General features: G+C 40.2%; 5 protein-coding genes and 1 non-coding gene across 6 annotated transcripts in view; 5 read left to right on the top strand and 1 right to left on the bottom strand.

Annotated features, from left to right (window-relative positions):
- The window catches only part of itfg1 (integrin alpha FG-GAP repeat containing 1), a 171,151-nt gene extending 130,773 nt beyond the window's left edge, over positions 1-40,378 (top strand). The window contains exons 14-18 of the mRNA XM_061042495.1: positions 2,262-2,340; positions 21,337-21,461; positions 28,793-28,875; positions 29,643-29,760; positions 39,243-40,378. Of these exons, the coding sequence (XP_060898478.1) occupies positions 2,262-2,340; positions 21,337-21,461; positions 28,793-28,875; positions 29,643-29,760; positions 39,243-39,302 (465 nt within the window). The 3' untranslated portion in view covers positions 39,303-40,378. The remainder of the gene's footprint in view (positions 1-2,261; positions 2,341-21,336; positions 21,462-28,792; positions 28,876-29,642; positions 29,761-39,242) is intronic.
- A 3,225-nt stretch (positions 40,379-43,603) lies between these two features.
- On the top strand, positions 43,604-68,570 carry LOC132977669 (neuropilin and tolloid-like protein 2). Its single transcript, XM_061042430.1, has 10 exons — positions 43,604-44,096; positions 48,826-48,882; positions 49,152-49,295; positions 52,886-53,134; positions 54,118-54,165; positions 54,713-54,840; positions 59,483-59,711; positions 64,345-64,458; positions 64,541-64,671; positions 66,701-68,570. The coding sequence occupies exons 1-10, from the start codon at positions 44,087-44,089 to the stop codon at positions 67,442-67,444; spliced, it is 1,854 nt and encodes a 617-aa protein (XP_060898413.1). The 5' UTR covers positions 43,604-44,086; the 3' UTR covers positions 67,445-68,570.
- Positions 68,571-75,196: 6,626 nt separating this feature from the next.
- dnaja2a (DnaJ heat shock protein family (Hsp40) member A2a) lies at positions 75,197-85,228 on the top strand. The gene is made up of 9 exons (XM_061042417.1): positions 75,197-75,356; positions 76,313-76,372; positions 78,623-78,852; positions 78,991-79,071; positions 79,197-79,330; positions 79,427-79,623; positions 81,333-81,477; positions 81,989-82,116; positions 84,086-85,228. Exons 1-9 carry the CDS (start codon positions 75,279-75,281, stop codon positions 84,272-84,274), a joined length of 1,242 nt encoding a protein of 413 aa, XP_060898400.1. The 5' UTR covers positions 75,197-75,278; the 3' UTR covers positions 84,275-85,228.
- Positions 85,229-86,378: 1,150 nt separating this feature from the next.
- Positions 86,379-86,452, top strand: trnat-agu (transfer RNA threonine (anticodon AGU)). The gene has a single exon. It is a non-coding gene; the product is annotated as a tRNA-Thr (tRNA).
- Positions 86,453-90,452: 4,000 nt separating this feature from the next.
- Positions 90,453-109,269, top strand: lrp3 (low density lipoprotein receptor-related protein 3). Its single transcript, XM_061042404.1, has 7 exons — positions 90,453-90,668; positions 95,838-95,976; positions 96,063-96,268; positions 98,224-98,840; positions 100,127-100,599; positions 103,456-103,588; positions 103,798-109,269. Exons 1-7 carry the CDS (start codon positions 90,605-90,607, stop codon positions 104,653-104,655), a joined length of 2,490 nt encoding a protein of 829 aa, XP_060898387.1. The 5' UTR covers positions 90,453-90,604; the 3' UTR covers positions 104,656-109,269.
- Positions 109,270-110,915: 1,646 nt separating this feature from the next.
- On the bottom strand, positions 110,916-142,896 carry slc7a10a (solute carrier family 7 member 10a). The gene is made up of 11 exons (XM_061042482.1): positions 142,686-142,896; positions 134,330-134,534; positions 133,296-133,447; positions 118,923-119,048; positions 117,689-117,842; positions 117,072-117,195; positions 115,865-115,968; positions 115,649-115,745; positions 114,814-114,963; positions 112,914-113,091; positions 110,916-112,813 (listed from the first exon to the last, which is right to left on the bottom strand). Exons 1-11 carry the CDS (start codon positions 142,792-142,794, stop codon positions 112,713-112,715), a joined length of 1,500 nt encoding a protein of 499 aa, XP_060898465.1. The 5' UTR covers positions 142,795-142,896; the 3' UTR covers positions 110,916-112,712.
- Positions 142,897-144,179: the final 1,283 nt, after the last annotated feature.

Below are 144,179 nucleotides of genomic sequence, written 5' to 3'. Positions count from 1 at the left end.
CGGGCTGACCACAAAAATATAAAAAAAAAACTTTTTTTCTTCAAGGCTTCACTGTGTATCTGTTTGACAGGACAAGACCTTACTCATCAGTTTGATATGTTAAAGCTTTTCAAAGATTGTGTTCGGTCTTTCACAGTGAATTTGAGCCACTAGCTTTATGTACGTCACTTTTTTCAATTAAGTAAATAAGATGAATATATACTTCAAAGATTCCAAAACCATAATGTGCAGATGATCAAAATTTTACATAAACAGGGGTAAGATGAACTTTTATATATACAAAAAAAAGAAGCACATTTGGACTCAAACTAGCAGCCAGGCCGCCCACTTGGAGGACATGGGGTGCATCAACTACCGGTAACCCCTTGGCTATGATAATAAATAATTTGTCCTCCATCTCAACAATCAAGAAATGCAGAGGAGACATTTTGACTATTGTCACACAGTAATCCCAAAGCAACCTGCCTTTAAACATATTGGACAACATTGCATGTTAACAGGTGATATGGTTTAGCTTAGGCTCGAGTGAATAATTTTATGCAGATGACTATGAGGTTTTATTTTTGTTTGTTTGTTGGTTGGTGTGTTTGTTTGTTTTGTCTAGTCCTTGCTTTGCCTAATTTAAATCATTTAGTAGGTTACAAGTTGTTTCTAACATGGATCATGTTGGCATAGACACACCCTTAAACAGTCTGCTTTTTAGTTTTGAGTAGTTCATAGTTTTAGCATTGTACACTCCAGCTCAATTGCATTTTCTGATAGTCATAGCAACTAACTACATTACAGAATATTGCTGCTTCAGACAGAAAGCAGAGGTACGTTAATGTCTGATAGCCTCCAACCTGCGTTCCCAATAGAAGGACACCAGACGTACACAGGGATTGTAAATTCCACATATTTTTGAGTAGACTTTTTATACCTTGTTGAACATTTTCCTAACAAGTTTTTGGTCTTAATAGCTAGTTTCAAGTCTTCTTCAATAGAGCATGTGCATTTTAAATATTATAGTCCCATCAAAAGTAACATACACCGCAAAGCAGGAATGCTTTCAGGACTGGAAACCTGGGACTCGCACATCAGGATAGTGGTGTAGCAATGTGTACCTTGTCGTGTACACATTGATGTCCCCTGTTGTCACAGATCAATGGGCGACATCTCAGTGGCTATATTTATTTTTAGACTCTACGCCCATGATAGGAAATCTGCTTCATTTTATCGGTCTGAGCTTTTAAACTACTATCCACTTTTCAATTTAAATGTAGCCATCAATTGATGGAGCAGTTAGCCATAAGCACCTTTTATTTCTCTCAGAGAACTCATGTCTGATGATCACATGTGGGCGGACAGAGAAATGTGACAGAAACGCAGCGACCACGCATCACTCATCATACAACCTTTCACCAGTGGAAAGCCCTTTTGCAAAACACATTAGCTTTGACATCAACAAGAGGCTGCTGGTATACGAGTTGTTTTTGCTTTCTGTCTGTCTGCTCCTCCACCCGCTCGTTGTCTAACTGAAAGGCATGATGAATGCAGTAGACGAGTGGAGCTCGCGGCTGTTTCTACCCCTCTCCTCTGCCATCCATCACTCTCTCTATCTTTTCATTTCACTCTCCCACTCCTCTTCTTCTTAGTCACACCTCTCTTCCTCTGTGTTTCTTTGAGCCCACTAATCTGCAGCTCTTTGGCTTTCTCACCCCCCCCCCATTCTCTCTCTCTATCTTTCTTTTTTTTGACCTCATTTCTATTCCTCTCTCACCCGACCGCTTAGTGTCACAGCACAAAGAGGGCCAAGTCTCTCCTGCACTGTGTGTGTGTGTGTGTGTGTGTGTGTGTGTGTGTACGCGCTTGTGATTAGCTGATGTGACGCGAAGGACGGCTCGACAGATCTCTTCATTAGTTGTCATCCTTTGGTAATGAAGAGATAAGACAGCCCCTCTGTATCCGCCCACACAGGGGCACAAACACGCAACCGTCAAACTCATTTATGCTCAGTCAGATTCCAGCAAGCTAGGTCAGACGCCTGTCGTGTCACCTAGCAAAAATAAACTAAAAAACTGCTCAAGGTCACTGTGGTGACAGTATGCCTGTCTCTCTCTCTCTCTCTCTCTGTGCTGTATTTCTCTCCCACCCTTTCCTTGCTTGTTTCCCCCCTGTCCTCTTTCACCCTCTCTGACAGACAGCTGATGTGATGAACAAACTTGCAACATGTCAAAATGTGTCATTTTGTTTTGAATGTGTTTGCATTTGTGTCTCTGCAGCCTTTTGGTGTAAACCAGCCAGGCCCGTATGTCATGTACACCACAGTGGACTCCAACGGCTACCTGAAAAACGCCTCAGGCAAGTACTTTTAATTTCTTTCCATGGTAGCTGTCTCTTCTTACTCTGAACTGCCCGCTTCAGTGACAGAGAGGAACTACATATTTTTCTTAAAATGTCACCGCCTGATCTTTTATACATGCACGTCAGGTTTATTAATAGCATAACCCCCCCTAACAATGACAGCTGTCCTTACTCTGGCTGAACACGGCCGGGTTTGTTTTGGAGGATTTCATAAAAATTAGAGAAAGGAAGATAGAACTATTGATTTTATTTATTTCTTCTTCCATTCCCTTCTTTATATAAATGAGAAAGCAGACCAAAGCTGAAGCAGAGAGGGCAGATGAAGAAAAGGCAGAAAGAAGGTCCTCCCAAACACTGAAGTGAGAATGATTTGATAAGGCCATAATGCTCGCTCCATGATGTCTCTGGAGAGCGAGTGCTTAATTCACATTACCCAATCTACATTTTAAGTAATTATAGGACTTACTGAATGCAGATTTCTAAATTAACTGTTTCATAAAATGCTATAATTTATCTAAACGTTATTACATTTATTACACAATTATCATTATTGGATTCAGTTTTAAGGAATTCATTATTTTCGGTAGTTTCATTTAGCCTGGAGTTACAACAGTGTCTATGGGATACACTTTGTTTCTGCAGGGCTCTTTCAGAAAATGACTGTGAAATAGTTTAAAACGCTGGAGGCCGTTCTGCCTCTGGAGTTTCTGTGTTATGTTTTGTCACACAAGACTTGTGGACATGGATGTGCTCTTATTGCAGTGGTATGTGATCGTTCATGCACTTCTGACAAAGTGCATAAAGGATCATGATCGGGCTGTGTCCATAAGGCAACTGCAACAACATTAAAGTTGATAATGCTTATGTACCTTGGACAGTTTTCCTTTATGTTAAAGGCTGAATATGCAATATTTTACACATAAATGTAGCAAAAATCAAGTATATCCTCTGAAAATAACAGATCACCTTGCGTATAAAAGTTGTTTAATTGAGGGACTAGAGAAAAGAAGAATAACATACTGTACTCACTGCTTAATTGAATTGTCACGTAAGCGTTTTTAGATCACGGTCATTTTGTGTAAATTTACATGCTACTAGCTAACTAAAGATCGTTAGCATTAGCATGCTAACACAACAATGCAGCGCAAGTTGGTGCTCAAGGGTGACATCGACTGGATCAAAAAGTTGCATATTCTTCTTTTAATAACTACAGAAGAGCCGAATCAGACATTTTAGTCTGCAGTTGTCCACCTCCTAACTGCAGAGCATTGATTGAGCTGCCAGAAAGTAGATTTCTCCTGTAAAAGACAAACACTGGAACTAAGGGCACTAAAACAACGATAGAAGTGAACTCCTGTTTTCCTCCGAAGATGATTAAAAATGGGGACAAGAAATGGTAACATGATGTCAGTGATATGGATGATAGTGGCAGCTCACCAGACTTTGCCACTAAAGAGCATCATAGAAACATTAAAATGCTTCATTTAGTGTCCAATATTTTTTGTTTTAAGACCTCTGCAGATACTTTGACTTGGGATTGTTTTTCTGAAATTCCATGTTCAAACAGCTCAACATGTTTTCTAAAAGGGCTTCCCCCTGTTCTGAACTGTCAGCCAGTCCTGTCAACACCAGTTCACTCATTCTTTAAGGAACACAAGAAGCAACCCAAAATCCTCTCAATTCAAACTTTTCTGTTCTTTTTTTAAGTCAGTTTTTCTCCTTGAGTTTATTGTTACCGTTTGGTAGAACTTGTATCATCACATGGTGTCCACAGGATGAGATACATAGAAAGATGAGACGTTGAGGACAGCAGTGCTGTGTCGTATTAGCTGCGGTTAACCTAGTTGATGTTACACTGTGGGAAGGACACAGAGCAGTATGAGGACAAGATGCACTGACAGCCCTGGGTCAGGGATATATATAGTCTGTGTGTGTGTGTGCGCTCCTGTGTGCAGCATAATGTTACTTTGTCAAATGTCATTGTTTCATTTATATATTGGCACAGTTGGACTATATACTTATTTTAAAACAATTAGACAGATCACAGTCCAGCGTCTTTATTATTTTAACACTATCAGACAGATTTAAGCTCCTGGCCCCGACACACTGCAATGAAACTAAACCTAGTTTGGCTGCAGACTTTTCGATAAGGGTTACTGCCTCCAAACCGAAGAGTCGACTAAATATTAGCGAGAACCATCCTGTATGTGGTTATATCAAAGCATAACCAAAACGACAGTCCTATTCCCTCAGCAAACTCTCCACTGGTTTGAATTATGCACTTTAATGGACACTGAGAGAAACAGTGAAGAGAGGGAGGCAGGGGGCTATTACCACCTGCACCCACACCCACTGCAGAGAAGATGGGGAGTGATAGAGAATGGCACTGGATGTGGAGGCAGATCTGACATCCTTTTGAAGTGAGACAGTTTTTCATTTTTAATCCAAAAGGAAAAAAGGCTTGTAACAGTTGTGTTAGGATGTTATTTATGAAGGTATTTATTTAAACTATAGAGGTTCTGATTGTTTTTTGTCTCCTCATATTGATTATAATACTTAGACTTAAAGGTCACATATTATGCAAAATACACTTTACCATGGTTTTTCGAACACTAATATGTGTTTCTGGTCCACAAACCCCCCAATGATGAGAAAAGTCCATCCTCTCCTTCTTTTGCCTGCTCCACTTTTCAGAAAATGTGGGGTCAAACAGGCTGTTTGGAGATTTTCCCTTTATGACATCACAAAGGGCAGTAACCCCTCCCCCAGTGGGGTGACACTTCCACAGCTAGGTGTTTGTTCTGCCCTCTGAGTCTGCCTTTCCACAGTAAACAATAGGGCATTGTGCAAGAAAGCCCAAGCCACATCCCCTTCCAGAGAGGGGGCGTGGTCAGACACAGCTCATTTAAATATTTAAAGGTACAGACACAGAAACAGTCTGTTCTGAGCAGGGCTGAAATAGAGAGTTTATAGATCAAATACAGGATCAGAGTGGATTTTAACAAGAAACTTCACAGGCATGTTTTGGAAAGCTCTGAGACTTATTTAAACTTGTCGAAAAGGAGGAGAATATGTGACTTTTAATTATTTGCCTTTGCTGGTTCTCTACAAGTGTTATTTTGAAAAAGACATTAACTGTTCGAGAGACCATCGACATCAACAATTTTCCCTCTTGTACCTGATTGTTCTGATGATGAGAGAAAGGGTAATGGACAATCACATGGTCTGTGAAGCACAGAGTCAATCTCTGGACTTTTGACACTCCACAAGATGGTTAGTGGTGTAACCACTTCTTGGCATACTGAGGCAGTTTTTCTGTTTGTTTTTAGGGAAATTCACAATTTCAAATATTTTCTTAACAAAAATGTTTCCCCTAACTCAGCCATAGTAACACTCATTGATGTAAACTGCAGCTCGTCTGGTTTGCTGAGTAATTCAATTTAGAGGCGTAACTCTAATTGAAAGTTGATGCGTAACTCTGGAAACGACATAAGCGCAGATTTTTTTTGACACACAAATAAATTAAGATAAAAACCCTCGCAAACATTCATAGAAGTAAAGTCAGCAGAATGGACCATACCAATGGGGTTACAGACCTTGAAAGCCGTTAAATTTGTCTGCGGTGAACCAGTTCACCCATCTTTCCAGAAACCTAAGAGATGAACTCTCACAAGGTTTTAATAAAGGTATTCTAGTTTGGCCTAGATCCTGGATGATCCATCTAAATCCCTTGAGTATATTGTCTTGACATGTTGTGCACTCAGTCAGTACAGCTCTCTCTGAAAAAAGAAAATCTTCTAGATACTCTGACAGCATTTTTATGTTCCTGGTTTGGTTTGTTCAGTGAGGAGAATCACGATTATTGAACATTTAACATCCCGTTATACAGTCTGCCTGTCGTACCTTCATGGTTTCTTTCCATTTGAGAGGTGACAGCCGGAGAGAGAGAGAGAGAGAGAGAGAGAGAGAGAGAGAGAGAGAGAGAGAGAGTAGCCAAAGACTTCGCGGCAAAACTCCCCAGACCCCTCATTTAACTGCAGCAAAGTGCTGCTGGGGAGCAGGTTGCTTGTGTATGTGTGTGTGTGTTTGTGTGTCTGTGGTGATTTAAAGTGTATTTATTCTGTAGCTTGTAGCTCGGGGAACAGCCAGCAAGGCTGCCAGAGATGAGCAATGATGTGGCGCACACAAAACACACGCACTGATACACACCCACGATGTCTGGGCCTCTCCACTGGGGCCCAACGATCTTCACTTACCCTTCACCCTCCTGAAAGGGGGAGACAGCGCTGAGGAAAGGAGAGATTATGATATGCTGAGAGATGGGGTAAGGGCTGGAAGCTGGAAGCTGGAAATACAGGAGGAAGTTAGGAAAAAAGAGAGAGGAGAAGTTATTGAGTGATTTGGGATGCACTGAGATTGTGAGTAGAGGAAGGAAGAGAGATGATTTTGGTAATTCAAGAGTTTGAAGAATGAAGAGAAGAAGATACACATTGAATTAAGAGAGGGGGCAGAAAAAGAGCACACCTTTCCTTCCTTTAATTTATTTTTCTTAAGTTCATTACAACACACCAAAACCGCTCTTTTCTCCCTACATGAGACTCATATATTAAGCTGTACGATAAAATGTAATTAGTCTGCCATCAGCACTGGCTGTCGGCTGGGCATTATTCATTTCCAGCTAACAACTTCTTTCTGTTTATTCAAAGTAACGTGATCGATGGTTTTAACTATATTATTCATTTCCCTGCGGTTATAGCGGACCTAAACAAAAGGCCTCGCTGAACAGGCCAGAGTGCTTTGACACTTAAGCATAACTTCTGAAAATTCTGACAAAATGTTCAGGGTGAGCTGCATGTGTGAACGCAGGCAGCCACATTTTCCACCCTGACTTTAACCTGAAGTTTTCCTGCCAGCCCCCCCTGGTAAAAATGTCCATGTGAAGTCGGGGTGAGCCGATGTGAGAACACATGAGTAGGAGAGAGTTTTTATCCTGTTAACTCTGCACGGCGGATGCAATCAGTGTGCTTTTAATCAAACTGCTTCATCATGTTTTCTGTGATTGGTTCTGCTCTTTTGTTGATACTTTGGTGAACTACACAATGCGTTGATACAATGGCAAACAATTTCATCATAGCATTTTCCTCTGACGCTTTGCCTGCTTTGTTTTGTCGTTCTACTGTCATGCCCTGCCTTCTTTTTTTTAACTTCCTTAATCAGTGATTAAACATGTTTTAATTAGTTTTATAATGATGTTTCTGGGGAGACTTTAAGGTCATTTTGAGACTCCGTTCGACAGTCTTCTACAGCCCGCCTTGCTGTTGCTCCTGCAGTTCTCTGTGTACATCATCCAGAATCTTCCTCACTAAGGATTTCAATAATTAACTTTAAGAGAGCAGCTTTTCTATAGATATAGTACATATCGTAATGTATTCACACTCAGGCATAATACAGATGTCTTGTAAACGTCTTATAACAAAATCAAAGGTCAGCAGCAACATCAGCAAGGTTTTTCTCTTTTCTTTGTGTGTGCGTGTCTGTCAGGTGTTTGCATGTGCATGTGTGTGTGTGTGCAGTTGCATAACTTGACTTTTCTTCTCTTCATGACCTTGTGTGTATGTGTGTGTGTTTGTGTGTATCTGAGTGTGTGCCATGCCCCCTTACTAAGCATGTTGGATGGATGAGCACGGGCTGTGATTCTGACAACACCACACCTCATTATCAACTGACTCCTGCTGAGAGAGGGAGAGAGAGAGAGAAAGAGAGAGCAAGCAGGATGGGGAGAGCTTGGTGGGGATGAATAGTTGAAGTAATTAATTAACAGCCTTTTTATTTCTCTCTCTCTCTCTTTCTCTCTCACAGTGGACACTCTTAGAGACACAGAGACGGATTAACTCTGCTCTGTTTCCCTCTGGGTTCAAGCTCACTCCTGATCATCCATGACCATTTCTCTTTAGATACCTGGGGAGCAGCATAATGTGCTGCTGTCAGTGGCATTATTAACGTCATGGTCAACCAATTAAAAAAAAGCAAGAGAGGCCATTGATTTTTTTTTTTATTAGACCCACAGATTTGATTCGACATATCCAGGAAATAATATCAACCCCCTCGGTTAACAGATTACAATTCATCGTCATCTTCTTTAATCGAATAGAGTTGATATCCCTCAGGTTAGATTTGATTATTAATCGCTGTCTGTGTTGTCACTTCTAATATGGTTGTCTTATGACTCAGGACTGGAAAATGAATTAGCCTCTTTTTAACAGGACCAGACAGAAGGAGGGGAGAGAAGAACATTTCTGAATCTATTAGTCACTACCAAAAAGTCCTGTCAAAGCCCAGTGATGACATGGTGCAACACTTCTCTAGTCATCTGTTCTCAAACATGTCCACATCAAAGTTTTCACAAAACCAACAAACCAAGAAGACCATTTTTATTTTTTTCTAAATACAGTTTTGTCTGTTTTTTCAGAGAGATTGCCGTACAGTCCAACATACATTTAGGGGGGAGGATTTCTCTAGTACAGAAAAGTGGATGTTTCCTCCTGCTTCTGCTTTGGCTCCTAACACACTGCAGCTGACCCCAATATACCGCTGCTGTTTTATTGTCCCTGGAGTCAGAGTCCTGGTCATCATCTGTGTTTACTGAAAGGCTGCTGGGTGTGGTTAAGCCTTAGGGTTCACCCAGCCACTGTACAGTGCCTTTCTCAAGGACACATCAGCAGTGCTCAGGAAGTGAACTGGCACCTCTCCAGCTACCAGACCTATTTCCAGACTTTGTCAGCACTTGGACTTGAACCGGCGACCTTCTGGTTACCAACCCTACAGACTGAGCTACTGCCACCAACAATATATCAAGTATTAAAAAATATACCAAATACACTGAGTGAGAAATTAACAAAGTACATAACTTTACATCCATATTCTTTTCCTCGTGTTTCCATTAGTTGTTTGACAACATACTTGAGACAAGCAAATGGATAAGGCAATAAATTGTCATCCCGAATTGTTTATTGCAATTATTATTTAGCTGGTGCCAAATATTTACTTTTTTTTTCAATCATATTTCCTGGCTTTTTTTACATATTTTTATCAACAATTTGGGATCACAAATTTATCACAGAGTGCACAATTTTTTTATTTTCACCCCAGTCCCAAAATAAACTATTCACCCTCTAATTACCTCCCATCCCCCTGAACACATCTCTCCAAACTTGTATATATGGCACAGCACGGTCTTATATCACCCACCAGATGAGGTATCAACATGATAAATTAAAAACAGTAAGCACAAGTTCATACAGTGGGTCAATGGATACAGACAAGTCAATCAATCAATTATTATTTGTATAGCGCCAATTCATAACAAATGTTATCTCAAGACACTTTAAAAAAGAGCAGGTAAAAGACCTAACTCATTGTTTTAGGATGTACCTTCCAGAATACATCGCATATTCTTGGTCCCACATAATCAAGAAATGGAGTCCATACGTGATAAAATATTCCAATTTTCCCTCCAATATGTCAAATATCCCATGGGGAACAGATCCAGCTTACTGTAGGTAACACATGCTGCAGTTTTTAGCATTCCAAACAGAAGACTTATTGGGTTCATCCTGAGATCCTTCTTAAAAACCACATTCAACATTTGAAACAATTTTCACCCTAAAATCCCATATATGCACACAAGTCCACACATTTCCTGCCAATTTGACTCACAGCATCGCTACTCATGACTCTTCAAGGTGGTAATGGAAGTTAATTGGCCGAAGCAGAGGTTATTGCCGTGAATAAATGCACTTTTGTTTTTACCTTTTGATGGGAATTTCATGATCAGATATCGTGATGTATCACTATGTGATTGTCTTGCAACATATCTGTTATCTCAGAATCACTGTTTTGTGATATTTTTAATGGGGCCTTGTATCGTATTGTATCGTATCCTTTCTTGAGGTGCTCTGCAAATTGCACCTTTTTGAAAACATAAACAATTTCCTTGTTTTTCTCAATTTCATACATTATCACTCCAATGTCTGTAAAATAGAAATATAGGCGCTGTCATTGCTAACAGTAATAGCTGTTAGGGCCGCCTAACAAGTAGTAGATAAAATGTGGTCGACTACCCCCACTCTGGGTGGCCAGCTGTGTCCAGATCAGATGAGAGTGTCCACGGTGCCAAAGATGATACTTCACGGACATATTTGTAGGAAAAATGAGGAGGGAGGACAGACAGAGACTGGAAGAGAAAAGAGTGAGTGCTCATAGGGAGGAGAATCATAACGGGCCCAGATCAATGTGGAGCTCTCTGCAGACTGTCCAATTAGGCTAATGAGTTCAGGGGATTAGCAACGGCTCACTCACACATAGAGCCCACATACACATACTAGTTTTATGCAAACAACCTTTAAAAAAAAAAACCTGAAGCACTCATCCCCAGACGTATTCATTGACCTTTTAGGTATTTTGAAGATGCAAAACAATTTGAAGATGAAAAATTGTTTGTAGTTGACTTGTACCTTCACTTTCTAAATCATCAAGCTGTGTCGTAAAGAGCCAACAGATTCTCCTTTCATCAGGTCAGCAGTGACTGTTACCCTATTCTTAAACTGATTCACTGCACAGTATGTGTAAGGTAGACATGGAGCACAGAGGGAGACTACACAAAATGAGAGTTGTGGAGAAGGTGGAAAAGAAAAATGAAAAAGGTCTGAAAGGGAGAAAATAAGAGGGCACAGAGAACAGTGCAGAAAGCGTTGAGTAGAGCTGAAGAAAGAAATTGAGTGAAAATGAGGGTGGAAACAAAAGATTGGAGCTCAGAGAGATCAGAACCGAGGAGGAGAGAAGATGAGCAACAAAAAAACTGCTGGAGAGATAACTGTCCATGCAGACATGGAGAATTACTATTGATCAGTTTCTGCATGTTTTTTCGCTTACCTAGTTTCACTCCCTCACCTCACACCTCTGTCCCTTTTACCTCATTTCTTCCCATGTTCTGAATCCCTCCTCATGCCTCCCTACTCTCACTCTCCTTTGTCTCTCGTCTCTTTCTCCTGTCACCCTGTGATCTTTCTCTTCTAAAGCTAAATTATAGATGCCATATATTCTCCTGAGATAAGTGTATTTTTGTATTTTGTCACAGTTGTTTTTGGCCTAGTTGTTTATATTTCAGTTTAATACATTCTGGGGTTTCAATGAACAAAATGTTTCTCGGATCTAATGTTAAGCATGAAAGAGTGTGGAGCAGTTTCATTATGTGCAGAAAAAATACATCATCACCCGTTCCCCATCGGCTTGCAGTTAAATGCTCTTAATATTACCTGATGTGTTCACACATCAGCTCATCCCGACTTCTAATGGAAACTTTAGGAGGGGCCTGGCAGGAAACATTCAGGTTAAAGTATGGTTGAAAACTTTTGCCATTTCTGTTCACACATGTGGCTCAATCCAAAACATTCAGGACATTTTCACAAGTGTTTTGCATGAGTGAATAGGGTTTATTAGTCCCTTATTACAGAGTCAGACCAATCTAAAGTTGTTTAAGTAGCTTGATTAAATTAAACACACAGTGTGTAAATTCCACCACCAGGGGGCTATCAAACAAAACAATTACAAAAGATGACGTCGAGGCTGGCGGGGAATCATGGGAGTGATTATCTTTGCTACTGCAACCCCACCCCAATGAAATCTAACTCTGCGTTAACCGTAGGGAAGACGAACAGGTGAAGCAGACCTGAGGGAGAGAATATGTTTACCGACGATGTATCCAAATATAATTTACATGACGTTTTTATCACATCAGCACATACAGAAACAGAACGGCAGCTTTCAGTAGCAGTTGCTTCCTGATACAGCCGTCTTTGACTTAAGATCCGGTGTTTCCATAGCAACGATAAACATAGTGTCTGTCATGGTGGCTCTGTCGTTGCGGCAACTGCGACAGGACATGTCCCCCAAAGTATAAAATTAAGGATTTGTCTGACTTTGAGAACTGTTGGAAATATTTGAAGATTATCTTTGGTTTGTTGGTCTGTTAGTCTTGGAGAGAGTCTGCCATCCATTGGACCATACCTTTAGCCATGTCTGTCTTTGTGTCTGTACATGCTCGGTGCTTTATTGGATAGGAGAGCTGAGGAGAGAAAGGAAAGGTTGGTAGAAGAGAGTGGGAGATGACATACTGCAAAGGGCCGAAGTTGAATTCAAATCCAAGGCCGCTGCGACGAGGACTATAGCCTCTGCATTTTGGCCTTGCAGCCTAACCGCTAGACGATCCAGCGCCTCGTGTGTTTTAAGTGTTTACTCCTTCTACCAGGGTTTCAGTCAACAGGTGTCATTCAAAAGAACATTTTGTTGCGATATCAAAAACTGTTTTGGTGTTAACTGTGGGCTCCATTTGGTGAGGACTTCTGTCCACATTTCTCAGAACAAAAGTACTTGCATTTATTTTTAGCATACAAGGTCAAGCTCATGTAAGATCAAGTGTGCAGCTCATTATACTGTATGTTCTCTAATAAAACTCACAAGAGAGCAAGCTTATACTGCACTCTTTTAAATAATGTATCATAACTCTGACTTGTTTGTTTTTGCCATAAAATTCTCATTATCTCTTTGTCGTTTCAGATGTTACTGTGTTTTTATCTCTGAAGAATAAACTACAGTTGTTTGTTATTGGCCAAGGATAGAAAATTTAAAGGAGATTAATTTTTAATGAGGATGCTGTTCCTATTATATGTTTAATGAGGACAAACAAGGGTGATGAAGGCTGTCTTCAGGCTTTCTCTCTCTCTCTCTCTCTCTCTCTCTCTCTCTCTCTCTCTCTCTCTCTCTCTCTCTCTCACACACACACACACACTCAGACGTTTAAGGTGTCATTTCGGTCTTGGTCAGGGCGCAGGTGTCACAGGATTTAGTGCTGTTGTGTTTGAGAGGCAGTGTAATGCTCGATGGTGATAAGGACGGATCAGCTGTGTATGCAGCCCTGGAGCTCCTTCAGGGTATCACCCCGCACACACAATTTCATATAGACTCTCATATACACACATTTTTCTGCACAAATCAATGTCCAGATCTTGAAACTGTTGTATGGACACAGAGGGGGGGCTCTTTAGGCGGGGCAGGTTGTGTGTACGTGTGTGTGTGTGCGCACCTCTTTCCCCCATACTCCATCCCTGCAATTTGCTCCCTTTATCGCCATCAGGGGAGCAAATGGTTTCTATAGCGACAGGCACAAAGAAATTCTTCTAGTTTGAAGCCTTGGGGAGGGTGTGAGTGTGTGGGTGTGTGAGTGCAGGGAAATGGTGAGATCATGTTAGCATTAGCAATTTGCTAATTTTACAAGATTTCAGATTTGATTTTACTTTCACAGTATTTTCTTTTTAATTCAACTTATTTTTTAATCAGGTTTTTTTTTTTTTTTTTTTTCCATTTTCCTTTTTTGTTCCCTATACGCACTATATACACTTGACTCCATTTTTTTTTTAGACAGATTCTCTCTGCAACCAAATACCATAAAATCTGAGGACAGGATGAGTTTTTTCATGAGGATATGCTTCCAAAGAACTTGACAGATGGACACACACACATTAACATCTTGTAGCTCCCTCAGAGGCATCTGCGTCTTCTTTATTTCTCTCTCAAATGTTACATTTTGCCGTCTCATGTCCACTAGAAATAATAAGTTTGCCCCGCTTTAATATCACAAGGGGAGAGCATTTCCTTTAATCCTGCTCGTTGTCCTCACTATCAGCAAATGTGCTGCAAGAACAATGAGGAACATAATGTCAGGACATTATGCCAAGCGTGACACTTGCACTACCAGCGACTGGAGGTAAAATGGAAATAACATATCCTTAATCCAGATTCCGCACACAGCTTAGTGCTAACTCAGGTACTCAGTGACCTGCATACAGGAGTCTGCATGAATTTGAGATCAAAGTAGAGGAGTCATAGCATTCAAGGGCATTTGCATCATCATAACTGTGTGCGGAGTGTTTCTCAACACTGAAAACTGAGGGGTGTACTCAGAAGCCAGTTTGTTAACTGACTTCATATTGTCTCATGAGGACAAATCCTTCAAAAATATCAAGTGATAGCACTCTACAGCTTTTGTAAACGAGGTGTATCATAAGTTACCATGTTACAGGTCAAAAAGAGAGAAAGATTTTTGACATCTTAAGTTCTCGGTTTATGCTCATCACTTATGAAGTAATAATCTTGCCTTGTACCCCTCTGTGCAGAATATTGTGAGGTATTAGTGTAAACTTTAGATGTGTGTTCCTCCAAGTAGGATTTTTTAAATCTATGCAGCTGTCAGCCTTTTCACACAGGCACAAAACTCCTGAAAAGTTGCTGAAATGTTTAGGGTATCTGTATGTGTAAACACCAATGACCAATTCCCCCCCCCCCCCCCCCCCCCCGTCTTTTTGCAGACTTTTTCCTGCCAGCCTTGTAAATGTTCCACAAGAAGTCGGGGTCAGGTGATGTGTGAATGCAGCATAAACTATATGCATGGTTGAGTCTCAGTGACATCATACATTGGTTTCTGAAGCTGACCTTTGCAGCACATCAATGGAGGACGCCATTCTGGAAATACTGTTTCAAACTGACTTTCAGTCAAACGAAACTCAGGCTAAGCTTCAGCCAGTGCAATCTAATAAACGCAATGAAGCTGCATCAGACTCTTTTGTACACAACATTATCTTTTGTCCATTTACATGTAGCCTTGATGTAAAGGCAAAAACTGCCATCATGGTGTCAGACTCTGTTGCTTCGTCCGACATCTTGGATATGTTGTAAACTACACTGAGACTTTTGCAACATCCTTTTTACATCATGTTGTTCCTCCTGAAATTCTCAGGAGTGAAACCACAATGTTGTTTCAATTAAAACAGCAATTATAATGATGTGTATAGACATCAACCGGAGCACTTCTTAAAGTCAGATTTTTAACAGATAAGCAAAGGATGAAGTTCAGTCTAGTACAGATGACAGGTCAAGGCAGTATTTGAAGAAAGACACATCTCAGTTTTGGGATTGAATAAAAAGAAAATATAAAGATGAAAAATGTCTGACATGCTTGAAGGAGAAAGTCTTTTACTTCATTTGTTATATTTATTTTGTTTCTTCTCATTTCCCTGAACACAGTGCCATCTTAAGAGTTCTGTGTGTTAACTTCTAGGTATGCATGTTCCCTTGTTCGTGATAACTAATGTTATACATATTTCTTGTCCACAGAGTGTCTATGTGAGTGTTTTTAGAACTTGAAAATGACAAGTACACACACACACAGACACACACACACACACAGACACACACACACACACACACACACACACACACACACACACACACACACACACACACACACACACACACACACATACAAACACAAGGGTGGCTGCTTGTGCTGCTTTGAATCCGCTTTGTCTTTTAAGAGATGGATTGTAGGCTGTCAGTCATGTTCACAATGTTTCCTTGCCAAGTCCTCCACTGGCTCTGAATATGGAGATCTGACAAACAGACCAACACACACACACACACACAGACAGCCACTCTGATACACCGCTCGGCATAACAGACTTTGCCAGCCTCCCCATGTTGGGATATGGCTTTGCTCCAGCCGTGGACACTTTTTCTCGCCAGTCTACACACACACACACACACACTCAGACAAACACACACAGCACTCAGCAGACGCAGGCCAGGCTCCCTGCCTGCATCATAACCCTGCTTGATCCTCCATCAGACACACACACACACACTCTCAGACCCACTCTACCCTGCTGACTCGTCGAGTGTAAGCCATCCACCTCCTGACAGAGAGCAGCAGTCCGTCAAAAGTTCAAACCAACATTGGCTTAAAGGTCCAGTCCCCTCAAAAAACAGGCCGCTGGACGGGGCTCAGTGGACTGATTTAAAACTGCTTCCCCTGATGGATCCACCTCAAAGTGAAACTGTGGGGGGCAGTCAGTTCTCTGTTAGTCAGTCCAGTGTTTCATTAGTGGTATGCAGGGAATGCCCATTAGGGTCCAATATTTAAATGCCCATTTTAACAGCAGAAATACACTGTTTTCACAGCCTGGAACAAAAAAATATATCAACATATATATATATATATATATATATAAGCTAATTTCTTTATGGTAAAATATATAATAAAATATCTCTTTTGCAACAGATCCATTTTGATTATATTAGGATTAGAGTTTTGCATACATGTGCATAAATATGGGCAAGGTTGATTTGACTGACAGGTGTGTGCGTTGTAGTCGTTTACCAGGAAGCTTAGCGCCTGCCCTGTTTATCGATTGACCGAAAGTTAGTTGGAGTTTGTATTTCCAATATGGCCACCGCCATCTTTTGGCTCTTCAAAAACCAACGGGTGACATCACTGAGACTTTGTCCATATTAAACAGTTTATGGTCAAATCCAGAAACTGTGTCAGCCTGACTTTCCTAACCCACATTCAGTTTTTATGCAGAACTTTATACATGCAAAAAAAAGCTCAAATATGCGGCCTTTCTTTCTGGACCGTTTCTGGCTGAATTATGTTCTATTTTGTCTTGTCTTCTGTGAGTTGAGACCGCTGGGGAATAGAGGTTATGTAGGCTTGCTCTATGCAAAGCTCTTTACGTTCTACTTGTTTTACATGCCTTTGTTTAAAAAAAGGTACAGAAAGTAATGCTTTAATGGAGACCCATGAAAAGTTCCCTCATAGTTTTAGTAATGTGCAGATATGACAGCCTCCCCCCTGTTTCTGTTCCCCTATGATTCAATTTTTGTTAGTCTGTGCATGGCGCTGGCCAGGAGATGACGTCTGTCTGCAGGTTTTGAGCAATGGGCTTTGTGTATTTTTACAAACTATTTTAGAATACGCAAACTGTTTACTCTATCAGACTAAAAGTCACCTTGAAACTTCCGGCATGATTTATAACAATACTTTTTGTTAAAATGTCTTTTTTTTAACAGAGCTGTTGGTGTGGATAACAATTGAATGACATCAATAACAAAGATACCCAGGTTTCCATTTTAGCATACTGCCACTCTGTCATATTTATGGGGGTGAACCTTTGCAGTATCTCACTCCCCCTGCTGTGAAATCAGCTGAATCTGTTAGCTGTTAATGAAAAACGCTAAAGACTCCACTGTTTTATAATGGCTGTTGGATAGCAGGGGCCTTCATATCTGTATTTTTTTGTGTAGGTCTTTGTTTGCTGTTTTTGTACATATTGGATCTTATTTAGCAACCCTACTGTTCGACATTTCTGATTTTCAGTCATTTTGTTGTTACTAGGTTCTTGTTTTGATTATTTGTGTCTATCTATCTATATGTTTTATTATCATCCATCCATTATCTATACTGCTTATCGTGTTCATGACCACGGGGCAGCTGGAGCTGATCTGAGCTGTCATTGGGTGAGGGGCGGGGGGACATCCTGGACTGGTCGCTATTCAATCACAGAGCTGACACAGACAAATCTTCATGCTCACTCTCACACCTACATGCAATGGAGTGATTCAAACCAGGAACCTTCTTGCTATGAGGACTGTGCCACCATGCAGCACTTTTTGTTATTATTATTAAACTACGGCTGGAAGCATGGCTAAAAAATGACGGTATTTGTCCAAAAGTCACTCGCTCACCTGTTGTCTTTATAATATTTCAGAGAACTAACTTGATCATCATCTAGTACATAATCCCCACAGCTTTTCCTCTTTACTGATCTGGTACATTTCTTATACAGGAACACACACACACACATACAGTCCCTTTTCAGTAAATGTCAGACACCACAGAATCCACTTTCAGTGGCTGTTAGAAGCCGGGGCTTTGTACCACCCTGAACAAGTCAGTGTCCATGAAACTGCACCCATCTCTCCCTGGAAACAGCCAATATTTCTGTCTCTTACGCTGAATCCAGAGTGCCATTAAGGCAATTAAGCTGCCTCTTTACACCAGCACAGCCCTTCACTAAAAACGCTCAGAAAAAGGAAAACATAGAGAGATAGCAAGCGAGTGAAAAAAAAGAAGAGAGACAGTAGAGATGAAAGGGTAAAAGTCGATGTGTCTATTCAGCGTTCAGGTTGATCAGAGCCACAGAATATACATTACAGCATAATGGACGGGCGTTTATTACACTATTCTATACAATTACTGGTTTAAGCCGGGTTTATGACACACTTTCTTCAACTGGCTGATTCATTTGTACCTCTTCATCTGATGTTTCAGAGTTTAAATGTAAGCTTTGTCTTGTGCAGTATGAAAGAGGAAAGATTAGAAATACTGAGCTGCAGTGAGACATCGACCGTCGTGACCCAGGTTCAGCTGAGGTGGTCGGAAATGAACTGAAAAATCTCTTCTACAAAACTGAGCCGAGGTTAGGCACAGATTAAAAAAAATAAAGAGAAAAGGCAAAGCTGTTGTGCTCTCTGCCTGCAATACGCAGTCTATCCACATTAGTTCTGATCACTGGCTGCCTCCAGGCCTTCCATCTCTGCTCCCATCCCTCTCTCTCTAGCTCCTTCCCTCTCTTTGTTTACCACGTAGAGGTTGATTTATGTCGGCTGCACTTGGCAGAGTTGGGTGGCGTGGGCGAGATACAGCAGCTTGAAGGGGAGAGAGCAGAAGGGAGGAGAAGAAGAAGGAGAAGGAGAAGCTGAAATGAGTAAGGCCAAATCGGAATGATGTATCACGGGAGGCAAGAGAGGGATGAGCAGAGAGGAGGAAATGAGATGCTGAGGGACGGAAGAGAATAGTAAGTCAGGAGGGAAGGATTTGAGGAGGAGGGGGGAGGTTGCGTGAGGAGACAGGGGGGGGGGGAGAGGTGTTGGACTGGCCTCAGGTGTCTCAGTCTGATTTGTATCTTTTATGATGCTTGTTCATGTCAGAACACAAGGTCTCACACTGCAGTCCCCCCAGCTCCATCGCTCCTCTTGTCTGTGTGTTTACTTGAACGTTTTAGTTTTATCACTGACACTCATGGTCAGAATAGGTCAGGTCAAAGCTGATTACTTTACATCAAACTTTAATGATCACTTTGGGAAAGTAGAGAGCAGCATAGCAGCTACAGTAGCATAAGCACTATGTTAACATGCACAGCTGCAATTTAATCAGAAAGTCAGGACTGAACATGTGCAAAGTTGAGCTGTCGACTGGGTAGCATAAGAAATTATATTTATTATATAGAAGTAAAATTCTGTGCATGATGGAACAAATTAATTAAGGTCTAAAATGAATGCATACATTTTTTATCAATTGGGATTAATCGCATCCTATTTTGTCCCTTTAGCACACCGTAGATAAGCCTGTGCAGTGTCTCCCTGTAGTCACAGTGATGGAAAAGAACAACACTGCTGTGTCTTTGAATGCCTCATTTGATGATGACTCAAAAGAAATATCCACCTCATGACATCAAACATTTACATTTGTTAACAATTAACAAATTTGATCCATAACAAATGTCTTTTTCCGTTGTTAAGTTAATGTCGTGACCTTCGATCTACCAGAAGGTCCTCACTTTATTTCAAAATAAAAGTGGGCTTAAATTCAGACATAAAGTAAAGTTCTCTCAGCTTAAGAAAGCTAGAAATTTCAAAATAAAAGCCTAACAAATTTTAATTTTAAATGCAAAATAATGGAATTTCAAACATGAGATTAGTCACAATTAACTATTGAAATTTGCCAATTAATCGTGATTAAAAATCTAATCGATTGACAGCCCTTAGTTTATTAAATGTACAGTATGTATGAAAAAGTTTTCAAATAATCAATACAAGCAGAAAATCAAAACTAAATGTGCAAGGAAAACTTGCCAAACTCTGACACAAGCATGGCTGGGGGTAAAAACAATCATCAATACACTGTCCTTTTAATCATACAGAGAAAAAGTATGAATTTTTGCATCCCACAACTTCTTAATTTATTCTGATTTGTATTCCTTTGACTGTGGGTGATTAACTGGAGGCTATGACAGGGCAGTTTTTTCTGATAACTTGAGAGCAAGCAAAAAAAAGAGTCACATATAAAATGTAGAAAAGTATTGGCACCACTCAGTCTGCAGTAAAAGGTTGTGGTCTGTGCCAAAATGCAATAGAAAAAAACAGATGATTAGCCAAACTCCCAAATAAGACTGGTAGTCTGAAGCTCCACTCATTGACTCAGTTTGATTGTAGCTCAACTCTAAGACTTGTTTGGTTCAGTTCAGATTATTTTGAAGTGGCAGAACACGATATGATCATTGCAATGAAAAAAAAAAAACCTCTGCCTCGCCCTCTGCTACCTCGTACTACTCTGCCAAGCCCCGCCCACCAAATGATGCACCAAGTACACATGCCAACTGTTGTCCCTGTAACTGTCTAATTCATTCAGCTGGTCATGTCTGACCTCAAAGGACAGAAACACTGACAGCTGATCAGTATACATCTGGAAATAGTTGAAAAGTAGCAACAAGTGATTACTGTACAGCTGTTGTTCTCTCAGCAGCACCGAGGCAAGTTAGAGAGAGCAAGAGACAGAGAGAGCTGTTGACACAAATTATGTTGAAGCTGGATGATGCTAATGTGTTCAGAATGGTCTAGTTATGTGCAAGGCAAGCTAATCTTGATTGTTTGTTTATTCAGATCAGATGATTTTTTTTAATGCAATACATACAAAGGTGGGGGCAGACACAAAAACATTAGAAAGAAGTTACTATCCACAACCAAACAACTACTAAATCATCTTCAAAGACATCCTCAACATTGGTTTAATAGATCGATACAATCATGGAGACATATGGCAAGTGGACATAACATATGGTGTAAATTATTTGTCACAATGATCTATACATTTATCATAGAATAAAGGTATCACAAAAGTTTGCAGGATTCATCCTCCTGTGCTAAATGTTCTGTAAATCGATCAAAATGCATCATTAGTATTGAATACCCTGAGAGTGCTGAAACACACACATCCCTTTAATGACATTAAAATGTGTTTTTCTCTCCTCTCCCCTCCTGCAGCTGGTCAGCTGAGTCAGTCAGCTCACTTCTCCCTGCAGTTGCCCTACACCGTGCTGGGACTTGGACGCAGCGCTAACTTCCTGGACCACCTCTACGTCGGGATCCCCAGGCAGCTGGGAGAGACGGTGAGGATATATGAGAGGTTTATATATTACCTGGACACCTCACAGCACTAACTGCATGAACTGCTGATGGTCTAAGAGAGTATCACAAGAGAGATAGAGGTGTGTCTGAGAGCTCAACACACTGAGGAGGAAGATGAGAATAATGGGTGGATCAAAAATCTTACCTAATTAGGTCATATCTGAGCAGCCTTACCTCAAATAAAAGTCGGACATGCGTAGCAGAGACATTCAATGGCAAAGCGTTAAAATAGCCTCGCAGTCTTGGTGTTCAGAAGCAAAATAACTTCCTTAAAAAATGATTCATGGCAAATTCGACATCATGTACCAGATGTTAGACATTTCTTCTGAGGTTTGTGAGCGTTGTCTTGAAGGGAATCAGACGTGTGCTCGTGTTTTATGATCAAATAAGAAAGGCTGTGCTGGAACAGGACTGACTTTTTTATCTTCTAATAACACTCCTGATTCACTAAGAATTGAATGCGGCCGCTAATAGCTCCAAAAATGTTGCATCATTTGCTACAGCTGTCTGCTGTATCTGCAGCACTAATGATAATCAAGTGCAAACATGCCCAAAACGTTACCCTGCTCTATGCAGTTTGCGTCTCTGTGTCTGAATATGAAGATGCAAAACGAGAAAGCGGTCTGCACCTTTGCTTCGTCAGGAGATGAGCTCTCATGCTGTCGAAGCTGTTTTGACTATTCATCCTAGAAGTGTTATTCACTTTTACAGCCTACCAAGGTCAATATATGAATAAATAAGGGCGCTGGTGGTGCAGTGATTAATGCGCGAGCTGAGGCTATAGTCCTCCAAGCGGATGGCCCAGGTTCAAATCCGTCTTGTGGCTCCTTTCTCCACGTTATTCCCCACTCTCTCGCTCTACCTGATTTCCGACTCTATCCACTGTCCTGTCTCTACAACAAAGGCTGAAAAAGACCCAAAATAAACCTTCTAAAAAATCTGATCACAAAGTCAACGGCATTATTCAGACGTCAGCATGTCGATGTCAACCAGAGTTAACCAGAGCAACCGCACAGGAGGCAATGTGTCTGCTGGGAGGAGCCAGGTCATAAGAAAGATTTAAAAAGAATATAATTATTATGTTTATTTTTCATTGTTTTATATGTGATTTTTCACACTTAAATATAATAGAAATCAAGTATATCCTCTGAAAATAACTGAGTCATGACTGTCTACAATGGGTGTAACACCCGAGTCCCACTGTCTGTGATGTTTTCAGAGTTTTCAGAGTCCTATCTTCACTTTGTTTACATCGCCTGGACGGCAGGCTGACTCCTCCCCTCACGTATAAAAGTTGTTTAATTGAGGGACTAGAGAAAAGAAGAATAACATACTGTACTCACTGATTAACTGTGTTTCTAGATCACGCTCATTTCAGGTAAATTTACATGCAGTGTGAAGATACGAGCATAATAAAGATCACTAGCATTAGCATGCTAACACAACAATGCAGCGCAAGTTGTTTTGGTTTCATGCTGGTGCTCAAGGGCGACATCTGCAGGATGAAAAAAATCGCATATAAAGCCTTTAAGTAAGTGGAAGTAAGAAGATGTTTCCTTGTGTGTCTCTTGATGAAAGACAAGCAGCAGAAGTTTTATTTTGGAGTCAGGATTGATAAAGGTGCAGCAACTCCCCGAGATAATCCGACATATCAGCCCCTCCACGTCTTCACTTTGAGCTTCAAACTCTTTTTCTTCTTTTCATATCACCAAAGAGGATACATGAATGACTCTGTGCTTACTGTCAATACAAACCAGCCTTAGATTAATACTCTGAATAATAGTTTGGATTTCTGTTTTTTAATGAATCTGCATTTCAACACTCCACTACTTCAAATGTCAGCGCTCTTCAGCTCAGCTCTCTTAGCTGCTTTCACATTCATCTCCATCTCTGTTTTCTCTCTCTGCTCGCACTCGTCACACTCAGTATTAGGTACGACGGGGCCCTTTTTCCCTCCCCTCTCGTGTGGTACCGAGCTCTTCGTCAAGATGCTGATTAGAATTGTAGATGGGCTCGGTCCGCGACTCAGAAGCGAAACACTCATCTCAAAGAAAACGTCTTTGTTGTCCCCATCTCGCACACTCCTCATGCAGAGATGTGATCTTTTTTTTTCAATTTTTCTATCTCCTTCTCGCCTGTTCTTCCTACAAAGTGATTTAATGAATGCCTTAAGATGCAGCCCATTATGCAGAGTAGATTTATTTTTACCCCCAGAGGGACTAGGGAGTGGATTAACTCCATCAAATCTACCTGTAATGAGGAGAAGCTTTCTCTGTTTGTCAACTCCCTTCATCTATTCATCTCTCATTTTTATTTTCTCTCAATTTTCATATCCGTCCTGCTCCCATTTTCTCATTGTCCCCCCTGCTGTGCACATTCTAATGTTCTCCTCCAAAATGAGACTTTCCGCCTGCTGTTTCACACAAGGAGAGGTTTTTGTAAAATCTACTCGGATATCTTCCATCTTCCGTCCAATCGTTGTCTCTTTTATTCCCCCTCCTCCACCCGTCTTCTTTGAGTCTCTCTCCTCCTGTTCACTTATCTTCCACCCAGGGGATTCCCTTTGCTGCTCAAAGTGGTTTGGTTCACTAATCAGTCCCCTACTTGTCGCTCTCACTCTCTCTCTCTGTCTCCCTTAGCCTCCATCTCTGTATCCGTCTGCCTCTCTCTCTCTCTCCTAGTGTGCCAGTTTTCCCTGGCTTTGAACCAGAGTGTCTCTCTTTCCCTCTGAAGACTTGGGAACACTTTTCTCTTCCAAACAGCCAGATCCGATCTGCTCCCAGGCAGCCGCGGCGGAGGCTGACTTGTCTCCAGTTCTGCTCCCCCGCCACTTGCCGCACTGACGGCAGCGCTTTCCAAGAGCTAATCGACAATGGCTGGCGGGCGGGAATGTGTTCGTTATGGAAAAAAGCATTGCCGTTGTGGCACGCTCATTCAAAATAGCTACGAGATGTGGTTCCTCCCAGTTGATGAAGAAAGAGAGAGCGACATTTAAAGAGCAGCGTCTCTTCCAGATTCTGTCACATGCCGAACTGGGAAATGTTTATTCCCTACAGATAAGAGCGAGATTACAGCTTTTAAATCATTAAGTCGATGCCTCCTCTGTTAATATAGCTGAACTCTCGACCCCTAATAAGCCTGAGCGTCACCTCGGATAACTGAGTCACCACACAAGCCAAAAGTGGACTCAGCGAAAGACGAGAGCGGTATCTGATGGAGATTTGGGCTGCTCGAGAAATGAAAGCACTGTTGCATACAGAGGTTAAAAGCAGTCCGTGTCAGTCGCTGCTGATCCCTAAGGCGGCTAACTGCTAAAAATGAAACTTTAACTTTGCAATGTCAAACTGCTGTCAGAAACAGTGCTGCTAGCTAATGTTTTTAAACTCACTGTAATTTGAACTCGTGTTCTTTTTCTCACTGCCTGTCCACATGAACAGCTCAGAATTAAAACCATTGATTGTATATAAATATGGACGTCACTTCTCCATCTCTTTGAATTTGGAGCCAGAACATATGCAGAAGGGATCCGGCTGGTGGAGTCACATAATTGATGCCCTAGCCCTGTAACCAATGAAACAGCAGCATTGACGGTGACTCCTGCGTTAGTTAGTGACAGCAGCTCCGTCTGCAGGGACTTGGGTTTGGAAAATGAAGGGTCGACAGTTTAAGTCCAAAGTCTGGAAATTCACTTCCTGAGCACCTTGAGCAAGGGACCCAACCTCCACCTGCTCTTGACTTCAGCTGCTCTTGTATATGCATCCCCCCCCCACTCCGTCCATAGGATCGAGCCCCTTACGTTTACTCTTGCCATCTCTCATCTGCTGCTGCTGCTGCTCTGGTAGAAATGCTTCAGAGCTTTTAATCTAGTCACCCCTGTTTTTGCAATGAATTACTTATTTAAAACTGAAATTCTCAGAAAAATGAACATGTGTTCATAAATTGGTGTAATAACCATTACTACAGAATCTGGTCTGACGTGTACTTTCATTTTAGAGTTTGCCCCATGTCCGATCTGTTAGCATGGACGAGGTTGGGGTTAATGACCTATACTGAAGCCAGTCAGTAGGGAGAGCTCTAAAATCCTTTGGCTTCACTTTGAGGGGGGGCTGGTGTTTTGTCCATCTTTTTCATACACAGTCTATGGCATAAACTGAAACAGAAGAAGGAGGACTGGCAATGAGAGAAATATGAAACATTCAGCCAAATGGACATTTAAAAACCAGAACTATTACTATAGACTGGGTTGATCGGGTGTGCCTGAAGGGGCTTATCGTACACGCCTGAGCAGTGACAGATATTTTTCTAAAGCCTTTGGTGTTTCATGCACACACACAGATTACCTGTCTGCATCTGAATGAGATGCCTTACACTTTCATCTGTAAGTTATGTCAACACATCCCATGCACATTTAGAAACCCAGAGAAACAGCTCCTAGTGATGTTGCAGCAAAGTCAGCTTGGACTGGTGGTAAGCGTGATGGATGAGTGACGTGAACAATACAATTCAGTTCAAACAAAATTAATCTGACTAGGGTCAAACTGTTTAAATCCTCTGGATCATTCAGTAGTCTGATCGGAGAGGGGACAAAGGATTTTGAATAGCATATGAAAACATAAATATGAAACCTATCCATTATTTTATTGTTGTTATCTGCCCCATGATGTTTTTCACAACCAAAACCAATTTCTTTCTTTGCCTAAACCTTACAAGCACATCCTTACCACATGATAAACAGAGATATAACAGACACTATTTTGTGTCCAAATAAGATGCCAAAGAGATGTGAACGAGCTTTACTATTTGACATGTTTGGCCTGACAACCAGGTGGCAAACTATGGTCGTGAAAATTGAAGCCAATGCTACAAAAGCCAAGGAGTTCCCTCATATTAAAATGCCCATTTTTACTGCAGAAATAAATGTGTTTATAGTCTGGTTCAGAAAACAGTTTTAGTGTCTATAGCCGATTTATTTTTAGGTAAAATCTGTGTTGTAATTTTTTTTATCTGTGTTGATGATATCTAGGTTAAAGCCCCTGGAAACTCATAACCAAAAAAAGCTTCTTACTATGTAAATTAAGATCGTATGTACATAATATCAACTTTCTAAGAGTATTAGAAGTAACCTTCAAATGTTTTTTTTTTAGATTTTGTCTTTTAAGTTTTTGAACATTTCCGGACGTTGGGTGTTAAAGGCTTTAAATGCGATTTTTTGATCCAGCAGATGTCGCCCCTGGAGCACCAGCATGAAACCAAAACAACTCGCGCTGCATTGTTGTGTTAGCATGCTAATGCTAGTGATCTTTATTATGCTCATATCTTCACACTGCATGTAAATTTACCTGAAATGAGCGTGATCTAGAAACACAGTTAAGCAGTGAGTACAGTATGTTATTCTTCTTTTCTCTAGTCCCTCAATTAAACAACTTTTATACGTGAGGGGAGGAGTCAGCCGGCCGTCCGGGCGATGTAAACAAAGTGAAGATAGGACTCTGAAAACTCTGAAAACATCACAGACAGTGGGACTCGGGTGTTACACCCATTGTAGACAGTCATGACTCACAGAGTTATTTTCAGAGGATATACTTGATGTATATTACATTTAAGTGTGAAAAATCACATATAAAATCTTTAAGTGGGCCGTGTTACGCAATACATTTCTAACCAATAATGAAAACATACACGCATGATCGGCCCAATCAAGAGCAACAAAACTACTCTGCTTCTACTGTTCAGCTTTCATGTTTGTGTGTGGTGTTCCTGGCTGCACATCGACCAGTTTGGATGACAGCTTATCTTGCAATCAATCCGGTCCTGCCTCCCTGTGCCTGCCCACTGAAAGTCAACACTTTGCCTAGAGTCACTCGTCTTGATTTTTAAAGTTTCTGTTCAATCAAACCAACACTCCACAAAGTTTTTTTTTCCAGAAAGTGAAGCACCCAGATATCCCAGGATGCTTTGAGCAGTGAGTCGGATTTTTGCAAAACACAGTGAATGGGGGGTGATTTTAAATGACATATATGAGCTGCCACGCCCACACAGCCCAGAGAAATGACCTAAGCTGTTTCTTAACAAGGTTTTCTACGTGTTATGAATGTTTATTTTCACTCAGATTTTTGTGGATGCTTAAAGATAAGTTCAATTTTGATATCACATACAGACTTTTAATAATTCAAGTCAGGTTTCCAGAGGCTTTGAGAGTATTGCATAGCAAAAGCCACATCATGTAAGTGTAGGTGCTCTTTGTTAAGTTAGGATTGGCCATATAACTGTAAAACCTCTATCCACCAAGGGTTAGTGTTTCTAAGAGTTATTATTTAAGACTTAAATATTTATTTAAAAAAGTAGAATGTATTGTATGCACTGATTTCAGCAGCTTAATCGACATTTATCCTCAAGTTGAAGTATTTCATCAGATTTAAGAAGTTGAAAATACTATTGGAACATCTCTAGTTTGTATTAGGGCTGGGAAATATATCGAGTTTTTAAGATATATCGATATATTTTCAAACAAGATATAGGGTAAGACAATATCATTAATATGGATATAGTTTGAGTTGCATTAAAATAACGTTACAGAGGTGCCAGGTCACCTTTTTCTCATCTCACTGATGATGACTGACTGTCTGTCCCTCTTAACCCTGCGCCTCCTCTCTCTCTCTCTTTTATTGTATTTAAGGAACATTTTTATTTTATAATATTACTTTTTAAATTCACAAACAGGTCGTTTATTTTCCATGTGTTTTCACTGTTAATAAAATACATATCGATATATATCGAGAATCGCCATTCAGCTAATCAATATCAAGATATGAGTTTTGGTCCATATTGCCCAGCCCTAGTTTGTATGTTCTCTTTCTTATTATGTCTTCAAAGCAGACCTCAGCCATGCTATGATGAGTAAAGTTATAGCACGAGAAAAGGCTATGTTTATTTCATACAGACACAGACTGAGATTAAGACTTTTTTCAGCGGATGGCTGAACTCGCTCACAGAAATACACACACACACACACACACACGGGTTAGGAAATCTGTGCTGCTCCCCACAGTCAGGGTAATTTGTTTCGAGAAGCAACTTGTCTTTGTCTTAAATGCACAGCTTAAAATAGCATTTCCACAAGACCCTATTATTCTGCCCCACAGGACTTAACATACATATTTTGACTGTGTGTGTGTGTGTGTGTGTGTGTGTGTGTGTGTGTGTGTGTGTGTGTGTGTGTGTGTGGACATCTGCATGTGATTGCATATGCTGTGACCCTAATGTATTACTATTTATGTGCATACCCAGTTAATGTGTTTCTGCATCTTTCCAGGCCATAAGGAAGAAGGAGTGGACGGCAATCATTCCTAACTCTCAGCTCATCGTCATCCCCTTCCCACACAATAACCCCCGCAGGTACAGAAACACTCACACTATGATGCACAAGACGCATCGAAATTGCCCGCTTCTTCACAGCACCTCATCTGATGCCACTTTAACGGCATATTCAAGTTAATGTTGCAGAAAGCATCGCACATTACAGACACACACACACACACACACAAGAACAGACTCTCACCTCACAGCGTGTGTTCTCATGTTATCATGACGCTGTTCACATGTAGCTCAAAGCCCAGGAGGAGCTCCAGATGGCACACACACACACACACACACATAATAACACATGGATCCTCCTCCATATACACTTGTGTACCAGCCAGGCCTGCCAGACATGCCAGCACACACACACACACACACACACACACACACACACACACACACACACACACACACACACACCATGAGTGAAATGAAATCTCACCAGTAAACACAGAGTGTCTTTGTATTCTTCTCACATACACTCAGAGCTAACAGATTGTGAGATGGTAAATTTAATGTATGAAAGTGTTTGAATTGCTTGAAATACGTAAAACATTCTTGGAAATGAGGGGGAACAGTACAGCTCTTCATTCTGTTTAAATGTCACAAGAAAGTGAAAAAGATGCTCATTTATTTTTTTAAACTTAATTAGGACACAGTCTTTGCTAATGTGCACCATTTGATAATTACACTGTTTTTTTCTGTCAATGAAAACTGGATGAAACATAAAACAACATTTGGCACACTTGTGTTCTCTCTCTCTCTCTCTCTCGCTCTCTCTCTGACTCTCTGTCTGTCCTTAGTTGGAGTGCCAAGTTGTACCTGACTCCCAGCAACAGCGTTCTGCTGACGGCTATCGCACTGATCGGCGTGTGTGTCTTCATCCTCGTCATTATTGGCATCCTCCACTGGCAAGAAAAGGTCAAGAAAAACACACACACACAGATAAATGGGGCTCCCCTCGACTTAAGATGTTCCCAGCTGACTCAAAGTCATGAGTTGGAGCAAATTCATATTATCTGAATCTGTATGTAAGAGGGAATCAGAAAATCGACTGAGAGCTGAAATGATGGAAATCACTGCCACTGCCAAATCAGGCCAGTAGTTGATGGTGTGACTTACTAATGAAGCAACCCACGCATGAGCACATACTTTCTTCCTCAGAGGGGTCAGGTACAGAAGTACAGAAATGGCTAACGATGAGGTGGGGTTGTAACTCCGACTGATCATAAACTACAAAGCCAGTAAATTTCAAGAAAACAAGAAAATGTTAACTTGGAGTGAGCAGCACAAACAGAACTCAGGAGTCCACCATTCTTGTTGTAGTCCACGTACTCGCGCGCGCTGCTATGGTTTGTAGTCCGCAATGTGTGTAAGTCTGTTTTCAGAAAGAACAGTGTTTTAACAGGTTTACATGGGGACACTCTGGGTCCCGTTTTAAAACCTTGTGTTTTCAGGCACTCAAAACTCTGAATTAATTTAAACGAACAGCCAAAACACAACAAAAGGTTGCCGTTTTTGGATGAAATCGGTGTGGTGTAAACAGGGCCGTAGTCTGTGACAGTACAGATCTAACTGGACGGAGTTAAATGGGTTGTGTTTTCAACGTCTTCAAGACCAATGAAAACTAAGTTGATTTGCACTCTTTTTATCGACTAACATTTGGTCAGCTCACAAATATACCGATGTAGTTAAAGTTGGCCTCTTTCTGGTGATTTACTGCTTCAGAGTTTGTGTTTGCAAGAAAGAGCAGATTGGTCACAACCCGCAGCAGATGGGTCTCACTGCCCCTGTCCTTAAGTCCTCTAGCCTCCCACAGAGACACACACACACAAACACACACCCTTTGTTTTCTCTCTCTCTCTTTCTCTCTCTCTCTCTCTGCAGGCCATAACCTGGAAGGACGTTCAGCTGTAATTGCTGCTTCTGTCCTTTCAGTATGGCAGATCTGCTGTTCATTACTGCTGTAAATATGCCCTCTAGGGACTCCATGCATGTTTTCACGCTTGCTTTGTGCTTCAGCTCGTCCTGGTTTGCTCTTCATTTCTATCACACACACACACACATACATACATACACACACAAAGGAGCCTGATGAGGACCCACAGACTCTGTGTTTTACAATAATTCTCACAAACGTCCTTAATTTTTGGTCATTTGGTTCCCTTTTCGTCAGCACACACGGTGGTAATGCTGTCTGCAGGGCTGAGCGGAGCAGTCAGTTGTTGGCATCCTCTCCAAGCCATCTGCCGTGCGAGTGTGTGCTCCTAATGTGTGCCTGTATGTGTGCGTGAGTCTACATGTGTGCATGATTACACACACAGAAGCACTTTAATTGCCCTGTTTTTTGGGAGATGTGGGCGTGAGCATCAGCCTTATTTGAACCGATGCTGCACTTAAAAATGAAAAAAACATGGCTGGTGCCTAAAATGAGTGCCTGCGTGCACCTAGCAGGCTCAGGTGGATGGGAGGATATATTTGTATCTGTGTGTGTTGGGGTGTGGCCTATTTAGAGCTTTATGAGTGCTGAAAAACAAGAGAGGAAGAGGTAGGGAAATAAAGACTTGAACTACCATTCTTTCACTAATGCAGTGGCTGACACGATACTTTGAGTCAAATCCAATCAAATCTTAGGAATCAATCAACATGTTAGGAAAATTCATAGTACAACAAAGTATATTTGCCTTCAACACTGTAATGGGTTAATGCTGACTAGCCTGTCGACATCCTCAGTGAAGAAGACCCTTACTCTCATGTTGTCAGTCTAAACACTGCACTGCTGTTTTCCTTTGCTTTACTCATTGTACACAGAGCAATGTAGGAGCAAGAGAAAAAAAAACTTAACAACCCTTCAGTGTTCATTGCTTGAGAGATTTTTATCAGGAGAATCCAACTGGGTCTCTTTCACTCCAAAACAAGCAGACCATGTCATTTAAGCCAAAAAAAGTAGTATTTTTGAATGGTCGTGCATCCCGCCCTCATTTTCCGCTGAGATCCAAAATGACGATTTTTGCATCACTGGAAGTTGTTGCGGTTAGCGGGGTGAAACTACAACGCTAGTTCCTCATATGTTCGACCACTGAAGCTACAGACCAATCACAGATCAGTGGGTGGGAACTCACTCCCAGAATCGAAACTTAACGTCCGCCATATTGCTTGACTTGTTTGACCTGATTTCATTTTGGTTTGACGCAATAAATAAATAAATAAATAAATAATACATTTTATTCACTAAGCTCATTTCAGGTGCTCGTATACACCGTACATTAGTTAAAAGTGAATAGATCAAAACAACATAGAGGAACAAACAGGGCCGTCAGTAGCTCAGTCTGTAGGGGCTTGAGTTGGAAACCAGAGGGTCACTGGTTCAAGTCCTGGTGGGGACAAAAGTGTGAAAGTTGGTCTGGTGGCTGCAGAGGTGCCAGGTCACTTCCTTAGTACTGAGGTGCCCTTGAGCGAGGCACCAAACCCCCAACAACTCTGGTGTGCTCCCTGTGTTACAGTGTTTATAGCAGCTCCAGGTCCTGTGTGTGCATGTGTGTATTTCAGACCTGTGTGTGAGAAGCATGTCGAAATAAAATAAAGTCTCTAAAATATAAAATAAAATGTATTAAATCAAACTAACAAACACAGTAACATTACACACAGGTCAAGTAAACACATAGAAACACACTTTAGAAGTTCATTTAAAAAGATGAGTCCTGGTTCTTGGTGGGTGAACTCTTAACGTTAACTTTAATACTGCTGTGTTCACTGACGAGAGGTGGTGTTTTCTTTAAGTATTGTTCCAGAGATCACTCGTGTGAAACTGTTCTTTTAGCGTTCTCCACTAAGCTCCTCATTGCAGAAAGACAGCAGTCATCTGGATAATTGAATGATGTCTTATGGGTATCTCAAGGCCAGTCCTTTTATTTAAATCCATTTTGAGCCCTGCTGCTATTAAAAAATGTACCAGTCAGGGTTTAATCAGAGCTGCAACGACTTCTGGATATTTGTCATTGTGATTCTGCATCACAAAAATATGCTACTGTTACGTAATGTACATTTAACACTGACTCATGAAACCAAAACACAATATATTCAAACAGCTTTATGAATTCTCAGGTTTCTACAAAGCATATTCTCCAGCCTCTGTTCCTTAAAGCAGCAATCCAAACAGATTTTTAAGACCAGTGTTCAAATGTTCTCACCACAATGCTCCTTAGAATCCATTGTTTACTTTATACTTTATATCTTAACTATGTCAGCACATTGACACTCTTGCTCATGAGGATTCAGGAGTGTATTGCCCATCAAGTCTTAAAGGATTCCAATGGAAAGTCAAGCCAGAAGCTGAGTGACACTTGTGTGTACAGAACAAGGCTCCTGAAAAACCTCCTGACCTAGCTGTAATCATTTTCATGTCTTTCATTGACCTCGTTTGGATTCATTCCATCATTTCTGCTCATAGAGCTCCTGCGTGCTGTGATCTACTCTGAGGGAGAATGTGATATTTCACCACTTGAGTATTTTCAGAGTTACAGTCTTTTTGTATGGCCGTTTATTAACCGTAACAGAAGAATTTCTAACATGAGTCAAAATGTTTCTCCTTCAATCAGTCAAACTGTGTTGGTCTAAAAACTGTGCTGCAGCAGTTTTGTCTACACCCAGGCTTGTCAAGCAGACCTCCAGTGACATAGTGCAACACTGTGTTCAGGCTAACAGCATCGAGCAGTTTGATTTTTATTTCAATGCTCAGCTGGCCTTCAAACTAAAAGACACACCCGCCTAATGCGATTTAACCTCCTACACCGTCCAGGGAATTAAGAGTGAGGATGGATCCTGTGAAGGGGGTCACTAAAATGCTCCCCCATGTCTCGTCTTCTTTTAAGGAGGCGGTGCTCTGTAAGGTCAGGTCAAGCCGGCTGATTGACATTTGGCATTTCTATGTGTTAGCACTGCCGCCCCTGGTATTTGCTCTTCTAATAACAAAGTCAGGTGGAGGGCATTAGCAATGGGGCAAAGACATGTTCTCCTCGCCTAACAAGCTAACAGGACTTCTACAACACTCCACTGAACCTCAGTGTAGGCTGGGTAAAAAGCTTGGACACTAAGCAGATTATACTGAAATATTGATATGACACTAAGGTGGTAAGAACAGATTAATAAAAACAGATGATAAAACTATGGACTACAAGATGGGGCACTTATCCATCATGACACTCATTGGTTTGTACACTGCATAGGCATTGTATGGACTTCAGCGTGTAGCTTAAGAGGAGTGAGGCTTTAGCATGAGGGCTGTTCCTAGTGACTTGTTCCCCTGTTGATTAAACTGAAATTTCAATTCAGACTCAGAAGAGGTCGAAATGGGTGTATTTCTTTAACACTGTCCAAAAACCATATTGCATGTTGCCTGTTATACTTTCTTTTAAAACAGTACATCACACTCTTCAACAATTAATTGACGGCTATTTCCAATGCCGCTAAGATGCGACATTCATTATTCTGAGGCTACACAATGTCAGATTGGTTTGCCATGTGTGGCTAAAGTTAACAGTGCTAGCACCAGCAGCCTTCATATCTGTGCTGAATGTGGTTACGCATTGGTCCAGTCGAGTGATTATGTACCAGGTAATCTGCGCAGCTCTCTCAAGATGCCATCTGTCCTCTGTGCCGGTTTACATCCAGGTAGTAGAGCTGGGAGAGCAGGCCCATCAAGCTACAGCCACGACGAGAGGCTAACTCCTTTTTTGAGTCAGCCTCTATTGACCATAGGAGGAACTGCAGTCTTTGGTTTGTCAGCCTTGGCTCCAAATGTCCAAGTTTTCCCCTGTGGTTTCCGTCAGTGATAAACTTTTTGAAGTAGCAGAATGAAATCCATGTTTGAACCGAGGATGCATCATTATCACGCAGGTCGTGTATGGCAGACTTAATTAGTTGACATTAAAGCCCTATGAGACCTCAAAATCCCCCACTTTGGCTTTCACCTGTTTTCAGACAAACACGCTGCATCTCTACATGGACACAAATCAATGCCCCGCTGCTTAATGATGATTCAGGCCTCACGATGGCAATTTAGTGGTATCCCCTGGATACGCAATTAGAAAAGGCTTCAACAGGTTCACAGCCCAGTGGATCGGTTATCCAGATGAATGGATCAGAAATCAATCCATCCACGCCTTAAAAACATGTTTTTCTAAAAAAAAAGCTCAACGTCGATCAGTTTGAGGCGTTGGTATCTTAGAAGATAGACGAGGGCGTTATTAGAAATCAAAGCTGACAGGATAAAAAATGCAGTAAATGTGTTGCTGCCCATCTTTTGGTTGCTGCAGTTTAGTCAACACGAGTGAAGGATTGGCTGTTCATTAAAATAAGACAGACTTGTCAAGAGGTCTCTCTAATGAATATGAGCTGCTCTGCTGCTACTTTTAAACAAAGTGTTGAGGAATTGACAACAGGCATGGTTACATTCAACATCTTTACATAATCTCACTCCCAAGCAAGCGGCAACCGAGGTTGGTGAAAAATGCAGAAGTGCAAAAAACTGCAGTTCCTCGAGTGTCCACTTGAGGCTGTCTGCATAAATATAGGAATCTCCATTAGGTCCCATATTCAAATCTTTACAGCAGAAATAAACATGTTTACAGCTTTGGTCTCATCAGCTCGTCACTTTATTGGTAAAATCTGTACAAGTCATTTTGGGGGCGCCAGTAGTTCGTGCGCACGCCCCAATGTACGGAGGCTGTAGTCCTCCAGGTGGGTTCGAGTCCGACCTGTGGCATGTCGTTCCCCACTCTCTCTCTCTCTCCCGGGTTTCAAACTCTATTTACTGTCCTATCTCTAAATAAATGGTGACCGTCGTGGACTACGTCCATGTTTTAGACAGTTTATGCTCCAAGTCATCAAATAAAACAGATCCTGTTTGCCAAACTGACAAAATAAAGTGGAACATAGATCATCATTTTTAAATCTCATTAAGCACAAACCAAGCTGCTGTATTTGATGAGTGTGGAGTGAGAACGTGTTGCACCGGTCCAGACGACAGAGTCTCTTTTTTTAATTTCTTATGTGCCAAACTGCTGTCTGATAGCCAAAGGAATGCTGACTTTGCTTCATTTATTTAATCCTGGGCCTCATCCAACCTCATCCCAATGTGCTGCTGTATAAAATGATTTCTGTTCTTCTGTGAGCCGTTTAAGATTCAAACAAATTACAATTAAAATGTTATCTCTTAAGGAATAACACCCAGCAAAAATCCATCGTCCACCTCTGTTCTCAAAACACCAGATTTTAGGTACAAGGTACATTTTATGAATGGCCTCTTAGCTTGCTCTCCTACTTATGTTTCGGTGACATCTTGCACGTCTGTCAGGCTGCTCTCAGCTCGACTCTTCCTCTGCCGCCTGCAGCCCTCACACCTGCCTGTGTGCTCTGATGCCCAGATGATGATACTAGACTGTTGGCTATACACACTTATTATCACTTTATAAACGCTCATCCTTAGAAGGCCTTTCCTCATGTATACAAGGATTGAAGCCGTGTTTGTTTGTATGGTGATGCTAGCTAGTCACATTGATATTTCTCCTGAGACTGTATGAGTAGGAAATTTGCAAAGATCATAGATAATGGAGGTAATTGTATTTTCCTACCTGTGGAGCTCCAATTGAATATTTAAAGGTTAACTTCTCATTAAGGAGTCGCATTAAGCTAATTGTCTTGTTTTGTGTTGCTAAAATGTTGTAATTAAATGACAAAGTTCACTGTATTTTTCTTTCATGAGGACTTTTTGAGGATAATAAGCGTTAAGATTAGTGAGTAAGGACACCATGGCAGCAGGTTTGACAGTGTTCACTTTGATCCTGAGTGATGGGAAAATAATGCTGCTCCATCCTAAAGTGGTCCCTGAATGGTAAACTGCAGCTTGAACATTCAAATCACGGTTGTTTTCTCAGCTGTAGGTTTCAGAGTAACGCGGTGTGCTCACACCCGGGGTGATTTTGGCATTTTGATTTTAGCCTCTTTTTGTCATGCATTTTTAATTTTCATCCTCGAAGCATTCAGGGGCTACAGCTGTCACCATCTTTGATCTGCATACTTTAGTTTCCATGGTAACAGCACAGGTGTTGTCTCGTATATTACAAGGTTAAGGGGGAAAGGCACAGTTTGTTTGTTCAGAGCAGAATGTTTAATAGTTCACTCACACAAACACACAAACACACTTAAGAGAGGATGTTTTGACGCTGGAAGATTTTTTTCTTTACCCACAGATCTGCAGACTGTAGACTGCTTCAGAGTTCACCTGTCCATCTTTCACATGGTCAATGTTTAGTCTTCATGGTCAGCCAGAAACACAAACAAATATAAACAAATATCCAAAATGTCTGTGATATGTGGACCGATCTAATACTATCAAGAGCTGAGATACATCGCTTTTACCACTAGTGTTCTGATAACTTACTGATTTAAACACAAAGACATAATGATTATTGATTTTCAAAGACATTCATCTCCCTCCCCTGTAATTCTGAACGACACAACAATTGTACAGCACTCGAGTATTGATATCTTGACTCAATTATCGACAACAAACTGACAAGGAACGCCAACACCAATGCAAGATTTGCAAACGCTCAACAGCGCCTCTATTTCCTGAAACCTAGAAGTTTTAGTGTTGACGGTACTATGTTGAAATGATTTTGTGTGTTGACCTTTAGTATTCAGAGTAGTGGGGTTAAGGGGGAGGAGGGGGCATTGTCTGTACAAATAGAAACACACTGCATAAGGTTGTTAAACTAGGCAGCAAGATAACTGGGAAGCAGATGTGCAGCATTTCTTAGCTGACATGAATGTAGCCCACCAGATTACAGCAGACCCTCTGCTGATGCTTTTGTTTTTATGTGCTGTCTGGTTTATTTTGGTTTTGACGTCTTTTTTCCCCTAGGTGCAATAACGGTATGATTCTTTCATTCAGTGTACTCGTACCCCAAAAAATGGACTTGTTTTGTCTTCCTAAATTAAAACTTTTGTTGTGTTTTTTAAAAAATGAATATGAACTTGTTTTCTTTTCATTTCCTGCTCTCTCACATATTCTGCATCTTTTTGTTATGTTAACAAGTTAAAGTAATGTTTATACAAGGAACACAAATCTGTTTGTTTTATTCAAACACAAACCTATGATTAGTAGAACCTGAGAGAATCATACTTTGGCACTGGTCTCTTCTGGAGGTGAGAGTATTGACTGCCTACTGGCCCCCTCTGTGTAATAATAGTAAAGAACTCATTTTACCTCATTCAGTTTCTAGCAAGCTGTGTTCTTTCTTCACAGATTTTAGGCTTTTTATTGAATATTACGATAATTAAATTCAGATTAATATAAAATGTCTGTGCAGCACACACAGGATGTTACAAATAGGAGATTTCTGCTGGAAGAATCTAAATCATTTTTTATCATCGCTCCCAATCAGAAGTCCAAATTAGCGGGTCACAGTGTTTCTGCTGGATGGAATTAAGTGTGATTCCTGCATTTAATGATTTTTGGTCCTGTTCATATGTTAGCATTTCATACGGATAAAACACTGTATTCACAAAGCCTCCTAAATACTTAGAGTTGCTCCTAGTGACAAAATCCTCAGAATATTGTTAGAATCAGGACATTTTTTTTATTTTCTCCTCCGCTTGAGAAACTCTTAAGACCATTAAAGGTCCTTAATACTCCTCCAACAGTTTAACACCTATGGAGCTCTCTTAAGGGCTATAAAGCTTTGTGAATAACTTTTCAGCTTTACAAAGATCTAGTCTTAACTTTAAGTGGAAATTCTTTTTCCAGATTTTTTTCAGAACTTTGTCAATAGGAGCAACTCTTGGTACTCAGGAGGCTTTGTGAATACGGCACCTGATCTCGTTTTACACATGAAAAGAATTCAGACCTGTACAAGTACAATAGCTTTTACAAAACACTGACTTCAGAGGACACACACACACACACACACACATCATTAAACAACATCTTAACTTTATCCACAGAATGAAAAACAGAAAATGTACCCTGTGGCTTTAAAAGATGGGTGAAGAATTCTGGGAATAAAGGGATTGACAGAAACACAAAGATTTTTCTGTATGTCTGACGGCCTCTGTGTGCACTGTGTACTGTGTTTATTTGATTTATCTATTGACTTTTACTTTCCACTGATAATACTGTAATGTCTTAGTCCTCATTTGTTCTATTTTCCTTTAACACAGAAGTATAAACATAAATCATGTGGATATGTTTGTCACTGGTATTAAAGGAGAACTTCTCTTCTCCTGTGCTTCAGTCCCTTCAGAGTATTTAAAGGAGCTTGTTACTGATTTTGACAAAGCATGTTAGACCGAAAAACAGTTCAAAAGCTGACTGTCTTTGTTTGACTTTGTGTGTCTTTTAGAAAGCAGACGACCGAGAGAAGAGGCAGGAAGCCCACCGTTTCCACTTCGACGCCATGTAATGGAAGAGAACTGCATGATGGGAGATCATCGTCTCCTGTCCTCGTCCGCCTTTTGCCCCTCGCCCTCACACACACAATTTTTCACTCACACGTTTTAAGGGCCAATAAACGGATCCTCATTCGCCCTAAAATGTTTCTTTTAGATATTTTGCCGTCCTCCAGTCCGATGTGAAATATTGATGTTGCGTTTCATTAATTCATTCCAGTGTTAGAAGTACAGGAGCTGTAACAAGGCCATGGAGACGCAGAGAGAAATCCTGATGGGGATCACTCAGGAGTTTAAAGCAGGGCTTTCTGTGGACGGACTGCATGATCTTCAGCCGTGTTATTAGAGTATTCCTTTGGAAAAACCACACTGATTTCTGTTGAAGCGCCCAATAATTACTGCAAATTGATGAGCTGTGTTAATTCACTGGAAGGAAAGCACTCTTGGCACAAAGTGTTAAATGTGAAACGTTACTTGAAGTCCATGTGTGTTACTGTACATTGTCTAGTTTATTTCACCTCTTTTTTTTATCTAAATGATTGTAAGGAAATCAAACGGAATAATTTGTTCAAACTCACCCGATGAAAAGTGAACCAAAACAGACATGAATCATAATAACAACAATCATGTACTAACTGAGAATGAAACACGGTCTTCAGGTGGCCTGAGTGCAGATTCATGTTTTCCTTGGTCGATCATATCACAGTGCATCATGGGAGTGCCAAAAAAAAGCTTTTGTGTTGTGTCCCTCTATTTCTAATGTAGCTGCATGAAGGCTCAGCAGATCATCTAAAGACACTTTGTCCTGCTGAACACGGCGTTTTACTCCACACTTGTTTTTAAAGATTAAGTTTCAGTTATTGTTGTCTTTTGATAGTTAATCAGGCCAAGCACTCCAGTGTGTTCAGATCTTCATTTTTAACGAGAATGAGCTCATGCCTTTCCAAGTGGTTTGCACTTTATAACTAACGATTAACTGCGGGTGTTTGTAATTTATTTTGCTCTGTGGATTTTATTTGCTAATGAATGTTCGAGCTACTAAATGTGTTTACTTACTGAGTTTGAAAATAAAGATTTCTCCTGCTTAAAACAACTGCGGCATTAAAATGTAATTTTCTTGTTATTCTGCTTCTTCCATTTCTTATTTTACAGGCAGACATGCATCCATTCATTTCATTTACTCGTACTTCCCGTGATAATGAGTCATATTCAGGTTGTTTTCTAGAGATCTCTACTAATTTATCTCATCATCTCCAGGTGGTTGTACCGTGGTAACAAGTTAAATTCAGTTGTCTTTCTTAAGATCTCAACTTATTTATCTCACTGTCTCCAGATAACGAAGCTTGTTTACATCATTTCTGGTAGAAAACAAAACAATTGGCTGGTTATTGTGATTGCCCAGGCCATGACATGCCAAGCGGATATCGTGCGCCTTAATGAGGTAAGTTAAGAATATTTCACTGTTTTGTTTTGTGCTTCTCCAATTCTGGGGATATGAGATAAATATGTCAAGATCTTAAGAGAACAAGCGGAAATGATTGGAGGAAAACAGAGTGAATAACATGTATGGAAGCATGTCCTCTTAGGGCCTCCGTATTCTTTTTTATACATTTCTTTTTTCTCTGTGTCGAAGCAGAAAAAACTTCAGGACAAAAAAAATGGCAGGTGCAAGTTTTCTTAGATAACACATGGCTTTAGAGTCATAATTCTTTCATCAATTTAATTTCTCAATTTGTCTTGATCTTTGCTCCAGTGGTCCTTCTCTATGAATTTGAAAATGCCTCACTTTTTTTCTCAGTTTTCTCAAAATACTTTTTCTGGAGGTCCTCTGAGATCGTTGATCTTAATAAATCTGTGTCAAGTTCATCAACAGAAGCTGCAGATCTAATGTTATAAAATGTATTTCAGGGTGATTCATCAAATTCTTTCCAAAATCATATATCTTTGAATTTATGCCTATAAGTTCAAATCCACATGTTTTCTGGGGCGTAGATGGACTAGCGGTTAGATCGTGTCGCATATGGAGGCAGTAGTCTCTCAAGCTCTACACTGTCCTATCTAAACAAAGTCAAAAATCCAAAGAAAGTAATCTTAAAATATATACATTTATATACTGTATAGGCTTATATATATATTTTATGACTTACATTTGGTTTTGGTTAGTAGAACTGACTTTGGTGAACATTTCCTGATGCAAAGCCTGAAAGAAGTGGCTCATGAACGGCTACATGGATTTTTTTTATTTTTATTTTGTATGCATTTAATTATAGGGCAGGAGATATCCAGTCCAAAGTTTAAATACTCAGGAGGAAAATAATTATCGGAAATGTATACATGGCCATATGTTGTGTTTTAAGTTCTTATACAGGTCAAAACATGTCAAAGACTTCTGAGTGATAGCTGATAAAAATGTTTATTTCTTTTTTTTTCTCTGCTAAGGTGTTTACTACAGAAAAAAATGAAAAGGTTCACCAAAATTTGCAGATTTGCAAATTCAAATACTTAAATCACACTTACTGACCTCTAGTTGGTGCTGTCTTTTTTCATTTAAATCTTCAAAGTGATGAAAACAAAATGATTCTGTAGGTAGATCCGTGTACAGAATGAGAATATTAGCATATCGTTAGTTAAAACACGTGAGCTTCAGATCATTAGATCAAATGTTATTCATCTACTTGGGCACTGCTTGCAGCTTTAAATATTTGTATTATCTCTTTGGCATATTGCATTGTTCTTGACGTTGATTGTGAAATATATAAATAGAAATTAAGTCCTAAACCCATCAACAGGAATGATTCCCCTGAAACTCCTTTCTAAGAACATCTTTTGTTTATTTTGTTGCTGGGAAGCCAGAGGGTGATTTACACTCAAAAAAGAATCACCTTTATGTACTCTTGTTATCTAAATTTGTAATGAGTGCAGCAGCAGTGGAATTAAACTGCCTTTAATTTTAGAGGACCCCTGGAGGGTCCTATAAGCCCCCCGCTGGGCTCAGCACCCCACTTCAGCAGCCAGTCTGCTAAATAATGCATGAAGAGAGGAAGCCTGTCTTAAGCTTGTAGCCTATAAGCAGATCACTACTGATGCAAAGCAGGAGGTTACAGTATTGATAACCGATAGTTCAGTGCATGAGTGTGTGTGCATGAGTGTGTGTGCATGAGTGTGTGTGCATGAGTGTGTGTGCATGAGTGTGTGTATAGGCTAATTTCTGATGGAAAGCAAAGAGTGTGTTACAGCAAGTAGACAAGCTGTGTGAAGCTACACAAAGTGAGCCAATACCGGAAATGAGATCTTTTGCCCTTAGAAATAAAAGCACAGTAGCCCATATCAGTGCAGGTTTGTGACTTCTGTTTCATTAGGTGTTTTCTCACAGAATGAGTGCAGTTCATGGGCCTTAAATAATTAATAACAGAGCTTTGAAGAAGTTCTTGGAGAGTAACAGAGACTCTATTTTACCTTCAACTGTATGGTAAATAACTATTTTTTTCATCTTGCAGTACTACTGTGTCAGAGTCCCATCGATCGGTAGAATACTCACAATAAACTTACTAAGACAAACGTATTGGGTCTTAATCATATTATTGAATTTTTCCTTCATAACAACAAAATGAAAGAAAACAGATTTGATGCACTAATGCAATAATAAGTGCCACTAAACTGAAACTTCATTCATAACTTCATTGTTTCACATTTCTCCATGATTATAATCACCACTTAGAGATAGTGTTCTCTATACCTACCATGTAATATAAATGTACGTGTCAGCCTTAGTATGCTGATCATTCGATTATAACTTTATTATGTTTTACTAGTAAAGACATTTTTGACAAATGCAGTTCAGATTTTATAACCTCAGCACTGGATGTTTTTTTTTGTTTTTTTTTAGAAGGATTTGGACAATCCGACAAATTCAAGAGAAATATTAAACAAATTATGAGATTTTGTTTTGTCAAATTTTAAGTTACCCACAGTGTGGCATGAAATAAGTGATAAGATACTCGGAATGGAGCATCTTGTTGCTGTCAAGCTTTTATATAAATGCATTATGCTCATCTAATTTGCAATCTATCCATATTTCCAAACAGTAATATTAGGGCATTAATAAGAAAAAGACTACCACAATATATCTTGACAAGTGCAAATTGGGTCTTTTTATTTTATTTTGAATATCTGCATTCTCGTTGTGACTATATTACGATTGAGGTTTCATTGTGAAACACCGGAAACGGGGATTCGTCATGGTTTCTTACTTGACGCTACTCATGACAAGCCGCTCATTGATGTAAGCAGCGCCCACGGCTTAAATGAGCCTCGTTCAGGAGCATTTCTTAGTTCAGACACGGACGGAGAGCAGACAGGCGCACATTCCTCCTCCTCCTCTTCCTCCTCCATCTCTCCCTCTCTCTTTCTTTCTCTGTGTGTGTCTCTCTCTCTCTCTCTCAGTCGCTCTTCATCCATCATCCATCCATACGCATCTTTTGGATACGCGTCCTGGATCATTCCCTCCTCCACATGTCATCTCGGCTGTGGTCGTGTTGGAGGCTGTAGGCTGTTCACGGTGATGATGCCTGGCTAAAAGGCTCGCTGCTGGATCACACACTGAAGAAGAAGAAGAAGAAGAAGAAGAAGAAGATCTCTCTCTCTCTCACTCTGTTGGAGCGTGCCTCTGCGTAATGGATTTACTGTTGTCGGAGAAAAGTTGGATTTTGTGAAGAGCCCGGTGGATCCCTGACATGGACGGAATAGGAGGGCGGTTTTAGAAAGGTGCTTTTGGGTTGGAATCACATCGGGAGAGGAGATGCACAGAGGTGAGTTGAGCTGCCCGATCATCCGTGTTGCGCGTCAAGACCAAACAAACGCCTTGGGCTGAAAGAGCAGCTTCTTTTCATTTTAAACTGGGATTCAAATTATTGTTTATTTCTTATAGTTCTATAGTTCTATATAGTTTTACATGCAAGTGATTTCAATTCAAACGCATGCTAATTAATCAAAAAAACATTATAAAATAGCTGCAGAACATTTGAATTTCCTTAGTATTTCTTCTATCAGCCGTGTTTCTCTTAAACTAACACCACGCAGGGCGATTTCAGGTAAATCCATGCATACACCTCTCTGACACATCTTTTTTTCCTGCCATTTATTTAGTCCATCTTTAGTATCAACATGCCCTCTTGTGACTTTTATTGCAAAATCTTCCGTTTTATTGACCACACTAATTGATTTTATCATCTATCACTGATTTATAATCCATTTATCAAATCTCCAGCATCTCCTGGTCTGCTTCCTATTTCCTAAGATTCAGCAAAATCCCGACAGCTTCTTCTGAGTAGGATGATCAGGTTTGGATGGTTTGCACTGACCAAAGCCAGATGAAAAACTAAACTAAACCAGCCTTAACTGTTAGGTTCATTCACGGTTGATTTTGGACACAAATGAGTCTTTTTTTCTTTTACTGCAATACACATCCTGTATATCCTGGACCCGTTGAGCGTAGTGTAGGCTAAAAAGGGGACCAAAACCAGAGTGGTTTTCCTGTCTTCAGTCAGTTCGGGCACTGCGAGGTGTGCCTCTGTTCACACCAGCCTCTACGTGAGTGCAATATGATGGTGTTTCATGATTGTAATGGACAGCAAAGGTCAGAAACTATTTGAAATCAATACAGGAGCGATAAAACCTTCGAGGAGCATTATCTGTTATGACCGTCTGAACACATATCCTTTTCAATAAATCCTCTCAAGTCAAGTATTGAGGTTTTTTATGTGGCTAAAAGTTGGTATATGTTCCCTTTATTTTATATGTCCTTGCGTCATTTAAAAAAAGTGAATATGAACACTGCAGCCTTTATTCATCGAGCTTGTAAAAAGCTATTTCTGCTCCATGTTTAAGCTCTTCAAGTTCAGAGCAACACACTGACGTCTGTGGTCCTGCACACGCGATAGCCTCTCCGCCTGTGTGCGTGCATGCTTCTGCTTCAGTGACTGTCTCGCGCCATCAACACCTGAGGCGCGCGCCGCAGCACACGGCTGCAACACCTCCTGATGCGTTCAGTGTCCAGTTTACAGCAGTGGCTGTGTGGTTTAACAGGTAGCCTATAGTAAATATATCAGTGTAACGGCAGAGTCACTGTTAATGGATATTCACCTTCATTAAATTACTGAAAGGTCTGAATTGGCTCTTAAGTAGACACAGGTGAAGTCTAACTTTCCCTTTGGTACCCCATCTCTTATTACATTTAGCAATGACGTCTTTCTTTATTTTAATTAATCAAGTAGTCAACAAAATAGTTTTGGTGTTAGTTGACTAAGAATTGATTTTGTTCAGGACAGACGTATGAAATAGAAAACATTTTAACATTTTAACATAGTAACATTGCATTTCTTTAAATAAATTCATTCATAACATGTTCATTACATTCTGCTTTCCCTGCATGTCAGATATGATGATATAATAACCTATTGTCTTTCTACAAAATGCATCAAAACTATTATAGTCCTTTTTTAGTGTTTTGTAACACCATTAACATTGTAAGTGGTAAAATTACAGAACATGGTATTGCACATTTTAGACTTGAGTGTGACAGGTTTTTATACCTGAATTAAGGTGATTCAGGCCTTTTAACATAGACTTTTCAGTGTCCCACATTAGGAAATGCAGATTGTCCGAGACAATTTGGCACTAATATGTATACTATTTCTTTAAAGAGTGTGATAACTGGATTTTCTTTTTGGGTTTGATTAGGGGACATCCTGGGGATTTCAGAGTGGTACTGGGTGTGGATTTAATGTACAGCTTCATGTTGCAATATAGCTCAGAAGTCTAAAATGCAAAAATTGTCCCACATTAGGCTAATTCACCCGACATTAATTCAATCTTTTCTAAATTAGCTAAACTGTGGTAGACTTGTCCAATTAAGTGTTAGCTTGCTAAATCACCTTGTTATGTTTGTCCCTCATAGTAGGCCTACGTCTTTTAGCCTATATGCTTAAGGCCATAATTCTATAATCGGACAGGAAAATGACACATTATCAGCCATTATATTTCCAATACTTCTTTAATCCTGTGTTGCAAAAGACTGTGGTGTTGACCTCTGATTGTATTGATGTCTAGTCAGTTACGAGAGAGAGAGAGAGAGAGAGAGAGAGAGAGAGAGAGAGAGAGCAGATTCACTGGGCTAAAGTGAGAAGTGATGTAAAAATGAAATGACATGACCTAGAATTGCAGGGCTGGACCCAGGGTAATTTCTCCTCTCACTCTTTAAAATGAGCAGAGGTCAGATGACACTCCTGTTACTGGGATGTTCATATGTCTGACATATTCCTTAACTTGAATAAGTAGAAGGCTGTGTGTTTAAATAAAAGCCATAGTCATTGTCTTCTGTCTAAATTGTCTAAACATTCTCAAGTTCTATTCTCGGTGTTGAAGAGGGAATGGCTGCATCCCCTTCTCAGATTTTGATTTATTTATAATGTGACAAAAGACATAACAAATGACTATGTGAATTATAGAACAGCTGTGGCCCTAAAATGTTTCTTACAGAGTCTTCGTCGAGCCTTCAATTTGTGGAGCAGTTTACAGTGTTTTTGCTATCTGTGAGATTTAATGAGTTGCTTTTCATAAATTTAAAGGTGTTTCAGCGAGAGCCTTAAGCTTTCTCTCTTATTTGTTTTTTTAGTTTGGGTGGTCTGTTCTCTAAATGTGCCCTTGGTAGTTCATACACACACCTACCATATTCAGTGTGAGATAATGGAGGTAGAAGTAATAATGATCTTGCAGCCTGGGGGCCGTGTGTGTAAAATGAGTCCATTCAAACATGCATTCTCATTGGTGCAAATGTTAACCACGCATTCTCTCTCTCTCTCTCTCTTCCATCCTTTCTTCCTGGGTGCCTTTATGCAACATGCCAGCCTCGTGCCCGCTCTTTAATGCGATGTGAGCGAGCCAACCTATTATGAACTCAGTGGGGGATCAGGTCTACAGGGGCTTATCAGAGCGAGGCAGTGTCAGGAAGCTGTGACATGCTAGCCCCTCTGCACAGATATCATTGTAATGCAACATATTTCACCCATTGTGTGTAGCCGTGTTCTGCCCAAACGCCTGTCTGCTCATCAGCACTGTAAGCCTTGGAGGCTGTTTTTTTTCTGCGAACGCTTTTATGTTTCTGCCACCTCGAGGCTGCAGATTAGCAGGGTGGAGTCTCGTAGCGTGGAGGAGGGTTGATGGTATAAAAGTAGAAGAATGAATCAACTTCTACTCCTACTTCTTCTGCTTTTACTGTTAGCTGGAGCAGGTAGAAGTTCCTGACATACAGCTGCTGTTGGACATCTAAAGCTTTCACTACCCCCTGCAATATCTACCTCTAAAAGAGTAGTGGGAATATTGTTTATCATTACTTCTTTCAAAATTCCTTCACTGATACTTTTTGTACGTCTGCTACACTCTATGAAAATAAATCTGTATTTCAATCCAGGACCATTGAGTGTTAGGCCGAAACTCAAATTAATCAATAATTATTTAACAGAAAAATAAAGATATCTTTAACCTATAGGGCAGTTTTTGTCTGTAAATCCCAAAAGCAATCAACCAATCAAATGCTCTTGTAAAAAAAAAGCTTGTATTACCTTCTTGCATGCACTCTTCCTGTGAACTGACTGTGCACAAACCAAGTCATTCACAAGAAACAACTTTTAAAGGTTTTGGTTTAATGTGGTTAAAGGTGGCAAGGGTGACCTCTTAGCCAAATCCCACTTGTGAAGGAGATCTTGGTCTCAATGGGTTAATTATCTGGTTAAATAAAGGTCAAGTAAAAATAAAAACACAAACTGCACCTAAAGTGAGGAGGAAGGGGGGGGGGGGGGGGGGGGGGGGGGTGCCTGAGATTGCGGAGTAGCTCTGACATTCAGTGATGAAATACTTGCTTCTCAAAAGTTGACCACTCAAGTTTTAACTGGGAGAATGTTCTGCTTTTGTGTCTCTTATGAGATGGTTTCTTTGGTGGTAGAAAGTTTTGAAGAAGCTATAAGAACATTTTCGTCACTGTTTGCCGACAATTTAAAGTCTAAAAATCTTTAAAATGTCTGATTTTGTTCTTTTCCTAGTGCTGGTGGTGAATGGTGGACTGCAGAGCATTAGTTTCTAGATGTCTCTCATATAGACAAATGCAGTCTGAGGGTTTGCATTTGCAACTCTAAAGATTGCGGTCAAAAGTTTAAAACTTTAAGTCAGTCCTTAAAATGTCAGCCCTGGATCTCTGCAATGATTTTCCAATATTGCTTTTTCCTGAATGCCTCATATTAGTAATGATGTGCTTGCATAAAGACATGTCTACACATGCCTATATATACAGTATATAGTACTCCTTTCTCCTGCACTTCTTATCCTTATTCTAAGTTTTACATAACAATGAGACATTTTCTCAAAGGGGAATCATCCTGCAGTCCAACTTAAACACTTATTTTTATTTTTTCATTGTTGAACACTAACATGTAAACACATTGTTCTGTCAGCTGTGACTGATGTGTTTGTGTCTCTGTTTTGCAGCGTGGTTACTCTTCTTTCTAATAGAAGAGGGTTTCGCTCTGGCACAGAGAAGTAAAGGTAAGATCATTCTCTTCTTTCCCATTAATGCTTTTTCAACAATACGGACGCTGTCTGAAATAAATAGGAATGATCAAAGCTTGAATCGTAGGGAAAAGGTTTATTTTCTTTATTGCATCCTTCCTTTCTTCCATCTTTACTGCCGTCCTACTCTTTCCTCTTCTCATGCAAACCCTCCCTCCTCTTTCCCTGCTTTCCAATCATTCCCTCATTGATCCCCCGACTCAATAACCCATCTGTTCATTTGCTCTCCTCCTCTCTGCTTGAAGATCCCCCGAGCGAGCATGGCAGCCAGAGCCCCAACCAGAACGACTGTGGCACGTGGGTCCGCAACATCAATGGCGGAGTGTTCACTTCACCAAACTACCCGAACACATACCCTCCCAACAAGGAGTGTGTTTACATCCTGGAAGGTAACGCAGGCTGCTTCATCTTCTGTCGACAGAACAGCTGACACAGTTTCCCGCCTCTCAGCATATTGCCTCCTTCAGCGAATGTTATTAGTCTGACTGACATTGTTTTATATAACCTCGCCCCTATCTGATTTTCTGTTCCTCCGCTAGCGGGCAATCAGCCTGACATTTTCCGAATGAGCCATCCTCTTGAGTTTGTTTCACCCCACAGATACAAACATTTTGAAAATGATGGGGAGTGGCGCGTCATTGTAGGTATCCCTCGACTTCTGCTCTAATCAGAGGAGGGCTGCGTTCATCTCTATTGGCAGGGTGTGTCACAAGACGCACGCTATTGCATGGAACATAAAAAGAGATGAACATCTGCTGCACAGCTGAGGTTGGGGAGCATATCCCAGAAATGCAAGTGTCCTTGTCAACACTTTTTGTGTTTACCAGAAACATCATTTCCATCAGCAATTTGGGGAGACTTAATGGAAAGCATCATTAGCAGCTATAGGAGACGAGGTCTGGGATAGCAGTTGATGTGTTGTCAAACTAAATTGATGAACTGTTTGTCCATGAAGTTGAAGCACTGCCTCTCATGCAGATGAGATGTGTGCTTGCTGCTTTTCTTGCTGTAGTAAGGGAATAGATTTTTACACACAGCTCAAGGGCTCCCCCTGTGGACAAATCATGATCAAACTTACTGCTGATGAATAAGCTGTGACAGCATCACAGGCAGCATAGTGGTGTGTGCAGAAAAGAGGGGGGAGGCACACTTTTTGCTTACTTATGTAGCAGTACTGTCTGTGTAAAATATTTCCCCCTCTTTACTTACAACGTTCATGTTCTAATATGAACTCACACTTCAACCTCGATGTAAAAGATCTGAGAGTTTCAGCAGACCTGCAGTTTTCTGGGAGTTTGTTCCAGATATAGGGAGCATAGAAACTGAACAAATAATTAACATTAACTATGTTTAAAGTGAAAATCACTCTGATGAAGAGTGTCTTGCTACTCAAATCTAAATCTACTCTGACATCTTCAGAAATGTTGCTGGTTCACATTTCATCCGTAGATCACATTCACTCTGATTTGTCTCAATACATCTTTTTCTACATTTTTGTCCTCATGTTACATCTGTTACATCAACATATATGTCAAAGTTTATTCTATTTGATGTCCAATCCCTTTATGCTGAAATCAGTCTGATGGGAAGTTAGCGTGCAAAAAAAAAAGAGTAAAGATTCCCTTCAATGCAGAGTAAAGTAACAAGCCTGTTAAGATCATGTCAATACAAGAAAATACAAATATGTTTCTTAAAAAGTGTGTTAAAAGTAAAAGGTTATCATAGAGATGTACTAAAGTAGAGAAACCTAAAACTGTACTTAAGTTCTAATAAATGTTTTGTTGTATATCACTTCCCAACTCTGGTGAACAGAAATGAATTGTAATGCTTGTAGTCATATTCGTTTCTAAACCCTTAAAGCCTTTTATTCTTTCTCTCATCCAAACAGAGAGATGTTCATCAGAAAGCTTTGTTGTCATAATGTGTGGTTACAGAGGTTCATTGATTAAGCCGTGTCCCCTGCTTCATCACCTCGATAGAGTCAGTGATTGTACTTTCTTGTCTTTCACTGTCAAGCTTTGTTTTTTTGTGTAAATGTGTGTGTGATAAATGAAGCTGCTCATACCAGGGAGTGAACACACAGCAAGCAGGAAGTGCAGGCGGACAAGAAGCAAGCGCAAAAGATAGAACACGTCGGTTCAAAGTACAGTGGAACAAACTCACAGAGAGAAAGGCCTCATTTGAGCTACTGTGCGTTATTTCACTTGCAAACTGTAGTACACACACACACACACACACACACACACACACACACACACACACACACACACACACACACACACACACACACACACATGCACCGCCCTTGACCTCGCTTTCTTTTTTTCTCTCTAATGGGGCATGCTCTGCTTCCCCATGCCAGAGATGATTCAGAGTCCCACTTCCCACCCTCAGCATCTTTATTTAGCATGATTCATCTCCACAGACAGGCAGGAATTGCCCTTGTTAAATATTTCCTCAGCGTGAGGGGGGGGGGACATTTCTGTCCATTCAGTACACACACACACTCTGGATGTGCGTGACTGATGAACCAGTGAACTACAATTCATGCTGTGATTGCAATGTTCTGGATTCACTGACTCAGAGATGCTGACATGTCAGACTGGGCCTCTGTTTGTGTGTGTGTAGGGGGGTTGTGTGTATTCATGTATGTGTGTTTATTGTGCATCCAAATACATAAATGTACCTTCATGTAAATGTTAGCTAAACAGCAGTGATTGTTAGCTTCTCTTTTTCATACATATCTTGTTTCCTCTTTTACTTTTTCATCCATCCCTGCTCCACATGTCCTGTCTTAAGATCTGCGATTGTGTGTTTCCCTCCCTGAGTGATTGTGTGACGCTTCCTATAATTCTCACCTGTGCCTCATTAACCTCACCTTCCCTGTTTGTTCACTTTTTTTTCTCCCCTATGTTCCTAATCCAGTTTGTCTTCTAGTGTTCAAACATTCCTGGTCTTACTCTGAATGTTTTTGTCTTATTTTTCTATTTCTATTTTTTTCTATTTGATTTTGCCTGCTCCCCATTAAACTCCCTCAGTTACCTTCCTTCCTTGTTGTTCACTTTTTGTCTTGCAGTAAATGCTCTGGCCAGTCTGCCTTTGGGTGCTCTCTCCCTATGGTTTGCAGCAACATTGATAATACTGTATAGGTGCAGATGTAAGCTTATTTAACTCTTTTTGCCTTCATTCGATTGGACAGTGGACATAGTTGGAGACTGTGGAGAGAGAGTGGGGAATGATATTTGGGGAAAGGAGCCACGGGCCAGACTTGAACCTGGGCTGCCCGCTTAGAGGACTATAGCCTCTGTACATGCTACAAGTAGCTAGGACATCTGCACCCCAGCTTCATGCTTTTTGACCATTTTAAAAAGCGACGTGGCCTTTCTGGAACACACAAACAAACCAACTCAACTCTTTTCAAAAGAGAGAGGGATGAGGGAAAAGTCTAAATCTAATTGTGATGCAGCATGTACTGAGACTTTTAAACTCAGTGCTGATCTACAGCAGCGTCAAAGCTCCCTGTCATACATCAGCTGCTCAATATTGATTTTTTGATTTATTGAGATACAATGAATGTCAGCTATACATGAATGACAAAAAGGCATGACTTTAACAGATACACAAAGTCAGAAGTGTTGCATATTAACTCCTTTCACACATGCAACACACTCCTTAGATTTACAGACATAGTCAAGGTTAGGTGAATATGTGAACACATGTCTCTGTGGCGTAATTGGACTTAATATGAGACAACTTTTTAAAAGTTTGCTCTCCACAGTGTCATCTGGAGGGGTGAGGGGTAAAAGCCCAACTGCTCAACTTTCAAATCCTGATTAACTTAGATTTGACTCCACTCCTGATTCATGCTGCAGTAAAGCATCTCGATTTGTTTCTGTCCTGCAAAAAGAAAATTTAATCGTATTCCTTTTGTGTGTTTACGTCTTTTGTTTCCTTTCTCTTTCACACTCTGTTGTTAAAGCTCTCCCGAGACAAAGGATTCAGCTGGCTTTTGATAAGAATTACTACATCGAGCCATCATTCGAGTGCCGCTTCGACCACATAGAGATCCGTGATGGGCCGTTTGGGTTCTCGCCTCTCATTGATCGCTTCTGTGGGGGGAAAAACCCCGGCCTGGTGACATCCACTGGACGCTTCATGTGGATCAAGTTCACCAGCGATGAGGAGCTGGAAGGCCTCGGTTTCCGGATCAAATACACCTTTATTGCAGGTAGGAAGCAGAGGGGGCAAAGGTAGATACAGATTGTAGCAGCTCTCTCGATCAGTGGAAACAGCTGAGTTCCAACGGTGCATTTATTTCATGTATCTTATTCAGCACCATGAAACTACAACAACGAAGCGGAATCCACATAATGCAGTATAAACTCATACAGTCATATACACGTACACAGCACACTTTAAATAACTCACACAGATTCATGCAAACAACATTTGGATAAACAGTTTGACATGGGGTTTTGACGCAAGAATAATGAACACAGAAGTTTGAGGAGAAAAATCTTGATACGTGCAATGGAGGAGATGTTCAGATGTGCAGATTTTTGCAAGACAATGAAAAGTGCAAATATCGTACTGTATAAAACTGCACTTTGTGCTGTGTTAGTGTTACTGCACTGATACTGTATAATCATTTATATTGGCAAAAAAAATGGATGAGACAATTGTCATTGTCATTGAAATTAGAGTAAAAGAGATCATCTTTGACCAAATGATCTGCTGAATTTGATGTCTGTGTACAGAGTTAATTCAAAACGCTCATTTGTTTCAAGATGATAGCCAATAGTGTGAGGATTTCCTTGAGGTCGATGGGTTTCATCTCTGCTTTTCCCCGGGGCATTGTCTACTGCATTAATGTTGAAAAATAAATAAAGCAATCATTCTTGGACTACAGATGGAAACCAAAAAATATTTCTGACACCTTGTCCCTCGCCTGCAGCTGGACTATGGGGTGTCGACTTTCCTTCACTTTTATTTCTCTCTTTCAGACTGAAATTTGACATCATAGTCACCTAAATCTGAACTCAATATGCTTATAAATCAGAGTCTCCCATCATGCGGCAGATATTGGCTTCAAACAGACCCCATTGTGTTTTATCGCGCCTGCCTTAATGGGATCTTATCTTGTGTTCTCTGCTTACCTAGTTCTGTACTGTGGATTGAGAGTAATGTGCCTCCCCAATCTTATCATTTCAGACCCTGATTTCCATCTGCACGTGGGTGGACTGCTAAACCCCATCCCAGGTAAGCTCCTCGCTTCTTTTGCTGTTTTTTGTTGGATCCCTTTTGAAGAGCTCCTCTGCGCTCAGAAGCTTACCGGAGGCTATCTCTGCCTGTGACGTAAACGCTGAATGCACAAATGTACCTTGACAAGCACACAATTGAACATAAAGTGAAAGGATGTTCATACACAAACATACACAGATTTAAATACATGAAGGAACACACACCCCTTTTATCCTGCTCATTCCTTCCTGTCCTTCTGCCTTTGTTCCTCCGTCTCCTTATTGTCCTTAATCCTAATCCACTGTGCTCACTTCAATTCTAACTTAAATCCTTTCTTCCTTAAGATAAAACCCTTCATCTGTTCCTCTCTCTGTCATGTCCCTCTCCTCATCTTCTCTCTTTTATCTTCTGCTCCATCTACTCCCTCTCTCAATGTTTTTTTTTTTTTTACCTCCATGTGACCCATCTCTCACCTCTCCTGTCTTCTACCTTTCTCTTTCTTCCTTTGCTGTCTTTTTTTTTTTTCTTCTCACCTCTCCTCCACATTTCCCCCGTCTCTCCATAGACTGTCAGTTTGAAATCGGTGGATGGGATGGGGTCATAAGATCCAGTCAGGTGGAGGAGGAAGAGAAAGTGAAGCCTGGTGACGCCCTGGATTGTATCTGGACCATCAGGGCTCCTCCTCAGTCAAAGGTCAGTACCAGACACAATTTCAACAATCAGAAAATATGCTACACATGGCACTATAATTAATGGTCTGGTTAGATCTCTGTTTAGATGACTTTTAATTTCAAAACCATTAAAGATCACATAATGTAAAATACACTTTACCACTGTTTTCTAACACTCATATATGCCCTAGTCTGTCTAAAAAAAACAATTATGAGAAAAGTCCATCCTCATGACATCACAAAGGGCAGTAACCCCTCCCCTACATGGGTGACACTCCCACAGCTAGGTGTTTGTTCTGCTGTCTGAGTCTGCCGTTCCACAGCTAACAATAGGGCATGGAGCAAGAAACCCAAAGCCACATCCCCTATGGAGCAGCGTGGTCAAACACAACTCATTTACATATTTAAAGGTACAGACACAGAAACAGCCTGTTCTGAGCAGGGCTGAAATAGAGGAGTTTATAGACATGATCAAATACAGGATCAGAGTGGATTTTTAACAAGAAACTTTGTTCACTGCAACTGTAAAACAAACATTAAAGAATGTTTTTTGTTGTTTTGTGTGACTCACATGCTGGGTGTGCCAGTGCGCGCACACACACACACACACACACACACACACACACACACACACACACACACACACACACACACACACACACACACACACACACACACACACACACAGCTGCTAAATGAACAGTGTGTTTATGTTCTGTGTTCAGCATTGTCAAAGCTCATATCAGAACCACAAAGTATTTGTAAATGAAGTTCATGTCTCTGATGTATTCAGATTTTTCAGAGATGAAGCGCTTTATATCACTGCTAGATTCAAACAGAACACACAAAGAGACAGGCACGTGGATGGGTACTTGTTTATTTTAGATACAGAAGACGGTTAAATACATCAGGACGTCATAGAACATGAACTTTGAAGGTTTTTTACGTTGAACTAGTAAAGCCATCTTCAACCAACAGAAGTAAAAGGGGATCATGGGAGTGGGATAGTTTTAAGGCCTGACAGATAAAAGCTGTCAGACTCGTTCTAGAGGGTAGGAGCCTGAAATCTCCAGAGGTAGCACCTCTCTGTTCCACCATGTGTTGTACTGTAGCCAAGAGACAAAACCAAACCCTGATGCTAGATGAGCCTTTTCTATTTTACAAGATTTTTACAACCTCCATAAATTCTCCTAACATGCTTTGAAATGTAGGTTTGATATTAGCTGGTATCAGATGTTTGAAATCAGCAACTGCAGTACTAAATACTGCTAAATCTTAATCATTGCTTTTTAAAAATATAGAACAGATGCACAACTTAGCACTTTTTAAAGCGACTCTGGACTGGATTTTTGGAGGCCCCTGTGTGACAAGGCCTGTCTTATCTCTGTGCTCATCCTGTCCTGGACATGTGTGAAGTATCCTCCAAGCAAAAATCTTATCATGCTTCCTAAATTCAAACTGTAGAACCGGCTAGCTGATGAAGTGTTCTGCTTTCTGCGTCATACAGAGGCATTATTTTAGCATGTTTCATGACCGGTAAAAACTCTTCTTCTTGTATACTTTAATATTGTTATAAAATAAAATGCATAAACGTCCTCAGATCTCAAGATATGTAAAAGCATTCAAGGACTTCTCTTTCTCCTTTAGGGATATTTGTGTTTTTCACCTGAATCATCCACAAACCTGCTCTGCTGCTTCACGACACACAAAGTATCTTCCCAGCTATCCCAGCTCAGGGTGTTTATTTCAGCTATTTTTCAGGTGCTATTTTTTTGGTAATTTTTGTAATCAGTGTGAAGGCAAATAACTGCTTCAAGTTTTTTTTTTGTTTTTTTTTACCTGACAAATGAGGTGAAATCTCATCTCGGTGGTGACGCACACAAGAATCCAAGAATAGATCTGAATAGTCGTCCAAAAAAAGAATGAGAAGAGAAATAATGATGCTCTGAATACAAACAAGAGAGGGAACATCTCTCATTGTGAAGCCTCGGCACAAATTCATGTATCAACCTACACGACAGATTTGTTTCCCACTGAGAAACAACTGCGATAGATTCCTTCAGATTAAAGCATCAGCTTAGGTGTCATTTGAATATAACAATCTTATCTGCTCTGTTACACAAACATTCAGGAAACAGGCAACTAGGCAGATCTAAATCTATATACAGCTCCGGAAAAATTAGGAGACCATTTGAATTTTAACCTAAATCAGCATTTCCTCATGCATGGAAGCCGCTCTATTCCAGTCTCTGTTAAATGCCAACACAGGTTCACCTTCTTCTACTTACTGAGGTCCTGATTAAGTGATCACCAGACAAGCCATCGAAGGAAAGCCGAGCTGTTAGAATTTTTGCAACAAGACTGGCATAAAGTCAACATCATTCTAAGACTGGTGGAGAGCTGCCAAGACGCAGGAAAGCTGCAATTAAAAAAAAATCAGGATTAATCCACCAAATACTGATTTCTTATCTGAAGTGAAAACTTTCATAATCTGTTGTTCAAAAATTAAGACAAACTTGTTTCCATTGCAATATTCAAAGTCTTATAAATACTGCATCTTATTGTTATCCAAATAAGTTGTTGTTTTCTGTATTTAAAAAAACAAATGATAATTTAGGAAAAATGCTGTGAACAATGAAACAGAAATGTTAATTTTAGTTGAACACAAAACTATAAACAGTGAAATAGCAGAGCCAGAGAAAAACATATTTTTGCAGTGGTCTCAATGTTTTTCTGAGCCGTCTGTCATTCAGTAGTTTCTCTGATGTAAATTATTATTATGAATCCATATAGAGGCAGTCACTGGGAGAAAAAAACCCTCCAGTTGTGACAACTGTAATTCATCACATAATGGTTGTGAGCAGAGCAAATACACCAAAAGCCATCATGGGAAAAATAAATCCCAACAAATTAGTATTTATAGCATACAGCTGTGGAGTTTCATAAGTGCATTTTCATGCCAAGAATGAAAGCTCAGTGATGTGTTCTGATTTGGATATGAAAGAACCCACTGAATTAACAACCATGGCCCACCTATCCTTGATTCATTGCTGCTCTGCTTCTTCCACATAACTGAATGAGTCATCAGCACGCTCCTGTGCTACTCACTGACCATGATGTGCACACACACACACACACACACACACACACACACACACACACACACACACACACACACACACACACAAAAGAAGTCATGCAAATATAATTCGGAATCAAACCTTAGATGCACAAATTACAGTCACAATATACATAATATTGTCATTATATGGTACTGTAAGCAATCACCAACACTCACACATTTAATATGTATACAAAGTAATATTATGCATACACCTATAAACATTCATGCATGACTGACAAATGCAATAGCTCATGTCTCTCAGACACACACACACATTGATTTAATTGGTCCTATATGTGCAGGGAGAAGCAGCAGTGATGAGGATCTGAATTTAGCCGCCGCGTTGAGTTGCCCAGACAGATATTAGCTCAACGAAGCAAAAGGAACAGAGCAACACACTCAGCGGCGGCATAAGAGCAGCTACTTAACTGCTGTACAGAGGTGGCATAAGAACACACATTATCTACTCAACTAGAAGTACAGATACTTGTCCTGAAAAGACTTAGATACAAGTACTCGTTTAACTTCTTTAGTGAGAGTTGAAAAAAGACACAGGCTCAAACACACGCTGTGTCATTATTCAAATGTTGAAATGTGATTAAAAAAAAGGACAGGCCTATTTTTTTACATAATGAATAACAAGCCTTACATTTACATAGTAAGTGCACAACATGACATGTTGCAACATTAGCTACTTTGTTAGCTCTTTGATCACATGAGCACAGCTTCATGGTGGACAACTTGGAAAAAGGAACCTTGGGCCCCTGAGTTGAGAAAAATGCTATTTTAAAATATGGAGGACGAGGGAGGCCGAGCATATTTATGTCAAAATACTGACTTGCCAGTTATTACATGATGCAAGCTTGCATTACTTATTTTTTTAAGGTTATTTATTGGACAATTTTACCTTTACTGCATAGGATAGCTGAAGAGTGAAAGGAAATAATCAGGAGGGGAGAGTGGGGGATGACATGCAGCAAAGGTCTGAGATTGGATTCGGACCCAAGGCCGCTGCAACAAGGACTACAGTATAGCCTCTGAACATGTTGTGCGTGACATGCCCACTAGGCTGTCCGACGCCCCATGCTTGTATTATTGCATTACTATGAGCATTTAATAGAATTAGGGGCGTCAACGGCCTTGCAGTTGTTCCTGCGACCTATGTACAGAAGCTTTCAATTAAAGGCATGAGAAGTCCAAAATTAAATCCAAGGAAAAAAAACCTTTCAATAGATTTACTTTGCTGTTATCCAGTTGTTATCTCCATCAATCCATCTTCCAAAGTGTTTTACCAGTTCCTCTCCAATGTGCTTGACTAAAGAGGTTGGCAGGAAGCCCTCAACACAGGATTCTGCTTTTGATTCATATTCTTTTCATTATCTGTTTCTGAGTATTGGTGGGAAATACTGTATCTGCATCACTTTTTACTGCAAATGTTGAACATGTTTGCCTGCGTAAAGAATGCAGGACTTATGTATGCATTAGTATGTTTAACTGATTTCCATTAAACATCTGATTTGAATGTGATATGTGTCTCCAGATCTACCTGCGCTTCATGGATTATCAGATGGAGCACTCGAACGAGTGCAAGAAAAACTTTGTGGCCGTGTATGATGGCAGCAGTGCCATCGAGAACCTCAAGGCCAAGTTCTGCAGCACCGTGGCTAACGACGTGATGCTGGATAACGGCGTTGGAGTCGTACGAATGTGGGCCGATGAGAAGAGCAGACTTAGCCGCTTCCGCATGCTCTTCACCTCCTTCGTTGACCGTGAGTGCCAGGAATGTTTACAACATAACTCACCCTGGACCCTGTTTCTCTAAACTGTTCCATCATTTCTCTTGAATTGTTTCATTCATTCATCTGGCAAAAGTGATTTCATTGGCAGAATTCTTCATGAGGTCTGACTTAGTGCTGTTTCTTAGACTTCCCATTTTTTGTCTCTTGCCATCAAAGGACAAAGAGACAGTTATCTGGGATGATCCAATGGTATAGAGGTTTATGTATCTGTCACATATTCACAAGATGATAGAGAGACATTTTATTAAACACAGTTATTAAAATCATATTGTTAGTGTATGATTCCTGTCATGTACCCGAAATACAAAAGGGTCATACATATAAAAAATGTGCAGAGGATTTTGAGAACACACTGTGTTGCCGGAGATCAGAAAGCCCAGGCACCCGCCTACGCCTGCCACCTGACTTGGCAGGCACCTGACCTCCATGCCTCTCCCTGCAGGTGGTGGGTCTACATGGCGGCAGTTACATGTAGCCCATTCTTTTTTACCTTGGAAGAACCTCACCAGGACACGTAAACCCTTCCTCCAAGTTAAGGTGGCAACTCTTGGAGGGGTTCTTTGAGGGGGTTCGGGCATGATTAGGATGCCTCCTAGACGCCTCCCTCTGGGAGGAGACTGTGGGGTAAACCCAGAGTTCGCTGGAGGGATTAAACATTCCGTCTGGCCAGGGAATGCCTCGGGAATCCCCATGGAGGAGCTGGAAATTGTTGCTGGGGAGAATTAGATTTGGGTTGATTTACTGCACTTGCTTCTGCCACATTGACCTGACCTCAGATAAGTGGAAAAAATGGATGGATGAATAGATAGATTTAGATATTTTCAGGCACCTGTAGATGAGTTAGAAACATGATCATATCAATTTCATTTATCTGCAATACTGACCTTATGGGCCCTTATCTAAAAAGATCAGTGCTGTAACAAAGATTTAAGTGAAGGGAAAACATGATGGCTGATAAATCAGAGTTGCTAACATAGCATTGTTAGTTTGTGGCCTGATATGTTACAGATGCAAACATGTAAGGCTATAGGTACAGGCTCCTGTTTCACATGACAGACCTGTTAATGTTCCACATATCACCATCATTTATGCACATCCAAGATGAACTAAATAGAAAGTCAGAAAATAGATCTTTCATTGATTATATTTTACAATGCTATTTATATATTATGAAGAGGGGGGGGGGCTTCTGGATCTGTATATTTTCAGAGTCATATCTTGTCCTTTTATGTAAAAAAAGGATAAATATATAATTTGTTATCTTGCAGAAATCGTCTCAAGGAAACATTCATATCACAACATTGCAATGTGTTGTATTGTTGTGCATCTATTTCAGTGTTTTAAACAAGAAGAAGAAGAGGTACATTTCTTTGGTGTCCTCTATTATGGATTGATTTGTTATGCCCTTTGCAAACTGTCAGTTTTGAATTATTGGGACCAAGTCATGATAAAAGAGCTGTGCTTGATTAATTATCCAAATAGACAGATTGAGACAGATAGACTTGATTCAATGAGCTTGTTGAAGTTTAGTCTTAATTTGAATGTTAAAAAAAAAGCCAGCTCATCCTGATTGTGTTACTCTCTCCTTTGGATTGAAATGAGAAGCACTGTATGTCATCACTTCACTGTAACAGCCATGACATTATCCACGCACACATAACAGATGATTTATGAGGTCTGCATCAGTAGTCAGTAAGAGACACTGAAGTGTCATTTCAGCGAGAAAAGCTAATTACATTGAGCCGTGTTTAGAGCTCCGATAAAAGAAAAAGCAATTATTAACTCCAGCATTTGTAAATAACTGAAAGCATCAAGTCATTTCTTGATATGCCTGTCACAGCATATTACGCTGCTTATTAGGGGTCTCTTATAACAGGAATATAGGAATTTATCTGTTTGGCAAAAAAAAAGCTGAGTAGGGATTATAGATCTCCTAGAAGCAATTACACGTTTACACTTTATCATTTCTGAAGGACAATAAACTTTCAAACAGATGCTGCTTTAAAGCTGCACATAAAGTAGCATTTTTTTTCTGTTAGCACACCGTTATATTTTCATTAAATGCCTGAATGGAGCGAGGTATTAATTGCCACATTCTCCTGCACACTCCTCAAACCCTGAGTGAATGCTAATGTTGTTTTCATCAGCTTACCCATAACCATGGCAGTCAGGACTTAATGGCCTTTTAAATCCAGCGACGGTGGGTTTTCTTTTTTGCTTAGTGAGTCCTTAAGACCATTTGGATCCTCATTAATTCTGATCACACAGTTCATCTCCGAGAAGCCTGAAGTCTCTTGATAAGTCTGAAACTTTATTTGGTTGGAGTCAGCGACTGAAGTGAAGTCGGAGGTCAGAGGGAACCATTAATCTTTGTCACTCAGAGAACAAAATGAGCTTTTCCTCTCGCACTCCATCATCCTTGTGTCTGATCCAGGCATATTGTGTCTGATCCAGATGTATTGCGACGCATTGCCTATACTCAGACATGAGTTGTGTGCTTGTGTGCGTGTGTGGAAAGATGTTCTGGGTAAGAGTATGAAGCATTGTTGACACCCTGTGAGAAGCTACATGTTGAAGGCGAGAGACATAATCGTTTTGGAAGTGATCGCAGTGTCAGGGGAGCGACCCTGTCAACAAGCTCACTGGGAGATAGATGGGTCAGACAATTCAACACACACACACTTATTCATACACAGCCTTGCACATGCTTACACAATCCATGTCCCTTTGCCAAAGTTATTCAACCCTGAGGCTGGGGAAGCTTGCGGGGAAGAGGAAATGGAGGCTCAGAGCCCTCATCAGCAAGGGGTGAAGCTGGTAGAGCAGACTGCAGTCTGTTTCAACTGTGATAAAGACTCAGAGTCTGTGGCTGCTGGAGCCAGTGTGTCAAAAAAAGAAAGCATATCAAAGGTGGGAACAGTTTGTCAAACAGCCTGGGCCATAGACAGGTGAGAAAGACTTGTGGTGGGGTTTGAAAAACAACTGTGAGGGATATTTTGTTAATATATGCAAATAACAAAGACTTCAGGGGCAGGCCATCCTGAATTTTTCTAGAATATTTTTTCAGCAATGCATATGTGAAAACAGCCTGAGATAAGTCAGTCTATGGATTGGACATTGAACAGTTGAAAGCGGTATTTGTTGTGTGCTTGGAGCCTAACTCGCTGCGCTGTGGGGATCAAGCTGGATGAGCTGCAGCTTCTTCAACCTCCCCCCCCCCCCCCCACACACACACACACTGTCATTTAAATTACAGATAGAAAGGCAAAGATCCCTCAGGTTGGTACAGTCCACAGCAGAACAGATCCATTTGTCGGTTTAAAGCCCCAGTCATGATCACAGAACGTTCAATGACTCTTGTGTTAGTGTTATGTGTCCTCTCACCATTCCTCCTCCTCTCTGCTAGTCTGGTGCCCACAGTGCTGCTGGATTCACATTTATCCACCGAACCATCAGTCATACTTTATCAAATCAAAACTTAATTCTCAGAAAGAATCATGACAAATTTTCATCACAGACACCAGGTTTGAGAAAAATGTATTCAACATCTATTTTCAATTTCTAGATGATCCCATGTCCCCCATCTGTTAACAATGAGGAGGCGGGGTTTATGACATGTACTGCAGCCTGTCAGTATGGGGAGCTCCAAATGTTTTGGCTTCACCTTTTGGGCTGGCTGTCATGTCATACATCTTATATATTCTGTGGTAACATCCTTTTATATGGGGGTTCTGATTCTTGATTCTACTCAGCCACAACAAAATGTTAATGATCAATGGTAAAAAGCATTATTATCATGCACAGTTACGCAATTTCTCTACATTCAAAATATTATGCCATTAAGTCATTTCACTCATTTCATTTCGATCCCACCTTCTCCACAAATAAGAACAAGGTTTCCTGTACGTTTTTGCTGCAGCACAGCGTCTCTACTATGGCAGGCAGCTGCATCTTCCCTCCGCCTCACAGCAGCTCTTTCTTCTGACTGGCAGTGCATCGATCTCCTGAGCCCAGCAGCCAGCATCAATTACCAGTCGTCTCTGTCTCTGCCGTCGCAGCTTTCATACACTAACAGTCACTTTAATGTGGGGGTCTCATGGTACCTGCCAGACCGGTTCGCCCTGTGATGTCTCAAAGCCATTTCAACCACCATCCCACTCCCTTAATTTCTTTTCATCTTTTCCATTTTACTCCTCGGCCTACTTCAAGATTCTAACTACCCCACCTACCACCTCCTCTCTCCTTTCTGCTTCTCACACTCCTTCGATGTGTATGCTGCAGCTCAGTGAAGCGTCCATGTCCTCCGCTCATCGCCTCCTGATGTTGTGTCTGCAAGAAATGATGATGTATGATGTCTGTGGACTGCAGACTGTCTCCATTAGACCTCTAGTAATTCAAGAAATGAAAGAGCATCATAGCTTTTTATTTCTTGCCTCTGCAGGTTTTTACGGCTAAATGTTTTCCTTTATTGTTGTTTTTGTTTTATTGTTATTACCATCAAAATAGCTCCCAGTCCTTTTCACTGTGTAGTCATCTTTTACTCAGCACTGTTTTCCTGTTTTTCTAAATTCTATTATCTCTGTACATTTTCTCGTGCCTGCAGCTCCCTGTTCAGCAAACACATTCTTCTGCCACAGCAACATGTGTATTAACAACTCCCTGGTGTGCAATGGGGTTCAGAACTGCGTCTACCCATGGGATGAAAACCACTGCAAAGGTTAGTGGAATTATTTTGCACTTTTTCAGCGTATTTGTCTTTCTTTCTTTTTCTTTACTGTTTCCTATATTCCCCCCTCCAGAGAAGCGGTCGAAGGGGCTTTTTCATCAGATCACTAAGACCCATGGAACTGTCATCGGGGTCTCATCGGGCATAGTGCTGGTTCTTCTGATCATCTCAATCCTGGTCCAGATGAAGCAGCCGAGGAAAAAGGTAACTTATTATTTGTTGTAGAGTTTTTGTTCAGCAGATCAAGAAAAGAAGAGACGACTGAAAGTGATTCTGATACATCTGGAGACAGTGAAAGAAAACATAATCCATCTTTTGCTAAATTATCAAAAACAATGACTTTAATGATAGGGAGTGTTTTGGTTTCAAGCATTTTTTTCTCATTGGTTTGGCTACTTTCAAATAACCTACCATATCTCTGTTTGCTTAATTTCCCACAATGCCAAATGGGCACTCCTTACTCAACAATATTTTCTAATGGCTCGTCTAAGGAGGCTTCTGTAATTAAAGAATTTAGCATATCTGAATCCTCCAATAGAAATCTCCTGGTATGACTGATAAACATTGTGCAAAATGATGGCTTTAGAAAGGACCTGGAGCTGTATTTTGATCATTATACATGAAGAAGAAAAGAGTAAACTGCATGGAGCAGGACAACTCATAAATGTGTTTGCACCTGGATATGTTTTAGCACTTTATGTCTTGTGAATCAGATCTTGAGATGGAGCAGATAGAGGGAGGAAATGATGATATTTTTGGGCTTTTTGGGCCTTTAAAGGAGAGATAGGTCAGTATAGCGTCGGAAATCAGGGAAAGAGAGAGTGGGGAAAGACATGCGGCAAAGGAGCCACAGGTCAGATTTGAACCTGGGCCACCGGCCTGGAGGTGACATACACCGCATGTCACACGTACCCTTTCACACACTGATGGTAGTGATCGCTATGTAGTATCATCCATCAGAAGTCACTAATCCATTCATACACCGCTGTTTTAGCAGCGGGAGCAATTTGGGGTTAAGTGTCTTGCCCACAGACACACATTGGACATGTTGCCCAGCAGGGGATTGAACCCTCGACCTTCCGGTTGAGAGACGACGACTCTACCACAGCCCTCAATCTAAAAGGACCAACAATAATATGATTACCAATTTAAATCATAAAATGGCCAATACAGCAGCCAATATGTCCTACTCTTCAATTTGGATTCTGGATTGGAATGGTCTGTATTTGTTTTGACCAGAGAAGGTCCGTCCGTCCCCCCCCCCCCCAGAGCGCAGAAAGGTTTCAAGACCGGTGCAGAACTGATTAAACATTGAAGTTTCAGTGTCCACGACATGGCACCCTGCGTGCAAATCCACTCCGGGTGGGAGGGGGCAGAGGGAGACAGCTCTCGCCAATGTTTTGAATTTGGACTGCAGTACCAAAACGCTAGATGTCAGAGTTACTTACTGCTCCTTTAAATCCTTTTTAAAAACTTGAAATCATGTTTAAAAGCACATTTGTTTATCGGACTTGATTGCAACATCGGCCGCATTTGAAGATTTCAGAATAGCTGAATACAAATGTATTGACCTAACCGGTCGTGCATAGTCATAGACTTAACAAGCCATATCCTGTGCTGTCCAAACAACATTTAACCACATTCGACAAGCGCTCTCAAGCATACTTTCTGCTGACTACCAGAGACTCTGCTTAAGGTGCAGACTTCACGTTTCCCCTGATTTAATAAACCATAATTCATAAAAATTATTACTACGACTTTTTTGAACTGTTGCAGGAATTATAAAGAATGAGTGGCTGAAGTAGATATGAAATCCATTGTTTTTATTGTTAATTGTCTTTAGATCTATATTCATGTTCTCACTCAGAATTGGCATGCTGACAGTGTACATGATATCTTACAGTGAGGGGCCAGTCCAGAGAATAGACATTTGGATTAAGCCAATCGATTTAGTTGATTGTTGCTTACGTCCCGTTTTTGTTTACGCTAAAAGCACCACTCACATATCCCATGATAGAAAAGTACCAACAAAAGCTGTAATCTGGCACAAACTGTTTGTGTATGACCAACAGTATCACAGTAAGACACCGAGAAAAAAAAGTAGAAAATGTGTGTCTACAGACTGTGATTCTCCCCCATGTTGTTCCACTGTTGTAAATACTTACTTAAATGTGGTAAACCTGTTTCCTTATAATCTCTAAAATGTAACTGTCTGAATTGGTCTTCTTTCCAGGTTGTAGCTCGCCGACCTGGTGTTTTCAACAAGGCAGGCTTCCAGGAGGTCTTCGACCCGCCGCACTATGAGCTCTTCTCTCTACGTGACAAGGAGATATCATCAGATTTAGCCGACCTGTCTGAGGAGCTGGACAGCTTCCACAAGCTGCGGCGCTCCTCCACTATGTCCCGCTGCGTCCATGAGCACCACTGTGGCTCGCAGGGCTCAGTGGCTACTGGCGGGGGCAGCATGAAGCACAGCCGCACCACCCTGAGCTCAATGGAGCTATCCTACCACAACGACTTCTCCAAGCCTCCTCCCATGAAGACTTTCAACTCCACGGCCAGCTACAAGAAGAGCTGCTACGGCTACAAGCAGCACTCACAGACTCACGACTGCGACCAGCAAGTCATTGAGGACCGCGTCACCGAGGAAATCCCGTGTGAGATCTACGGGCGCGGCGTTGGAGGCGGAGGGGCAACAGGTGGAGTATCGATGGGAGTGGGAGGACCGTCAGGCATCGCGGGTGGAGGGATCGGAGGATCGGTGGGCATAGCAGGAGGAGTGGCAATGTCAGGAGGAATGGGGATGTCTGGAGGAGTGGGTCTGACTGGAGTAGGCATGGCGGGGCCGAGTGGCATCGCTGGAGGAATCGGTGGTGGCATGGCAGGAGCTTGTGGTACCCTCAGTATCCGTGGCAACAGCACTCGTAATAGTACTTCCATTATTGACCCGCAGCGCTCGATGTCCATGGACTTTTAGACAGTGGGCGAGAGGAAGAAAGGAAAAAAGGGAATGCCGAAAGTTTTACATTTGGAAAGAAGAGAAGAAAGAAGATAAGGAGAGTAATTCAAGTCTTTAAATGATCACTCCTGTTTCTCTTCTTTGCTTTTGAAGGAATATTTAAAGTATTGCAGTGGCACTTAAGGATCGCTTCCTCTCACTGTCTTATCTGAAGGTTTTGGAAGTTAGCAGACGAGATTCAAGGACAAAGAAAAACAGGAAACAAACATAAACAGCTTTGTCTGTTTTCCAGACACTGAAGGATGTAGATTGAAGGGAGGGTGGAGACGTTCCTCCTCCTCCATCTGACACTCATTTAATCTCTCCTTTTCATAAAAAAGAGGGTTCTCGCATGCAGACCCAGACTTCTGTGTGTTTGGTAACCAAAGAGACCAGGTAACCAATCAGAAACAGGAGGGACTGAGTTTTTACATTTATCCACCTGCCATGCACAGATAAAAACGATATATGGTGCGTCTTCTAATAATTTGAGTCTTTATTTTTGTCGGTGTACTGTACTGTTTAAACCAGTATATATCCAGCCTCATGATGATGCTTGGCTTTTAACTCTTTAATCTTTTTCAAATGTTGCTCAGATGATTTTATGAAGATGACTTAGCCATGACTTGTGGTGTTGACGATGACAAGGTGAAAGATGATGATCAGAAATATGATAATAATGATGATCATGGTGTGATAATGCTATAATTATTATGTAGTTTTCATTGTTACCTCACACATACACAGAGGGTATCGCTCCATTTAGTCTCTCCTCAGGAAGAGCACATGAATAGACTTATTTTGGTAAGAAAGTTTAAAAAAAGTATATTTCTGCTATTAAAGGCTTTGGATGTTTTGTTGAAAAGAATTCGGTTGTGAGGCCTTGACTGAATCAAAATCGCAATCATCCCACCCCAAAATAGACCCCCACGTTTCCAAGGAGAGAATAATGTGATTTCTCAACCTCCCCATGAACTGAGTGTGTAAAACAAGCACAACCTGTTTTCTTCAAGAGAAAAACATGTAGCCTGTATGGGACTCGTTTATGATTTGAACCACTGGTTGTATAATTTTATTCTGTTGAATTAAATGAGAGTTTACTCACTCCCTGCCTCAGCTTTTCTGTTCACTATAACACGAGAGATGAAAATAGCACCACCCTGAGACTGGAGATGTCTCAACAAGGTAAGATGCACATGCAGACATAAAATGTATGCAAGCTATTTGGCTTCGATAGGGGTTCATAGAGTATTTCAGACTGATTTATTGTAAATTTCATCCGATATGTTCAGTTTTTAAGGATTTTTGAAGGAAAATCCATAAAATGTATGCAGGCTCCCTTAGATTATTTTATTCGTATTTTTTCTGTCTTTCTCTCCGACGCACACAAATTCCACTTACCCTTTGCTGTCACGATGCATTTGTCCTGTCTATTGCTCAGGGCATCCTTTAAAAATACATTACCATCAGATGGTCACTCATACCATTAGGCTGTGGTGATGTACTTCTCTTACAAACAGATGTGTGCATTTCCCTATGAGTCCTATTTCAGCAATAAAAAAAGAAGACACTGTTCAGGAAAAGTGAAAGGTATTTATTTATTCAGTTGGCTATTTCATAGTTAAAGTTTAAAAAACTTGGACAATTCATGTGAAAAAGCTGAGTAGTAGGGAAATGGCAAGAATAGCTTTGTGTCCTGGACACATTTTTTTCCTCAGCTAAGCTACATATCAGATTGTTTCAAACAAATGTGCAAAAAAGCAGATAGAATTTATATCTCCCATGGCATTGCAGTATTCATAGGAACAAGAAACAGAAGATGCATAGAGAGGAAAAATAGAACAAAACTGTTTATGGCCTGCATATGAAATAAATAAAAAGTTGCTCTTTAAAAACAACTAACACCCAAGAGCTCTTATTGACGGTTTCATTGGACCTCAAGCATTATGTGGTCTATAGTTACTATTAAGTAAACCATAAATGTCTTAAATTCCCAGCAAGGGCAAGCTCAACTGTGGTAGTGGTAGCTCTCAGTGGCACATCCAGTAACAGTAGCTACTGGCAGTGAATGGTTAGCTACCAAGACCTACCAGAGTTAGCACAGTTTTTCTGGTAGCTTGACAAAGCAACTGATAGCACGGCTACCGAGACCTGCTTGATCTGTCGTGAATAATTCTGGCAGCTTTTGGATAGTTATTTGTTTAATATAATTCATCAATTCTTCTTTTATGTCCATTGTTTTGCTATTCCCTCCTGTTACCTGTTATTATGTCAATGACCAGGGCATTATTTTGAGGCACATCCCTGGTACTATGGTTCCATTAGCTACCTCATGTCACAGTCTTGTGCTTGAGTCTTATGTTTCTAGCATTAGTATTCCTGTTTGGTTTAGTTTTTATTTTTCAGCTATGCCATTGGTTAGTTTTAACTCCTGTATTATTTTGTCATTTGCATTCTTGTGTTTCTCTTTTCCCTGTGTGTGCATTTCCCTAGTCTTGTCTTTAGTGTTTCCTGTTTTACTTTGTAGTTCTTGTCCCCAGGTGTGTTCTTGTCTTACTTCCTCCCTTTGTATGGTTTCCCTCTATTTTGATTGCCCACGAGTTTCACCTGTGTCTTGTTTGTCACACCTTTGTCCAATCACTCCAGTTGGTGTCTGTGTGCTTGTCAAACCTTCTCAGTGTCTCTCCTTGTGGATTTTTAAGAGCTCCTTTGTCTTTTTGTTTCTCCCTGTGTTAGGACATGGGTCCTCTTCTTTGTTTTTAACTTATTGTGACACCGCAGCTCTGGTAGCTACCGAACTACAATTTGTCTTATAGTAAGTCAGTAATTCATTTGTTTTGGTGTTTATTGTTGCAGTATTTCCATTTGTTACAGTTTTTGTGAGTGACCAGGGAACAACAAACCAAACACTGACACAAAAAAATACTCATTATTAGTTCAGGAGCTACCAGAACTGCCAGAAATGAGAGTAGTTTTCCTTTCACATGCTCATCCAGATCATGTGTTTAAATTTTTCTCATTTAAGAGACTTCACTTCCTACATTACACTGCCAGTTGCTCACTTCACCCACAGCTTCTTCCAGTTACCTGCAGCTGCTGTCTCCAACTGTGTATTGAGGCAGATATCTGATACCTGTTCCTCTTTAAGAAATGTTTTCCTGCCATCTGCTGCCTGTGCCCCCATCTGCACACAAACACATTGTGACAGAAAGCTGTTGTGTGTTCCGTTCTCGCAAGTGTTTTTTCTGCGAGCTGCGGCCTCTGCACAATGTGACGATCGTGGTGAACTACTTAACCTCCTGCACACACCTTCACATTGTCACAGTTGCTTTTTATGCAGCTGCTGCTTCACCCTGCATCTTCATCAACCAACCTACATCTGCAAACACACCTGCAGATTGTAGCAGAAAGCTACAGCACACACTTCCAGAAGCTGCAGTTTTCTGGCATTGAGAAATGAGAAGGTGGAGGTCTAACACTGACCACTGCTGCCTCCATGTACAATACAGCCTCAGCCAGCCACCCAAAGCTACCTGAATATTCAGACTGTGGCAGACAACTGTTACCTTCAATTCAAATGACCTGAAGCAATAATGTGAACTAAATGTTTAACTCCTCATATTGTATCATTAAGAGGTTGTTTTCCTGGTTTATTTTATCACATGAATTACAAAAAAAATCTTGTTAAGGCTTTGTTTCAAATAATTTGGTGGAACTTTAATTCGACTTTGTTCATGTGCTTTTACAGGCTACATGATTTAAATGAGTTACATTGTCTGTTAGCCAAGAGATGTTCACTTTTGTGCGATTAAAGATGGATTTTATTAAATGGCTTCCCATTTGTTCTTTCAGCTAAAGTATATTTTGTTTCTTAATAATTGAAGAAAAAGTATACTTTTATAGACTGAAGGATGTTTTAGAGTACTGTATAACATTTCAGTCTGAGATTTTTAAAGATGCTTTTTAAGAAGTTTGTTCTATGGCCTACTGTACATATCTTCAGCCTACATGTGAGTTGTGGTGTTTTGTTATTTTAACTTCCATTGGGAACATTACAGAAGGGGCTGATCCATTGAGAAAGGCAAGGTTGCTAAATCTAATTTATAGATTAATGTTGCTCCCTTTGTTTCAAGAAAATACTGTACATGAAATCAGGATTAAAATGATTCAATGGCAAGACCTGCAGGATACGCCATAAAAGCACTTCTCTTACTTCATTTCTGAATTTAGATTTATGAATGTGAAATTTATAAGCAAAAGATTTATCATGTACAAGGGTTTTCTGTCTTTTTTCCTAGAGACCAACCAATACATTCTGCCAAAATAAAACAAAGTCTTTAGCAATATTATCATGAATGAAATCACAATTTTACTACCAAAATAAATCAACAGTTTCAACTTCCAGGGTATTCATTACAAATTACAAAAATTAAAGTTTACATCTGTCTTAAATCTTTTTTTGATGTAATTACTAGCAGGTTAACATTTTTGCATTTTTATTTTATGACCTGTAACCTGTGTAAGTGTGTGTGCTGCAGATAACAGGGGTAACTGATGGCTACTGTATTAATCCTCGTGTTATGTTTGAGTTTGGGTCCCAAGATGCAGAACACGGAAACAGCTCAGTCTTAAGATGTTTAATGAAGCTCGTAGTCAAAAAAAGGCTTAAGGCAGCTGGTGGCAATAGAGGGCTGGCTGACGCAGGGAAACTCCAAATGCAGCAAGGCCAAACGAAATCCAAACAAAGGTGGTGAGGCTCACCGGCAGGCAGCACACAAAAGAACAAAGATCCCTTTCACAATTCTGCAAGGTTTACGCTAGGAGTGTGACAAGGTGTACCGACTGCAAAGGGAATAATCTGGCACAGGAGTGGAGTCTTGATCTGTCTTTATAGCAGGAGTGATGATCTAACGAGACCCAGCTCAGCCAGCCACGCCCTCCACTGCACACACACACACACACACACACACACACACACACACACACACACACACACACACACACACACACACACACACACACTGCAAGAGAGAAAACAGAAAGAGGGGAAAAAACACAAAGTGACACCAAATACATCATAAAACAGCACAAAAACTTATACCATGACACCTCGGCTAATATTTAAAAAGGATACAGACTCCGGATAGTATATGCCCCAAATACTTTTGCACAATCCCCAGGTGTAACTAGGATATTACACCCGTCAGTCCAATTCTTTTTAATTTGTATGAATTTGCAAACCAATTACAAATCCACATAAACTGGCCTCACCCTGAACAAGGCTCAAAGGTCTCCTCTATGCTGATGACTTGTTGTTGTCTCCTACAAAAGAGGGTCGACAGCAGCACCTGAACCTCCTCCATCAGTTCAGTCAGACCTGCGCCCTGACGGTCGACCTAGAGAAAACTAGGATTTTGATTTTCCAGAAGCAGTGCAGGAGCCAGGAAAACATTTAAATCAATTTCATTTGTGCACCTCTAAATTACAACACACAAATTACCCATATCTTGGCCTGAAGATCAGCTTCACAGGAAGCTTCACCCTGGCTGTGAAGGGTATGAGAGACAATCAGAAGAAATATCTAATTTGACATCTCAATTCAAATCTGGCTCTACATTTTTCAATTCATGTTAGAACCAATTATTCTGTATGGCAGCTGAATCTGGGTACCAAAATTAATTCATGACTTTGACAAATGGGACAAAACAATAATTGAATCATTACCATAGACTGTAAATACTACACATTATTATATTATCATTACACACAGAGTTCTGTAAGAACCTCTTACATGTTCAAAGAAAGAATGCATGTGGAACAGAACTCGGCCAAAACGCTACCCCCTCCTCCAAAGTACAAAAAAGAGCACTCAATTTCTATCAATACCTAGGACTGGGGCAGGCTTGAGCTGCCGAAAGGGTAACCCCTAACCCTGTTACCCCTAACCCTAACCCTAACCCAGAGAAAAGTTCCCTCAACCAGCTGGTCCAGAGGCTCCGCCCAGATCACATGACCTGGGACGGACAGCCTCAGGACCACAGCAACACCCGCAAACTACCAAACCATGCTCAGGATCCCTACATCCCCTAAATTAGACCAACCCAAGACCCCGGTACCCCCTGAATCGATCAAATATTGGAAGGAAACAACTGAAAAACAGTAAATGAAAATGTTATTTGGCCCTAAACAGAGACTACACTGGCAGATTACTTGAGCACTGTAAAAAAATACTACACTGAGAAAAGTCCTGAAGATGTAACACACACAACAGATAGGCTATGTTAAACAAACACACATGCACACAATATAAAACAATAAATAGTTGTACTGTTACTATTGAATTATTATTTTTCATTATTATTGTATTATTTGTTATTATGCTTTGGCAATATATGTACACATTCATGACAATAAAGCTCATTAAATTTAATTTAATTGAATATCAGCAGTGTTGTGATTCGATCGTGTGGCCTCGTGTAAAAGAGGCTGCCATATTATATAATATTTAATCAATTTCAACAGAATGTTCAGTGGAATGTTATGAAGTGCAGATTTGGTGCAATCCTTAAAAAGCCATAAGTTCACAAGTCTTTATATTCAAGCACAGACATCATGAATATTGTAATACAACATTTGAGTATCCTGCTGCCTCTCTTGCTCTGGTAAAAAAACAATAGGCCCACCCAGGTGCATGCTGGTCCTCTATGAGGGACAAAAAATGACTAAAGTATAAATAAATTAATTAATTAATTAATGTTGGGAGAAATGCATACAATAATGTATAAATAAATAAATAATTAAATAAATGCATAAATAAATATATAAATAAATATATATATATATAAATAAATAAATGCAACAATTCATATATAAATAAATATATTCATATATTTATTTATGTATTTCTGTGTCCACGTTGTACAAGGAAAAGTAAATATGTAAATTAAGTGGGCCGTCCTAACATTACTGAAGTAGGATTGGTCAATTTTGAAAAACAGACAGAAGCAAATTTACATAGATACTTTTCCTCTTACGACCTGGACACAGAAATAAATAGATGTGTAAATGTAAAAATACGGAAATAAATCAATAACTCATTTAATGTGGAAATGTATGCATTATATAACTGTAGAAATACACTAATAAATGAATAAATACATGTAAAACTATATAAATAGCCTTTTTCATTAACAAAGTGTATTTATTATTTATTCATTGATGTATTGTTTTCAGCATTTATATATTTATTTATGTATTTATTTATATATTTATATATATATATTTAATTATTTCTACATTATTGTATGCATTTCTCCCAACATTTATTTATTTATACTTTAGTCATTTTTTGTCCCTCATAGTCCTCTACCTGCCTCTTAAATAATCTCCGGTGCCCACAGTGTTACCCAAATACCTAACAAAAATACTAAAACAAAAACTGAATTTCCTAAACAAATAACTAGCAAAAAGAAAATATTACCCAAAATCTTTTCTAAATAAAGAAAACGTGTAGAATAATTAAATAAACAACACCACCCAAATATTAGTAAACTAAATACCAAAACTAATTCTAACCACAATTAAATAGCTCCAACAATGATTTTAACTGAGTTTACCTGAAAGGTTTTTCGGATTAGTGGTCATGCCGCATACCTGCAGCCTGGAGGCAGCAGCGGACAAAGCGCGGTGTCACTTTCTGGAAAGTGACGCACGACGTCGTGACGCACAACGCACGACGCACGGAAAACATTTCTTACCGGCTCCGTGTCTTTGTCCACCACCTCCCTGCTGAAGCAACATCCACAGCAACACCATGGCGACTGTTGTCGACACCAAACTATACGACATCCTCGGAGTATCTCCATCCTCAACTGAGAATGAGCTGAAGAAGGTGATTACTCAGTGAAGACTAAACAGTATATACGAGATAACGTCATTGTTGTGTGTAAAATCTTAACTCCGCTACAATCAGGAAATGCGTTACTATGCTCTGTTAGCTAACATTAGCCTCCTTAGCTAACAAGCTAACCGGCCCGGATGTTCACATGACGATGCGGCTGTAACATTTAGTAACCTCATGTATTGTGTAATATCAGATGATTAAGCTACATACAGCGTGTATTATTTGTAAGAACCACAAACGAGGTGGACACATCAGTAAAATAAGAGAGATTGACCTCCCGTTAGCTTTAGCTCAGGTGTTTGTCATTTAGGTTAGCTAGCTAAGCCTGGCGAAGGTTGTGGAAAGAGATGTGTTTGTGTTTCTATCAGACTGACACTACTGATAACTCACTATCTGTAATTCACACGTGTGTAGTGTGTGTGTGTGAAATTAAATCACAAGAAGCAGACTTTCAAGATGATTTCATGTCATATTTACCATTCACTTTTGATTTTACAAAGTGTAGTTATGACATTTAATGTAACACTGGCTGATGTCAGATAAGTAGTCAACTCGATTACCAGGTTATTTGTATTCTATACTGTATTGTAGACACTGGTCAGTTTTATTTACTGAAGTGATAACATCATGTGTTTCTATGCTAATCGTTTAAACTGTCAGACATTTTGAGTAGCTTCCTGAAAACTGGAAATACCGGGTCAATTGTGGTTTATCGTCGTCACTCTATAAAAATGGAAGTAAAAAAAACATTAAACAGCTCATTTAGAGAATATGGTGAGATACAGGAAGTGTATTGCCGACTGAAAGCACATGTGATTGCGTCACCGGTAGATGCTGTTTCTACAGGTGACGTCATTTTACAATAAAACTATGTCGACAATGAGTTTGATTATAATGTACTTTTATTATTATTATTATGTACTGACTTTTTTGTTTATCTATAGGCCTATCGAAAACTGGCAAAAGAATACCACCCTGACAAGAACCCAAATGCCGGAGACAAGGTAAGGACTGTCCCATCTGTTCCACTGAAATGATTCAAAACACACCATGGCCCTTTTTCAAACCAACCCCTACATCCTCCCCCTCCGTGACGGAAGTCACTCTCTCAGCTGAATGAAGTCTCCTTCATCAAGGTGTAGGGTAGAAATACAGCGGCAGGCTTTGGGACAAACTTCCCTCTCTCAGGTGGAAACAGGAACTGTATGTTACCATGGTTACTCAGCGGTATCTTGCGGGAACGGCTTATTTTTGTAGCTAATGCATTCTGTAAAAATATTTATGTAGCCTAGATTCTTCTTCTTCTTCTTCTTTAGTTATATTAGTGTAGACTTATAACAAAACTATTAGATTGAGCCTACATTGTTTATTGTAATTTATCATTTAAGTTATTGTAATTTTTAGATCAGGGTGTCCTAAATTAATGCAAAGACAAGGAAAATATTGTTGAACCTTAGAGCAGCAAAAAGTGTATTATTTTGTTGTTGAATTGAGATTTCACAAAGACATCAAGAGTAGAAAAATAAGAAATAAATATTAACAGTGAAAAGTGATTTAATATTCTTTTGTTTTTGCAACAGTCCCTGTAAATATAAAACACTTAACAATAAATAAACATATATTTGATCCTCAGTACACATTTGAAGTTGTTAAAGTCTGTATGATGATATTAAATGTCTATCTTAGTTGGAGCAGTGTTTGAACACGCAGGTTGCTTCATCCATGACGACCGGACACAATAGGCGTTGCACGTGATCCGAAAGTCGGCATCGGTGCAGACTCGCTGGTGGAGGGTTTTATAACCCACTACCACTCCCCGCTAGTTGGTTTGGGACAGACTTAATATGGCGGACCCTCCGCGAGGACGCGCAAACGGAGGGGTAGGGTGTAGTGGCTGGTTTGAAAAAGATTAGATGTGTTTTCATATTTATGGGAAACAATGTTTCTAATCTATTTAATTTAAATAGAAAACAAGAATCATTTGTGTGATTAGGGTAATATGTTGGTAAAATATGTTTATATAAGCATTGCTGATTTTTAGATATAGAGGCTGGCTTTTTTTTTTCTTTGGTCCATTTCAACACCTGTAAAATAAATCTAAAACATAAAATAACGTCAGCGTGAAGATAAAATGGTGAGTATTCATTGAACTGGAAGCATTGTTTTAAATTCAACTGAAATCAATTCAGAGGCTCTATTGGTTTTGACAGTGTCAGAAACAGCAATAGCCAAAGCATCAACGTACAAAATATATGTAACGTACATATGTAATTTATGTGTATATATATATATCTATACGTTTATGTTTCCACAATATCAAATGTAGAAATATAAATAAGACACATATAAGACCAAACATATTATTGTATGTGTACATTACTTTGAGTATGTTCACCCTATCATTCTTTGTCCCTTTTAGATTATGTCATGTTTGGCAGCAAGATTTGCCTTGTCACTTCTGGGAGTTTCCTCAGTTTAACAGCCTAATTATCATCAACTCATTACATTTATTGGTTTTCCATTATCATTTTTTGAACATGCATATGAATAACCTGAGCCTCCCTATAGTATTATACCATCAGATCTTCCTAATCCCATCATGATATAATCATTAGCTTTTGAAGGCATGTTTGGAGTTTTAGCAAAAACTGAGCATGGGGTACATTGTTTGCAATGGTATACGGCAACCTCCAATAATTTAGCATGGAGAAGGATTTATGATGGGAAATGCTGCTTTAGTTTAATTGATGAAGGCTGTGACTCAGCTAATTCTATTTAGTGTCTGTAAAATGAAGTCATAATTCTTATTGATTTTTTGTTTTGTTTGTCAGAGAGGATGATTAAGCTTTGCCCTAATTCTTTGACTGTAGTCTTCGGCTTTCTGTTGAATTGCTTTACTCAGATTTAAGTGTTTAATGCAATTTATATTAATTAATAAGAAATTGGCTAATGAAGACTAGCTTTTAAGGTTTTGTGCGGATTGTTAAAAATTGACCTCCTTACAAATTAACTTGCCTTAATGTCGTGTAGATCCTGAACCTTTGTGATGGTGATATAGGGAATTGGCCAACCACACTCTAGATGCTGCATGTTCTTATATGGGCCTAATGTGGAATATAGTTCTTTAGTTCCTCTTTGTTGCATCAAGTCACTACTTGCTTCTGTTTACTCTGAGTTGTGGTGTATTGTGGTTACACAGAAGAAGTTACATTGAGATGTGTTTTCTTCTTGTTTTTTGTTCTTTCAAATCATAGTTCAAAGAAATAAGTTTTGCCTACGAGGTGCTGACCAACCCTGAAAAGAAGGAACTTTATGATCGCTATGGAGAACAAGGATTGCGGGAAGGAGGTGGGGGTGGGCCAGGGATGGACGATATCTTCTCCCACATCTTTGGCAGTGGACTTTTTGGATTCATGGGAGGCCAGGGCAGCCGCTCCAGGAATGGAGGTCGACGAAGGGGAGAGGACATGGTCCATCCACTCAAGTAAGACAGAGCTAGTACACTGACAAAAAGACAACTTTATTTAAATGTCTGTGATCCCTAATGTTAAAAAGTTGTCATTTAGAATGGTAGCAAAAGTCCTCAATCGGATCTTAACATCACACTTTTTTTTTTTTACAGGGTGTCAATGGAGGACCTTTACAATGGGAAAACAACTAAACTACAGCTTAGCAAGAATGTACTGTGTAGCACTTGTAATGGGTAAGTTCTTTAACTTCCATGGTGATGTAGTGCACATTTATGTCTGCAGTGTTGATATTTTGTTAATCCTGTTAGGTTGTCTAACCTTCTAACAATAAATCCATCACTGTGTGTTGTGTGTACAGGCAAGGAGGCAAGACAGGCGCTGTTCAAAAATGTACAACATGTAGGGGGCGTGGTATGCGCATCATGATCAGACAGCTGGCTCCAGGAATGGTCCAACAGATGCAGTCTGTGTGCACTGATTGTAATGGAGAAGGTAAGGTGACCTAACCACGATCAAGCATTTCCTCTCTGTATTAATGTGGTTTGGTCTGCGCAGACACCTCACCTTGCATACTTTTACCCACTCCAGGAGAAGTTATAAGTGAGAAAGACCGCTGTAAAAAATGTGAGGGAAAGAAAGTGATTAAGGAGGTCAAGATCCTGGAGGTACACGTGGACAAAGGCATGAAGCACGGCCAGAAAATTACCTTTGGAGGGGAGGCTGACCAGGCACCTGGCGTCGAGCCTGGGGATATAGTTCTTGTCCTGCAGGAAAAAGATAATGAGGTAGGTTGCCCAATGACATTATTACAGACCATCTGTTTCCTCTATGCAATCTGTGTCATCGTTGGAAGAGTTTTTTTTGTTCAGGGCATAGTGTTGCTTATGTCACATGTTTTTTTTTTGTCAGTTTAATCATTCTAGATCAAAGGTGTACTTTATTAAGGTTATCAAACTTTTCTCACCTGACCACAACTTCCTTCACAACCTGAAGTTGTATTGTTCTGATGGGTTACTGATTGTGCCAAATTCAGGCCAGGGATAGCTAGCTTGATACTCTTCTTCTTAGCATGTCTTGGAGTATAAAGAGATCAATAACTAACTATTGCTGTTCTTAAAGTTGACCATTGTTAACACAGTATTGGTTTACTGGTAGTTAAAACATGTCTTGATATAAATGACAATTACCCACTGCATTCATAAATGATGACAGTAAAAGGAGTTACAACCTTAAAGGGCAGATAAATATGTCTGGCTCAACTTACTCAGACATTTACACCCTCCCTTTCAGCTCCACCAGCTGATGTCTAGTGTAGTTAAGAAGTGGAGTGCATGTGTGAAAGGTGCTTTGAGGGGTTTCTGTAAGGGGGTTTGTCAACAGGAGTCTGGTCCAGCTGGTTCTGCTTCAGACCTCTCCACTGTTTGAGTGCTGAGAACCAGATTGTCTTGACAGTGCTGTTTCCACAGATGTATTTGATCTAACTTAGGACATGGAGTTACCGAGGAAATACCTGCCCCGTTTAAAAATGACATGCTTACTTGTAGGGCTGAAATGATTCCTCAAATCAATCGATTACCTCCATTTCTAAAGCTGTGGGTTTTGTTCCCAAATCCGGACTACTATACAGCGCGCTGTCGAAAGGCACATAATGCTTAATTGACACATGCGTAAAGCCCGCTGCTGGATGGTGTTGACCCACACATCCATTTTTCCTAAAACTGTGATGATTATTATGTTATTAAGAAAGACCCCTCTTTTTGGTTGATTGCTATGGATTATTATTGGTTTATATTTTTAGCGCAGGGAGGGAGATAGCTCATCGATGGGCGACCTACATTGACTGTTAACAGGGAAGAAAGTGGCACACTGCTGCCTCCACCTTTCTTCATTGGTTTTCTTCAGCAGTGAACATTGCCTGCTACAAACCAGGTTGCCTCTGACAATGCAAAGTTATTTTGAGTAAACTGGAACAGCAGGCTGAGCTGTAGCAAAGCCCCTGGCTCCTTCCCCCTGCAGGTTTTTGTGGCAGAGGATGTTGTGGATGATGGAAGCAAAATCGGTGAACAGAGTCTAAACACTCATACAGATATGATTGACAAGCTCTTTGGATGTTACTGACATGCCACTCCTAATAGTATAACATGGAAATAGTAAGTCAGCTGTATAATTAAAACAAAGTCAGACAGGTTCATTTTATGGGCGGTCGGTGAATATGAGAGTGAGGGATGCGAAAAACTGACAGAGCAAATCTTTGTCAGTTGATAATCAGTTGAACAGTTATAAACTGAAGAGTTATAGGAGACAACCAACTTTGCACTTCATACCTGAGTTTATACCTCACTTCTACCGCTGGCATACCTGTCATGAGCAGTGTCATTGCACATGCTAATCATCGAAATGTCCCTCCTGTAAATACATGTGTGCAGCCTCTCTGGTTTAGACCTTCTTATTATGCAGTTTTTTTTTTGACCCAGCTTTCTCGCTTAATTTTCAGATATTCAGGCGAGAAGGCAACGACCTGTTTATGAACCACAAGATCGGGCTGGTGGAGGCGCTGTGCGGCTTCCAGTTCATGGTCAAACACTTAGACGGGCGGCAGATTGTTGTGAAGTATCCTCCTGGAAAAGTCATCGAACCAGGTTAATACTACTGATACTTCATCTCTTTCTTTTCTCTTTTTGTAACCTTTTTTTAATATCATATTTAGCTCCACAGGTGTTACATCAACCTGTCCACACTGCATTGATGGGTGACCCAGTTATCGTGTGAAAATCAAATATGTAATGGCACTGGGCATAACGTTTAATGTATGGTTGCAAATAAACTTATATCACACTGGGTGTCCTGCTGAGAGCTGAAAACATACAAGGACACACCCACAGTATTTAATAAATGAGGGCATAGTGGGGTCACACCCACATTATTTAATAAATGAGGGCATAGTGGGGTCACACCCACAGTATTTAATAAATGAGGGCATAGTGGGGTCACACCCACAGTATTTAATAAATGAGGGCATAGTGGGGTCGTCACATCTTAAGTAAGAGTTCTGCAAAGTCAACTTTTTTTTTGTCCCTTTACAGCCTATATCAGCAGGCCCCAAACAGCATTAGTCAGGTGTTTTTGTTTAACATGCTTCATCTCTCCCAGGCTCGGTCAGGGTGGTGCGAGGAGAGGGCATGCCTCAGTACCGAAACCCCTTTGAGAAGGGGGATCTGTATGTTAAGTTTGATGTCCAGTTCCCCGACAACAACTGGATCAGCCCTGAGAAACTCGTGGTAAGACATGTCTCTGTCATTTATTTATTAGGTGTTTATTATCATCTGGTCTCAGTTGGCTCTTTAAAGTGAATATACAGACATTCACAACAGTTTAATTATACGTTTAGAAGTCAACCATAATAGTCAAAATAATAGTTTGACTACTTATAATCAAAGACACGTTCATAGATGAGAAATGTTATTCAGCCTAATAGCCTCTGACCGTACACCACAGCTGTCACTAGTGCTTAGCCCCAAAATATCTTCAATATAATGTTAGATGGCTTCACTGTGTCCACCCCATTGAATAGATAAATAATTGGCAGCATGGTCAGTAATGTTCACACAGAGACTTTCTCTCTGTCTGAACAGCATCCATCAGATCTGCTTTATCAGTCTCCCCTGACTGGTTCTTGTTTATATGGGCCCTGTGGATGTGTTGTTGTTAATGCCTGAATGAAATGCAGACCACAGTGAAAGGGTAAATGGACTGCACTTAGATGGCATGTAATGAATAGACCCTGGCTCATAATCAGTCTCATAATGTCCTTCGATAATGAAGCTGCCACAAGTGACTAACTCCCGATCATTTGAAGGATGTGATGTTAAGTTGAACTGGTTTGATGTGACAGACCAAAAACAAACAAAACAAAGAAGACAGTGAAAACACAAGTGCAGACAGAGACTTCAACCATGTTTATCACAACATCCTTCCTCTTCATTTCTTCAGAGTAAGTTGATGCACATAGAGATGGGTTAACAGTCTTTAACTCCAGTAACACATGTAGTAAACACAACTGTATTGTCAGACTGGTGCATCCCAGTGTGAGTCTTTCATTAAACACTAACTAGATGTTGTTTAAATATGTACAGTATGCAACATATAAGATGATTACACTATACATCCTCACACATTTATTAAAATATATTCTATTGTAGGTAATCAAAATGTAAAAATCATTAATTATGACGACATGTTCAGCTTAATTGTAGAAGTATAACATAGACACAGTGTATTCAGAACTGTTCTTTTAAACGTAGCTCTGAAGTGAAGAAATAGATCGTTTAACTTTGACAGTAGTACTGAATAAAAGGAACATGCCATTCTCTATCTCAGAAACTCTGAACACTGAACTCAAACTGTAAACCAACAGTGTGGCCTGAATAAGTGAATTATCCCTATGGACGTCGTAATGTTATCAAGTGTACCTGTCAAACATCTTGAGAAAAAAAAAAAAGTAGTTCACTGTTTGCTGTGCCTCCAATTTCAAAGTCCCTTCCTGGTTGCCTGTTTTTATTTCTCACTGTCACACACACACACACACACACACACTCTCTCCTTGCTGAAACACTAATACCAAAATAATTCTATATTTATATTTCTTATTTTAACATGCAATTTTGCAAAGGTCTCTCTTTTGGGAAGGTATATCTGTGGATAAAAAAAGGTTAATTTACAATATCATTCTTCACAATGTTAACTGTTTTTTAAATTAATTTGGGATTCAAATTATTTTAAAAAACAATTTAAAGCCATTTAAAATGAATTCATTAGTAGTGTATTGGAGTTTTTTTTTTTATCGTGTTACAATATAGTTTTAGGATTGGAGAATAAAACAAATACAATCTGAATCTTAATCTATTGCAGTAATTCTGCTTAGGGAATAGAGCTATTCTGGTTTTAAATGGGTTACTTATTGAACTCTTACATTCACACAGTAACACTTGTTATGCTCTCTGAAGATGTTGTAGTCTGCTAAGAATTTTTTTTTTTGGTTCCCAAACTGATAAATCCCTCTTTTAGTGCTGCACACTCTGAATCATTTGAAAATACATATTTTTAGCAACATGTCTGTTTAAGCTGCAGTATTTGTACTGGGGGACTTTAACAGGTGTGACATCACCACACATCTGCCCAATATGGATCAGTACGTCACAACTCCCACCAGAATGCAAAACATACTGGACTTGTGTTTTCCACTAACAGGAGCTGGAGGACATGCTGCCCTCAAGATCTGAGCCGCCCATCATCACTGGAGACACAGAGGAGGTGGACCTGCAGGATTATGATGTCAGTCAGAGCTCGACGTCGGGGGGCCGCAGGGAGGCCTACAACGACAGCTCCGATGAAGAGGGTGGCCACCACGGGCCAGGGGTGCAGTGCGCCCACCAGTAGTCTCACGCTCTCCCAAACACACACACGTTGTACTTGGGGAGAAAATGTATGAGTTGCAGAGTAAACAAGGAGGTAGGTGAGACTGAAAAGGTTCTAAAGTTCCTAAGACACAAATCAAATGAACATATTGAATCACAGCACCTGAAATGACTATTATTAACTTATGTGCTGGGATTATTTTGATCTTTGTCTGAGGAACTGGCACTGGGGCAGCCTACGACTTATCACACTGCTCATGGAACAGATTTAGACACTTTAAACAGCAACTTCAGGTAGAAGTCATATTATTTAAGATATAGAAAGAGCTCGGTTGCCCCCAGTGAAAGCCATGCCGTGTAGGACTGTGATCTGGTGTTCAAGATGAACCCCTCGCCCCCTTACTCCTGTTACCCTTCCCCCAACTAAAGCCCATTTCCCTCCCTCATGGGAACTCCAGATCAATCAAAGAAAGGAATGTTTCTTGTTTGCTGAGTGTGTGACTTGCATTTTGTTTTCATAGTATTTACAATAATTAATTTAAAAACTAACTGATGTGTATACACAGACAAAGCAGCTGAGTAATGTGACGTTCAGATCCTCGGACATGTGTATTCATGGATTCATCTACTCGGCGCCATTTGTAGGATTTGCTTTGACTTTTTACAGCTTTATTTTCTTTGTAGGTTTTTACTTTTTTTCCCTTTTCTTTGTATTTTAATTCAGATTGAACATTGGTTATTGTGTTTATCATTGACCTGGTTGTTGGTAAGCTTCTTCAGCTGCTGTATTCAAAAGCTCTGTGATTTTTAAAAAAAGAAAAAGTGAAATGACAAACGTATATCCTGTATCTGTGCTGAGACAATGTGCATGTAAAAAAAGCTTTGGCTCCCTGCACTTACCAAATGTCAAGAGAAGCAGCACACTTCTTTAAAAAAAAATGTCCATGAAGTTGTTGAATAAATTGTTGAAATTTCATTAACTGTGCGTGTGGTCTTGTTTTGTCCATGTTCTCATAAATAATCGTAGATAATAGATAAATAATACTCTTTGTTTTAGACTAGCATTTGGTTCTGAAGAGCCAAGCTGGTAACTGAACATCACAAGATGTATGGTAGTGTTGTCAGTGGTGCTCGTAAATAAAAATAAAAAAAGACAAGAAAATCATGCATTCCTCTACTATGGAGACGAGGTGAATAAATGTAATTCTAGCAAACTTTATTTCTATAACACTTTTAATACAACAATGTATCACAAAGTGCTTTTACATCAAAATATGGGGTATTGGGTAGTTGGTCTGGCCTCTATTCACACTCATACCTGGATGCTCATTTTAGATATGTCCCTCCTAAAAAGTTTCCATCATCATTCAGTCATCCCTGAAAACTGAAAGATGATCACACTGTCCAGATCGGATGCTGAGTTAATGCAGACTTGCAGAAACACACGGATCTGTGGTGACTATTGTTGAAGTCAGTTATTTGGAGAGGCTCATAAACAAAAAATTCTCTATCGCAGTTTAATTTTTTTCCCTTGTTCCTATTTTAAAACTTATAATTGAATTAGAACTCATGTCTGGGTTTTGCATTACATTATTAAGGTAAAAACAACAGCTTTTTTTCATCTTTTATTTCCCTAAAGTCAAACAACTCCCCCAGGCAGGTTGGCAGCTAACCCTCTTTTTTTTCACAAACCTAAAGAAAAGAGTACATGGATAAGCAGAGGGTGAGGTTTACAGCATTTAATTAAAATCTTGTATATATTTATTGATGCATTTCTTTAATTATTTATTTATTTATACATTATTGTATGCATTTCTCCCAACATTTATTTATTCATTTATTTATTTATTTATACTTTAGTCATTTTTTGTCCCTCATACAAAATAGCTCTTATTTAGAGGAAATAAATGTCTTTGTCTCATCACTGCATCCTTCTACAACATGACTCCCCGACATTAATTCAGGTCATATTTTGAATAAATTATTTCCGTATCAAAGCGCGTCTGGCACGTTTCCACCATCCTTTTTCGTGTGCTTTCGTTTCTGCACGAGGAACCGGAAATATTCATTTTAACTCGTCATTCTGAATATGTTCATGAAGCCCTCTGTCGGTGGGACATCTCATCGGCGCCGTGGCTTAGTTGGTTAAAGCGCCTGTCTAGTAAACAGGAGATCCTGGGTTCGAATCCCAGCGGTGCCTTTTCATATCCGCTCCTTAATACGTCTCAGTCTGACATATGTTGTGTCAGACTGAATTATTTATCCTGCGAGTCTCTCTATATGTTTATCATTCATTCTTTTATTTTCGCTCCCTCTAAAATCATGTTCTGTAACCTTTTAAAACATTCAAACATAAAAATGCACCTTATATTATCTGTCAGAGGATGTGCAGTTCACGCATCCGACCACACGGGGGAGGTACAGACACCGTCTACTGATCACACAGTCCTTCAGACTACAATGGAGGGATCGGGGAGAGAGAATCATGAAGCAGCCGTGTCGTGGATGTACTCATTCATTTCAACAATGTAACGAGGATTACCGTGTGTTGTAAACTTCAAGACGATGTCTGCAGTATCCACCAAACTGTTTGTAACATTTATTCCGCGTAGAGGAGGAGAAAGGGCCCTTAAACAAAATAAATATGTGGTCTACTTTGTCCTGCTAGATACGTCAAGCTGGACACAGAGCGGGCCACTAAATAAGCGGAGGTTTGGTGGTTTCCTTTTCAAAATAACATCTGAAAAACACAATGTTTTCACATTGGCTGACACCCCCATTATACCCTGCACCAGTGATTTAAGATCCAGCGCCAAAGACATTAATAATAACTTATTTAATAATAACTTTATTTATATAGCACCTTTTAAAAACACAGGTTTACAAAGTGCTTTGACAAACAGCAAAAACAAGAACAAACTAAAGCAAACACAGAAGAACATAAACAACAGCAAGAACAAACAAATGCAAAATACTAAAAATGAATAAATACAATTCATCAGAAAAGAACCCAAAGTGCACGATACCCAACAGATATATATAACCAGACCATCACAAGAACCATCACAAGAACCCAGGTAACACAAGAACCATCATAAGAACCCAGGCAACACAAGAACCATCATAAGAACCCAGGTAACACAAGAACCATCATAAGAACCAAGACAACACAAGAACCATCATAAGAACCCAGGTAACACAAGAACCATCATAAGAACCCAGGCAACACAAGAACCATCATAAGAACCCAGACAACACAAGAACCATCATAAGAACCATCATAAGAACCAAGACAACACAAGAACCATCATAAGAACCCAGGCAACACAAGAACCATCATAAGAACCCAGACAACACAAGAACCATCATAAGAACCATCATAAGAACCAAGACAACACAAGAACCATCATAAGAACCCAGACAACACAAGAACCATCATAAGAACCCAGACAACACAAGAACCATCATAAGAACCATCATAAGAACCCAGGTAACACAAGAACCCAACAACACGAGCTGAGACCAAGAGGAGCAAAGATTTAAAAAGATGTAAGAAACTAAAAGAGATAAAAGCAAATCAAAAGATAACAGCAATAAGAAGGTAAGAGCAGGAAAAGAAATAGAAACAAGTGATTAAAGGATTAAAAAAAAACAAAAAAAAACAATAATATTAATAAAAAATTAAAGTAAATATAAAACATAAATAGACAAAGTAAGATAAGAAATTACCAAGTTAAAACATAAGAGGAGTTAAGATATGAGCATAAATACGAGATAAGAGCATAAATACGAGATAAGAGCATAAATACGAGATAAGAGCATAAATAAAGAGCATAAATAAAAGGACAGTAAGAAGTAAAAGAAGATAAAAATAGTAAAACCAGTAAGAAAAGACATTAAGAAGACGACATCACATAAAAGCTATAAAAGTATGTTTTAAGGAGGGATTTAAAGACATTATACTGTGTCATCCCCTGCCTTATTATTTTATTGTAGCTCTTCACATTCAAATTTTCAATTTTTGTTTTGACAGGTAGGCAACAAGAAATATAAGTGTAGTGTACTTAGTAGGTATATTATGCATAAGCAGATAAATACAAAAACATTAAAGTGAAATGATAAAAGAAACAGATACTATTCAGAAAGACAATTTACAGTGCAAAGAAGAAGAGTGCAAAGACTGCTGAATCTTGTATGATGCCATGTATTCTACAGGTATTTTGATCAAAGCTATATACTCTACATGAGATAGGTCAATATAGTATATTGTGCAGAGAGCTACAATGATTTGTGTTGAATGTGGTTAAATTTAAAAGAATGAAAAGGCTAATCTAAACAATGAGAATACTCTATGTACAAGTATCAAGGATGTTTATGCCACAGGGTCATTGCACATGTATTGATTCTGACACTCTGACAGGTAAGTCTATTAATATCAGAGTGACAGTCTTGGGAAAGAATTAGCTCATGTGTTGTTTTCAAACCCTGAGGTAAATATTCCTACATAAAAACATCATTACAATACAAAACAGAACGTCCATGTGTTCCTTTATAGAAGTATTAAACGTTGTTGAGTACAAGCAGCTGTCTGTAGTGTGCAAGGAAACAAAAGAAAAGATCTCCTCCTAAAGTTAAACATATTTCACTCGGCATGTGGTGAGTTTCAGCATCTGGTGTTATGTTATGAAATCACTACCGTACAAACCATAAATAAGAGCGCTGAATGGAGGTTCCTGTGTTGAGAGAAGAGAAGAGGGGCCTTCTCAAACACACCAAGTTAGACAATGAAACAGGCACATTGACTTGAGCTTTTGTTACTGGAAAAGATTTAACTTGAGCTTGAGTTTTTATTTGATGTGCTCTTAATCGTCAGGCTCCTCATGTGCTCATTGACCATGTGTTTCCACACAGTAGCAGGCTCTGTAACATGTGGAGCATCTAATGGAGACTGTAAAGTGACCTTTCATAAAATCTTCACTCGGGACAAACAGCTTATTCTGTTCAGGGGATCAAAATGTAGAAGACCTGCAGAGATGAAACTGGATCTGGTCTGGGGTCATCTTATACTCAATCTGAAACCCTTTTTTTAAGAAGACTCAGTCGACTTGTAGTCATGCATGATCTTGTGCTTCATGTTTCACTCATGTTTTATAGTATGATATTTTGTGTCCTGTATTGTTATCGTTGAGCTTGTTTGGTACTGTTTCCTGTGTATCTGTTGTTGAAGGTTCTCAAAGGCACATCTAGCGACACGCATTTCAAATTAGCTTAAGCTATAAAAACAGTAGTGTGTGGCATTGGTTTACTTGTTTCATATGACTCTCTATACCAGGGGTGTCCAAAGTGCGGCCCGAGGGCCATTTGCGGCCCTTGAGGGTTTTTTTTGCGGCCCGTGACTTCAAATGAAGAATCAGAAGATTTTGGCCCGAGGCCTTGATTAAGATTGGCACATTATCTTATTTTTCTTTTTCATGTTAACAAGGGCTGAACAATATTCCTAAAATAGAAAATGTTCAGTAACATGTATGTTGTTGTTTTTTTTAAATCTACAGCTTTTACTATTTTCCACATTCTTTTGTAAACTATGAAAAAAAACGTATGCAAAGTTTTTGCAAACAAGCGGACTGTTGTTTAACCATTTAATGACCTGAGCTAAATGCAGAAAGCTTTTCCAAAGAAATGAACCACGTTACAGGCTTGATTCTGAGACAAAAACTAATAAAGTAGAACGAAGAAATCAAAATATTTGATTTCCTTTTATTAAAGGGTTTCTTTAGCGAGCCTTTTGATTCTGATCTACAAAGACTTACTATTTTTTCAACTATATTTAAAAAAACAAAACCTGTGGCCCGCGAGCGATTCTAACACGACAATGTTGGCCCGCAAGAAAAAAAGTTTGGACACCACTGTACTTTATAAATGAAAAATAAATAAATGTTTAATAAAACTTTACATTTTACACAAAGATTCACTTCACTTCCAAAAAGGGCAGCATGCTGTTTTCAAACAGCTTCCGAGACACTTAGGTTTAGGCCAAAAACAAATGTTAAATAATTACAGAGTAGCAAAAACTGACTTAAACAGACATGTTTTCATGTGGGTTACAGACGCTTTTAAAGTCACCTCATTTGATAATTGAATTCTGCTTTTATTGTGAAGGCACTGACCGGAACGTGTTGGTTTGCTTCCTTTAACTCGACTGTATTTTCTCGCTTTTAAAGGACACAATGCTTTTCCACGGGGGGGACCTGAGCTGAAAACAGACACAGGAGCCTCTCTGGAGGACTCAGATGTCGAACAAACCGCAGAGATCGTGTCCGAGATCATAGCAGAAGAAGTCCCTGTTGGAGCCATGGGACCGACGGAGCTGCTGCTGCTCGGGGTGCTGTGGATCCGCTCTGCTCTGCTCTGTGCAGGTGAGAGGACACAACAATGCATCCACACACCGCTCTGATGTTTACATGTCTGTGCACATATCTTCACAATCCGTGCAGAGATCTTCTATAAAACATGATGTTCACACCCAAACAGCAGTGGAAGTCTCCCCCGGTGTCACTCTGTGTAAAGTGATGTGATTGGTGAAGACACTCTGTTTTCTTGTTGTGATCGGAGAGGGACATATGATGAGGCTCTGGTGCTGCAGAAACCTGCGGGAGGTATCGATCTGTGGGGGGGTAAACGATCAGGGTTAGTGTGGAAACATGGATGCTCTTTCACAAATGTGATGCTGCTATCAGCATTACATCACTGCTGCTCTGCAGACAGTCAATCCCTCCCCCCTCCCCCTCCCCCTCCCCCTCCCCTCCCCTCCCTCGCTCTCTATTATCATATCCTGCACTTATATTGGCATGAAAGCAAAGAAGACTGCAAACCAACTCATGGCAGTAGATGTTAGAGGTGTGTGTGTGTGTGTGTGTGTGTGTGTGTGTGTGTGTGTGTGTGTGTGTGTGTGTGTGTGTGTGTGTGTGTGTGTGTGTGTGTGTGTGTGTGTGTGTGTGTGTGTGTGTGTGTGTGTGTGTGTGTGTGTGTGTGTGTGTGTGTGTGTGTGTGTGTGTGTGTGTGTGCCAGAGAGAAGGAGAGATGAGACTTTCAGAACAATTTATCACACACATCCTTAGACACACTCTCCCAAAAAACTTGTCAGTACTTGTTCGACCTGGCATCTCCTCACACTCAAAACAAAACGCAATGGATGCACACACACACACACACACACACACACACACACACACACACACACACACACACACACACACACGCACACAGCCTCCACTGCTGAGGAAAGAGTGATTTTTATTTTTCTCCTTAGTTACTGTTGCTGTGTAAATAAACACTGAGAGGACATGCTGCATCCATACATTTTATTTACTCTGTGTTATCTCCACTTGTTCTCTTGAGATCTTGGCTTACGTATATCATATTCCCCGGAGTTACAAAAGAACAAAACAAACAAAGAAATAGGGCAAGCTCACCTCATAAAGAGTGGGTGATCACAGTCACCTTCCTGTTCTATGTTGATCTGTATGATCTGTTTTAGATCGCCGGATAATTATCCAGTTATCTCAAGGAAAAAAAAAGGGAAATTTGATAACGAGAACAATAAGTCAACATCTGGAGAAAACAACCTGAAGTAAGCTGTTATGATGGGAAATTGGTCTAAATAAGATGTATGGATACATGTCTGCTATGGGCTTCCGTAGCTGTGATCTGAGTTCAAACATTTGAGCAGCAAAGTAGGTTTGAAAAGACGACATGCTGTTTTATAACCTATCACTGTAAAGCACATTTAAACATTAAGATTCATGTCCATGTAGTCGATATCATCTCTGAGCTCTCAATGATCCCCCCCCCCACCCCCTTGTTTCTCTCTGCTGCTGACTTTACTGATTCATCAAGACAGCTCCAAACAAACACACACACTCAGCAGATCCGAGCCGACTCTGCTGTGTGTCCATGTTGTTGGACGATCATTTAAAAGCCATTTGGTTTATGTGTTATCTCTGTGGTTGTGTTTATTTAAAAGGCTTGTTACACAGCGTCTTCTTCTACTGCGGCTGGAAGCTGCAGTTGTGATTAATATTGAACTTGGTCGCTTTTATGTTTTTGTTCTCTTTAGGGTTTGGATATCACTTGAGCCCCCATTGCTACATTAGCTGTAAATGATGTCCCCAAAGATGCCCTCTCAACATCTGTTACTAGGCAACATTTATTTCAATTTTTTTGTAGTGCCCGACTGATATGGGATTTTTGGGTCTGATACCGATATTTATATGAGGGAGAGAAAAAAGTCTGAGGCCGATATTTTGGCTGATATCTTTTTTTAGATCTATCTTGGATCTGTAGAGCTAGATATAGATATACACTTTTATTGTGTTGATCAATCATATGCAGTTATATAACACAAGATAAGATGGTCACTCAACTGAAAAGTAACTGTGCATGTATGTACATCACTGCTTGACACTCTGGAGAGTAATCATTTTTGACTGAATCAAGTAATATCAGCACATATCTGCAATAAAAGTAGCCGATACGATAGTCACTTGATATGCTAATATCGGCCGATATTATCGGTTTCTCATTAATCGGTCGGCTCTTCTTTTTTGCCTTTATTGGATAGGAGAGCTGAAGAGAGAGGAAATGTCAGGAGGAGAGAGTCAGGGCTGACATGCAGAAAAGGGCCAAGGTTAGAATTGAACCAACAGCCACGGATTATAGCCTCTGTTCAATGGAGACACGAGATAACCGCTAGGCCAGTGCTTCCCAAAGTGTGGGCTGTGGCCCCCTGGTGGGCCGTGTGGGTACTGCAGGTGGGCCGCGAAAAGCCCTCCACCAATTATAAAAATAAAATAAATATCACAATAATGATGATTTACCATGAGTCAACCCTTTAAGGGATTAGTAAGGTGTGTCATGACTATTCATGGACATAATGTTTAGTAAACTTTTGTGTCTTTCTTTCCATAATATCATTTAGTAATGTCCAATAAATTACCCAAACTGAAAGTGATAGCTGTAGTCAAAACTTTTATTTTATAACGGGCCCCGGAGTCATTTTGTATATCAAAGTGGGCCGCGGCAGTTTTAAGTTTGGGAAAGGCTGCACGAGGCGATACCTCTCCCAAGGAAAATATTTTGATGTAAAACTACATAGAAATGTTTCCTCCTTTGTTTGGACTATCATATGAACAGAGTTCACTTTAAAGCCAATTCAAATATGTGGTCTGAAAAAACATAGATTACAATACAAACAATGCAAACATTTCATAAACAGTATATCACATTGAGTTGGCTACATTGTAAAACTACAGAAAGTTCTCTTTAAGATGGTTTTATCCAAAGGTAGGTTCAGCTCACGGTCCTGCTGCTATTTGGTGCATGTCATCCCGCACTCTCTCTCGCCCACATTTCCTGTGCAGCCTCTGATTTGGGAATTGAGTTCCACTTTTCTGTGGCTCTCATTGAAAAAGCTGATTATTCCAAAGCACTTTTCTTAAGTGTAGCTGAACAGTCACCTCTTGCTGACGCCCTGCTCTCCCTTTAGTATTGATGGTGGTGGTGCCTGAAAATGAATTAATTTATACACCAGAGACAAATCAAATAAAACTATTATCAGTTGACATCTGTGTATCGAAACAATGCTACCACACTAAATATAACAACACTATGATGCATCTCTGATTTTCTCCCACGCCTTGTTCTTGATGTGAGAAAAATAAAATCGTTCCATCTGAACTTCTCTGTTTTTTTACAAACAGCTGTGATACAAAGCGTTATCTTGCTTTCTTCGTATCGCAGAGCTAAAGGATTCATCACCTGCTCTTTCTCGAGGTCTGTGTGATATTGTTGGTGCTTTTCTTGTCCACCTCACACTTTGTGTTGTTCCCAGGAGTAAAAGGTGATGTTGTTGCCTTGGCTCCAGGTGTGACTGCTTCTGCTTCTGTTTATAAACCACCATGTGATCAGCACAGAGCTCCTCTGACAGGCAGCTGATCAAAGACAAAAGATCTGGATCAAATAGTTCTACACTGTTGTGGAGTCATCCTCGTCCCAAGGGTAATAATACTGGAATATGTGTCAGTGCTGCCACTACACAGTGAAATTTGTTTTCACATTCCTGAAAATGTCCTGAAATATATTGGGGTGAGCTACATGTGTGTTATGCAAACAAACACATTTTTGAAACCCAACTTTACCCAAACTTTTCCTTCCAGACCTCTAGTTGAATGTCTGTGTGAGGTCAGGGTAAGCCAATGTAAAAACACAGCAGGTATAAGTTAGGAAAAGTAACCACCAATTGATGTTGATGACCGGTTAGCAGCGTAGTAGTATCGTCTCTGTACAGGTTCAGTTGAGAAGTGAAGATCGGTTTGATTTTAGGTTCAGCTCTCACCAACCAGCAAGTTTTCATGGAGTTTTCTTTTTTTTCAAGAAGACTATCTATCTACAGAAATGGACTCTTCAGGTGCTTTTTAAAAAAAAATGTCTGCCTTTATTTGAATGAAGGACTGCAGTGAGTAATTATCTGTATTATCAATGAATCTGTTACACTTAGAAATGTTTATAAAATCTGTAAATAAGTCCCTTCAGTTTATGCACGTAATGTCAGCTTCTTACACTTCTCTGCTCACCTGTGTGTTCTTCTCCGCTCATTTATTGATCATGCAAATAAGCCCAGTTACACATAGCATTGATACAGAGGCAGGACTAACCTACATAACGTCCCATTTAAACACAGGCATGGCTTTACGTGGACATGAAGGGTGCTTAGTGTACGAGACAGGCGGACTCAGAAAATTAAATAAAAAAGGGACACGCGGTCAAGTCCGCGTCCACACATTGGGGAACAACAAGTCATCACAGTCAGATACATAAGACATTTCTGGATGTCAGAAAGATTTGTAGTGAATAGTGAATTGTCCTGATTTTGTTATATTGTCTACATACTGTATGTCCTGTTCTGCTCTATTTTTATGTTTTCAATGTTTGTATGTCATTTTCAATTGGGTACATTTTATTTGTGATAGTAAATATTCTTACTTTGTTGTTTTTACTGTATTTTATCTTAACTTTGTTTAATCTCTTAAGGTGAGGTTTTGAGATAAGCCCTCATGGGTTTCTACCTCACCTGCACATGTGTTTTATTTTTTATTTGTTTTAATTTTCTGTTTGACTCTTCTGTCAAAACATGTGCAAATAAACTAAACTAAAAAACTAAAAGATAAAGAAGGCGTTCCACGTTTCATGTTTGTTCTCGTGTCTGAACTGTACCAAGCACACCTCTTCCAAGCATGCCAGGTCCAAGGAAGTGTCCCGTGCTTGAGTACGGATCAGGGCACTCACACTAGTCAAATGAACTGGACTTTAAGGGGACTGACAGTGTCTGACTGTGGCTTTGTCCGCCCACTTGGCAGCGTCTTTTTTATGTCATGGCTCACCTGCTGAGACCCCCCCCCCCTCTCTCAAGACCAGGAAAACTTCATGCTGCGAGGGAGATGTGGAATAATCAAATCAGGGACATTTTAGGGGCAAGTTCAGGAGGGCCGACAACACCAACGTGTAAATCTGTGTGTTTGTTCCCCCAGCAGGCTGCAGTGAGCGGATGGAGGTCCACACAGAGCGGAGAGGTGTGATCTACAGTCCCTCCTGGCCTCTCAACTACCCCCCTGGAGTAAACTGCAGCTGGCACATCCAGGGAGGTCAGGGAGAGGTCATCACCATCAGGTAGGACCTTCTCCTCACACGTACAGATCACAGGCGATGTGTTCCTGCTAATAAAAGCGCCTGAAACAATCCATGTCGTGTTCTAGTTTCCGTAACTTCGACATGGCGGAGTCTGGGAACTGTTTGGGAGACTGTCTGCTGCTGACTCCAACCTTGAACGGGGACTCCAGGCTGTGTGGCTCCACGCTACCCCCGCCCTTCATCTCCACCAGGGGGCGTGTGTGGCTCTATTTCCACTCGCAGGCTAACGGCTCCGGGCAGGCTCAGGGCTTCCGACTCTCCTACATCAGAGGTGAGCTGGACCACAGAGGTCAGGGGTCAGAGGTCAGAGGTCGGACCAATCCTTCAGCTGAATCATCAAAATATGCAAGTTTAGAATGTGTCAAAAAGAAACAATTAAAAATTATTTTTAGTAAAGCTGAAGCATAATTTACCAAAGCTTTCAGTGTGAGGGCTTTTATTGATATTTTGAACCAACTAAGGAATACTTTGGTTGCTCTCTCATCTCTTCAGCCAGAAGGTGAGAATATGAGCATTAGTTAAAGGTCTAATGAGCTCAAGGAGGAGCATGTTGTGACTTCAGGCTTTTTGCAGAGTAACACCGTTAGCCATCCCCACAGGTTGCTGTGTTTTCATAGTAGAATAGGAACCAGAGGGGAAGTCAGTCCTTTTAAACTGCAGAAAGCAGGGACTAAATCATGTTCCGGGGGCTTTTTATTTTACCTGAAAAGTTGCAGCTCAAATAAGGACTTCCCAAAAGTACAAGAACTTTGGTGATGGGGCGCAGCACATTCATTTCAGGCAAACCAGAAACCAGTGGTGTTTTTAAGGTTATGTGTTGTGCTCTCTCTTGAGAGGACAGGACAGTAGATAAAGTTAAAACAGGGAAGACAGAGTGGGAGATGACATGTGTTGAATTAAAGTTGAACAAGGGGCTGCCTCTTTGAAGGCTGTAGCCTCCGTACATATGACGTAGGATTTAACCACTGAGCTAAACCAGCGCTCCAAAACTGTTTTTTTTTTCTGTATCTGTATATAGAGCTTTGAGGCAACGGAGAAGTCTGAGAAGAAAGTGTGTGACAGATGGACTGAGGGAAAAGGTCCATGTCCTCCTGAGAGAGGACAGCGTGTACTGACATGAAATAGCGTCACACAATGATTAAGTGTAGCTTTATAAGGCGTCATGGTTACAATATCTTTTTTTTATTCATCAGCAGATTAACTTTTTCTAATTCTCACTGGTCTTGAGTGGACGTGATGAGAGGAGTTTGCAGTTCCTGGCTCTAAAAGCTCGGGGTACTTTGTGAGGAAACATGACCTCACCTTAGAGGTCACACTCAAAGCTTCAGGAGAGAAAGACAAGAATTTTTATTGTTTTAATATCAGGTTATGACTTTTTAATTTCTAGGCTTTATCCCCTGTGTACTATAACTGATAATCACTTTTTATGACTTTTATATTGACTCTCTCCGAGACAATTTACAATTAGAAAGTGAGGATAGGCTGCCTGGCTGCTCTGAAGTAAACACATAAGACGTGAACCCTGTCCGGATACAGTCCACTCACTTTGATGACCAGGCTTACTATACAACCTTTTTTTAAAGTTTTGAGAAATAGTTGAACGTCAAAGAGCTGCTCATTCACATTTCCTGTGTTTGACCTTTGAAGATGAGAATTTTAAATGTGTTAGCAATCGACTTTTATATCTTCTTGTGTTAAAAAACATCCACACAGTCATTTATTCAGTTTGGCTCTGTGAAATCCTCTCAGCTCAAACAGCCTGGGTTTAAAGCCTTTTTTTTTATAAAATATGCATTTCTGTGCTGAACAATAGACGTTACTAACAAAAGGGCTAAAACAGCCTGCTAATTAAATGATGGTCTTTTTATAACCACAAACACTGGAGTGACAAAGGAATGAGCATGAACCCTTCACGGCTGTGTGTGTGACAGGTAACGTCTCTTAATTAAAGAAATAAGTCTTCTCTTGCTCTTATATCATTTGTATTACTGTTCATAAATGATTAAAGGGCTGGATTCGGCCCCTAGGATTTTCATTTTGGTGATACTGTATATATTTGGGAAATATTGCATAACATTGCTGGTTTTTCCATCCTGACTTCAAATGTATTTAAGGTTTCTTTCAGCTACCTGTAAAGATGTCTTCCTTAGTTGAGTGTGAATCTTTGTGCTAAGTGTTAGTTAGTAGCTGCTGGTGTTGGAGTCTGTCACTTTCTCTCGTCTGCAGGTCACCTGGGTCAGAGCAGCTGTCAGTCCGATGAATTTCTCTGTGGGAATGGAAAGTGCCTCCCTCGCTCCTGGAAGTGCAACGGTCAGGACGAATGCGGCGACGCCACCGATGAACGCAGCTGCTCCCCTCCCCCCACCGAAGCCCAGCCCGGCCTCTGTCCCTACGGCTCGGTCCAGTGCACGCAGGCTCAGTCCACCCGCTGTCTGCCGGCTTCTCTGCGCTGCAACGGAGCTAGAGACTGTCACGACGGCACGGACGAGCTGGGCTGCCCCGACACTACCTGCGGGAAACGTCTGGGGAACTTCTACGGCTCCTTCGCCTCCCCGGATTTTTTCCGCGCCAACAGGAGCGCTGTGGTGGAGCTGAGGTGTTCCTGGTTGCTGGACACACAGGACCCTAAGCCCATAGTGCTGCAGCTGGACCTGCAGCTGGGCCCAAAAGACTCGCTGCATGTCTACGATGGCCTCCTGCAGCGGGCGGAGCACCTCCTACAGGTGTTGTCGTATCACAACAACAGGCGTCCGGCTCTGCTGGAGTCCAGTCGGGGACAGATGAGTGTTTTGTACATGGCTCAGCCTCACAGCCCAGGACATGGATTCAATGCCACATACCAGGTACAGCACACTGAGTATATCACATCCTATTTTTAGATTTAATTCATCTTAATCGCCTCAGACAGCTTTGAGCTTTCAACTAGAGCTTACAAATACACACACATTCTTTAGAAGCACAGATACTTGAGTACAAAAGACTCAAAGTAAAACCACAAACTCGACTTATTTACTGAAGTAAACGTGAAAAAGTTCAGGCTCTGACAGGAGGACAAATAAAAAGTAGCTCTCTGATGGACGTCTCTATCAACTGTCTCTGTGGAAAGCTAACAGAAGCTCTTTATATTTGGAGAATATTTAACGTTATTAATTCTAACTTCAAGTAAAACAATACAATAATGTGTAAATCACTGAACACTTTCTTTGCTTCAGTGTGAGGATCAGTTGAATTGGAGGATGAGCTGCTCCTGTGAATGTGCTCTATGTTTCTGCAATGTTGGCAGTGTCACTTTCATACATATTGCTTCAGTTTTTTTTGGACAAAGCATACACCAGGTGTTTCTTTTTGTGGACGTGTTTACTATCAATCAATCAATCAATCAATCAATCAATCAATCAATCAATCTTTATTTGTAAAGCGCCAACTCATAACAAGTGTTATCCCAAGACACTCGAGACAGTAGGAGGCTAAATGTCCGCCTCAACTCCACCGCTTTGCCTATAGATTGATAAAAAGTTAGGTGGAGAGTCTGTGTTTCAGATAAAGTAAAGAGGCTGTGATGACGATGTTAGGAGCGGACACTCAACATGTGTGTTAGAAAGTAGAGAATAAAATTCAATTCAACCTTTATTTATACTCGAAAGATCATTGAGGGGCAACCCTCATTTACAATGACATCGAGTCATTACAGAAATAATTAGAAAACAGACATTAAATCTAAAAGAAAAAACAGGGGACAGATAACACAAGACTGCTAAAATGAGTCTAAAAAAGGCTAAAATTGAGTACAAAACTGCAATAAATAAACACACTTATGTAAAACAGTTACAAACAGAGGTTGGGAGGCTTAAAATCAGGTTTCTAAAATGCACAAAAGGTAAAAGTTCATTTCCCTCAAGAAGATGCTGTATGTTGTAAAACATTGTTTAACAGAGTACAGATATCTGAAAACTGTATGGAGTATTTTGTGCTATGTTACTTACCACGGTTTTAACATCACAATTAAAGTTCTATCTTTTCTAACTCCTTCTCATTGGTGTGATAGATTCATTGATCTCTTGGTGCAACACAAGAGAAGTTAAAAAATCCCTTTGTGTCCAGATAGTAAAGAACTTCTCCTTTCTCCAAGGTCAAAGGTTACTGTTTTCCTGGCGAGCGTCCCTGTGGCAGTGATCAGGGCTGCTACTCTGAACGCCAACGCTGTGACGGCTACTGGCACTGCCCGTCAGGCCGCGACGAGGAGGCCTGCCCGACGTGCCCGGACGGGGAGTTCCCCTGCGAGGGCAGCACCGGAGTGTGCTACCCGGCCTCCGAGCGCTGCAACAACCAGAAGAGATGTCCGGACGGGTCGGACGAGATGAACTGCTACGACTGCCAACCCGGAAACTTCCACTGCGGGACGAACCTGTGCATCTTTGAGACGTGGCGCTGCGACGGGCAGGAGGACTGCTTGGATGGGAGCGACGAGAGGGACTGCATGGCTGCAGTGCCCAGGAAAGTCATCACGGCCGCTCTGATTGGCAGTCTGGTCTGCAGCCTCCTGCTGGTCATCGCCCTCGGCTGTGCCCTCAAACTCCACTCGCTCAGGAACAGAGAGTACAGGTGAGCTTCTTTATGAAGCCTCTTTTACTTGTCCCCCTATTCACTACATATGTTATTGTATTTCTGTTTTACTTTGTTCTATTAAAGTTAACCTGGTCCGCTCTTCACGCCTGAGCAGCTTGTGTATGTAGCGAAATCTTTTTCTTCTAATTTAGGCGCCAATTCAAGCAGCAGTCCTTGTTGTAGCCCAAAACAATAGGAAGAAAAATTAGGATTCCCACCTATTATTTCTGGGATTTGTTGCGATACAAGAAACAGCAACCAAAAACAATGGCTCTTTGCATTAGAATTGCTTTGTTTTTAGAGCTAGGTGCAAAGATTGTTACCTTAAGATCAATGGTGTCTAATACTGAAGACATGGTTATTTATTGAGGGTCAGAGCCCCGCCTTACTCACACTGTCATTCAGGATATGGATGTTGAGATTGTTACTCTTATATACAAAATCTTGAACTATGAACCCATGGTGATAAATCACTTTTTTTTTTAAATCCCAACACTGGTGTTGTTTTAATAAAGTTGGAGTGAGGATGGGGGACCTGCAAGCAGGGCCCCAGAAGGGATAAACGGCAGAGTCTGGCAGAGTCTGGCAGAGTCTGGCAGAGTCTGGCAGAGTCTGGCAGAGTCTGGCAGAGTCTGGCAATGTTGGACAAAGTGGGAAGAAATGTGATTGGGGTCAAGCAGCAATCTCTGGTGTTAAAAAAAGAAGCAAATTTAAAGGTGCAAAAAAAAAAACTGCAGTTCCTTGAGGCTTGCTCCAAAAGCTGAGATGTTGTAAAGATGTTTACAGTCAGGTCCAAAAATATAAATTTGATGGTTATAGCTCATTTCTTTATTTGTGTTTTTTGGTTTCATAACTCATCTGTTTTTAAATAATAAGTGTAAGAGCTGTGAATACATCTACATAATTAGAGGCATGGCTTAGTTGACTGGAAGTGTTGTAGCTGTTTGATAGCAGGCAGCTCCACCTCTTTGCCTGTTTCTAGATTGATCTATAGTAATGCTAAGATAACATTTCCGTGGCGACCGAACATCCTGGGCTTCATAGGTCCTCCTTCAGAAACCAATTGGTGACGTCACTGAGACTACATACATACCAGCTCGTAAAGCATGCTATTAGTACAGCTCAGTAAATCCTTAAATGTCCTCACCACCCACTTTCAGTAAATCTCCTTCCCTCTCGTTTCAGAATGTCTAGAACAATGAGGCATACCAGGGTTTTCTATTAGCTGTGTTACTTTGCTGTGTTTGATGAGTATAAAGGATAAGACTGTTTTTAGATTCTATACCTAGATTAGATTAGACCGTTTCAGCCTCCTGCTCAGTGTGGTTTGAGTATCTTTGTTTATCACTTGAGCTGTTGAAATTTCTGTGTTTGTGTTTCAGATATTGTCTTTTAAGTATCTTTTCAGTTGTGCTGCAGATCTAAATGCCTTCAGGATAATAACTGATTTAAAGTTAAAGTTAATATGGAGAAGTTGGCGTAGTATTGTTGCACACAAAATAGACATGCACAAAGAGCTGTAATCTTCCTATATGACTACTGTGTCTTCTTTGTCTAACCAAAAATAAAGAGAATCCTCGTAAAGGGAAAGCAGCAGCAGCAGCAGCTCTGCAGCAGAACAGATGACAGTCTTAACTGTGTGGGCACCCTGGCAGCTAAAGCCACAGACGTTACAGGAGATAGCTGTCACACGCTGCTCATGCATGCAGTATGTCCCGGGCATCAAAGTGATTCATCTTATACAGCATGTGGTTTCAAAGAACATCAACTCCCACTCGTTACTGTGTGAGTGACATGAGAGGGATGGAAGGTAAGCAGAGAGGAGGGCCAAAATGAGGGTTGGATGGGTGAGAAAGATGATGGACAGGTGTCAGCTGGTGGTAGATGGACATGAGGTGACCAGAGGGGTTGAGATTCTTGGCGGGATGCCATTTCTTTTATGCTCTACAGTGTCTCAGAAAAGACGGACGGTTGTGACAAGAAAACATGACATAAAAAAACAGAGTCCGCTACACGACGCTATACTGACAATATTTGCCTTTAATCAATGCTATGTGTAATCCAATGGAATGAAAACATCCACAAAAGAGAGGAGAACAACAAACTGATGAACAGAAAACATAATGCAGCCGTTTAATTAAGTGCACAGAGATCGTAGTAGTGGTCGCGTGCAGACACTTTAGGCACCATGCAGCAGCAACAGTATAGAAATGTCACTCCCCCTCCTATTGGCTTGAGGTGAATTCTCCGGAGGATTTTTTTTTGCGGCTTTCTCCCATCAGCCCACTCTGACTTGCTGCGGAATAAATGAGGCAAGGCAAGTTTATTTCTATAGCACATTTCAACAACAAGGCAATTCAAAGTGCTTCACACAAGACATCAAAAGCATCATGACAGAGGAAAGAAAAGAAACATTAAAATAGAAAATTAAAAAATCACTGAAATTATAAAATCTGAAAATATGTTAAAATAAAAAATAATTCAAATGAAATTAATTTAAATAAAAAAAGAGTTAAAAGTTACAGTGCAGAGTTAAAGTTAAAAAAGAGCGAAGAGTTTCAACACACCTGCAGTTTTCTGGGAGTTTGTTCCAGATATAGCAAGCATAGAACTACTTGGTTAGAAATAGAAATACCAGGGGTCTGGCCGGAGAAACTCTGTGTGAAGTCCAAGCGAAAAACTCAGCTGTTTGCTTTCACATTTACAGCTCCTCTGGGAAATATCCTGAGTTTTTCAGGAGATTTCTGCAAGTGTGAAAGCCCCATCTGTCTGTCTAAACTGCTGTGTATTTCTCTTTTCCTCTCTCCTGCCGCCTGTCCACCCTCCTTGCCTCTCTCTCTTTCTCCTTCTCAGAGCTTTTGAGACTCAGATGACTCGCATGGAGGCCGAGTTTGTTCAGAGAGAGGCTCCCCCTTCATACGGACAGCTCATTGCTCAGGGTCTTATTCCCCCAGTGGAGGATTTCCCTGTATACAACCCCACGCAGGTAGTGCATTTATACAACAGATTTTTTTTAAACACCCTTGATTTATTACCTTTTGTGAACTTTTTCTAACCCTTACAACAGTATGATGTTCATGACCTTAACAGATGACCATTCAACCAGAGTCAAGACTCTAAACACAAACGATTTACTTAAAAGGTAAGATAGAAAGACATTCATAGTCTCTCCTTGTCTTCTTCTCTGTCCCCGAGGCCTCTGTTTTACAGAACCTACGGCTAGCGATGCGTCGACAGATCAGACGTCACTCAACAAGGCGCACGACCTCGTCCTCCTCTCGTCGGCGTCTAGGGCATCTCTGGAATCGCCTGTTCCACAGCGGAGGGCGTTTCAGAGGCAACGCCCCCCTGCTCGACACCCCTGGACCGACGCAGATCACACTGGGGCTTCACAGCTACCATACTGTCAATGTGCAGGGGCCCCGGGACACTTCCAGGTCTGGAGTCAGGTCCGGGGATGAGGTCGATGTACGGACAATGCCGGGGCTGGACCTGCATTCCTGCTCGCCCGAGAGCCCAGCGTCACCTCTCTCCTTTCACTCTGTCGACAGTCCAGAGACAGAGGAGATGTCGCCTGTTAGCAGGGAAAGCAACAGGGCTACACAGTCTGAGCCCCCCACCCCTGTTCAAAGTGACTCTTCATCCCATAGCGGACCCCCTTTCACTCCCCAGGAAGCCTCTGTACCCCCGTGCCCCCCTCGTGCATCTAGGAAACTGGTTCTAGAGCTTGCTGTGAACCTCAAGGGTGTTTCCCTGAGACGTTACTCCCCACTGGGGCCCTTGTCCCCTATCTCCCCCTCTGTGTTTCCCAGCAGCTCGCAGGTCTCCCACCCTCTGACCCACGGGTGGGAGGTGAGTTCACCCTCCGAGCCCTCGTCTTCTTCTGCTGTGAAAGGACAGGACAGCGACAACCACTTCACTGTGGAGCTGCCGAGAAGGGAAATGAGCCACAGGGGCAAGGGGAGGAGGGAGGAAAAGAGCAGACTGTGCAGGTTGAGCAGGGCCTTCAGTGATGAGGGGGGGGACTCAGGGAGGGAGACAACGCCATGCTAAAAGTGTTGAGGAAGATCATCTCCTCCCCCCTCAGTCTGATGAGACCTGCTGTCTGCAAAATGTGCTCTGCTGAAGTGTCCTTGAAGCCCCCACCAGATGCGGAGGTCAGACCCTTACCTTAGCCCTCCTCATGGAGTAAAAATGTGTTTATAATCCATACAACTCTGCACATGCACAAAAAACATACTTATGCAGTCGTTTCCTACAATGAATAAAACCAGCTTTGATAGTTCTTAAGTTCTGTCTTTTGAAGTAAATGTCTTATTAAAACTGGAGCGTGATGTTGACTCCCTCAACATAGAACAAAGACACGACCCGTTTCTAGAAAATCTCCGATCTACATAACTTGTTCCCGAAAAATCTAAATGTTGGCCTCCAGAACCAAAACAAGATAGGAAAATATTCTTAAAACGCCAAAGCAGCCTTTGAGTTGTTACCCAGAGCCATTATGCACCGCTCTATACTGTGAACCAGAAAAGCCTGTTTAAAAAAATCCCATAGGAATTTATCTGATTAATTATCTTCCACTTGGTCTTATTCACAGTTTATTGTATGAGGTGGAGCGAGTCTTATTCCTTCATGTGGTTTATTGTTGATTTAAAGGGTAAACATGGCTATATTTTTACTTGCCTTACTCTCAAGTAAACAAAACTACCAAAACCAACAGGGATTTTCTCCAACTTTCAACAACTGTAAACTTCCCAAGTCTGGTTGTATGCTTTCATTTTCAAGAAAGGAAACAAAAAAAGAGCCCAGCACTACAAGGAAATGTCAGTAAACATGTCTCAAAGAGGAGTAAATTGTGCATTAGTTGATGTTTTTTCAGCTGCAGATTACTTCTAATTAATCCACGACATAATCGTTGTACATAGCAATCCTGACGAGCAGAACAAATCATTTGGACCCTGTCTGGTTTGAATGCCAGTTTAGTTTTGCAAAGCCAGGAGCACTACTTGAAACTAAGATGCTGTAGTCCTCTGTTGTTGTTGTTGTTGTTGTTGTTGTTACTGTGCTTGAAGACGGTGCACAATTGCTGCCAGGAAATCAGAGACGTATGCAGTGGAAAAGCAAGCCGGTTCTTTAGATGGTTTCGCAAGTTGAACCAGCTCTGAACAAGCCCAGAACCAGCCCCTTGTTTCATGATGGTTGAAAAGGGGTGATTGATCAATCAATTGGGAAGGGGTCATAACAGACCATAGTGTTCATGCTAAGGTTAAGATGTCATCCAGTGCAGAGATGTGGCTCATTTATGTTGTTTTAAATTGTTAATCACACAACAATAGAGCTCTACGTCATCAGATAAATAAGGGACATCAGTGTACACTGATAGTTGTTTGGAAGATAAACTCTCTCTTGGTTTTAGTAGTATCGTTTTATTTTATTTAAAGATAAATAATAACTACTACCAAACTTTTCTTTTAAACACAACTTTGAAGTTTTACATTTTGGGATTTCTGGTTGTGATTCCACCCACATTTCTTTACATTAAAGGTCACATATTATGCAAACACTTTACCATGATTTTCGAACACTAATACGTGCCCCTTGTCTGTCTACAAATCCCCCCAAGTATAAGAAAAGTTCATCCTCTCCGACTTTTGCCTGCTCCACTTTTCAGAAAACGTGTGGTCAAACAGGCCGTTTGGAGATTTTCCCTTTGTGACATCACAAAGAGCAGTAACCCCTCCCCCAGCTAGGTGTTTGCTCTGCCTTCTCACTGTAAACAATCTAGCATGGTACAAGAAAGCCCAAGCCACCAAAGTCCTTCTAGAGGGTCTGTGGTTGAACACAGCTCACTTGCATTTAAAGGTACAGACACAGAAACAGCCTGTTCTGAGCAGAGTTGAAATAAAAGGGGGTTAAAGACATGGTCAAATACAGGTTTGGTGTGGATTTGTGGCAAGAAACATCACAGACATGTTTTTTGGGAGCCCTGAGACTTATTTGAACTTGTTGAAAAGGAGTATAATATGTGACCTTTAAATGTACACATACTGTTGCATTCAGCAGTTGATTAGCTTAGCTTAGCACAAACACTGGACATGATGTACAGCAGCTAACTTGACTCTGTTTGAAGGTAACAAATTACCCTTAAAGGTGGCGGCAAGTGGATTTTGTTACCCTCAAACAGAATCAAGCGTGCCGTCTCTCCCGTTTCACGCTTCATGCTTTAAAATGAATGCAGGCTGTTGTCCCAACAACATTAGAGTGGTAATGATCTAGTCATCTAAGGACACCCATGTTTGTTCCTGTCCAAAAAAAGTAACTTGTTTTCACTTGGTTCACTTATGCCAGGTCTTTGTGAGTATATATCCAACATGAACTGTACGTGTTATACTTCAAGCTCCCAAGAAAGCTAATTCAGTTATTTTTTTAATACATGTCTATTACTGATTTCTCCTCCAGGCTACAAAAAGGCTCAACACTGACATATACGTGGTTCAGTAGTTAATGTTAGTAATGTTTTGGGGTTTTCCGTTCCCTCAAAAACATTTTAACCCATTAGATGATTCATCCTGCACTCAGGGACGAATAAGATGATAAGATAATAACCTTCATTTATCCCACATTGGGGAAGTTTACAGAACATGCTTTCTGTATTTGATTTCCCTCCCACATTACGCAAATAGCAGGGGAGCAGTTAGGGATTGTCACTGTGTTTATGTTTTAATGTTCTCACATATAACTCTTTTCTAAACAATTAAAACACACAAGTCACCCCTTGAAAATAACATGAAGAACCATGTTAGATATATTTTTAAATTCAGCTTTTTAAAGTAAGTTTTAAAAAAACAAACGTGGATGGAAACAGGTTGTGATGAACGTGTATTGCCTGTAGCTCTGCTCAGCCCCCCCTGTCCTCCTCAAATCAAACCTGCATTTTCTCCCTGCAGGTAAAATGTTCTCGCTGAAATGAACTCAGCGTCTGTCCTGATTTAAATTCAATGCAACAAATGTCTCATGTTAACATCTAACAAATGATGGACACAGAATATAAAACTGTTGAAAAGTCCTCTTCCCAGTGCTGCTGTCTGCAGACTAAATGCTGGTTGATTCCCTCAGAAAGTCATTTCTATGCTGGGGGATTTTCTACAACAGGATGCTTCACAAAGACTTCTGTTTCTCTGTCTTCTTTGGGGGGATCCTGTACGTTATATTTCTCTCTGCCTTGACAAGCATTTACCTTGAATGAACTTTGACGTCTGTGTCTGACTTTTTTTGTAAAGCTTGTTTCTCTCTGAGGTTTGACACTTGTACGTTATCACTGCTGGATTTATAAAGAATGTATCACTTGTTAGAATCGTTGAATTTTCTTCCTCTTCTACTGCAGGATTTTGAGACTGAATAGCAAAAGTCAGAACACAAAGCGAGGGTTTGTAGAGTACAGGAAATAACCAGAAGCCAAATTCCACTTGATTTCTAGCTGCAGTCAGGTTTCTTTAAATGAACACATGTCCTGCTGTTTTTCCTCTGAGCGAGCTGAATGTGCCATGCTACCCTCATTAGCTTCCTTCTTATAGAAGTTTTGTCATAAAAGGCTGCTACATGTTATGTGCCATTTGAGATATTCCCATATATCCTCACGCGATCTTCTTCTTTCCCTTCAAGCTCATATTGTGAAATGCTTAATACAAGTTTAGCATCTTTTGTGTCCTTTTTCTATGTACTTACCTCATTATTTATGTTCCAATTCTGTTGTCCTACATTGAATACTTGACTTACGACGTTGTTTGAAAAGACATTTGCATATCTGCAGAATGTACATCCTTATTTGCTTTGTAATGTACACAAGTGTGTGAACAATGCCTTAATGGTTCCTTCTTACTGTAAATATAACGGACATTTTCACAGATCAAAGTTGTGGTTCACATCTTGAAAGAGATTAGATTTGTCCGTGTATCTGGACATTAGATGTATGATGTGTCATGTGAATGGTACAACTGACTGATCAAAGTTGTAGTGCACTGCTGTGTCAAGAATCTCTGGGATTATTGTGGCAAAGGATTTGTGGAAAGTAGAATATGTCTTTTAAATACTTATTATTCAAGTGAATCACCTGTTTATTTAAATGATAATCTGTGTAAATCCATTGCTTCAAGGTTGTTCAGCCAACAAACAAAGAGAATAATGCTATTACAGTGAGCGTTTTGTTTTTTCTGTCACAGAACAAGAAGTTTTATTTGAACGTCTTCTGTACTCTGGGTTTGTCTTAAGTTGTTTTAAACTGCTGAGCAGAAGCCATGTGAAGGTCTTCTTATTGTTTGTCAATTGTTCTACTTTAATCACTGTACTATGCGATAAACCTGAGACATGACTGTACTTTTAATGTGTATGCACAGGGGAACAGTGGACCCGGGTCACTGGTAAGTTCTTAACAAGGTTATCTGATTGCATTCTCTCTAACGACTCGACTGAAGCTTTGTCATCCACAAAGGCAGAAGTCTTGAGTGTTTTTAAAGCATTTCTCACATTTTGAGGACATTTGTACATTTTGTGAAGAAAAAGGAAAACCACCATGATATTGTGGGGTTTGCTTGTCAAAATCCTGCCCAGCTATCTGTTTGTCAGTCATTGTTTTCCTGTGCCTGCAGTTAATAAAATTCAAGGTCTTTATCATTTTGTTAAGAATTGTTATTTCTGCTTACACTTGATTCTTTGTCAGATGTCTTTAGACTTTTGCATTTTAGGTTTTATTTTATTTTTATTTTTTTAAAGCATTTATTTCGTAGTCATTATCCACCTTTGCATCTGGTCTACAGCCATGCTAACTGCTCTGTGTTTCATTTGGGGCGCCTCACAGTAGTTATGTTTGCTAATGCTAACATGCTATCGGCTCTGTTAGGCAGGCTGGAGGTGAAGCACTTGCTTTATGCTAATGCTATATTCATGCTAATGTTGAGCTCATTGAGTTTGTAAGTAAATCTGGTTCCAAGCCATTTATTCACTCAGTGTTTTAAAGGCTTAATATGCGATTTTTTGATCCAGCAGATGTCGCCCTTGAGCACCAGCATGAAACCAAAACAACTCACGCTGCATTGTTGTGTTAGTATGCTAATGCTAGCGATCTTTATTATGCTCGTATCTTCACACTGCATGTAAATTTACCTGAAATGAGCGTGATCTAGAAACACAGTTAAGCAGTGAGTACAGTATGTTATTCTTCTTTTCTCTAGTCCCTCAATTAAACAACTTTTATACGTGAGGGGAGGAGTCAGCTGGCTGTCCCGACGATGTAAACAAAGTGAAGATAGGACTCTGAAAACTCTGAAAACATCACAGACAGTGGGACTCGGGTGTTACACCCATTGTAGACAGTCATGACTCACAGAGTTATTTTCAGAGGATATACTTGATTTATATTACATTTAAGTCTGAAAATATAAAGCCTTTAATGTTCTGTTAGTATGTTGACACTACTTATTTTGTAGTAATTATCCACCTTTGGACAAAGTCTACAGCCATGCTCACTGCAAATGATGGTTAACTGGGGGCAGAGCAGTTATTAAGGCTAAATGCTAAATATGTACATGCTCCGGGAGGTCGTGGCTAAGTTTGGGCAGATAACTTCTTTTAAGCTTAATCTTACCATCAGCATATGTTTTATGACGCCAAATTGTTCCCCATGTTCACCGTCTTCCTTTACTGTGTTAGCACTTTAGATTGTATGAGCATGGACTTAACCTTGGTATGTGATATTACGTTTTCACACTTTGAGATTTTTTTTTTTTTTTTTTTTTGCACCTGGAAGTGACCATTAAGCCATTTCATAAGCATAGCACCTCAAGCAGTCCTGTTTTCTGGTGAATTTTCGAATCATTGATTTAAAAATACGCATGGAAGACAGAAAAACCCTGATAAATCAATCACAAGCAGCCTTTTACAGGGTTTTACTTTTATCACAGTGTTGCTCAGTCTGTGGGCTCGACTCCCAAATCGAAAGACTGGAGTGAGAAGTGACAAAACAGTTCTTGATTTAGTTTCTTTATGGACATACTATGCAGTTAAAAAAGTTTAATCGCAATATGTTGTATCGCACTTCTCAGCATATCTCAAAAAGTTTAAAATCTACTAGCCATTAAATCGACGCGCTCTCCCACATTTTCTTCTTTTTTAAGTCAAGAGGATACTTCCACTTCATTTATACAGCATGTTAGCATTTCACAACAATGAATGAATTGACCGTTTTTCACCTGAAACAGGCTTAATAAGTGAGGTTCCATTATTGTAACACCAACTGACTGTATATAATAATACAATGATTCTTTTAAAGTTGCTATATTTAATAAGCAATTACATTGTTATGAATTTACATCTTGACACTCTTTTACAAAACAGAGGTACACCCATCAATTGTACAGTATGTAACATGTCTGAGGAATGTGGTCTTTGTAGGAGTCTGGTGCACCTGTAACAGTTTACATAGTATTTACAGATTTCAACTGAGCTAACAGCTCCTGGACATGGCAGATAGTCATATATACTGTTGGAAGTGTGCGTTTCCTTTCGTGGATATGATGATGTTGGAAATTCCCAGTATCTGCTGGCCTGCAGAAGGACAAAATGATGAATGGGAGCTTCAACATGCTGGTTTTTCATCACGTTAAAAAAGTCCTCTGGCAGACACCTTTGTATGTTCTCTTACAACATAAACATAAACAGCTCAGACAAGTGCGATAAGAGAAGTTTCCCAAATACATGTAAACATTGAAGTCTCTTGAGCACAGTTATTAAACATACTGTGTTAAGGTAATAGTACCACAACTTCTGTGAAGACATCTTTTGAATTATTATAATTTGGGAACATTCAGATGCTTACAGAACTAAGCTGATATCTTAGAGCACAGAAAGTCCATAGTATATCAATTGGACTATTCTTAGTTCAACTATATGATGTCAATATTTTTCAAAGTCGTCAGTTGAATAAGTCAATTGGCCATTGTGGGTAATCGTAGTGGATTTTTGTCTTTAGAAAGACAGAAGGCCGAAGCACAAGTGCCACAGCCAGCCCACAGCCAGCCATCCTTCTATGTGTCAATGTGGATTCTGTAGATATTATCAATCAAACGGGCAGTGATATTTACCCTATCATGATATCAGGTGAGAAATCTAGTGACTGTCTTAGGATGCAAGCACCTTGAAAGAGTTCACAGTGTCACTCCCAAAGATGAGAACATACCCAAATCTCAAATCAATGACAGAGCGACGGGTGAACATATAAAACCTGAAGAACCTTCGGTCACCGTGTCATAATCATGCAGCTTATATATTTCTGAGAAGGTCAGCCGATTCCAAACAGCCACAAACTTCCCGTCATCGTCTTGTGTCTCCTGTGCTGTGCATAATGCTGGTATTGCTGTTGTTCTGTAGATAATCCCTGTAAGGGTGACAGGAAGGCACCTACAGTTTCTCATTGGAGAGAGTGGTGATAGAGCAATCAAAAGGACAAATAGAGCAGGGGCTGGAAACCCGAAAGAAAGAACAGATACTGTAGCCAGGCAGAGATACACAGAGATATTCATCATCAACGGTAAACATCAGGTTAATGAAACAGAGCTGAAAGCAGCAGCAGTAATAGACAAGTATTGCTAATTGCAGAGTCTGCTTGCATATTGACCTCATACAAGTTATTACGCCATCAAAATACCCGCACAAACCAATACACTAAACCAACATATACATCTCATAAGGCACATTAGGTCAAGGATTTAGTTCAATTATAAAAGAAGCACATCTTGGAAATAGAGAACAAGACAGGTTCCTTGAGTGAGCAGAACACAAGATAAAGATGGAAAGAAAACATTGGCACACAGATAAGGACAATGAAAAGAAGGTACGATCAAACCAACAAATAAAATAAAAACACATGGCGCAGTTTTAGGGCGTAACAAACTAATGCCCCAAGTATAACCATCTTTTTCTTTTGCACTGTGCAGGAGCACGGACGAAAACCATCCCTCAACCGTTCAAAAACTGACCACAATGTGAAAATCTATTACACAAAAAACTGGAAGTACAGATGTTGATGTAAAAGTGGAAGTCCTGGTTGGCTGCACTGATCAATCAGTGGCTTTGGAGGCAGTGAGGGGTTCCATCTCTGAAGGGTCTTGCTGAGGAAACACCACATAACACACCTTCTGGCCCACGTATGTGACTTTTTCTGCAACACAGAACACAACAGGAGGGACATACTCTTAATATATGACTTTTTCCTTTTAAAGATTCTTTGTGTTTTGTACAGTTTCCAAAGACCAGCTCACCGACTATCCTGTAGACCCATTTGGGTTTGTCCTTCCACCAAACACCCGCAAAGTATACTGGGACTCCAGTCAGCATGATGACCATTCCCAGGCCACAAACCACTGGTTCAGAATACAAACTGAAGCCCAGCAGCACTGCCCAAAATACCATGTAGGCGATGGGGATCAACAGGTTTACCTGCACAGAACAGAAACATACATGATCAAACATAATCCTGAGGATTGATTGTCTTTTCTCATTTTCTTGCACCTGAATTGAGAGGAGTGTGGAACAGATGAAAACGCTCTTTTTGTCATTGCACGACAAAGTTTGTATCTCCAGTTAAAGGAGGTTTGGATATACCTGCACCTTACAAGATTATTATTGTAAAGAATATTTAATATAAATATTGCCCATGGGATGTTACTGAACGATGAGTAGTATTACACATTTAGTATTATTCACCATGCTCATACTGTCCTGTAGTATTAGGTGGTCCTGGTTGTGTTGGAGGCCGTGTTACTGTCAAGTTCAGCTCGTTACTTCGGAGAGCACCAAATGACTAGTTTTTACAAATCCTGGCGCCTTCCATAATCCTATTGAAGCCAGCAAGACACCGACGAATACATAATGCATAGTTGAGGAATATGTCAAGAAAAAGGAACTGAAATTACTGTAGGTTGTAAGGAGCATGGTTGTGAAAGTGGAATTCATAATTTAAAAATGTTTTATCAGCAAAGCCTTTAACTGTTGCACAACCTGTTGCTGTATTCTATCCTATGGATGAAAAAACCAACATAAATAAGGACTTTATACTACTTAGCACAATGCTAACTTAAAAAAAAAATTATCTTTATAAGAAACGTGTTGATATTTAATGTATTTGCTTGAATGTTGCAATACATTTCAATTTAACATTTTGAATATAACGATTCAATATAAGTATGTGCTGTAATGTAAAAATGAAATTTAAAAACACTGGAGCTTGAGAGGAATATTTAAATCAGCCTACACATGGTAAACTTAGAAAATTAAATACACTTAGATAAAATGTTTAGTTAGTTAAAGTTTAGTTAAGCGCATGTTAATATTTGTACTTCTTGCGATTGCCCAGCAGATGGTGCTGTCTGTCTCTCCAGCCGTCACACACAGGGGTTACATATCCTGAAATAATTATGTTACATTCATCTATCATGTATCTATCATTCATTTTCATGACTTATAATATTTAATATTAATGACTTTGAATATTTGAATTGATTTGACAAATGAAAGGATTGCATTCTGTTACACACTAACAGCATGTACTTTGCCTTTCTGACACTAGGGGGCGCCAAATTATTATCCATGTATGTCCATGCTGACTGACATCCTCAGCCATGCTCCATCAAATATCCTCTGAGGTAATATTTGTTTTTCAGACTGAAGTCTGATTGGCTAAGGGGACAAGTGAAAAATAGTTACATGTATCTGTCTGTTCTTTGTTTGGACAAAGCTGTATAAGTTTTGTTTCTTTGGAAGAAAGATACGATTTTGAAGTTTGGGGGTTTTATATTAGCAGTGGCTAAAGTTGACATGCAGCCCTTCAATACTAAATAATATTTAAATATGATCATTTTGATGATAATTATTCTTGGACACAGTGTTCTTCTCCCCATGAATCCATCCAATGTTTTCAGTATAGTGGCCTTTCTCTCAGTGGGAACTGTCCTCCCTGCTCAACCAATCATAACATGACTGTCACCACGTAGCAGGATTACCATTAGTACTTATATAGCTAGCTATGTTACAACTACTTTTCCCTTGGAGACTCATCCTGCTTGTTTCAGTTTGGCTATGACCGGCATGTATCACTTGTTGGCTTCAGGTGCTAAACCTTTTCCTGAAGGTTGTTCCTGCAGTGGATCTTTGGTTCTTTACCTTGATGGGTCTGGCAAGGTTCGGTCTCTTCTTGCGGAGGTAGAGGAGGCTGGCAATGGTTACCCCATATGACAAATAGTTGATAAATGACACATAGTTGATCAGGTTGTGTGTCTCTCCGATGCACAGGATGATGATGGTGGCAAAGCACTGTGACAGATGAAGGTAGGGTCAAAGGTCAAATGCATGTTACATATAGCAGAAACTGTTGCCACATACAAAATGATTTTGATTACGAATACTTTCTTGTTTTTCTTTATTTTGTGTTATGTGAAGCTTGACCATAGACTGCATAAACCACGTGAATGTAACCTCTAAGTTTTCAAAAGTGAAGCCAATGCAGACCTTCAACCTGCATTATTTTAAATGGCCAGCAGGGGGGGCTGATAGTAGATCAAATAAACAAGAAGAGAAAAGGAGCCTACTCCTCACTTCATTTATAACCTCAGTTAACATTTTCCATATTTGTAATTCGGTCCATCTAGTAACAGACAAAGAGTTGGAGCTGAGGCGGGTCCTCTTTAATTCTTAAACTACAATGAGCTCACCCCCTAATTATGAAAATGAGTGCAAAACTCTCATCCTTAATATAATCCAAACAGATATGCTATATAAAAAAATTCCACCCTTGTTCAGTTCTTACCAATAAAGAAATGAGCTACAGAGAACAAAGCTGTAATTAAGCTGTCAATGGGACTAAAACTGGTTACTCAAGAGGACTGCAGGTTTTTTTTACTTCTGCATGGCTTCATTTCTTCAAATCCTGAGGTTGTGACTTTGTTTTTCCACGTGTTCAATGATTTTTACATAGATGAGAAAACAGTGCAGTACTCACGCAGACCAGTAGGGCTGGGATTGGAGTGCAGTTTTTTAGGTGGATCATGGCCAGCAGGTAGGGCAGGTGACCCTCTCTTGCCCCAGAGAAACATAATCTACAAACACAAACACACTTGTATAAATGGATTGTCAGCTTTACACATGTGGGTAGTAACTCTTGGCATTAAAGGTGAAGTTAGGCAGGTGTTGCTGTTCAATGAAAGTTTTGTTTTACCTGGAGGAAGTGAACAGATATCCGTTGATTCCTCCAAAAGTGGAGAGAGCTACAGAGATGGGCATCACCCAGGAAAACATCCCCAGCAGCTTTTCCCCGAATGTCTGGAACAACAAAACATCTGACGGATCACATTAATGACTTTCATTAAGTGATAAACTTATTGATAGATTCATTAACTTCCCAGAAGTAATGTTTCAATAAATAGTTTTTAAAACTTCATATTGGACTCTGCATATTTAAAGTGGGTTTTCATGACACAACTGTATTTTTGATTATTCTATTAAGGGGGATTTTTCATTTTTAAATACTACATACAAACAAATCTGTTGACCAATTTGTGTTTAGCCATCCAGAGCGGCTGCCATTACTGCGGTAGCAACTCAGCATCTTAAGCTGACTGTGACAGCAGCATAGATCATTGGACATCAGTTAGGCAGGTGCCCCAGTCACTGATGACGGTACATGGATCAGGCTATCTAAACATTATTTAGATTGTACAAAGTAGACATCGGTTACTACAGCCTGATTATATGTGGAGATAATACCAGACCATTCACCATATATAAAGTGCTTTCTAAAACAACCTCATTCTACTAGTTAGTTAACTTAAAAGCTGCAATTAATCACCACAAACTAGTTGCATTGTGAAATACAATTTTATAGATATCTATTAGGCATTTATTTCCTATTTTTTTTTATTACATGCAAGCCTTACTCAGTTATGATAGCAAGGGGGAAACCGTTTTTGATTTAAACCCGTCATAGGAAACTAGTCACAAACTAAACTCATGACTGTTTTGTAGTGTCTCCTTAATCTTATTGACTGATTGATTAATTGGTTGGTTGTGGTCTGTCTCATGCTATGACTCGCACTAACCTTCTGTTACATTACGAACCATCCAGACCAATCAGGTCGTCTGGGACAGGGTCAGCTGTCTGTCCATTGAGTCAGACCCAAACGTGTTCAATTTGTATGCTCCATGTCTAGAACAAACTCTCTGAAAACTGCAGATCTGCTGAGTCTCTTGGTTCTATTTTATCTTGTATTTCAGTTTTAATTGTTGAGATAAGCACTTTTAATCACTGTGTTGTTGCCTTGCCTCTGATTCTCTTGCAGTCTCAGACAGCACATGTTTCCAGACACCTCTCTCTACACATCGAAAACTGCTTCATGTCCCCATTTTGAAAACATTCATTTGCTCACCACGGCCACTGCGTTGGAGGCGAGCAGCTCCTCAGGAGTCATGGAGGAGAAGTAGGCGATGTTGGTCATGGTGTAGACGAGGGTCACCAGTGGGATGGAAATGTAGATAGCACGGGGAAGGTTCCTTAAGAAAATATAGAAATGAGTTAGAACAACAATTCAGTTTTATATGCGGGTGATCCAGAGTCACCCAACTTGAGTGCTTGTAGGTTTTTTAAGATATTATTAAAATAACCAATCGACCATAAAATTCAACCAATAGTATTGTAGATTTCAATTTAAACGGCTGAACTGAACAGTATGTCCCACAGTAGAAGTACACATGACTGAGAACTACACAGATACTCTTAAGAAGCCTTAACTGTATCAGAACATCTCCAAGTCAATATGGTGATTATTGCAGTATAAATTAAAAAGATGCAGGGATATTAAGTATGGAATAATAATAGTGATAAGTATAGTATAACAATAAAAAACAGAAAGTATACAACTAAAATGACTAACTAGCTCAAATCCACACAACAATGGTAAGAGATTCAGAAATAAAACAACCAGAGATTAAAAACTATTGTCAGCTCATATATCGTAAATTAATCTGTGTGTTGTGCACGCCGTACTTGCGTGGCTCCACGATCTCCTCCGTCACGTAGTTGAGGAAGTTCCATCCGCTGTAGGCGAAAGAGGCCTGCAGGAAGGCCAGCGCGATCTGTCCCACTGAGGGGTCCTGACTGAACTCAAAGGCCGTGCTGGGCCGCAGGGCGTCGTAGTGACCTGAAGGAGGAGGGAGGAAGGTTTCAGTGGGGTACCCAGTATGATGAGAGACTTAGGTTATCACCTTTTACTGTTGGTCAAATTGTGTCAGTGAATACACTCTATTGTGACGGTCCATACAAACTGGATGCAAATTTCTTAAAAAAAAAAAAAAAAAAAAAACCTCCGACACCAGTGTACTGCTGGCTCATAGTTTAACATCGTTACTTCTGCAATTGAAATGAATTCTGTGGTATTTTTGTTTAATGGTAGTGTCATTTCTCAAGAGGGCTTTAAGGTGCTTCATATCTGGAGGATCTGTACATCTGCACATACAAACACATGTTCAAACCTGGGACTCTGTTGTCAGTGAAGGAAAACGTTGAGAAAATCTGTTTTCTCAATCCAACCAATCAATGACCTTTTAGTGGTCACATGCATTCATAAAAGTGAAATGTAATTGTTCTTTGCTCGATGGATTTGGCTTGATTTTAACTTTATTTTCATATTCCCTTCAGGCACTTTTGTTCTATTTGTGAGACCAGTGGTGCAATGTGCAGGGTTTCCATATTCAGTCATCAGACTGATTCTAGTTAAGAATCTAAATAGTTTCATTGTGATGGTTCATTGTTGCTATGCCTATTATTATTGTTATTATTACATGTATTATTCACACAAACAAATCAAGTGCTTTGCTGTACTGAAATGAGACTTTGTTGTTTCGATTCAGTTGTGTCTTTTTTCATGACGCAAATACCAGGCCACATTATGTGTGTGTGTGTGTGTGTGTGTGTGTGTGTGTGTGTGTTGATATAACAATATTCCTGTTTGTAAGAGATCTTCTTGTCTGGCATTTGACACATTTGGCTCCCTGTCTAACCCTAAATGTAAGCAGTGGAAGTTGCAGAATAAAGCAGCCGTGTGTGTTGACAACTCTGATCGTAAACCTTTCCTAGAGTTAGGTGTTGGATATATGAGTAGGCTGTATCTGGTGGGTATCAGCATGACTCATCTTGTGTGTGTGTGCGTGTGTGTGTGTGTGTGTGTGTGTGTGTGTGTGTGTGTGTGTGTGTGTGTGTGTGTGTGAGCGTGCGAGATTACCTCTACAGATTTGGACGAGTCCGACCACTATGATCAGGACCAAAGCGAGGAGTTTTCCTACAGTGAAAACATCTTGTATCCTCGTTGCCCAGCGCACACTGGAACAGTTGACCCAGGTCAAGAACACTGAAAGAGCACAGAAACAGGAAATGAATATTAACCTCCACTGATATCAGAGGATTAAATACATCAAGTCATTAATTAAACCATTAGTGCCTTATTGGAACTTACATTACAAACTATGTAACTCTTCAGCACATCATTTAGAAGAAACATAAACGTTACAAAAAACAGCTCAGAAGCATCACTTCAGAAAGTTTGCAAGAAAACTGAGAACAAAGTTAAGGGCATTTCAGCATTCATACATATTCAGACCAAAGCGGGCGCAGTGGGTCAGCTATGATCTTGTGAGCTTAATTCATGATTAACTGGTCCGTCATGTCAGTAATACTGCACAATGGACCCTCAGTTATCCTGTCTCCCAGTTTAACAAGCCCGTCTAGTTTGTGCTCGCTTCGGTACAAGCAGTCCAGATACGATTATAATTGTACAGAAGAGCATGCAAGGCTATATCCTTTCTACTCCTCAAACATCCTCAGGCTGTGTCAGGAGAAGAGCCCAGCACACGGCATTAGTTTTAGACTTAATATTGACTGTATTAAATGTTTTTATCATCAGACGGGACTGAACCAAATTAAATCTTTCTTAGCCATGGTCTTAGAAATGGTTTGTTTGTGTTTGTCTCTGCTTCACAGAAAGTGAGAAACAGTTGTTTGTTTGATAGAGAAAATCTATACTGTCAATTTAATTTCAAACTACTGCTTTTGATTAAGCAGTAACCTCCAGCGTTGCATAATGAAGCCAATGTGCAAAAAAACTGCAGTCCCTCCAGTGCCCACTTTGACAGCAGACATAAGCATGTTTACAGCTCGGTGTCATTAGCGTACTTCTTTGTTTGTTAAAACTGTACGGGGGTGGGGGGGGGGGGGGGGGGGGGGGAATGTTTTTATAAAACATCTGTTTGGAGCAGATTTAGACTAGGAGCTTCTCATCATTAGGCATAATAAGTATGCCCTCCCTCCCCCACTTTGCCTGCTTCTTGATTAGCTGGACGTTAGTCGGAGTCAGGGTTTACATTTGGGGACCGCCATCAATAGGCTTCCTAACCCCTCTTCAAAAAGGGCTGTAGGTGGAAATATACATGGATATACAAAGACATAATGGGGCTTTAAATGAGTAACAAACAGTACCTCACACAAATACACAACTATCGGCTGATATTAGCATATCCAGTGGGTATCAGCTACTTTTAATGCAGATATGTGCCGATATCACTAGATTTATTCACCAGTCAAATAGCATTTCCCTTACACTAGCAGTTCTCTTTCACCAGCAGAGTGTCCTACATGGATTACATCAAGCATTATCCCTCCTCAGAGTGCCTAGCGGTGATGCACATACATGCATAGTTACTTTACAGTTCAGTGACCATCTTGTCTACGTTACACTGTCTATCTTTTCTACCAGTGTTTGATCCCCACATTTAAGTGATCAAAGAAATACATGTGTGTATCTATAACTATCTATCTCTACAGATTGAACTTAGATCTAAGAAAGACATAGGAGGAATGTGGTGTCAGTGTATACCGGTATCGGTCGGGCCCAGTTTAAATAGACTACATGTATTCTGCTGGCTCATCATATTTAGGTTTAAGATCTGTTGTCGCACTGACACCACATTCCTCCCGTCAGCACACAGAAGACAAATCAAAAGATCACCTTTCCTGTCCAAACAAGTCCTGCTTCTTCCTGTTTCCCTACATGCACAAAGTCTTTGTGTGTTTTTGTGCACTCCATTGACCTTCAACACTGACCCTCATTTCTGCCTGTTTGTGAGTGCCACCATAACAAGAGCTGGACCGACTCCAAGTGAGCCAATCCGGGGCGAGGGTAAGTGGCTCTCCAAGCTCTCAAGTGCAGGCTTTACGAGTGGGAGGTAAATACAGCGAGACGTGCGAGTCAGCGAAAGAAAGACTTTGTGTCTACTTTTCTTGCCTCCATTTACACCCAAATGTGACTGAAAAACAATGTTCCATAACGACCATCCAGTCAGCCAACGCTTTTATAACCATTATTTAAGAGTATAACATGTACAGCTCAGCAGGGAGGGGGTGGTGACATTATTAACGTTCCCTTTAAGGAAAAGCTATAGGAGCCTATAGGAGGATGCCTTTAGATTTCAGTTTAGACTCAACAGTATGAGCAGAGCTTTGAAGCCTAAAGTTCACTGCCTTCATTTAAAGGGGGGTTATATACAGTATATGCTACAGTGAGATGATGTTACTTATGCTGCAATATTTACCATGTGCTGAATGATTTATAATGTTTTGATGGTTTAAACTTCACTCAGACATGCGCCTGGTCTGAAGGGGGAGTCAAATACCGTCACATTAACATACGGATGTGGCACGCACAATAAACAAACATATGTCATAAAACGAAAAGTATGTCATAAAACTTCAGGTGCACGACCGCAAAAAGGAAAGAAGAAAACAGAAAAGGCCTGCAGCTATTGCAGAAAGTGACTCAGACTCATTGACGGTTTAGAGACAGTTTGGAAGTTACATTCAACCCTTTTCGCTGCACTAGGCAAGAAAAATTCTGATATCAAGAATGCATTGTTCATTTTAAAATTTCCTAGTGTGCCAGATGCTTATTTCACTAAGCTCCTAATCCCATTAGTGTTACAAACAGCCAGCTGTTTGCATTTAACAACTTCCTGCCAGGACTTCTTTTAATGTGCGCTGCTTTTTTTTTTTACTTCCCATATAGGAACCTGAGAAGAGTTCAGATCAAAGTGAAGCGAAATTGTCCCCTTCAGATGTCTGCCACGTAAACATCATAAATTCTTGGTTCATTACATCCTCTAGAGGAGCGCTCATTCATCTGTTTCTGGGGAGTCTCTAAATAGTAGGTTACACAGAGGCTTCACTCCAACTTACTTGTGATTTAATTTCACCAATTGGGTCTTAAAGTGACGTCATGCAGTTATGTAAAAAGTCAAGATTAGTTTTTTTCAGTGGGGGCTGGGGCGATCATTTCTGATGCATTCAAGGAAGTCTGGAAATCTGAATGCTAATTGGCCTTAGTGATGAGTTAATGTTTTTGACATAGCAGATTGGTAGCTGCATTTGCATGCAGATGTCTGTTTGTAGAGATAAATAAACCCTTCAGGTCACCACTGATTGATAGGTGACAGGTCAATATTTCTACACTACCACACAACAATTGGAAACCATAACACTTCTCATAACAACATACAGTCTCACATATCCAGATTAAAAGTGTGTTTTGATGATGGGCTGTATCAGCCGTGCTGCAGTCTAGACGTGTCACCAACTCATGTTTAAAGTTCTCGATTTCACCAGCAGGGTATTTACAGTTTAGGTACAATTATTGGAACAATGTTTTTCTTTTATTAAGCAACAACATAAATGAAATCATGGGTTCACTGTCTTCAGATTGAAACATATTCTTTGGTGTTGCTGGTTGAAATCGATAATTTTTATTGAGACCTGATAACAATACCTCTATCAATACTTTACCATTATGTGGTGGAAATATGCAACGACAATATGTTTTTAACATAACTGGTATATCTAGGTTGTATTTCTAGGGAAAAACTAATTTCTCCTCCAAACAAATTGTATTTCTTTTACTTTTGCGTTACAATGGAACACATCATTATCACATTTTAATACCCTTTGCCTAATAGTATTTTTACCGCCAGAGGTTTTTCAACCCAAAGACAGTCAAATGTGTTTCAGTAGTCTGACTTGATTCAAGATATAAGGTTACGTTTCAGGACTCACAATACTCGACAGCAGTATCTATACACTTAAACGTTAACGAGCTGAAAAAATGCAACGCTATATTTAAACTAAAAAAACTCTTCAGGAATAAAATATTGATTAGATATGAGCTGGAGCAGTGACTTTCTGTTTTTCTGTTTTCTATTTGGTTATTTCTTGGCTGATGGTCTTGGTTAATCTGTTCCCATTATTTTTGTTGTTTTGTCTAAAAACTTAATTTGTTTTGGCCAACAAGTCCAACATCATACACTGATTGATGAAAACATTTGTATTTTACTATGAATAACGCACACAAATAAGAAGGGGTAGGACCAGAAAAGTTTTTAACTTCTTCCTATCCCTTTTGAACATGAACTATATTATTTGAGTTATTTATTTGTTCCTATGGATCCTGAGGATCCAGTTTTTGTTTTTGTTTTTTCCTTTTTATTTTGTGTTTGTATTTTCTTAACATGTTCAATAAATTGACTAATAATAATGATAATAATAATTATAATTATGGATTTTCAGGTTTTAAAAGCGTGGAACTGTTTCCTTATGTAACTGGATGTCCCTCCCCACCCCTATAGTCCAAAGCAGGAGTTGAGTTGAACTGAAGCAATGAGCTGTTTTCTGACTTAGTCTGAGGGGATGATGGAGCTCTCTATTTTATTCATTCAAATAAAGACCTTACAAATCTCTGAAACAAACTGTTGCTCTTAGTCTGTTTAAGTCTATTCTGATCTCTCTTTTCTGCAAGACACAAACACTCTGCAGTATATGTGTATGTGTGTGTGTAGGAGCATATAAGGGCAGGGGGTGTTATCGACCATGTCATCCATCACCGGTGCTAGGTTTCCCTCCCACCACAGAAATCGGACAAACTGCTTCCGCTGGCACACACACATACACACACGTGTGAATATTTGGCAGGAGGTTTTGGTGGCACCGGGCAGAGCTTTCGCTCCCCTACGACACCGTTGTGTTTTATAGTCACTTACCACTCGGGGTGTTACACGCATTTCCGTTTGTGTTCCTGTGAACCCCCTCCCTCCATCACCACCTCCTCCTCCCCCTGTTTCCCCCTGTGTTGACCCTGACAGGAAGGAGGTGCCAGCGGGCTCTAAATGTGACAGCGCAGGTAAATCTGTGTCCTGCTGTTAACTCCTCCATTGAAGCCTGCCTCAGCACCAGAATACTAAACTAATTACTGCTTTTACTCTTAATGGATTCTGTTCCCAACTTGGTGCGGATTTATCAGGATTCAAACTTGTGCACGCCTCAAGGTTGCTGAACTGGCAATAACCTCCCAGTGCTGCGTATCCACCTGACTCCAGAATACCCTCAGACTAGGGTTGGTAGAAAACTTTTAAACAAAGATATGATACTAGTAAAAGCTACATGGATAGAAGTCCTGGACACCAATATTGGGCAATTTTGTTTTCACTAACACAAAATTGCTGCACAGTCTTAATTGCACTAAAGTGTTGCCAACGCTGCTGCATTTTAGACATTACTCTCTCTCTCTCTTGAATGAAGCTTTTGTTTAAAAATATGACTGCAGATTATTATTTTCTTTTATAGCCTCTGTACTTTTTGATACTCAATACAATAAATAAAATAACCAAAATTGTTTAACAAAAAGTGGTATTGGAATAATTATATAAGGAATAGGAGAAAATGTGATTGTTTGTAGGCGGAGAAGCGATCCTGACTTGTCACCCTCTCTGTCCTGTCCAAATAAAGGCAAAAAGCTCCAAAGATAATCTTTTAAAAACTAAGAAGTCCTCTCTCTTTACCATCAGACTTCTCACAATGCAATTCAACTTTATAAAAATTAGAAGAAAAATTATTAATATAAAGAACAAACATGTGGACTTGGTTTGACTTGGGTTTTGTTGTGTGCTTATTTTTTTCAGCTGGGTTAGCGGAAAATTACATCCAGCATTCCTGGTTGACAGGAACAGGTTTCTATCCTGCAGTTTCAAAGAGCTGTGCGTGGACATGTCTGTGCTGATAAACCCAGACACCACAAAAGTGACTCTTTTCTTTTGGCTTGCAGGTTTCTAGTACACTTTCACTGTATTTACTGTTTAATGCACGAGAAGCAGCTCATTATGGGAGAATGCTTTTTAACGTTAAGGAATTTTATATTCAATGCAGTGAGGTAATCATTTTGTCAAGACAGCTCACAAGTTAATGATAGAATTTGTTTTAATCATGATAGAACAAAGTCAGCAGGGATGGGATCCAACCAGGGTGTGCATGATGTGATGATCACTTATACATCAATCCTTTCCTTTTAAATGAGTTCACTCTGTAAAACGTACTTGCAGAGCAGGATTTGCTGTTAGTCTGGTGACTGACCATGTTCCCTCATAAAACTCTGAAGGAGTTTTGTTCAGCATTCAGTAAATTCAATAATAAGCCCAAAAAGAACATGAAATCTTTGGGAGTCCAAGATCCCTAAAACGGCAAACCCATTGGACGTTGTTTTCCTGCAGAGTAATGCATGTCGCACATTTCAGCAGCATTTAAAATAGCTATCAATTTTGTTTTCTAAAGAATGTGATGAACTGTTTCCAGTACCAAATAGATACCTTATCCATTACTCTAATAATCTGATAATCTGTTCATCGACATGGAAAATAGTCGCTGTGAACATCTCAAGTTTCTACATTTGCATACAGATTTATACATTTTTCTGAACACTCGGTATGTTATGATGTTAAAATAAGTCAAAATGACAACCTAAAGAAATAAGCTTCTGACCTTAAGTCACTTTTTACTTCTAAATCTAATCAGCTGCATATCTGAACACACATGTTCTGAAGTACGCAAGAGGGGCAAACATTCCTCTATGAAACCAGTTTTTGTGTTGTTTGGAAAAGCCACTGGTTGGTCTGGTCTTTGTGCACATGGTTCATTCCTCTGGCTCCAGATTGGCTTAAACATTGAGCTAAAAATGTATATCTTTGTGACATTATTGTACCTCACACAAAGAAAAGTTGCTCCATACCATGCTGAAGCACAATTGCACCCCCCCTCCTTATTCCCCCATTGTCCTGCAGTCACATTGCTCCAGGACTAACCGGACCTGAGCACGGTTTCCTCTTGAACATAATGTCGCAATACAACACAAACATGGCTTTACGTGAGCATGAAGCGTGCTTATTTTACATGACAGGCAGACTCCCAAAAAAGAGAAAAAAGAGAAAAGGGAAGTGCTCTTCTTCTAAGGAAGTGTACTGTGCTTAAGCACGGCACTCACACCAGTCAAACTAACTGGACTTTAGAACACAATCAGCTCTCGACTGGACATTTATCTGGTTTTCACACACAGGCACACACTCCTAGTCCGTGTCACTTGTGACTCACATGCTGTACTCTCGCAGGGAAGAGGGGGAGTCTAGGCTGACTCACATTCATAAACACTTTGCCAAGGAAAGTTCAGTTGACATAACAGCGGCCTCAATACGACTCAGCAGTGCAGAACGGCATTTAATCCAGTTAATCTCACTGAGTGTTTGACAAAAACACTGTCAGCCGAGCAAAACAAAATACTTCATATCCATCCCCTGCAGCTGAGATACGTCAACTTTTCTGTTCTCTGAAATACTGAATGTTCAGATTATTCAACCCAATCGGCTGAGAAACTAACGCTGCAACTAACACTCCCAGACAACGGCACTTTGACATAGTGTGAGAAACAAAGGTGCAGAGTTTTTGATTGACAGAGCAAAACTGTCAAAGAACTTTAAAAATCAAGTCATTCAAGTTTTTTTAAACTAAATTATCCCCCGAGTCTCTTCCTCTCCAAAAAGAAAAGAGAACAGTGAGTGTTACATCGAGGCCGCCTGTCAATCAGGTCAGCTACACGCCTTAATTGTGAAAAACTCTTATCCTTCAGAAAATCAAAACGGAGGATGTCTCAGAAAGTATTATAACATTAGAATAAATTATCTTGATATTTATTTGAAGAATTTAAAACTGTCTTTTTATTTTCAAGCTTCTGTTTTTATTATATGCTCTTGGAGTTGTATTGGTTTATTTGAATGATAATTAAATGTCCTCTTCCTGTTTTTCTCCTTCGTTATGATGCGTTTGATGTCTTGTATAAAGCACTATGAATTGACTTCTGTTGAAATGGGCTTCATAAATAAACTTTCCCTGCCTGAGGGGAATGATGATGCAAACTCTGAATGACAAATTTCCGCGCTTCTTAATAAACCTCATTCATTAAACACAAGTAATGAACCCTCTGGTTTGTTGAGGCTGCCTTTACCCTTCTTCAAACCAGCAGGAAAACCATGATCAAACATTTTATCATGATCAATATCTGTATTTATAAGGACTGAACAATTATTTACTATATCATCATTATCGCAATATAAACATTCAAAATAAACACAATCAGATTTTTATCACAATATTTGATCATGTGTTCTTACTCTGCATGTTTATATTTGAACTGTTAAATAAGGATGCACTTTTTTCCGTTCCGATCCGATTCGGATACATGTACCGATACTGATTCGATATTTTTTATCATAAGTTTTATTGTTGTTGTTAGTATTATGTGTAAGGCTACACAAAGCTGTAGTAAACCTGTCATTGCATTGTGCTAGCTTCACATACAAACAGGAAGCAGCAACAACTGTAAGGTTATTAAAATAAATATTTTAAACTAAGAATTGTGATTTCTAATCACATAGAAGGAGCTGTTTCATCTCGTCTGAAAGCTTTGCTGTTCAGTCTGAATGTCTTCAAAGCGAGGCTGAGTTGAGAATGTTTATAGGGCCCAATGATCTTTCTTGATCGGTGACGAGGATCTGCCAAACAGTCCGATATCCGATACGTTAATGATGTCAATATCGGACCCGATACCGATAGAAGACCGGATGGGTCCCATCTCTACTGTTAAATGGAGGCCTGGATATATTGGCCAAGCTTTTGATGCAGTCAGAAGACGTCAAGCTAACTATCAGCTTCCCATAAACTAATCTTAGACAAGTAAGTGTTAAAAAAAAGAAAGCTTTTTGGATATTTATTTTGGATTTGGGAGCCAGGGTATTGTATGATTCAAGATTCAAAAAACTTTATTGTCTATCACATAGTGACAGAAAATGTAAGTGGGAATAAAAGAGTTTCTGTCAGTTTTCATTCTGCTTGAGGGAGCAGCTGTTGAAACAAGGGGTGAAGGGGATGTGAAGGGTCCTCAGTGATGCAGACGGCTGTCCTTTCTGCTGCTCGCTTGTTAAGTTCTGAGAGTTGGATTTGGGTGGTGCCGGTGATTTTAGCTGCATGTTTAATGATTCCAGTGAGTTTTTTTTAGATAGACAAAAAATTAACTAGACAAAAAAAAACCAATTTAAAGCTAATTTGCAATCTTATTTATAATGTTATTATGCAACATTATTTATTTATCCCACTTGATATCATTATATTGAATGTTATAAATGTATATAAACATGTTGTAAATAGATCATATTGGTCCAAACATCCATCCCTTTTTCTCAGTGTGGTAAGAATACCTCCTCCGTCTTATCACTATTCCTGCACAGAAGTTTTTGATAAAGTTTCAGATGATGAATTAAAGTTTATATAACAGCTGATCACAGTTTCAGAACTTCAGTCTGTGAGAGTTACTGTCAGTAAGTGTGATGCTGCAGTGTGATGTTTTGGATCAGGAAGGAGGATGAGGGCGGTACCCGGCAGCCAATGGGATCCAACCACAGTGTCAGCAGGCCAATGGGATCCCCGCATCATTGATGTGCAAGGTGTCCTGCCCATTTCCTGTTTCCATGGTGCTTAGTGTCAGGAGCATCACGGTAACCACTGTCAAACAATGCACAATGGCGCAGACACGCCCACTCATTAGCGGCGTCCACAAAGGCTGGCACCATTATATAGTCTGACACTGATACTGACACACACATGCAAACACGTGCGCCCCCACAGAAGGCTCCTGGCCTGACCACCGACAGTTGTAGCATTCTGTCGCCAAAAATAGTGGAGGTCCAGCAGTGTGCTCCAGCTCGACACACGCACACAGATACTCATCATACCTTTTTCTTGACTGTTCCACCAGTTCTCCATCCAGCTCAGACGAGAACAAACTGGCCAGCTTTTGCTACTGGCTATTTACCACAAGACTTCTCGAAGAGGCAGACACCAGATATGGGGCTCGAAATAGATCACAGCCATAAGCACAATGTGTACTATCACAGTCTGATAAGATCTTCAAGCCAGGAGATGAAAGCTGATGCTAGATTTGAGTTTTATCAGCGGTTTAATCTGTTTCAAGGCTGCCTCCTTAAAGATTATTCTTTAAATCATCAGTTGCCAAAACACTGTGTTGGTGAGCTTTCTGCCGATCCATTATCTGAACTTTTGTTACGTGGCTTTATCATAGTACACAGAGAAATACAGGACAGTGTTTCCCCTAGGTTTACAGCTTTTGAAGGAATCTTGGTGTTCATGCGTTACTTTTAATGACAGCTGTCCTGTTCTATTGGAAAGGTATCCTTAAATGACTTCTTTCCCTGATTTCAGACTCTATCCACTGACCTAGCTCTACAATAAAGGCACAAAAAGCCCAGTTTCTTAAAATGGCCCTTAAATGTTCATTTTTCACAAGATTTCATCAGGATGACTCCTCCCCTCCAAAACTAACAGACAATGTTATAACAGAGATGTACGCATTACACCATATCTTCAACACAGAGGTATAAATCAGGCTTTACGCTCTTCATCTGGGTTTGCGGGTTCGGTGCCGACAGTCAATACCAACAGTGATACTGGCCTGTTTAAACTCAATCACAACATTCAATTAACTGGAACATCTAATTTTCACAGATTTGTCTAGAAATGGATTATCCTGCCTTTTCCTTTCTCCATCTGTTTTTCCAGTAGTTATTTATAGTCTGCCATCATTCAATGCTCAACCACTATTTCTGTAGTTGAAGTTTTTTGTGCCCTAACCTTGCACCCTTGACCTGACGACATGTTGTTGTTTGTGATGTTTATCCTTGGAAAGTAGTCTCTCTCTCTGATGTTTACCTCACTGGGAGTTACTCTGGGTCAAACAGTCAGACGACCTGAGTGTGTAAAGTGATAGGAGGGCTGAAGGGGGGATACTGTGAACCAGGAATTCATGATGAGAGAGGTACAGACAACAGAGGGTCAGCCAGCAGCCAACAGGAATGTAAACCAGCCTGTCACAGAGGACATCCTGATTACAGACTAGACCAACCATCAACAAATCTATCAACAACTCATGATCTTTATATTCTTACTTTCTGCATCAATAGAGCTGACCAACACAGTCACCATTTCAGTTTTCAATAAATCCTTCAGAGTTTTTTTAACACTATCTTAAATGTCACTCGTTGCTAAGAGTTAATGGGGAAGAACAACACCACTTTCACATCTCTCCTTCAAATAAAAAGAAACATGTAAATATAAAGTTCAATTCTAAAAATAATAGGATGAGGCTATCTGATTATGTAACCAATATATCTGTCAGCTGATGTTGCAATACGTATGTGCACGGCACAGAGATGTTGGTATTGTGAAAAATGTTTTCCAATATGCACAGGTGAAAAAATATATTTTTTTAACAGATCTTATGATCGGGAAGAACAATTGCTTTGCAGTTGGTTTACACTTGGTTAATTGGTTTTGTCTTCTATGTCATCTTCTCACCTTACTCCTAAACCCAGAATGTGAAACTAGGAAGGTGCACATGAAAATCTTCATGTACCATCTAGTTACTATGAAAAATCAAAAAGACACGCACATCCCTAAATGGGTCCAAAAACACGACTAGGTAAAGAAAAGCAAACAAGATTTGCACACCAAGAAGCTCCCGATTGGAGGATTTATTGGTAAGTGACGTTTCAAACCAAGTCTGAGGAAGAGCATGTTGACTCGAAACATCACTTATCAATAAACCCTTCAAACAGGAGTTTCTCCATGTGCGGATCTGGTTTGCTTTTCTTTACCATTTAAGTTACTAACCACATATCTTTAGAGGAGCTTCTTTGTCTCGTAGGTTCCTCTGGCTCGTTGGCACAAATGGCCTACTGATGTGAACAAAGGTTATCCAAAATAACTGTAAAAATTTGAGTCCAACCGTATTGTATAATCACTCTGTGTCCCAACTACTGACACTTTGTGATCTACTGTACAGTGGGTACGGAAATTATTCAGACCCCTTTACATTTTTCACTCTTTGTTTCATTGCAGCCATTTGCTAAAATCAAAAAAGTTCATTTTATTCTCATTAATGTACACTCAGCACCCCATCTAGCCACTGTGCTCTTAGGAACCTTGAGTGTTGCAGAAATTATTTTGTAACCTTGGCCAGATCTGTGCCTTGCCACAATTCTGTCTCTGAGCTCCTTGGGCAGTTCCTTCGACCTCGTGATTCTCATTTGCTCTGACATGCACTGTGAGCTGTAAGGTCTTATATAGACAGGTGTGTGCCTTTCCTAATCAAGTCCAATCCGTTTAATTAAACACAGCTGGACTCCAATGAAGGAGCAGAACCATCTCAAGGAGGATCAGAAGAAATGGACAGCATGTGAGTTAAATATGAGTGTCACAGCAAAGGGTCTGAATACTTATGACCATGTGATATTTCAGTTTTTCTTTTTTAATAAATTTGCAAAAATTTCTACATTTCTGTTTTTTTTCTGTCAAGATGGGGTGCTGAGTGTACATTAATGAGAAATAAAATTAACTTTTTTGATTTTAGCAAATGGCTGCAATGAAACAAAGAGTGAAAAATGTAAAGGGGTCTGAATACTTTCCGTACCCACTGTATATGAGCAAATCCCTCTAGCCTCTCAAATGCACTGTAGTTGTATCATGATAAGCCAGTAACATGAAGGTTATGTGGTCAATAATAAACCTGTACTCTAAACCTGCCTATGATCCTCCATTAATAATTAATGTGGCATTTCTCACTGTTTAAAAACATTAGCTTTAAACATTTACTGACTTAAATTAGATTTTTGCATTTCAGCTTCCATTAGTTTATCATTATTATTATTAGTATTATTAGTAGTAGGGCTAGTAGGAGCAGCAGTACAAGTTATTTACAATACACATTTTCAGATAGGCCTACTGTTCAGTTCTGATCAACTACTGTCTCTACTTTATCTCTCTCTCTCCATCAAACGCTGCAGTCAGTCTGTGTGTGTGTCTGTGAAACAGACAGAAATGCAGGCGATGGTCTGACGCGACGTGGGCCGTGAAGTAAACAACAGAACTCACAACCACAATGTAAATCATATAAATCTACCTTTAATGAGAAGTTACTGCAGATGAAGACTCCTCCACCTGCTGTCATTGTGTCTGATGGTGCATTTCAGCGAGTGGTCGAGCGAGGAAAATAGAATGGTGAAGCAGACATTATGAAGCAGACAACTGACATTCAAAGTATTTATAATACGCCAGAAATACAATATGAAAAGATTGGGCCTGATTCCCACACCTCAAGTCGGGGGTTGATTCAGAAGTTTTCAAGGGGCGAGTCCAAGTCAAGTTTCAAGTCACATTTTTCTGCGACTTCAGTACGACTCGAGTCCAGATCTCAAACTTGAGTGCCCATCTCTGTTCCCTATCCATCTCTTACTTTCTGCATCTCCCTCTTTCCCATTTTTCCAAGCCCAACACAGTCTCAGCAGACGGCTGTTCAACATGAGTCTGGTTCTGGCCGTGTGGTGCTCATGGTGGATTAATGTTGGGTCTTTGTAAATAATATAAAAGTGTACACGCTCTTTTTTTCTGCATTGCTTTGTATCCCAGCACTTTATGCACATCAAAGCGGCAGCTTGTAATACACAATGACTGAGGGCAAATGTACAGGTCGGCTGCAGTTGCACTTGCAGTCATGACGGCACGTGTCTCAGAAGTTATACTGGGATATTGGTCGCACAGGTATTGATGCGGTCCACTTATTAGATGAAAAAAAAGTACTAAAAGTGTGTCTTATACGCCAGGTTATATGCTAAATGTGTTTTTAAGAATTGAACATGTTAGGCTGGATGGAGTTCAGTGTGAGTGCTGCAGTGCTGATGTGGCGCAAGATGACTGACTGCCCTTTAGAAAATGTATAGTTCGGGACTTTTGCCAGTTTTTGCTACTTGAAATTCCAGCTTGATGAGTCACTGTTTGACATCACACTTTATACTTAATGAAATGAGGCAATAAGAGTCTCTGATGCTGGAAACACCTTCAACCGCAGAGTAGTTGTGTTTTATGTGTTGAGTTTTATGTCCCCGTTTGTTTTTAATCAACACAAGAAGCCATGTGGTTGAGATCATGAGCAGCAGTCACACTGATAAAACTCATCATTCATTTATAGAAAGAAGAGGAAAAAAAAAGGGAGAAGCTGATCCTCAGATTAACTCCTGGATGTGAAGTTATGACATATTTAACAACTCCCAGTTAAACCTTATCAAAATGACTCGTGAATCACGGCTTATAGGGGTTTCTGTTGTTTTATACTCACAGATACAGATGGTGGCGAGTAGTCTGGTGGCGATGAACGGTGGCAAGCAGTTCGGGAAGGCCGGCTGCAAGACGTAGTTGGCGAAGGTGAGTGCGATGACAGCCAGTGTGGTCGGGTACATGATGAGGACAGCACTCCATAATAACAGGAAGCTACAGAATAAACCAGAAAAAAAACACCCAATTTACTGTGTGAGAGGAATCACCTCTTTGAGTTAAATGTTGCTCTTAACTCTTCACCCCTGTTGATATCACCCACAACAGTTCCTCAAGTGGTGGGAAATATGTTTTCTAGGATTAAGAGCAGTGGTTCTAATGGTTCAGTGGAACCAACTGATCCTTTATGAAAAATCACGACCCAAATTTCTTATATTTTAGAGATTATTTTTATTATTATTATCTAAAGAGAAATGTTGCAGTTTGGACCTCAGACAGTACAAACCATGATAGAACAAAGAAACTGAATGAAACAAACTTGCTTAAAATACTTTTTCATAGCATTTTGTTTCCAGGCACACATTCACAGCCCACTGAAAACGACCCACCAGTTGAGAACCACTGATTTAGAGTTCCTTTTCTTTCTGCCTCTCCAAGTCGATGCATCTTAATTTCTGAGTAATATTAAATGTTTAAAACCTCTTTTTGAGCGTGGCACAGCAGTTAAACCTTCCAGATTAGCCTTGGATTTACATTTATTTCAGTGTTATTTTGTAATCATTTTGTTCCTGTAATGAATGAGCTACACAATGCCACACAGGACTTAACTTGTTCCTTCACAGGCACACTCAGAGTCTGGCACGTTTGACCTTCTTAAACTTACAGTTCTGTTCCACATGACTAAATGATCAGCTGACATGTCACATGACTACATGAAACTCACGAGACCTTCAAAGCTGATTCCGGTTGCAGAACCTATTCAACCGTCTCTCTTGTGTAGCGACCCTGAACTATTTCAGTATAATCCTTACAGAGGGAGAACAGTCGCTGAGTCTAAGGTTATATAAATCCCAAGTGACAAATAAAAGGCAAACTTACCCCACCAGCCCTCCAAAAATTTCTGTCACGTATGAATAGTCTCCTCCAGACTTTGGGATGGTGACACCCAGCTCAGCATAGCACATGGACCCAAGGGCACAGATCCCTCCTCCACAAACCCAGACGATGAGCGATAGCCCCACTGAGCCGGCATGTTCCAACACTCCTTTCGGCGAGATGAAAATCCCAGAGCCGATGATGTTTCCTAAAAGAGGAGAGCAAAGGTTAAAGTGGGTAAAGTTGTATGCACATTCTGAGAGCACAAAGTGGGTTTACCTACATGAAGATATGCACTCCTGAAAATTTCAAGAACTTTTCGGGACAACCTGCCCCTGATAATCTTCCTGAGCTGTTTGTGATGAAGCAGCTTCATTACGTGCGCAAGTAATGTGTGAAAACACCAATATATTCATTTTAAATTACATTGATTTCTTAATCTTTCAAACTTTAAATGACTCAGAGATCCACCCACATTCAAAGGGTCAAAAGAAAACCGGTTTGGAAAAAGAAAAAAACAAAACAGCAAAGAACTCTCAAGAGGCTGATTAAAACATCACAACCATTTAAATGAAATCCTCAGGGATCAGTGTGAACTTTTGTTTCATGAAAGGACCTGTGTGATCTCCAGAGATAACCTGAGCATTTCAATGTTATATTATGTTGTCTTTTTTTATATTCTTTTGGTTTGTAGCCAATTTTAAGGGATTTTGTTGATGCTGTCATCGAGACAAATAAACCTTAGATGTTACAAATAATTAATTTGTAGAGACAGAATACATTTGGGTTGCAGGTTGCATTGATTGTCTTAAATATTAAAACGTTGCATAATGCAGCTTCTTGATGTTTAATTCAGGATAACAGAAAAGTCCGGGATATAAAAGAAACAGGGGAGAGAAGTTCTACAGAAATAAAACATGATAACAGGAAAGGAAGATTAGGAAACAGATAATCTCTTCTTCTTACATCTATACAAATACTTCTTACATTGCAGCTGAAGTCTGGTATTAACAGCTTTTGGATGTTGAAATATTCTAACAGACACGACTCCATTCATTAGACAAATGATGCAGGTCAAAGGTCATCTCTGTCAACTGTTTGTTGACTACAAATGTTGCCAAAATGTTTACAAGCCTCTTAATGAACATCCTGCTGACCAGAACAGAAATAAACTGTACAGTTAATGTGGAAGGACAACATAAATGATCTCACGAGTTAGACTTCAGTCATTTTGAGTTATCAGTCACTAAAACACCTGAAGGCTGAAGTGACAAAAGGTGCTCTGTTTGTTGTGATGTAATCTGTGAAGGTATGGGAAACAGTATACAAGTGAACAGTCTGTTTTTTAGGTTTGTAGGTTTGTTAAAATCAGAATTAAACATCAAAGCTGAGGCGTCTGTCAACCTTTACCAGGCTTATTTGTGATAGCTGGACCACTTGGTCTGAGGTTAGCTCGTCTGGTCGTGTGTATGGCAGGGTGCAGAGATGGCACCTGATGAACAGTGTTAAGAAGGAAAGCCCGGCTATGTAATGTTCTGATCAACTTCTTCAAAGAAAACATGCATTTGAGCTTTTTCATGGCTGATCTTCGATAAATTCCACATGGACTTTATACTCAGGCCTCCATCCGACAGGTGACATGTATTCATGCAGAGCGAGAAAACATAGCTAAACTTGTTTACATCATAATTTGTCTCATTTCTTGCATATTACAATAACGATTGACTTGGGATTGATCGCACAGCCCTATCACCCCGGATTCCATCATTCAACAATCCTAAGATTGACTCTGGGTTTAATAGTCAAGCCTGTGTATTCTTTAAACTCCAGTATCATTTTTTCCACTATCATTTCTAGTATGACAATATATGGAAGTTGACAGCATCTAACAGCATGCAAACAGAATACTTCATCACCTATAAGGCTGTATTATAAATGTAGCATTTTTGCTTAAAACATGTAGCATACAGTTGATTATTTTATTCAGGTTTAATTAGAATTATTTTGGTATGCAACGCCACATGTCCACTTCTGTGGGTCTTGAATAGGTTTTCCACTGTGGTTTACTTACTACCAAATGCACTGTAAAACAAATTAACAACTAAGCACTTAATAATCGGAATAAGAGTATGAATGGTTGGATTTAATCTGGAATATACCTGTAGTATGGTAAATACCGGGATGTATTTTCATAAGCAATGTAAAATAGATAAGTCTTCTGCAGAGTAAGGGCAATAACCAAATAATGTGTGCATACCGAGTCTCACTTTGAATAAAGGCAAATGATGCCGCTTCAGGATTTTACACTTCTGTTGAACTTGATTCTGTTTTTCTGTCAAGTCCGATTCTGGCAGCTGTCTGGTTGAAGTTTACAAGTTTAAAAAAAGAGAGAGAGAGAAGAGACCTGGCGTTCTCTGGCTGTATCATATCTGATCATTTTAAAGAATCACGAAGTATAAAGATTTTGTGATTTTAAATGACGTACACAATATCAAACTTTTATAAAGAGAATAAACACCAGTCCCAGGCCTGCCAGTGCACATCTAATGACATTTTTCACAGGCCTATCTGTTTGAACATAGCTCAGTGAGACCCTGGCTCAGCTGTCCCACAAACATGGATGACCAGGTTCCCTTTGTGGCTCTGTGAGGTAAGTCACATTCTTACATAAACCATGTCATGAGCTCAAATTCAGCCTGGTATTCACATCACCACCACAAAAAGGGAAGACGTAAAAAATATCCAACTTTAAAAAACAAACAGCAGCTGTCCAAGCAAAACGTGCCCTTCGCTGGTGTCCATGTTTTACTTATTTTTGGAGAGCTTGGGGACTAAAAGAACCCTCACAAAAAATGTGACCCTGTCCACTGTAAAACTTTTAACCACACCACCACAGCGTGCCCCATTAAAGCAGCTCTCTCTAATGATGCAGAGGCAGAGGAGGGGTGGTCCGAACAGTGCATCTATCACTGTCAGATGCGATTGTGTAGGCCGTGGTGAGATGCAGAGCCGTTGCATAATCGGCCAATGTTGTGTTTGTTACATCATGAAGTTCGGCATCGCAGCTGAATCAGAGTCCTACTGACCCTCTCTGCCTCCCCGCAATGCAACTGGGAACATTTCTCCAAAGCACTTCTCAGTACAGCCAATTTTATTCAAATCAGGGAGAAGAGTAACTTAAACCACGTCGTGCATCTCAACCTGTCCCAACCAGTTAGCTTACACGAAGCAGCTAGTTTGAATAACAGTCCTTATCCCTGAGAGGAGACAGTCAACAGGTGGTTGTTGGGAGTTGACGTGAGGCTGGTTGCGTGGGAATAAATGTCAAACTATTTGTGATTCATGGGATTTAAGAATATTCACGTTTGTAAGAGATTATCTTGTCTGGCATTTGACAGTAGAAGTTACAGAGTAAAGCAGCAGCCGTGTGTGCTGACAACTCTGATAGTAAACCTTTCCTAGAGTTAGGTGTTGGATATATGAGTAGGCTGTATCTGGTGGGTATCAGCATGACTCATCTTGTATGTGTGTGTGTGTGTGTGTGTGTGTGTGTGCTAGCTGAAAAGGCTTCACTCCATCTGTGCTTTGCAGAAAACACTTGAATTGTTGTGTTAATCTGAGTGATTTGAGAACTAATTTCACACATGCAGTATTAAATTAAGCTAACCCTTGAAGCTCTGTGTTATATTTTAAATTTTAATCCAACCTGGAGGGGGTTCGTTGGGAGCTTAGCAAGAGATTTGTACAGCTACTGCTTGTCAAAAAAGAAAAAGAGTTAAATGGGCCAGCCAGAGAATGAGTAATAACTAGGGCAATGTAACACTCAGTGAAAGCTGAATAAAATAGAATTGTTCCCATAGCGATAACAGTAATGAAATATACCTCCAATACTGCATTTAATCAAGTATAAGTTAATTCAACATCTAATATCTGAATCTATTGAACCCTCCAAAAACATTTCTTTCTTCCTTCTTTCTCTAAAATAGCAGCTTGTGCAGCAAATGTTTATTTTTTGGCAGCTAGCCGAGAATAACGTTAGCAAAGCTAGCAAAACACCAGTAATCAGAGTTTTCAAATCACACACGGCTTCTTTTTTGTCAAGTTATGATAGTTATATATATATATTTTTTAAAGAGGTCATATTATGCCCTTTTTGGGGTTCATATATTTAATCTATGTACCTACTAAAGTATGTTCACAATAGTTAAAGTTCTAAAAAAGTGTCTGTTTTCATGAACTGCCGCTCCATGCACCGGCTCTCTTCTGACTCTCTCTAAGGCTCTGAAGTGCCCACGTTCAGAGTCCCCACGTGTGCCAAGTCTGATCTGATTGGTCGGCCTGTCGGCTCTGTCGTGATTGGTCAGTCGCTCAGCCACTCTGGCTCCGAGGGCCGGGGAGCAAAAACATTAGCACCTTAGCACTACTGTGCTACCGCAGGCTACGGCATATCGTGGGCGTGCAACAGAAGTTAACGAGCGTGCAACATGAGCTGCAGGGCTTGCCACAACGAGCCAATGGGCTTAGATCAGTGATATCACACTGACAATGACGTCACACTGGCAAATTTTTATCAAGGGGGGCTAGAACCGAGCGTTACATGCAGCTAATGCTACAGCTAACAGGAGGACGAAGGAGAAGCCGCGTTTCCGCAGACTTTGAATTTTTGCACATAGATGTGCCTAAACATGCACAGACACTTGGAAAACACACTGAAGAGCATATAAAACCAGAAAAAGAAGAATATGGGCCCTTTAAAGCAGTATCGAGTTCAGATGTAATGATACAGTCAGCCCAGATTTATTTCCGCAGCATTTCACTTTCAGAGCGTTGATATTTCATTGCTTCATCTTTTCTATAAACTCTCACTCTGTGTGCTCTCGTGCAGGAATGAGCTGGTGTCAGTAGCTCCACGTACAGATACAGCCTGCTGTAGTCTGTTGCTGTAAACTTGGCCAAACTCTGTAAGTGTTTCCAGTTGAGTTAGCGACTAGCTTAAAACAACGTTTGTTTGTCATTTTTTTGTTGACCGTTTTCTCTTACTTAGTCATTCACTCAACTCAACACAGAGACTGAAATGTCTCCACATCAATGATTTGAAAGACGATGCTGCTTCCTCACACTGCAGCCTCTCCTCGCCGCTCGCCATGTAAAAGTAATGTGTGTAATCTGATACTAGCGTTGTCAGCTTCCCCCAGCTTTGGTGATATTAACTCCCAGAAGGGGTTTTCTCATTCCAGCGCATGGACTGACAGGCACACACAAAACGGAGCAAATTCAGAGAGAAATACAATGCATGGAAGCTAGTTGTACACAAAGGTGTACACAACTAGCTTAATGAACCATGGATGACGTACCGAACAATTCAATATCATATTGAAAATTGTTGCATCCCTACTATCAAGTTTCAAATCAGTTTCTCCTACACTGGACACAGGACTTTAGAGGGATTGTGAGCAGAGCTGCGTTAGCTTGTATAACGTTAGCTTAGCTTGTTTCTTGATGCACAGCTTGTTTTTAGATTAAGGTTTAGGTTAAGTCCTGAGCCAGGCCTTAAAACAATGATAGCCATCTCTTCTGTACAGAGCACAAGGGTTGTCAGAATTCTGTGTTTTTAACCTTAGATACGATAAAAAATAATAATAATAATGACTTGTTTCAATAATTTTGCAATAAAAACAGAAATCCTTGGCACCTAATTTTGAGTAATTTCTTGTTATGTATTTCCAAAAATTGCCAGCAAACTCCTTCTAAATTGTACAAATACATTGGTAAAGTTTCTATTCGGACAGTGCTCTCTCTGCTATCGAAAAAGTATTGAAAATGTTGACAACCTTACAGCCTATTTCTGTTTGAATATAATACGTCTTTAGGCTTTGGTGTCAGAGGGTACACCTGAGATCTCAAGTGGATTGGAATCAAAACTGGTGAGAAAATAATGGTATGTCGATACCTTTACAATAGACACGGCCGTGGTTATGTAAAGGTAATAACAGAGATTACTCCACTCTCTGTTAAAATCTCATGTTAAGTTATTTCGTCATTTGCCCTGATTTAAAAGCCACCTGGAAACTGCTCTGTAAGAAGTGTTTGAAAAATGAAATTCCTATTTAACAACTATCAGCATGCCTAAATTCAAATGGGCGTCTGTGAGCTGCAGGCACAGAGTGTACTCAAAATGGTTTGAAAGTACAGTGGAAACCACATTTCAGCAGACTATAATGTCCCACATCTGTCTTCAGCTCACAGGCATCTTGGTACATTTCACCATCCTGTACTTGGAGGGGTCCTCCTACTTGTGGTTAAGGACCTTATCATTTAGAGATTACGTCGATAGAGATGATACACTTGGGACATGTGGAAGTCGTGGCAGTACTGTATGTTTTCTCTGGCACTGAAGGCGTCTAATTAAAGTCGGTCTGAGGACTGGAGTCATTCACTAACCAATGCCGGTATCTGAAGTGTCACAGCCTTAAAAGTGTCTGATGACTGGGCCTAGCGGTTAGGTCACACCTCATGTACGGAGGATATTGTCCACCAGGCAGGGGTCTGGGTTTGAGTCCAGCCTGTGGCTCTTTTCCCACTCTCTCTCCTTGGTTTCCTACTCTATCAACTGTCCTACAAAATAAAAGGCAAAAAGCCCCCAAAAAAACATTTTTTTTAAAGCATCTCATAACAACAAGCACTTCAATTCTCGACAACACATCTTCGTTTATAAGCCTCTATAAGCCTCCTAAAAAAACAAGTTTCTTTTTATCCAAAACAGCAACTAGAACTGCAGTTTTAGGGCAACTGATTTTAGGTAAACTATCATATAACTATAGTGTCAGTTTTTCCCCCTTCATACAATTTTAGGGCTGTATTTTTATTGAATTGAAAGTTGAAGCCGCTGTGAGTTAATTCAGGTTTGTATCGATCTTTGTGTCCCCTGTGGACAAAGCAGTATCTCTGTATGTCTTACCTAGTCAGTGCATGTGTACAAATCTTGCCCTGCTTATCTTATAACAGTTCAACGTACTGTGAATCTTTTTCGGTGGAAAATGTAAGAAAGGTACTTCAAATCTACATGGCATTTCACTTCTTCTGACACCAACCCCCTGGAGGCAGATACAGGCATTACAAATGACTACAGACAGGGTCTTATCTTTTTCTCTTAAGGTTCAGTTTTCTGTTTATACAGAGGCATCAGTATTCATTTCAGTCAGTTTTAAAAACCAGTTCAATTTCCTCACAAGGAGTTTTACGATGAATAAGTCAAAACGCATAAAACAGAATCCACACCTCATTAGGAAATTTGAAGTTCAACAGATATCGAGCTGTATTTTATGTGCTTGCCTTGCAATATATAAAACTATTAAATTATATATATTGAATATATTATGTATCAGGCATCTTACGGTGCGTTACCCTGTGTTTCCTACCCCTCATAACTAGGCATGATATCAGACCATATTGTGAGAGAGTCTGCAATACAAAGTCAAGAATAACATCACAACTTCATGTCCTCCTTATAACTCCAGAAATATATAAAGACTTGATCTGAGTCCAGCAGCAGGTTATCAGCTGCTTCTGTATGGGGGGGGGGGGACCCTCTGTATTACTGTCAGATTGTAACAGCACATACTGTACAACCTGTTGAGTTCACTGCTGCAGATGAGCGGATTTCCACGCCTTAATACAGTTACAGACATCATCTTTTTTACAGGAAACCATGTGCAACCGCGCAGCTTCCTGTATTATAAGCATCTCCACTCTCTATGGCTGTAGTATTATAAACGCAGATCATCTCTCATGCAGCACGACTTGACTTACAGCAATGTTAAGATGAAGTGACAGCAACGATGCCCTGCTTTGAAACCCAAACCCTGTCCGTGGTTTAGTGATATTGCTCAATTATCTCACAGAAGCACATGGGGGGGAGGCTGGCTTTGTCTGCATGCCTTTCAAGTTCAACCTCAAGCCACGTAGGCATGTCCATATTCAGATCATCCCGACTGATGCAACAGTTTCCACACAAAACCAGCAACCGGGACCCGGACCCAGACATCAGATGGACCCCGCAGTGCAGGACAGGGAATCTCCCTCTGTGCATACAATAGACTCTAAAACCACTTTTGTTCAATTAGTCTCACTACAATGTCCATACAGTGTACACAGGACCCGAACAAAACCAGAACCTTAATGTGTCTGACTCCTATTGTGTGTCCACTTGTAGCCTAACTTAAATAACAAAGCAACAGCAGCACGAGTCATGTTACAATAGTTTTTTTTTTGGTTTTTCAGCTATAGCCGGCTCACTTGTCCTTTTAGCTGCAATCACCGTAACGACCATGTCAGATCAAAAAGCTGTCACAACACTCACCAATGATAATAGCACAAGCGCTTAAAAGTCCGATTTCTTTCTTCAGAGTGACTCCGTCGCCCTTGGAGGAGTTTTTTTTATCTTTCTTCTTCTCCTCTTTGTCCTCCATCGCCTCCGCCTCGTCAGTGTGCTTCCTGCCCGCCTCGGTCCGGTCCAGATACTACTGTAGACTGAACCATGCTCCGCTCCCCGGGAAGCCCTTAGTGTAGTACTGATGGGAGGAGGACTGCGCATGCGCACGGCCAATAACTAATGCCACCACCTTGATGTAAGGCAGGTGTGACCTATCGTGTCAAGTAAACAGAGAGGAACGTATAAAAATAAAATAAAAAATAAAAATATAGAGTTGATAAAATATTCCCATCAACTTCACTGTAGCTCACTGGAAATATAAATTGCAGGGTATGATAATTTATAAAACAACAAATTAATAAAATATCAAGGTTCACATATAGGCTACTCTTCAGTTAAAATATATTAATTCATATTTGAATTTGATTTATGCAAATAAATTATTTTCAAGCTTTGTGTTTTTAAGTATTTTCTGATCTGCAAAATATACTCAACTTTGCCTTATACAAAAACATTTATTTTATATATATTTGTTGTAAATGAATGCCTGGACAGGTTTCAGGTGAGTGTGTTTTCGCTCTGTGCTGCTGTAATTTGAGCCTCTGCTCTTCCTTGTTAAGTGGGGGAGGGTCGACTGTATCCTGTTGTCCCTCTAGAGAAAACACCTTCAAGTATTTCTTGTTATTGTTATACACCTGTTTGTTGACTCTGGAGCAAAAAGTCCCTGAAGTCCCACACATGACCCATAATAATATGTCTGTTTTTAAATCAGAAATTGACATGTTTACAGCCTGGTGCACAAAATGGTTTTGTTCTTTAATGTATTATATGCACACTGTAGGGATCAGAATTTATTTTTTAATAACTCTTTTGTTTTGATTTAATGAAGGACGCAAGTTGTGCGTTATTAGGTCGATCTGACTGCAAGCGGCCACAGTGCAGCGGTTTGTAAGGATGATTAAGGCTCACCTCAGATCCAGCTTTTTGCCTGTCTTTAGTTTCACAGAAAGTTTGATAGAGCCAGTATTTCCAATATGGCAACCTCCATGGAAAGGTTACCAAAACAGCCCTGACGTCACTCAGACTTTATCCATGTTTATCTACAATCTATGGATGTGATGGAAGTGTAATATTTACAATGTTGATCATCTTACGCTGTTTATGTGAAGATGCTTCTAACTGGCATAAATGATGTAATGTAATGGAACATTTTAACAAAATGGTAAATGGACTTGAGCTTATATAGTGCTTTTCTAGTCTTCAGACTACTCAAAGCGCTGTCACACCACATGTCACACCTACCCATTCACACCCATTCACACACTGATGGCAGTGGTTGCCATGTAGTGAGACCATCAGAAGTAGCTAATCCCATTCATATGCTGCCGATGAAGCAGTGGAAGCCATCTGGGTTTAAGTGTC

The sequence above is a fragment of the Labrus mixtus genome, chromosome 1 (genome assembly GCF_963584025.1).
Source record: "Labrus mixtus chromosome 1, fLabMix1.1, whole genome shotgun sequence".
In the NCBI taxonomy this organism is placed as follows: Eukaryota; Metazoa; Chordata; class Actinopteri; order Labriformes; family Labridae; genus Labrus; species Labrus mixtus.
Note: the sequence above shows the minus strand (reverse complement) of the source record. Positions and strands in the feature narration are given on the sequence as shown.

Excerpts from the sequence above, each read along its gene's own strand:
- dnaja2a (XM_061042417.1), top strand. The coding sequence starts at position 75,279 with ATGGCGACTGTTGTCGACACCAAACTATACGACATCCTCGGAGTATCT. Across the intron at positions 79,072-79,196 it reads CTGTGTAGCACTTGTAATGG|GCAAGGAGGCAAGACAGGCG; the intron begins GTAAGTTCTTTA and ends TTGTGTGTACAG. Across the intron at positions 79,624-81,332 it reads TGCAGGAAAAAGATAATGAG|ATATTCAGGCGAGAAGGCAA; the intron begins GTAGGTTGCCCA and ends CTTAATTTTCAG.
- LOC132977669 (XM_061042430.1), top strand. Across the intron at positions 49,296-52,885 it reads GTGTGTTTACATCCTGGAAG|CTCTCCCGAGACAAAGGATT; the intron begins GTAACGCAGGCT and ends CTGTTGTTAAAG. Across the intron at positions 64,459-64,540 it reads GGATGAAAACCACTGCAAAG|AGAAGCGGTCGAAGGGGCTT; the intron begins GTTAGTGGAATT and ends TCCCCCCTCCAG.
- slc7a10a (XM_061042482.1), bottom strand. The coding sequence starts at position 142,794 with ATGGAGGACAAAGAGGAGAAGAAGAAAGATAAAAAAAACTCCTCCAAG. Across the intron at positions 115,746-115,864 it reads TATCTGTTCACTTCCTCCAG|ATTATGTTTCTCTGGGGCAA; the intron begins GTAAAACAAAAC and ends TTGTGTTTGTAG. Across the intron at positions 112,814-112,913 it reads ATGGGTCTACAGGATAGTCG|AAAAAGTCACATACGTGGGC; the intron begins GTGAGCTGGTCT and ends TCTGTGTTGCAG.
- lrp3 (XM_061042404.1), top strand. The coding sequence starts at position 90,605 with ATGGGACCGACGGAGCTGCTGCTGCTCGGGGTGCTGTGGATCCGCTCT. Across the intron at positions 95,977-96,062 it reads GGAGAGGTCATCACCATCAG|TTTCCGTAACTTCGACATGG; the intron begins GTAGGACCTTCT and ends GTCGTGTTCTAG. Across the intron at positions 100,600-103,455 it reads CTCAGGAACAGAGAGTACAG|AGCTTTTGAGACTCAGATGA; the intron begins GTGAGCTTCTTT and ends TCTCCTTCTCAG.